The 144179-nt window shown below is 38.4% G+C and overlaps 1 protein-coding gene across 4 annotated transcripts; it reads left to right on the forward strand.

Moving 5' to 3' along the window:
* Positions 1-44789: 44789 nt before the first annotated feature.
* Positions 44790-116653, forward strand: Wars2 (tryptophanyl tRNA synthetase 2, mitochondrial). 4 transcript variants are annotated; one of them, XM_076861520.1, is made up of 7 exons: positions 44790-44882; positions 86569-86826; positions 102678-102758; positions 105138-105223; positions 114411-114529; positions 115064-115158; positions 116091-116184. In XM_076861520.1, exons 1-7 carry the CDS (start codon positions 44793-44795, stop codon positions 116097-116099), a joined length of 738 nt encoding a protein of 245 aa, XP_076717635.1. In that variant the 5' UTR covers positions 44790-44792; the 3' UTR covers positions 116100-116184. The 4 variants fall into 4 exon arrangements, with proteins under 4 accessions (XP_076717635.1, XP_076717633.1, XP_076717634.1 ...); XM_076861518.1 differs by lacking the exon at positions 115064-115158 and having other exon boundaries at positions 116091-116653; XM_076861519.1 differs by lacking the exons at positions 86569-86826; positions 115064-115158 and having other exon boundaries at positions 116091-116653.
* Positions 116654-144179: the final 27526 nt, after the last annotated feature.

The raw sequence follows: 144179 nt of genomic DNA on the forward strand, positions 1-144179 counted from the left end.
CCTGTCCTACCCAGAATCAACCTCCTCATCTTTTCTCATCATTCTGCACACCTTTCCCCACTTTGGACTCCCATTCCTCAGTTACCCACTCTCTTGTGTTTCATTTCTTCTTCTCTAGCTATTTTCATCTACCTGCAACTATGTTTATCCAAAGTATTGAACTCCTTTCTGTCCTCAACATGCTATGGGTTTTGGGTTTGTTGTTGTTGTTGTTGTTGTTTGATCCTGAGGGTTGAACCCGGGGGGCCCACACCCCCAGTCCTTTTTTTAAATGTTTTATTTTGAAAAAACATCTGGCTAAGTTGCTGAGGCTGGCCTGGAACTAGTAGTCCTCCTGCCTCAGCCTCCCACTTCGCTGGGATTACAGGCATGCACCCCGGTGATTCACTTGGCAGCATCTCCCTTCTTGATGGAATAATAATAGCTACAGCTAACTGAACACTGTACATATCAGACACGTCTCAGTTCTTAACATATAAGTCTTTTAACCTTAAAGTAAATGAGGTAAGCACTATTGTCACATTTCATACCTCTGGAGACTGAGGGAAATGGAGGTTAGGTGACTTGTCTGAGATCACAGGTAAACAATAAGAGCCGGGGGCCAATTTAGCAGCCTGAGACCAGGGCCTGTGTTTCCTACTGTTGCTTCCCTTACAAGGGTTTTACTTTGTTCTCCTCCCCACCCCCACAATTCTTTACCTCCCATTAATTTCTCAGACCCTGAAATCTGACTTTTACTCAGTAACTCCACCACTGCAACAGTAAAAGAAATTTCTTTTCAAATCCTATTCTACTGATTCTCTTTGGCATTAGTCTCAAGCTCTATCTTTTTTCTCGCTCCTCCTTTTTCTCCCTTATTCTATTTATTATCTAGATGGTCAATCAGACACAAGAGCCCTCCTTCCTACCCACCTAATTTAGTTAGTTCAGGTTTTCTTGCCATATCATCATAACTTGATAGCTACCTTTCTGTCTTCAGCCTCTCTCACTTCAAAGATAATTTTCATACCAGAACCACGGAGTACTCTAAAGCAAAACCCTGCTCATTTTACTTCCACATTTAAAAGCCCCTTGATGGCTCTTCATTGCCAACCTATGGCAACAAAACATCTAACTTCCCTAGTTTTTCATCCAAGGAATTTAATTACTTGCCCCCACATAGCTTTCCAGCCTCACCTGTCTTGGGCTGCAGCTTCTTAAATTTATTTCCCTAACATGACGTCCCTGTGCTCTCAAATCTCTTGGCTTTTGAACATGTCATTCCCTCTATCAAACAGCACCTCCTCTACAAAGTCTTCTGCTTCCCTAATAATAATTCCCTACCCCTAGAGCAACCTGACCTTGAATGCAACTCTCTATTATAACATACGTAACAGTTTATTGAACTGAACTTTCCATATGCCCATCTCTCCACTAAACTCTGGGCCTATTGTAAGACCCCACGTATTCAGTTTTCTATTCTCAGCACCAGGTACACATATTTTGCTCTGTGAGATGTCAGAGATGGGAAATATCTTTGGAAAACATTTTAATTTCGTTTCAGATATGGTCACTAAAATGTGAGTTCTAGTTATGCTCGATCCAACTTATAAAACAAATAAACAAGCAAAAAAAACCACTATTTACCTCCCCCAAAGTGAAACATCCCTAAGTCTGTTGGATTTTGTGAGATATTTTCCCTCAGACTTTTTATATCCGGATCACCTCACTTAATATCCCACATTAAAAGCAAGCAAAATGACAAGCAATAAATTTGGTCTTGTTTGAGCACCAAGATATTTTAGGTTGTCTTTTGAGGAATACAGCCATTTGCAAAGGTTTAATGATTGATTGGACACAGCTAAAGAAAGTATCAGCATGAAATAGAATAGTGGTTGGCAAATCCTTTTCATAAAGGGGCAGATAGTAAATATATTAGGTGATGCAGGCCCATTCTCTGTCACAACTACTCAGCTCTGCCAGTGTAGCACGAAAACAGCCATAGACAATCAAAACCAAATGAGCATGGCTATGTACTAATAAAACTTTTATTAACGGATACTAAAATTTGAATTTTATATAATTTCCATGTGTCACAAAACATTAGTCTTTTTTTTCCAACTATTTAAAAATGTAAAATCTATTCTTCATTTATCATCCACAGAAAAAGAGGCAGTGGATCAGATTGGGCCCTTGGGCTATAGTCACTGACTTCTGAACTAGAAAGACAAATACCTAGAAATACAGGTGGAGAGACAAAGTGATGGAAAGACACTAATAGCAAGCTTCATAAGCAAAGGGGAAAATGGAAAAAGGAAAGAGTTGGTTGAGATTTTTATAGAGCTTATAAAGACACATTCATAACTTCAAGAAGCCCCAGCACTTATTTCTTTATTTTTAAGGTATTAAAAACACTCCCTACCTCCACACAATGGAACTGTAAACCACACACACACACACAAAAAAAAAAACCACACACACATACACACACACACACGGAAAAAGTCATAAAAACACTAGAGAAAAAAAAAAGACATTCTCTTTAAATGAGCTACAGTTAGATTTACAGCTGATTTTCCAATAGAAACAATGAAATCCAGAAAATAGTGAAATGATAACTTCAATGACAGAAAAAAAAAAAACACAAATGCCCAACTGGAATTATTTACACAATAAATCTATCCTTTGAGACTAGAGATAAATTTTTAGGCAAAACCAGAATAGCTGAACACTACCAAAGAAAATCCATAAGTTGTGCTTCAAGAAGAAGAAAAATGATCTCAAACAGAGAATTAGAGCTGAAGAGCAAGGAGAATGGCAAAAAATAAAGGTTACATGAAGTGAATATTCACTATATAACACCCCAATATTAATATTTTATTCTTGGTTTTAAAAACAAAAAGGACAACAACAGGACATTAATCAAAAAGGCTTAAATGAAGTTTTATTGTCCTAATATCTTTTTCATTTTTCAGGTGAAATAAAAGGTATTCGTTAGTATTAGATTTTGATACAAGATATCATTGCTAGAGTCATAACAAAAATGATAAAAATAGTTTGTAGACCTTCAAAGTAAGGACAAAACTGAGTGGATTTTTTTTAATCATCTATCCAGAAACATTAAGGAAAGAAATATCAAATAGAAGGAAAGGACAAAATAAGATATGTAGCTTTAAATTCAACTGCATCAATAATTATATTAACTGTTAATGGACTAACTGTTTTAATAAAAGATAAGGATTATCTGACTAGATTAAAAAACAATAATGAAATGCTACTTATAAGAGTTACATCTAAAATATGAGAATACAGAAACATTGAAACAAAAAGTGGAAAAATATAACACATGCAAACACAATCCAAATGAAAGGCTTTGAAACTTTAGGGCAAAAAGCATGATTAATGATACAAAGTATTACTTTATAATAATTAAGAGTCAATCCAGGGAGATTTATTAAAAATCATAAATTTGTACATATCTAGTTGGCTTTACTGGTGGGTTCTTTCAAAAAATTCTTGGAAAAATTCTACTCTTTCACCCATCCACTAAATAAAAGACATATTATTCAATATCAAATGAAACTAGAATAACATTGATAGTCATGTCAACAAAGCCAATACAAGCAAAAAATACATGCCAATCTCATTTAGAAACACAGATGAGAAAATTCTAAGCAATACTAGCAAAGAGAATCTAGAAATATACAAAAAGGGCAATGCACAATGACTAAGTTGGGTGTATCCTTGGAATGCAAATTGATTTAGCATATAAAATAATCCATTAATGTGACTTACTTTACATAAAGAATAAAGGAGAAATTCATTTGATCATTTCAACAGGTAGCCACAAAGATATATGAAAACATCCAAAGTCTACTCTTGACAGAAAGACTTTTGAATGTGACAAAGAAACATACATCAAACCCCATAAATAATGGTGACATTTTAAAAGCATCTTTTCTGAGGTAAGTAATAAGAAAAGATGTCCACTATCTTCTATCTTCTGCTTGCTTTTCACATTGCATTAGAGATCTTAGGCTATACAATAAGGCAAGAAAAAGAAAAAATAGGTTAAAAAGACTAGGAAAAAAAGAAAAGAAAATTCATTACTAGAAAATAACATGATTGTATATATAGAAAAAGAAAATTACCTTATAAATACCTTATAAATAATAAGATTTAGTAAGACTTTATCAAAGTTTCTGAATACAAAATCAATAAATTAAAAGGTATTTTGACTTCTATATGCCAGATACAAGCAGTTAAAAAGGAAAATATAAAAAGGATGCCAGTTTTAATAGCATTTAAAACATTCCCATTATCTAGGCATATGCCAAACAAAAGATATGCAGAAAATCTGAGAGAGGGAAGTCTGAGAGGAAAATTATAGCATTTTATTCAGAAACATTAAAGAAGCCTAAATAAGTAGAAAAATATGCAATATTCATGATTTGAAAAATTTAATATTATAAAGATGTCAGATATCCCTAATTTCCTCACAGATTTAAATAAATCCCAAACAGGTTTTCATATATAAATATACAATATCATATATAAATATATATAACATATCATATATACACATACATAATATTACACACACATACATTCATCTCTCTGTGTGTTTTGTTTGTTGTTTGTTGTTTGTTATTGTTGTTGTTGTTTGTTTGTTGCAATATTCAGGATTGAATCCAGGGATGTTCTACATTGAGTGCATCCCCAGTCCTTTATATTTTTTGTTTTGAGACAAGGTCTAGCTAAATTGCCTAGGCTGGCCTTAGTCTCAGTCTCCTGAGTTCCTGGGATTACACCATGCCCAACTTGTGTGTATAACTTTAAAAACTAATTCTACAATCAATAATAAAACAAGGCCAAGAATAACCAAGATACTCATATCAAAGAATAAAGAGGTTAAACTTTTGCCCCAGAGTATTAAGGCTTATTATAAGATTACAATAATTAAGAATGCTACCAGATTAGATAAATAGTCCTAGGGAGCAGAAAAGAGCCCAGAAACTGTCTCATTTATAGAAGTGAACTTCATTTTATGAAAGAGGGAGAGCTGCAGGGCAGTGAGCAAAGGTACATCTTTCCATGAATGATGCTGGGACAATCGCTCTGCATGGCAGTTGAGGAATGAGGAATGAAATGGATCACTACTTCAACAACTACCAAACCCTCCACTTATGAACCTGGATGTGAAAGGCAAAATTTTAAAGTTTTGGGCTGGGGTTGTGGCTCAGTGGTAGAGTGCGGTAGTATAAAACTAGTCATCTGAACCAATTCCCCAGTATTTCAATTTATATTTTAAATTTTTAATAGAAAATTATATTGTTTCAGCCATAAACTCCTCAAACAGAGAACTTGTATTCACATACAAATGATAATAGCTATCCTGTTTTGAGAATCTGAGAGTTTTAAGCCAGAGTTTATAGTGTGTTGAAGCCTTGCTTTGTACTGTTTGCACTGTGTATGTGGTCTCATCCAGTCTTCACTGCCACCTACAATATATGTCTGTTTATAACTGTTTTGTAAATATCATTCATGGACATGAGGTCCTTTGCACGTATATCTAATGATCTAATGGCTGGAAGCTAAGATTTAAATGCAGGCATTTAGACTCTAATCCCTCATTATTTCCCTCTGTAGTAATTTGTTTCCTCTAAAGAACTCAAGATATCATGCTAAAGGGATTGTGTTAGCAAAATACCAACCTCACTGAACACCTGACATATACATCACATAGTGGTAAATACTGAAGAAATTTGCAAAAGTGGTATGGTACTGTTGGGATACTAAAGGGTTAGACATAATGCCATGCCTTAAGGAACAAGCTGACATCACTTCAAGCCTGCAGTGCTATGATCCTAACTGATTCAGAAGACAGTGGTGACATATCAAACAACTAGAGAATATGCTAAAACACCATGAAATTAAGATCTAAGCTGTGTTATACACAAGCAGTACAATCAACTTCCCTCTTCTCATTACATTTAATTTTTAAAATCACATAATTTGTGCCTGTGACTGACTTCCACATGTAGTTTGACCACAGACTAGAAATATGCATCATATTCATACTGTCAAAATGAACTCTATTATATGTAACCATAATGTACTAAAAAGTTTTTAAGAATTAAAAAAAATATATTTTAAAAAATGATATGGAAATTTTAACTACCCTGATTTAAACAGTATATGTGAAGTATCACACTGTACTCCCTAAATTTGTAGAATAAAAATTGTAATACCTGGATGTGTTGGCACAAGCCTGTAATCTCAGCGGTCCAGGAGGCTGAGGCAGGAGGATCACAGGTTCAAAGCCAGCCTCAGCAAAAGCAAGGCCCTAAGTGACTCAGTGAGACCCTGTCTCTAAATAAAATACAAAATAGGGCTGGGATGTGGCTCAGTGGTTGAGTGCCCCTGAATTCAATCCCCATTAACAACAACAACAAAAAAGTAATAAATAAATAAGGCAAAATTGCAACAAGTTTAATATGAAGATCTTAAATGGCTTTTATGCTCGGCTCTAGAATTGGGCGATATCAAGTAAGTGTTTATATGAGCTGAGTAGAAGAGTTTGGCTTTATTGACAAAATGTGGATAAGGAAAGCAGAGCAGAGAACAAAAATCCAATCTGTTTCAAAGTTACTTTCCTTCTGAAGGTTAAAACAGAAGGATGTCCCTGTCAGGTGAAACTGGCCTCTGAGATTTTGGCTATTCTCTCTCACTCCACTGATTTCTCAGAAGGTCCCGTAAATGACTTAGTATTTGATCTGCAGTGTGAGTAACTCTATTTGGTTTGGTCATCTGGGCCTAGTACAGAAGTTCCATCCAAATCATGGCCTCTTATAAATTTTATTTAACAATAGTTACTTCTACATAACACTTGGTTCTCACAACAGGAAATGAACTTCAGTCATTTCCACTCTTATGATTAGACAGTGGGCCAGGAATGGGTGGAAAGAAAGAATAGCTTCCCAGTATCATGGGCCTAGAATAGCAGTTCTCAATCCCAGGCAACCAATCACCACTCCTTACCTCACCCCTGCCTGGACACGAGGCCCATGTGGTTATTACAACATGGATAGCGTATATCTGCAATACCCGCTTCTAGTAGGAGAGGCCAGGATGCTGTCATACACCCTACAACGAAAGGACAATACCTCCCTCCCCCACTATTCCCAACAACAAAGATTTATCTGTCCCCAAACGCCAGTAAAGGAGGATTGAGATACCCTGGCCTAGAAGAATCTTTTGGAGAAGCTCAGAGAACAGAATAGATTTGGGCATGTGCCTGGGACCTACATAATTAATCAGAAAGAAAAAAAAAAAAGAGAAAGCAAAAGTGCACATGTGTGGGCATGTACACACACACACACACATGCATAATTAACAAGAATAAAAGACTGAAGATTCCAATTTTATAATAGCCAAAAAGAAATAAAAGTATTACAATTTATGAAAGTGGAACTTTAAAAAGCCACTAAGGGCTAGGGATGTAGCCCAGTGGTAGAGCACTTGCCTGGCATATACAAAGCTCTGGACTCCTTCCCCAAGTACTGATTTAAAAAAAAAAAAAAAAAGAATGGACATTGAACTGACCAAGAATGTGCCCATCTCTCCATAGGGGGCTGAGTCTTTCATGCATTTATGTGTATGCGCTTCCCTCATAAGTGCCCTTTGCTTAAAAAAAAATAAAGAATAAAAAAACACAATTAAATGCTATAGAGGAAAGCACACAGATACACATAAACAAATGAAAAACCAGATCATGTTCTTGGTGAGGAGCAATTATTATCAAGAAGACACCTACCTTCCCTGAACTAATCAATAAATTTAACGTGCCCCTGATTTTTTAAAATGGAAAAATGAATTTTTTGAACTAGAAAGCCTGATTCTAAAATTCAGATATAAAAACAACAAGGGAAACAGGAAAATTCTGAAAGAAAGAGAAGAGTATTAAAAGGGAATTATTTACATTACATAATAAAAAGTTTTGAAAGCTATCAATAATTAAAATATGATAATTAAATATTGGCATGACGGATCAATGAAACTAGACTATAAATCCCCCGAAGAGTCACAAACATAATGTAGATTTTATATTACAATGGTATAACATTACAAATCTATGGATAAAAGATAAATTGATTAATAAATGATGTTGGGACAATTTGGTAGTCATCTGGAAAAAAATACCTAGATTTATATCTTTCTTAATTTTATATTTACTTTGTAGTATTGAGATCAAACCCAGGGCCTCATTCACGCTAGACAAGTGCTGTATCACTCAACCACACACCCAATCTTATGTCTCATTAATATGAGTACTAGAAGAAACTGTGGGATTTAAAAGAATAATTTCAAAGTGGGAAAATCTTGTTTATGTATGCCATAAAACCAAAATTCAGGAAGCAAGAAATAATAGGTGAATATATTCATCTGTCTCATGACAAACAGAAAAATATATTTGCGACATTATAGTACAAGGAGCTAATCTCCCTAATATGTATGAGTTCATCCAAATCCATAGAAGACCAACAACCCAATAAAAATGTAAACAAAGGAAATGAACTGTTCACTGGAAAGGAAATGCAAATGATAAGAAACCCACAAAACTAAAAGAAACATACACAGATGGCTCCCAGCCCCCACTGTATCGTCAAAGTTTTGTGTATGTGCGGATGTGGGGAAACAGGTATTCTCATATATTGGTGATGGGTGTATCTGTTAATACAATCAGTCGGTAGCTATCACATTACTAATGCACGTATCTTTTGACCCAGAAATTTTATCCCAAATGTCTACTTACACTTGTGTAAAAATGTATAAAGTTATTGAGTGAGGCATTGTCAGTAATTTTATAAAAATGAGTAAGATCCCTCCCTAAATAATCATTGATAGTAACTCTGAAAATTTGGAAAGATTTTAAATATCTATTAATTGCAGAGTATAAAATTATAGCACATTTATATTGCAGATATTACATAGCCATAAAAAGTACTATGAGAGCTAGTTATGTGTGGATATATATGGGTCTCCAAATCTCTAAAATATATTAAGAGAGAAAACAGGAGGAAAGCAATGTGTGTGTGTGTGTGTGTGTGTGTGTGTGTGTGTGTGTGTGTTTTACACCACTAGTATATAAATAGAGGTGGAGAGATACACATGTACACACAGATATAAATACATATTTGGTTGCATATGCATATGATCTGTCTGGAATGATATATGCAGAGAGATAATAATGTTACTTCTTCAGAGTAGGATGAGCTAAATGACAGGAATAGAAGCAATAGTTTCTGTTCAATGTGTATGCTTTTTTGGACACATCATTTTTCCTTATTTTTAGTATGGTATTTTAAAGTAAGTATTTTAAACTCGGACTTGGCAATGAAGTTTTGATTGTATTGGGAACATTGTATATTCCCTATTATTCAATGTTATTGCTTATCTTTATGAAAATTAAATGGGCAATTAGCAAGAAAGTTCTAAGAGTGTTGAGGTCTGATGCTCAGGGAGTGCAAAATTTTTGTTTTCAATGTTTTTATTAGTGCATCATAGTTATACATAACAGTGGGGCTCATTTTGACTTATTCATAAATGCATATAAGTTGCTTCATTATCAATCCCTACTACTTCCACTTTTCCCTTTCCCTTTCCTTCTCCTTCCCCCTAGTCCCTATCCTCTATCTTACTTGTCTTCCTTCTATTTATTGTTTTTGTTTTTTAATTAGTGCATTATACTTACACATTAAAGTAGAATTCAATCTGACATATTCATACGTGACCATAATTTGTTCAGTTCCATTATGCAGTTTCTCTCCTTTCTCATCCTCAATACTCTTCCTCAATTCCACTGTTCTTCCCTCTATTTTAATGAAATACTCCCTTTTTAAATTCCTTATTTCTCTCTAACTTCCACACATGAAAGAGAACATTTGACTCTTGACTTTCTGAGTCTGTCTGGCTTATTTCACTTAGTATGATGTTGTCTATCCATTTTTTATCAAGTGACATTTTTTCAATCTTCTTTATAGCTTAATAAAACTCCATCATGTTTATATATCATATTTTCCTTATCCATTGTTCTGTTGGTGGACACCTAGGCTAATTCCATAACTTGGCTATTTGAACGGTGCTGCTATAAACATGGGTAGGCATGTATCACTACAATATGCTGTTTTAGTTCTTTCAGATAAAGGAATGGAATAGCTGGGTCATATAGTGGTTCCATTTCTAGTCTTTTGAGGAGTCTCCATACTGCTTTCCAAAGTGGTTGTACTTGTTTGCAATCCTACCAACCTTGCATGAGTGTAACTTTATCTCACTTCCTTGATAGCAGTTATTGCTATTTGTATTCTTGATGGCTGCCATTGTACCTGAAGTGAGATGGAATCTTAGTTTTTATTTACATCTCCCTGGTTGCTAAGAATGTTCAACCTTTTTTATTTTGGGGCCATTTTTACTTCTTCTTTTGAGAAATGTCCATTTAGTTCATTTGTCCATTTACTGATTAAGTTTTTTTTAATTTTTTTTATATATCCTGGATATTAATGCCTGCCTGAAGAGCAGCTGGCAAAGACTTTTCTCCCATTCTGTAGGTTATCTCTTTGCACTCTTTTGTTTCCTTTGTTGTACAGAAGCTTTTTAATTTGAAGCCCCTTTATTTATTATTAATTTTATTTCTTTTTAAGTTTTTTATTTGTTTTTTTTAGTTATACATGACAGTAGATATATTTTAACATATTATACAGACATGGAGTATAACTTTCCATTCTTATGGTTGTACATGATGTGAAGTTACACAGTTCATGTATTGATTTTATTTCTTGAGCTTTAGGAGTCTTATTAAGAAGTCAGTGACTATGCAATATGTTGGAGTTTTCAGATACTATTTTAAAAACTTATATTTTAACATATTAGAAAATCTAAACAATATTGTGTATGCTTTTATACTTTTCGAGTTTTGAACCACATATAGCTATAGCCTATATCAGTCATTAATAAAATTTTAAAACAAACTTCATAATCACAGAGCCTTCATCTCTGGCAGCCAAGTTGTTTCCTTTCTTCCCACCTTCCCTGGCCTTTACAGCCCATATTGCGTAGGAAAACTGAGAATAGAGAGTTTAAAACATGGGGATACTTGCGTCTAAATGCTGGGTCTCTGTACAGGTTTGCAATGGTCTGCTTTTAAATCCACAGGGGTAAAGAATTTAGCTTATTTTAAAATGGAGTGGAATTCAGAAAAGAACTGCCAAAATGATTAAATAGACTAGAGAGACTGGTTTATAAAGAAAGATGAAAAGCCCTAAATGTGTGTCATTTGGCTAACTGACAGCAGGGCCTGGCTGCGGTTAGCACATACAAGTATTTGACAAGTTCAAACACTAGGAAAGGAGAGGAGCAGTTGAGGAAAAAAAGAAAATAGGGAAAAAGAAAAACAAAATTAGAGATGTCCAAACAGAAGTCTTGGTCAGTCTATCTGTCTGTCTCTAGAACAGTCTCTCTGGGGAAGCAGTGGATGTCTTGTTCCATGGAGCCCATCCTAGATCACCTTTACCTTCTTGGAACTATGAGCCCAGACTAGCTGCTGGGCCAGGGGGTGAGATGTTGTCATCACTCAGGCCTTTTATCTCTCTTTCCCTCTGCCTACCTCCCTGAGTTGATGCTCCCCTGAATCCAAGTAGACATTGATTTGCTTTTTCTCACTTCCTCTTGCATGTCCACTGAGGATCAGACAGCCTTTCGGGGGAGTATGTGCAAAGAATATTACTCATTCAGTCATTTTTCAAAATCTGACTGGATGCCTGTGATAAGCTGGGAAACAAGACTGCAGTTCTCTGCTACCATGAAGGAGTTCAAGATAACTCACAATAGTTCTGTCATCAGTCACATTAAAAAGTCCAGCTTAGCAGTAGCACTGGTTTATGCATTACGGGTTACTTGCCTAATTAGGCCCCATTGAGACTATCCTTAGAGAATATAGAAAAATCATATTGTTGCAATACCATCAAAATTAAATACTATGCTTGTTTTTAATCTATGTGCTTAATCTCTTTAGCTGCTGAATGAGTTGCATTTCTTGTATATCCTATTTACTAATCCTAAATTCATATTCCTTTGAGCTTGCATATCAATGTGCCAGACTATATTCTCGAGGATGTGCATATTGATATGGGAGTATATATAAAAATCAGCACGTAGGTGAACTCATGCATGAGTCTATGTGAAATCACATAGGAATCTATGGCATTTCTGGGTTTGGGTTTGTGTGTTGCTGTGTATCTAAGAAGACACATAAATGGGTAAAATTAGCCAAAAATAAAATTTAAGAAGTGTTCTGGTAGGGATTCCAAAACTAATACCTGAAGTATATTTTAAAATCCTTTGTGGTTTATATTTATTTTTTAAAAAAATATTTATTTTTAGTTGTAATTGGATACAATACCTTTATTTTACTTATTTATTTTTATGTGGTACTGAGGATCGAACCCAGGGCCTCACACATGCTAGGCAAGCGATCTAACTGCTAAGCCACAACCCCAGCCCATTTTATGTTTATTTTAAAATTCCCCCATTTTTCAAATGAAGGAACTGAACTGCGGCTGAAACTTGACGCTGATGTGCTTCTTATTTAGCAGCATCAGGTGAGGCCACACCCTTGTGGGCAGAGGGTAGGGTCTGAATGAATAATCATGATAACTCTCAATTATCCTGGAGAAGAGGCAGCTTCTGGGTCAAGAGATGAAAAATTGGCAGTTAACCCTTAGGCTGGGGGTGAGGAAAGAATTACTTCTCCCTGGGCTCTGGTTCTCTTGGGATGAATCTCTATGAAGTCGAGACATGCTACAGGGCTTTTCCACATGGCTGAAGAGAAGCTGGACTCTACCCTATGGAACAAGGTCAGTGCCATAGCCAATGAAGGAGGCAAGCTCAAAGTTACTGTGCATGTTTAGGTTTGCATATAGACTAACAGAAAACCCCAAATAAGGGTGACCTAAACATACAAAGAAGTCCAGGAGCAACTGGTTCAAAGATGCTGTGGTGGTTTCACCAGGTAATTGGGTACTGCATATTCTGCTTTCTCCTCTACCATCCTTAGAATCTACTCCAGCCTCCAAACCACCTCATGGTTCAAGGTGCCTATTGTAACCCTTGTCATCGCATCCTTATCTTGGGCAGCAGGAAAGTTGAAAAGGAGGCACCTTCTAGTTACATCAGCTCCCACAAGGAGGCTTCCCTGAAGTTCATTTCCGCTGCATTAGCCAGAACTTAGTCTTCTGAACATAATGTACTTGGTCCATCACCATCCCAAATAAAATTTCTTTTTTGTAATGAAAGGAGAAGAGAATGTTTATTGGATGGAAAGGTTTTCTGCAGCAGCTGAACAAAAAACATAGTCTAGTGCACACTGGTTGCCAGATGATTTGGGGTATACTTCCTTTTGTTTATACCTGAGGTTGTACCAACAAAGCAATAGTAACTGTTATAATCTGTACTTAACTGTGCTGTAGGCTATTAAAGAATTAAATTCACTCTTTTACAAAGGAAGAGCAGCACCTAGAGGCAGTATAATGGTGTCACCAGTGGCCTCTGAGAGTACCATCCCGCAAGAACTACAGAGAACCTTCCAGAGCAGCAGAGCTACTTCATGCTCACAGGCAATGTGTCTACTGACAGAGGGGGCATAAATAAGACATGTCCTACAGACTCCTTAGAAGACACCAGAAAATAAGAACACTTCCAAAGTAGGGCTGGGGTTTGCTGTCCCACAGGTCAGGATTGTAACCCTCACAACAAAAGACACAATGCTATTCTACAAAGCAGGCTGCAAAGTATATTAAGCCTATTATTTCAAGTGGACAGACAGGTTGAAAATACAAATTTGGTGCAGAAAAGATTTAGACTTTGATGTATGGAATCTCATAATAGGAAATCAAGATAAAATAAAAATATCTTGGGACCCATCCTAACCTTATTACACCAGTATTTTTAGAGTAATCTTTTCTGTGCATAATCCCATAATTCCATTTTCTGACTCAAATATTGATCTGGGTAGACCATGAGCTAACATGGATTTTTGGGGGTACTAACATAATGCCTGTAGTTGACTTTTCCTCTACAACCAAGTTATCTCAAAGCAGTGGGATATACCAACAATAAAAAGTAGTTTATTGTAAAAAAAAAAATGGGGAATTCCTTTACACTGTTGGTGAAAATGGAAATTAGAATAGCTATTATGGAAAATAGTATGAAGCTTCCTCAAAAAAAAAGTAAAACTAAAACTACCTATATCTCAGCTACTCCACTACTGGGACAATGTCCAGTGAAAATGAAATCAGTACATCAGTGATACCTAAACTCCAAGTTTACTGCAGCACTATTCTCAGTAGCTGAGGTATGGCTCCACCATGTTGTCCATCAGCAGATGAGTGGATGAAGATAATGAAATATAAATATGCACAACAAAATAGTATTCAGTCATAAAGAATGGAATCCTGTTCTTGATGGCAACGTGGATGGAACTAGGGGACAAAAATGTCAAGTGAAATAAGCCAAACACAGAAAAGACATATATCACAGGTTCTCTCTCATATGCGGAAGCTAAAAAGTTCAATCAGAAAGTAGAATAGCAATTACTGGAGGCTAGGAAGAAAGAAGGTAAGGATAGAGGGAGGTTTGGTAGCAGGTAAGAAAATATAGTTGTTTTCAGCAATTGATTATTTATTTTATAAGTAACTATGAGAGGTGTTTCCAACACCATGAAATGATAGATGTTTAAGGAGACTGAAATGCTAATTTCCCTAAGTTGATCAGTACACATTGTATACATGTATTGAATTATCATACTTTACCACATAAATATATACAATAACATTATTATGTATCAAATTAAAAAACAGAATTTATAAGACATATATTACTGTTCCTGGAAGTATATGAATACTTGATTGCTTTGCTTGATTGGCTTCATGCTTTGTTTATCATAACATGGATGATAATTCTGACAAAGAAGTATTTGTTACACTATGCTAATAAGAGTACTTTTGGTGATCACAGATCATCACTCCTGACTGAAAATGAAATATCACTCAATGCTGGCTTTGCATTACAATTAATTAAGGTGTTATAATTATATATTTACAGATTTTTATTAAGGCTACATGGATTTCTGATGTTCCAGCCAGAAAAATAATTTTTGTTACTGCTAATCCAAGCCTTTATCTTTTAGCATGTTATTTACGTCCAAAACAAGGATATTTGTTGGGGAGAGGGGTGGATCACAGGATGTTTCTTCAGAAAATAATTATTGCACTATAATAGAACTGGCTGCAGTTGGGCGCTCTGAGTAGGCAGTGTGTCATAATCAGAGGCAGAAGACATGATTCATTACTGGGAACAGCAGGATGTGATCAGGCTACTTCTAGAAAGACGTGAGTAATTCCCTTAAGACAGTCTGCTCTAACACCAAGGAGTGTGGCCCTTCTCAGAAAAGGAGACTGCTGCTGAATTGAAAGCTGCAAGTGACCTTCCAAGGTCACTTAGTTCACTCCCTTCAGGCAGAAACCCTCAGAACCTATGTAATTAGATGATGAGGCAGCCGGTCTTAGAGACTCTGGGACAGAGTGCAGACATTCCAGAATCAGAACCTTGACTGTCAAGAAGTTCTTCTTGAGTTTACATATAATTCCTGCCCTCGCTAGTCTGCTTTTGCTTTTGTTTTTCTATTTTCTTCTCCTGAGAAACAAATAAGCTACTCAGGAAATACAACGAATCCAAGGAGCACAACTTGCTCAGGTGAACTCATTCTGTCTCCATTCTTTTCTGCAGGTCTGAAGAACAGCAAATGCCTTTCTTGGCAGGAAGAGGGCACTGGCAAGAGGCAGTTGGTCTACCTGTTTGTGCATAACTAAAATTTTTTAAATCTCAAGGTAAAGCTCACCAGGGGATATTCACCAGTGCCAACCAAAAAAAAAAAAAAAAAAAAAAAGTAGGGAATAATGTGAAGGAGAGCAGCAACTCAAAAATGTATAAAAATGCAGAGCTGCACAGGGCTAAGTTGGCGCTTAAGCATAAGGGTGAGCAGGAGGTCTCTTTCACCCAGGTAATGATTGTATGAGCCCCATAAGGAGATGGTTAAATCAAACACTGAGATGACTGCTCTTAAGAGGGGAAAAATATGTCAATCACACTTTGCCTTTGACACAAGGAAATTCCTTGAAACTGAGAATGGAGAGTGGAAGGGAGGGAGAATGTCTCCTGATGTGGGTGGCCAGGAAACCAGGGGCCAGGAAAGCATGAGAGGAGAGAGGGAGAAAGAGACAGAGAGGGGGAAAAAAACACAAGATTGAATTCTAATCAAAATGCTATGAGGCGTTCACACCAGGCCTTGAGAGAATATTAACAAGGTTACCCGAGGGGGGGCCTTTAGCCCCAGGAATTATTAGTGAATATGGAATTATATTTGCACAAACACTACCAGATGCAGGGAACTAAATGTCCTGCAGATGTGGAAAGAGCCAGCGTATGTTCCAAATAGGCGGCAGCTTTATTTGTTTTACCCGTCCTCCAAGAGCCTGGGCAGCACGTTTTTAAGAGGTTACATTTCTGGAATGACCACCACAGCTTTAGCCTGTTCCCCAACTGTGGCTTCAACCAGCCTCCAAAGTGTCTGCCCAGGACAATGTGGAGTGACCCTGAGGCAGCTTCAACAAACTTACCAACTTACTTCCACAATCTCTATTTTGTGGAGAAGGATCACAATACTCCTAGAAGGATTTTTTTTTTTTTTGAAAGATGAAAGAGTTCAGAGCTAGGTAAATCACATCAATTTCAAAGAGGAGTTTTGAACTCAAAAGTCGATGAAGAAATAGCAAAACACAAAAGAAAATAGCAAAACACAAAAGGAACAAAAAGTTTCCTTTCCATATGAACCATCAGATCCTCACAACTCCATTTAATTTAGATCCCCCACTGCCATAGGAGACATACCTCGTCTCTGTGAATGAACATGAGGTTACACTCAAGGAGTCTCCTGAATATAAGACTTCAAACTCCCACGATCATCTTGCTTGCTTTAAGCAAGAATTGCCAGTATAGTGATAAGGGATTGCTCACCACACCAGCATGACATGCAGAGATTGACATAAAGTCAATCACATGAGTCCCTTCTGCGCCTCTGGAAGGGGCTCTATCAATATGTGAATGTGGTGTTATGTTTTTGTACAATATATAAATTTTTGAGGGGTAGGTGCTAAGTATTGAGCCCAAGGGTACTTTACCATTAAACTACCTCTCCTGTACTTTTTTTTTTTTTTGAGTGGGAGGGGGCAGGGTCTCACTAAGTTGCTGAGGCTGGCCTGGTTCTTTCAATACTCCTGACTCAGCCCCCTGAATGGCTGGGATTACAGGTGTGGTCCATTAGACCCAGTCAGTTTATAAAATTGAAAGTATTCAACACCAATTAATAGTGCTCTGAATTCCCCTGTGTCACATTTCCCTTTGTGTAGGGTGACATAAAGTTGTGTTGAAAATATATTTAGCTTAAGTAGAATGCAACATATTTATGTGGTTCACATCACTGCTCTGTGGAGCTGATTGCTAACTGTGCACGTATGTGAATGTATTCCAGAAACACTCAGCATTTATATCTACGTGTGTGTGTGTGTGTGTGTATGTAAAAATAAAGATTTTTCAGGCAGTTAATATAAGGTTTGTGCTATTTTCCTGGATTTTTTTGAAATTTGTATTATTTTCCAACTTTTTTTTTAATTGGTGATCCGTTGTGATTTTTCTGCTTAAATATTTACTATCTAATTTTGCAACCTGAATCAGTATTCTTTTTTCCTTAAAGAAGACCACCAGCCAGGCATGGAGGCACAAGCATGTAACCCCAGCTCTTTGGGAGCCTGAGGCAGGAGAATGGAAAGTTCGAGGCCAGTCTCAGCAAGTTAGTGAGACCCTGTCTCAAAAATAAAAATTTTAAAAAAGGACTGGGAACGTAGCTCAGCGGTAAAGTGCCCCTGAATTCAACCTCAATACAAAGAAGAAGAGGAGGAAGAGGAAAAGAAGGAGGAAAAGAAAGAGGAAGAAGCAGCTTACACTACCATCTAACCTAGACTATGCCAGGTACCATCTAAGTACTTCTCAGGCTTTCTTTTATTTTGCTCATCAGCTTATGACATAGGCTTTTTTTTTTTCTTTTTTTGGCAGATTTTACAAATAAGGAATCTGAAACTTTTTAGTCACATAGATTCTAAATGGATTTGGTCCCAAGATCTTCCCAGGCCAAGGGAAAAGGAAATCAGTCAGTCCTCAGTCCTCCCCCTGGTTGTATTACCTGCCCCCGCTGAGGGCTTGCAGATTCCCGAGGTGCTCTTTCTGTGCCTTATCCAGTCTGGATGCCAAAGGCTTCCATGGATACCCTCCCCCTGCCACAGCACCCCCTAAGCTACTTCATAGTTCATCGATCTTAAAGATTTCACTGTTGGAAAACTTTGCTTCATTTCCTCTCCATTACCCTGTGCCTTTATGGAGCCTTCTGGTGGTTCCTTTTCTTGTAATATTTACTGATTTTTTGTGTGTGTGGTGTTTGTACTTCATAGAAAGAAACACAAAAAGCATCTGGGCCGAAGGATCTTTGAAAGGATTTTTTATTGATTTTTTTAATAAATGACAGCAGGATGCATTACAATTCTTATTACACGTATACAGAACGATTTTTCATATCTCTGTTTTTATATAAAGTATGTTGACACCAATTCGTGTTTTCATTCATGTACTTTGGATAATGATGTCTATCACATTCCATCATCTTTGCTAACCTCCTGCCCTCTCTCTTTCCCTCCCACCCCTCTGCCCCATCTAGAGATTGTCTATTCCTCCCACGCTCCCCCTCCCTATCCCACTATGAGTCAGCCTCCTTTTATCAGAGAAAACATTTGGAATTTGGTTTTTTGGGATTAGCTAACTTCTCTTAGCATTGTCTTCTCCAATGCTATACGTTTACCTGCAAATGCCATGATTTTATTCTCTTTTATTGCTGAGTAAAATTCCATTGTGTATATATGCCACATTTTTTTTTAATCCATACATCTACCGAAGGGCATGTAGGTTGGCTCCACAGTTTAACTATTGTGAATTGTGCTGCTGTAAACATTGATGTGGCTGGGTCCCTGTAGTATGCTGTTTTTAAGTCCTTTGGGTATAGACCCAGGGGAGGGATAGCTGGGTCAAATGGAGGTTCCATTCCCAGATTTCCAAGGAATCTCCATACTGCTTTCCATATTGGCCGTAAAAATCTGCAGTCTCACAAGCAGTGTATGAGTGTACCTTTTTCCCTCACATCCTCACCAACACTTATTGTTTGTCTTCATAATAGCTGCCATTGTGACTGAAGTGAGATGAAATCTTAGAGTGGTTTTGATTTGCATTTCCCTAACTGCTAGAGATGTTGAACATTTTTTCATATATTTGTTGATTGATAGTATATCCTCTTCTGAGAAGTGTCTGTTCAGGTCCTTGGTCCAATTATTGATTAGGTAATTTGTTTTTTTGGTGTTTATCTTTTTGAGTTCTTTATATACTCTAGAGATTAGTGCTCTTTCTTATGTGTGAGGGGTAAAAAAATTGATCCAAGGATGTAGGCTCTCTATTCACCTCACAGATTGTTTCTTTTGCTGAGAAGAAACTTTTTAGTTTGAACCCATCCTATTTCATTTTGTTTTTACTTGAAATTCAAAACACTTCCACCCCCTCCTCCAGGAAGCCCACTGAATTAACTCCAAGCAGCAAAATGTCTGTGTGATCCTGAGTCCCTCTGTACTATACTATTGGCTACTCACGGCCACCCTGAATATGCTTGCTTATAGAAACATATTTTTTTGTATCAGAAAACAAAATCAACAATACCTTACAATTTATCTACTTCAATGAATATTTACATTTCAGAAACATTGTGGGGACTCAGCAAAATTTTCAGGCTATATAATGTACAAAGGTGAGGTCTATGTATTTCTGGAGTACACTTCAGTATCTATCACGTTGCTTTCAAAATGAAAAATAAGCAAGTTCATTTTGTGTAAAAACAGAAAACCTCATTTCTGTGACAGAATAAAAACCTGGCCTGGTTCCCTAAATTCAAATGTATGTTCTAGTTCTTTCAGGGTGTAACAGCGGCAAACAACATTGCTTCTGTATCTTTCACTGTAAAATAAGGATTGTATTATTTCTTTCCCATCTACAAAAGTCTCCTGGGGCACAAGAGTTAAATGATTAATGACTGAAAGCTCTTGCACAAACACAAAATGCTTAATAAAAATAATCCTTCATTGCCACAGTGATAGGCACCAACGACTTGATGCTAAACCTGGACTGAGATGGAAGGCAATTCAGATAAACTCTGGGTCTTTCCATGAATCCAGGCTTCTATTCCCCTTGAGAGCCAATCTCAGCTCCTATTCCTGACTTCTTCCATTGATAGGTCCCCTGTTCTTAGCCAGAACCACCCATAGGAACTGTAGAATGGGCTATGGTGAGGTCAACAGTTTTAGCTTCTCTTCAGGAAGCATGCCTGCTCAGTCTATATTGCCACATTATTGGTAAAGCTATGTTATGAGATTTTTCCTCTAGTTTAGACCCTTTTTAAGAGAAGCCCTTGCATTGCTCTATAAAGTGTCTCTGGATCAAACATGCTTTCTCTCATGACTGATGGAACTGGGGTATGCCGGAGGAGTAAATACATACATACCGGTAGAAACTTGTAAAGATTATTTGTAAAGGAAACAAGTTCTAGCATAGTTTCAGGGTTTTGTGTTTGTTACTGAATACAATCTATTCCTCGTCTTCGGGTATGATAAGGCCACAAGAAATAATGATTTAAATCTGATCCCTGAGCAAATTCAGAAAACTCCACATGCAGTTTACTCAATCAACTTGGACATGTATCAGATTATCTTGCCCTAAAAGGTTTTCATTTTTTCTCTTTTCTAAGAGAATGAAGGGCTAAGTGAGCAAGTTCCTGTTAAAGAAGAGAATCGCTGAGATTCATTATGTTTCATAACACAGGACAAAGTAAGACAAGAAATTTGGGTTTGGGAATCAAACAGATCTAGGTCCCACTCTAATCCAGTTACTAAGTGTGGGATCTTGGCACATATTTAATTTCCCTGAGTCTATTTCTTTGCTCATTAAGATAGAAAAATTGACGCAATGTTGTTTGCTGCTATTATCCACTGAAAGAGCTAAAACCATACATTAATATTTGGGGAACCAGATCAAGAGTTTGATGAGTTTTGTTCCACCATAGAAGCAATAGCAAAGATTCACTTATACAAATGAATTCTACCTTCAAAGATCTGACCATTTAGTTTCACTTTCTAAAATGTTGGGAAAGGTCTGTCCTTATGTATTCTGTTTTTGCCTAAAGTATATGCCAATCATACTTCTATTTTACATGTTCTTAGAGCTAGGAGTGTAGGTCAGTGGTAGAGCGTATGCTTAGAATAAGCAAGTCCCTGGGTTTAATTCTTAGCACCAAGATAAAATAAAATGAAATATATAGGTTCTTTAATTGTAAGACTGAAATTGCTATCACAATATATGCAATGCATCTAATAAAAAAATGATCAGGCACACAAAAGCATCAGCTGAATAAAATCCATAAGTAAGAACTTAAAAAATAAATTAATCAAAAAGCACTCAAAATGATCTATATGATAGTAAATAGGGAGAATAAAACAGTTATGTTAACTGTATTCCATGTTCAAAAAAATCTAGAGAAAAATCTAATGCATTAGGCAAAGATATGAAAGATGTTTTTAAAAAATGAACTTCTACAGATGAAAACTAAAATTTCTGAAATGAAAAATATACTGGATGAGATTAACATCAGATTAGACATCAAAAGGGAAATGTGAATTTGGAGATGTAGTAATACAAACTATCCAAAGTGAAGCACAGAAGATTAAAGAAAAAAAATTTAAAGACTAAGAAAGAAGATTAACAAAGCATCATTGAACCATGGGACAACTTACAGCAGACAAATAAGTGTATAATTGGAGATGACAAAAAAAAAGAAATCAAGGGAGAAAATACAAAAAAAATTGGAGAAAAATGGTGAAATATTTCCAAATTTAAAGAATATTGTAAACCCACAGATTCAAAAAACTCAACAGACTCTAAGCACAAGAATTATTAAGAACACATGAGAATACCAAGATATGATCAAATTGCTTAAAATAGTGACTAAAGGAAAACTTTTAGAATAAACCCAAGAGCTAGGCACGGTGGTATACACCTGTAATCCCAGCATTTCAGGAGGCTGAAGCAGGAGAATTCCAATTTCAAAGCCAGCTTCAGCAACTTAGCGAGACCCTCTCAAAATAACATATAAAAAGGAGTGGTAATGTGGCTCAGTATTGTTAAGTACCCCTAATATCAAAACATAGTAAAATAAAATAAGCATAAGAAAAAGTTCTACAAATAAACAATAATGGAGATGAAAGATTCCTTGTCCAAACTTATGCAAGTGAGATGATAATATAGCAATACCTTTAAAGTATTCAAAGGAAGATCACCATTACCCTGATGCCAAAGCCAGACAGGGCACTTTACAAGAAAAGAAAATCACAGGTCAATATCCTTGGTGAACAGAGACACAAATACACTCAACAAAATATTAGCAAAACAAATTCAATGGCATATTTAAGGATCATTCATCAAAATCAAATGTGAGGGCTGGAATTGTGGCTCAGCAGTGGAGCGCTCGCCTAGGTGCTGAGTTTGATCCTCAGCATCACATAAAAATATAAAAGTATTGTGTCCAACTACAGCTAAAAAAATATTTTTTAATGATCAAATGTGATTTACCCCTGAGATGCAAGTGTGTTTCAACGTATGGAAATTAATAAATGTGATACCCATATTAACAGCATGAAGTACAGAAGTCATGATTATCCCAATTAATGTAGAAAAGGCATTTGACAAACAAATTCCAACATCCTTTTATCATAAAAACTCTGAACAAATTATGTATAAAGGGAGTTTGCTTTGTACCTCAGCACAATAAAGGCCATGGATGAGAAGTCTACATCACACTCAATGGTGAAAAATTGAGAGCTTTTCCTCTAAGACCATAAGACAAGATGCCACTTTTGTTTGACCTAGTACTGGAACTCCTAAGCAATTAAGAGAAAGAAACAAAAACGCATCCAAAAGCCAAAGGAGGGAATCACATTTTCGCCATTTGAACATGACTTGTGATCATATGTATAGTAAACTCAAAGACTCCTCCAAAACAGACAAAAACTCATTAGAACTCATAAACAAATTCATCAAAATTGCAGAATAAAAAAATCCATGTACAAAAATCACTGTCATACACTAACAATGAACTATCTCAAAAAGAAATCAACAATCTCATTTACAATAGATACAAAAAATTACTCTGAAATACATTTAACCAAGGAAGTACACTAAAAACTACAAGATGTTAATAAAAGGATTTGATACAAACACAAATCAATATCCAATTTTCATTGATTAAAATAATTAATATTGCTAAAATGTCCATAGTACCGAAGGCAATCTACAGATCCAATGCAATCCCTATCAGAATTCCATGACTTTTATTATAGAAATTTTAAAAACCCTAAAATTCTTTTGGATACATATAAGACCCTAAAATAGTTAAACAAAATGAACAAAGTCTGACTTCAATATCTACTAGAAATCTGTGGTATTCAAAACAGCATGGTACTGGCATAAAAACATACATATAGTACAAGGTAATAGAATATAGAGACCAGAAATAAATACACACATTTATGGTCAATTTTTTTTTGACAAAGATGCCAGGAATTAACTATAGGAAAAGGACAGTCTCTTCAATAAACAGTGTTGGAAAAACACTGGCCTATACTTGATAAAGGGTTAATATCCAAATATTCATAAAGAACCCAGACAACTCTATAAAAAGGAAACAAATAACCTAATTTTAAAATGAGCAAGGACCTGAATAGATATTTCTCAAACAAAAATACACAAATGGCCATCAGATAAATGAAAAACTGTTCAACATCACAATCACTACTTAAATGCAAATTAAAACTACAATGAAATATCACCTCACACCTATTAAAATAGTTATCATCAAAAAGATAAAAGATTAAATGTCAGTGAAAATGTGGACAAAAGGAAACAACTTGTGCACTGTTGGTAGGAATGTCTATTAGTACAGTCAGTATGGAAAACCATATAGATGTTTCTCAAAAAGCTATAAATGGAATTACCATATAATGCAACAATCCCACTTCTGGGTATTTACCAAAAATATTTTAAATCAGTATCAAAGAGATGTCTGCACTCCCATGTTTAAGTTATGAAATCAACTAAAGAATCTATCAACAGATGAATGAATAAAAAAAGTGGTATATGGACAAATGAAATAATATACAACCTTTCTAAAAAGGAAATTCCATAATTTACAACAACATGGGCAAATCTGGAGGACAGTATGCTAATTAAAATAAGACAGACAAATGAAAACAAATACTGTACCACCTCACATGTATGAGGAATCTAAAAGTCAAATCCATAAAAACAAAAGAGTATTATGGTAGTTATCACAATCTGTGGAGAAGGTTATGATGTAGGTCAAAGGATACAAAGTTTTGCTTAGACAGTAGGAATAAATTCAAGAGCTTTATTGTAAATCATAAATGACTAAGTAAACAAAATGTTGCATACTTGAAATTTTCTAAAAGAGTAGATTACACTTGCTCACCACAAGCACAGAAGTGAGGTGATCTGTATGTCAATCCATATGTTAACTTCAATGTTAACTTCATTTAACTATTCATAATGTATACATATATAAAAATATGTTGTATACCATATATACATGTATTCAATTTTTACTTGTCAACTTAAAAAATCACTAAGGGAAAAAAACTGTTAAACTAGAATTCTTTGGTCAAAAAATAAAAATAAAAATCAATCTTTCAAAATGAAAGTAAAATAGTTTTTCAAACTATCAGAAAAGAGAGGCAAAAAAAAGTCATCTATGGTCATCTCAATAGATTAAGAGGAAAAAATATAAATCAAAATCCAATACCTATCTCTGACCTTTTTTTAAATCATAACAAACTATGAATAGAAAAAACTTCCTGAAAAACAGTGTCTACGAAAAACCTACAGCTAACATCAAATTTAATAGTGAAATACTAAGTGGTTTCCCTCTGGCATCAGAAACAAGTCAAGGATGTTGCTCCCCCATCTATTTAATATTATACTGGAGATATAGGACAATAAGGCAAGACAAAAAAATAGACGGCCTCCATATTGGGAAGAAAGAAGTAAAGCTATCTACTCATAGATAACATCATCATCTACACAGGAACTCCTAAGCAAACACAAAAAGACAATAGAAGTAAGTGATAAGTTTAGCAACGTTAGACAATTCAAGATCAATATTTAAAAAGTAATACTTTTGTGCAGTAACTACAAATAGAAGTTGAAATTTTAAAATACCATTTACTATGGCATCAAAACATACGAAATAGAAATTAACCTGACAAATGATGGTTAACATTAGCATACTGCAAACTACAAAATACTGCTGGAAAAAAGTAAAGAAGACCTAAATTAATAAATTCGTGGATACATCAAATATTCAATAGTTTAGGTACCAGTCTTCTGAAAATTATTCTGTGAATTGGATGCATCATCATTTCAAATCCCCATACTACTCTTTTTTGAAAAATTGCAGACTAATTCTAAAATGTATATGAAACTGCAAAGGTCTTGAAATACTCAAACACACTTTGAAAAAGCAGAATGACATTAGAAAACTCACACTACCTCACTCCAATACATATTACAAAGTTATAGCAATCAATACAGTATTGTATTGGTGTCATTAAGACAAACAAATCTTTGGAACAAAATAGAGTCCAGAAAAAAACACACACAAATGGTCAACAGATTTTTTTGACAAAGGAGCAAAGACAATTAAGCAAAGATAGTCTTTGAATCAATGATCTGAAAACAACTTAAAGGAAAAGTCAACTTTAAAAGTCACACCATATACCAAAAATTATCTTAATATGGATTATACATATAAATGTAAAAACCTAAAATTACCAAATTCAGAGAAGTTTCTTTTCGCTGAGCCATTTGACATGAGTTACAGATATGATATTTCAACCCTAAGTACTTCAGCATGTCAGAAAGATTAATTATTCTGTATGTTAACTTTACTGTCATCACACCTGCTAGAGTTAAAATTGATACAATAATTTCACTTAATATATAGTACATATTTAAATTTCCTCACTTGACCTAGAAATATCTTTTTCTTGCTGTTTATTTCAATTCAGGATCAAATTCAAGGTTATGAGCCACATCTAGTTTGCATTTTTTTTATCCCCTACAATGTGGAATAGTCCCCTCCTGTTTTAGTCATCTATTTTACTGCTGTAACTAAAGGATCTGACCAGAACAATTTTAAAGGAGGAAAAGTTTATTGGAGGGCTCACAGTTTCAGAGGTCTTAGTCCATAGAATGCCTCAGGGCTCCAGGTGAGGCAGAACATCATGGCTGAAAAGTGTGGTAAGGAGAAACAGTTCACATGTTGATCAGAAAGCAGAGAGACAGACTCCACTCCCAGATACAAACCTATACCCAAAGCCACGCCCCCAGTGCCCCACCTTCTTCAGCCACACCTCACCTGCCTCCAGTTACCACTCAGTTAATACCATCAGGGATTAATTCTTTAACTAGTTTAAGGCTCTCACAACCATTTCTTCTCTGCACCTTCTTGCATTGTCTCACTTGAGAGCTTTTGGGGGATACCTCACATCCAAACCATAACACCTCTCCCACCTGAACTTTTCACTTTTTATGAAACTGGCCTTTTTCAGAAAGTCCATGCCAGTAGTCATGTTGGATGCTCAACAATCTGAGTTTGTCTGGTTTCTCATGTGTGGATGCAGGTTAAACATTTTAGCATCTATACTATGTAAGTGAAGTTAGACACTTACATTGCATCCCCAAAGACATAACTAATGTCAGTTTGTTCCGTTGGTAATGATAGTTTACTCGCTTAGTGAAGTGGCATCTGGTGAATGTCTCTATTGTGAAAATATTCTTTCCTTTTATTATTAATAATCCATCTGTGATATAACACTTTGGGATGCATGAGTACTCTGCTCTCCAACACAGTTTATCTTTGTTGTTCTTTACCTTAATCTGTTAGTTACTCCATTAGTGGTAACAAAATGGTAAATTTGTAATTTTATCATTATATATATATATATATATATAGCATTCTTCTATAAAGGAAAGTTTGTCCTTCCTTTCAGTATTTCTGTTGTTGTGATGGTGATTATTTAGTATCACTATAAACACATTTTTTTTAATTTAGTGTGTTCTATCTTAATGTTACTATATAATGTAGGTATGTATAATATAAGTAATGTGCAACTATTTTGGATTTCACACTGTCTCAAATGCAGTCATGAGGTGGGGGTGGGGGTGTCAAGCCTGTCCCTGGGTCCTTCAGATGTGTTGTTGTGCATTTCCTTGATGTCTACCGTCACTTCATTCTTTCCCTCCTCCAAACTTAGAATCAGTCGTCTGCCAAGAAGTCTTCCTGTTTTTAATAATGATATTTAGAAACCAAGACCTATTTCTAGGTGTGCAGAGCACTGCTGACACAGGGTTCATGTGATATTTCAGGGTTCTTTCTCACCTTTCCCCACTCAAGAGTTATATCTCTTGTGCTAAACAGGGAGGTCAGGAGTTTTCAATTCTCTAAACACATTTGCTTTATCCTTCAATGCAAATAATTCCAGTACTCCAATGCCACTCTTCACAACAAACCTATTTAGTTCTAGATTTTATTACAGGTCTCTTAGATCTTAATGCCGTTCAAATCACTCTGTTCAAGTTACTTTTCTTCTTTTTACCTGCAGGGTTATGTTATTAACTTGATAAGTGGTTAGGTTTATTATTTCTGATTATATCCAATGTTGAGATTTGTTTCTCTGGGTCTTTTCAATTTATTTTTGAACTCGTAAAACATTTATACAATTTGAAAATTCAAAAGATACAAAAAGATGTACTCAGGGATATCAAACTCCCATCCTTATTGTATCTAGTTCATTCCCATTCCCACCCATTCCCCCTCAGCTTCATAATCACTTTTATTTTTCCTTCCTGCATTTATTTTTTACAAAAACAAGCCAACACATACACATACTTTTGCTTGTTTTTTTTCAAACATAAAATTAGCATACTACATATACTCTGTGGGACTTTGCTTATGTTTGTTCATTTCTCTGTTGCCGTGGTGAGTATATCCTGGGATGACTTCGTAACAGGTCACAGGGACCTTCCTCGGGTTTTCATGTCCATATCTAGTCTCCTGTGGATGGATGTACCATAGTTTACCAGGGCCCTGTGAAAAGACAGGAAGTCGTTTCCATTTCTTTTTTCTATAATAAGTATCACAACAGTGAATAATTTTAAATATATGTTGTTTCATTTTTCTGGATGTGTATCTCCAGAGTTTTATATACTAGAGTGTATTAGTTTGCTAAGACTGCCATAACCAAAATACCATAATGACAGAAATTTATATTTTCTAAAGTTTTGGAGGCTGGACATCCAAGATGAAGGTGCCATCAGGGTTGGTTTCTTCTGAGGCCTCTCTCCTTGGCTAGCACATACCTGCCTTCTCCCTGCATTTTCACATGGCCTCTGAATATGATCTGTGTCTTAATCTCCTCTCTGTCTCCTTCTTTTGCTCCTTCTTCTCCTTCTCCCTCTTTTTATCCCTCTCCCTCTCCTTCTTTTTCTTCTTTCTTTGGTACTGAGGATGCAACCCAGAGGTTCTCTACTTCTCTACTACTGAGCTACATCTCCAGCCCTGGAACTTACAACCCTCTTGCCTCAGCCTCCCAAAGAGCTGCACCCAGAAAATCTCCTCCACTTATGAGAACAGCAGTCTAGTTGGATTAAAGCCCAACTAAATGACCTCATTTCACCTTAGTTGCCTCTTTAAAGGTTCTATCTCTAAATATCACCATATTCTGATTTATTGAGTATAATAAATACTTCAACGTGTGAATTCGAGGTTGACCCAATTCATTCCATAACAAAGAGTAAATGCTAGGTACTATCAAATTCTACTTCATGGGTTTTATACAATTTTACACTAAAACCAGCAATCAAGCACTTACTTTTAATTTTCCTAAAATATAGTGCTTCCAGGACTACTACTATTTAGCAGCAGCCTCACTAAAAGCTTTTCCTTTCACACACACAAAAAAAGAGTATAATTTTATTCCTGCTATTCCAGCTTTCCTTGATGAGAAAATCATGTTTGAGTTCCATGAATTCCACATTATACTTGCATAATTTTCCTTTTCACCAATTGCATATGAGATATTTAATGTTACAGAAACGTTTTTGTAGCAGACCAGACTAGACTTTAAGTCACTGTAACTCAGATATTTTCTCTTGAATCTGGATACTGTTTTACCAAGAATTCTTTCCCTGAATATCTCCTTCATTAGAGTAATGATTCTCAGAGTGGAACATATGGGTTTTCCAAGCTAAAAAAAAAAAAAGTGTGAATTTACAGATGGATCCTCAGGTAGCCAAGTTTTCAAGTCTGTGTGAGAACAGAGGGAATTGAGCAAAAACTCCTTTGTCTAAGAACTTACCATAAGAAGCACAGATTTTATTTGTCTTTAGGGTATAAGAAATTACAACTAAGTTCACTATAGTACATATTGATTATTGTCTTTTGCATTATAGGGATATCCTGTAAAGATAGTTCTCATTCTAGGGAATATGACTCTCTTGATTCCTGCATTTTTTTGGGGGGGGGGGTACTGGGGATTGAACTCAGGGGCACTTGACCACTAAGCCACATTCCAATCCCTATTTTGTATTATATTTAGAGACAGGGTCTCAGCACCTTGCTTTTGCTGAGGCTGGCTTTGAACTGGTGATTCTCCTGCTTCAGTCTCCCCAGCCGTTGGGATTATAGGCATGCGCCACCACCCAGCTTGGGCGCCCCCATTCTGATAAATCTCCAATTCCTTCAGGTGAGTAGCCTGGAAGACTTTTTCCTCCCCCACAGCCCCTCAGTTTGTCCTTATTACACAACTTAACCTCTAAGGGCTCCCTCCCTTGGTCTTTTCCTAAGGAATGGTTTTATATTCTAGATTTCTATGTTACAATTGCAATTTTATTCCAAAAATTGTTATCAATGTCCTGAATCTCTAATCATTTTTAATCACAAAATAAAACATTTTTACTGTATCAAGTTTACATGGTATAGATGTTGCTATAGTGTGGACCTTAAATGGCCCCCAAAGGCCCACAAATTGAAGGCTTGGTCTCAGCTGATGGCATAGTGGGAAGTGACGGAACCTTTAGGATGTGGGGCCTATTGGAAGGAAGTTAGATCTATAGGCATACCACTGAAGAGGATATTGGGAGCCCAGCTCCTCCTTTTCCTCTCTTTACTTTTCTGTTCACCTCCATGAGGTGAACAGGTCTCTTCTACCATGCACTCTGTCGTGATATACTGTGTTGTCACAAGCCCAGATCAACAGGGCCAAGGAGCCATGGACTGAAAACTTTGAAACTGTGAGCCAAAAAAATAAGCCTTTCTTCCTTCTAAGTGGATGACCTCAGGTATTTTGCCACATGGATGGAAAGCAAACACAAATGTCTATGAAAGTTAAAAATAAAAGTCCCTTCCTGAACTCCAATGGTAACCTATGTTTATATGATTTTAATAACAAACCAACCAACCAACCAATTTTCAGTGGTGGAAGCCATTGAAATTATACTTTCATGCATTGTTGCTGGGTGTATATTGGTTAACATTGTTGGAGATAAACTAGGAGATAATTATTAAGATATAAATGCTTTTAATGTCAGAATTTGTCATTCTACTTTTAGAAATTAACTCTGCTTTTTAGAAATTAACTCTTTTTTTTCTTTCTTTTTTCATTTTTAAATTTTATTTTGCTATACTGGAAATTAAACCAAAGGGTACTCTACCACTGAGCTACATGCCCAGACCTTTTTTATATATTATTTTGAGACAGGGTCTCATTAAGATGCTGAGGCTGACCTTAAACTTGTGATCCTCCTGCCTTACTATTTTGGAGTCACAGGGATTACAAGTGTACACTACCATGCCAGGTAAGATTTATTTTCTTAAGTGTACAAATATATATATATATATATATATATATATATATATATATATATATATATATTATATTAAGTTTACCTGTCACAGTAAGCACCTTAAAACAATCAAAATATCCACCAAAGAGAGATTATATAAATACATAAAGATACTTTCACTAAACATAAAAACAAAAAAAAGACTCTCCCTCTTTTTTTTTAAGACTGAGATATAACATGTTTAATATATGTAAAGATCCTCAAGTTATGATGAGGAAAAACTGTATCGTAGAACTGTTGGGGAACAAAGTATGTGTTATTTGTGACATCTTTGTAAAATACATAGAATACTTCTAGAAGGATGCTCCACAAATGGCTAGCACTGTTTTTCTTGGCAATGGGATTCAAGATCTAGGGGGAAGATATTAGAGAGGAGAATTTTTGCTTCTTGTTTTTCATTTTTCTTTATAGTTGAAATATTTACCCTGAATGTATTGCTTTTAACATAAAAAATATTTTAAATAAGCAATTTCCATGTCCTTGGGCTTGACTCCTGATTATTGTGCCCTGGTAGACAGATTGGAATGTATTTGTCTCCCACTATTCCCTGAATGTTATTTTCTACATCCTTACTTTTCAATAGCCATTCTCCATGGGGGAAGAAAATGGCTGAGTAGTGTCTAAGTTATAGTTAGACTGGATGGAGGAAGAGTAGCACGTTGGGATTTGTTTTACATAATTATTTGTCCTGTCATAATGACAGGTAAACTCCCAGGAGACACTCCAAGATATGCTTAAGTACCAGGGACAATAGGAGGAAATTTCAAGTGTAGAGCTTGAAGTGGCAAACATCCAGAGTATCTGATTCCTCATGGTCCTAAGATTCCTAATTGTTTGTTGTGTATTTATTTTCTGAATTCTGGAAACCAGGAAATAGTTTTCTTATATCAAAAATCACATTACAGTTGTAAAATGCAGATGCTGAATTGCTTTGCTGTCGAGGAAGATCTGGCCAGTATTTATTGAGATAGATCAAGAATTACTAGAGCTCTCTTGACTATGTTGGAGCTACAATTTTTTATTTATTTATTTATTTTTTTTACAGCTACACCGAGAAGTATAGGTCAACCCTTATAGCTAACAAAGTTGACAATCAGACAGCATTGTTCTGCTGGGCCATTTGCATCTTATTCTGAGAATTTACAGCTGGATCTCAGAGTTGCAACACATTATGCTTGGCCATGTCATTCCACAGTACTGACATCTTCTCAAAGTGCTGGATGGCATATGTAAATTAAAATAAAATGAATATTTAATTTTGTTTTTAGAATATTTAGCAGTATTTTGCAATTTCCCCAGAGAACAGGAGGGTCCTTGGACCATTCCAAAGCTGAACTAGCTGTCCCTGCCAGAGAAGACAGTTGGCATCAACTGCTTCTGAGAGGTCAGAAGTGGTATTAAATGTCACCAAGATTTGTCACTGTCACTTGTTTGATTTGAATTATTTTTAAAAATTAAGGATTGCCTCTCCAGGTAGGCATCTGAACAGTTCAAGGATTTCTTGAAAGCTTCCATTGCGGATTAAGTGAAAGCAAAGCATGGGCTCTTCTCACACTGTCCCTGAGCAGTTCCAACCCTGGAACACCATCTGTGTCCTGGCTAAGCACAGAACAACTGAAGGCTCAGTGCAACAAGAAACAGTTCCTCCCATCATTCCTCTGTCCCATCCAAACACAGATATTTGCTTCAGTCTGCAAGGGACCAAATGCATGATTGAGTTTTGTGTTAGTTCTGTGCAAACAAACTAACATCTGCCATCCACTTTAGAGCCTCCAAGCATTTTCTCCTCTTACATACCCTGTGCTCCTACCTCACAAGTTACGGGGTGATTACAACAGAATTTTTGATGTTCTCAATTTACACTCCTTGTCAGGCCTATCAAATCAGGTTGAAAACGTCAGTGGTGAGTCTATATTTGAGAATTGTGGTAGGGACATTTCAATGTTTTTTAAATAATAAATTTAAAACCATTTTCCATCATCCTGAAATCTCATTTCAAAATGAAAGTTGGACTTTAGACATCTCAAAATTTACCCAAACTGGTACCTATGTGGTTTTATTCTACTCAATTCAGCAATTGATCACTGAGCATTTGCTGTGCCCAGGACTGTTGATGCCACACAGCCTCAAGCAAGGCAGGCCACTGCTCCAGAGGATGTTGGAGGTCTTCAGAGAATGCAGACCGTCAGGAGATGGGACCGGATGTGAGAAAGACTGTGAAATCCAGGAGCACAGCACACTGGGGGAGCACCAGGAGGGGCGCTAACTCCATCTTGGGAGAAAAACATATCTCTTACAACTTCACATTTCCACAGGATGTTGAGGAAGAACATACTGTTTGGATTATAGAAAGTGGTGTGAAAGCATCCTGTTTGGGGAAAGCAAATGAAAACATGCATACTTTCCCCCTTGGCTTTGTCCATGTTCATGATGTTTCCTTCCAAGTCCCTCCTCTTATCTCATCGTGGGCTTGTGACTCCTCATGAGCAGCACAGGATGCTGGCTCTAAATAGATTCCTGGGAAATGAATGGAAATGCCTGTGTCATGCCAGGGCGTGGGAGGCAGTGAGTGGAGGGGCCAGGCGAGAACACCCACAACACAGCTGGCTCTGGTTAGAAAACAACCGAGGCCAGGAGCAGAGGGAGCCAAAGGCCGGAACCTTAGCAAGGACTAGACCACTCTGCGGGGTGTTACTTGGGGGATCCTTAACTTGACCCTCTCCATCTCAGTGCTGTCCTCCAGGCATGATTAGGTGACCCTGTGGGCCTCCACAGAAACCCTATCTCCCTCACTTGCTTTTGGTGGGGCAATTCTCTGCTTATTCATCACCCCTCTTAAGCTATAAGTTATGTAGTTAAACATTTCGCTCTTACCTTCAGGTCTACCATAGCATCTGCATCACAATAGTTCTCAGAAAAATATATATATATTTATATATATTAAATAAAATATATATTTTTAATATATATTAAATATATATGTGTATATCTATATTTTAATTTTATATATATATATATATTCATATTGCTGATTAAGTAAGAAGCGTATTGTGGGAAACCTCCAAATTAAAGAAACACAAAGTACTCTTAATCCTACTGGCTTTAAAAAACATATAAAATAAGATGTAAAAGTTCCTTTTTCATAGCCATCTTTTTTTCTTTACTAAAATAAATGTATCAGTGTACAGCATAAAAGTTGGTTGAGTTGATGAATACATGAATGAATAAATAAACCTAATAGATTTAGAGCCAAGGAAAAAAATATCAGAAGTTAGGCCAACCATCAAAAGGCAACCAAAGAATCCAGAGATGATGGCCAAGAGCTAGCCCACGAGCCCAGGCTGAGGTGCCTTTTCAGATCTCTTCCGCTGCTGAGATGCATTCTAGAGTCAGTCTTGCTTGGAGGCTTCTGAAAGCGTGTGACTGGCTGGGTAACAGATGCAGGGTCAAAAAATACCCTTGTCCGTTGGAAACCTCCCTGTGAGGCAACTCTCAAATTCTGCATCTGGAGGCCAAAGCATCAGCCCCAAGTCAGGCATAAATCCCACCCCACTGAATTCAGGGTTCACTGTCCACTCATTATAATCATCACTGCCAGCTTACAAGCTCTTTGAGTGCAGGAATTATGTTCTTTTATTATCTTAGTGCACACAGTATCTGGATCAGTATTGCACCCAAATGGAGGGGAGGGATATTCAAGAGCTATATGCTAAATAATGAATTAGCAAATTATCCCTGCTTTACCTGCCCAGCATTTTCTTTTAAAGTGCAATAAGTAGAACTTGTGTTAGTTTCCAAATGCTGCTTTCACATTATCACAAACATGGTGGCTTAAAGCAACACAAGTTTATTACTTCGAAGTTCTTGAAGTAAAGAGTCTTAAATTCAAGGTGCAGGCAGCTCTGTGTTCCTTGTGGAGGTTCCAGGGCAGAATCCATCTTTATCTTTTCCATCTGCATTTCTTGGCTCATGAAATTTTCTGACCTCTGTTTCCAACATCACTTTTCCTTCTCTGACTCTGACCCCCTGTCCCCTCTTAAAAGAATCTCCATGGGTCCACCAAAAAATTATAAAAGGATAATCTCACCATCTCAAGATGATTAGCTTAATCACTCCCTTTTACTATAAGTTTCTGGAATGAGGATGTAAACATCTTTGGGGCCAGTTATTTTTGTCTACCACAGAAACTTTGGAGTGGGGGAGAGAAAGAAAGAGAGAAATTTGTATAGCTCCAGACTCTCTCCCTATTTAAAGTAGAAATTTGGCCTCATTCACTTTCTTTATTTGATCAGATTCCTTATCTGTAAACTGAAAACATTTATTCAATAAACATGCTATCATCCATGCATATTCTAAGCTTTGGAGATATAGAATAAGGTAAACAAAAGTCCCTGATCTTATGCTTATATTGTAGAGAATAAAAAATAAAATGTTAGGTGGTGACAAATGTTTGTGGAATAGAACAAGGTAGAGAGAAGGCAGTAGGGAATGAGACAGAGGGAGGTTGGGATGAACAATGAAGATCATTTAGGTTGTATGGATTGCTATGGTTTGGCTATATTTGAGAGTCCCCCAAGGCTTCATGTGTTGAAGTTTAATCCTCATTGTGAGATATTAAGATGGAAACAATTTGACTGTGGTGCTTAGAGGTAGGGCGTATGGGAGGTGGCTAGTAATTAGATAAGGTCATTAGTGTAGAATCCCCATGATTGAATCCTGGTGGCTTTGTAAGAGGGAGAGAGACCAAACACAAACATGTATGTGCTCCTCAACTCTTGCCATGTGATAGTTGTGCTACCTTGAGACTGCCAACAAGAAGGCAGTCACCAGATGAGTCTCCAAGACCTTGGCGCTTTCAGAACTGTGAGCCGAAATAAATCTCTTTTCTTTATAAAGTAGCCTGCCTCTGGTATTTTTGTATAGTAATGAAAAATTGATTAATACCTAGGTTTCAATAAACTTTGGATTTTTTCCAAATGATATGGAAATACACTGGAGGATTGAATAGAGAGTGGCTGTAACCTGACTTGCATTTCAATGGTTCAAAGCTGATTGGGTTATACTGGAGGATACAAGGGTGGAAGCAGGGAGATGTATTAATTACTTACTCTCTTTACCATCATCCTTCTTTGAATCATGTCCATATCCATGGCTGCTTCTCTTTCCAGTTCCAAATTCTATTTAGTCCTTTAAGACCTAGCTCAGTACTTGTCTTAGATCTATAGTGTAACTCAGGGAACTTGTTATTCTTTGCTTTCGTTTTCAGATGAGGAAACTGGGGCCCTGGACCCTTAGAGAGCAAGGTCACACACACTGTAACTGGTGAATCCAGTATTGCCCATAGAATGGTCTAAGGAAGTTGAAAGATCATCATGACACAAAGACACTTCTCCTGAGATTGTCTGCTGTTTGTTTTCTTTTCCAATAAACTGAGATCTTGAAGAGTAAGGATAGTATTTTATCCTGCTTTGTGTGCATGAGAGACATCTAGTAAGTGTCCGCTAGGTGAGTAAATAATGGAACACTAAGCTCCTGAAGAATCTGTGATTGTTTATTATTAGCATTGCATCTTCCCACTCTACCCTTTCACCATCTTGCAGTGTTGAATGTTCATATAATTGGAAGGAAGAATCCATGAGGGTTCTAAGAGAAGAGATCTTATTCTTTTTTAAACAAAAGGGGTGGCAATAGCATTGGAGTAGGTTCTTCATAGCACAGTAAAACTAAGAGTTTGAGAACCCCTTCTTTTCCTTTCTCCACTATCCCCAAGCAGTTCTGGGATAAAAGGGATAAAATAAATAGACAGCAAACCACATTCACTCCATAGATTTCAAGTAGAATGTTCTCAAAGAACTACTATCCATCTACAAAAACTAGAAATGTAACTGTAAAAAACATGAAAAAAAATCTAAATCATCTTCGAATTAATTTTCTAATCAGGCATTAAACTGCTGGAAGGCATGACCTTCATCATCTTGGACTTAGCAGAGCATTTGACACATCAAAGTGACCTGTCAGCACATCTGTCAGTGACTTTGTGGGCCCAGACTGAGGTATCTAATGCTAATATTATTATATATGGGGACTCTCAAGTGGCCCCATCCCCACCTCAGAACACACGTGATAAGACTCATTATTTATTTTAAATGTATTATCTTATGATATTCTCATTAACACTCTTTTCTAGTCAGTCACAATTTCGTTCAATTCCTTTAACACTAGACTACCCAAGAAGCAGTTTCTGGTTCTTCTTCAGATTCACATTGTAGTAACTACAGAACCACTCAGGTCCCAGTGGAACCATATGTCAAAATGAGAGGGCAGTTTCAGTCCGTCAGTCTGTAGGAGAATACTTCTAAACTACTGGGGGATCATTGGGTTCAAAAAACTACACAATACATAAGCATAAGCTTGTATAGTGAGGGGTTAGAAGGAACTTTGAGAACCATCTGATTCAACCATTTCCATTTTTTTTTTTTTCAGAGAGCAAAACAGGCTGAGAAGCAAAGGCCATTCCGAGGTCACCTTGCTGGTTATGGCAAAGTAAGGACTGGGGACCAGGTCCAGTGTTCTTTTTAGTGCAACCACTACCCCCTGGAAAACTGTCTTTTCTGTCTTGCTTCTTACCGCCTCAGCCCTCCAAAGGGAAGTTCACCCTTTTCCATGCACAACTGATAAGGACAGAGCCTTATAAAGAGATGCCGGCCACCAAGAACTTGACGGTAAATGAGGAGATGATGCAAGCACAAGGTCTGGATCCAGCAATGAATCATATCTTCAGTGTTTACATAAATTGTGTTTTGAATAATTTCCATAGAAATTATTTTACCCACCACAGGAATGCTATTCCCTCCCACAGGGATTTAACCAAACAGAAAGGGAAACAGAATGGAGGAAGAATAGTAATTTAGATTTATATATAAAACATTAGTGGGAATCTAAGTAATAACCCCCAAGTAATCAGAATATTTTATGCACTCTGATTTTTAGTGGAAAGAGCAAACCACAAGAAAGTAAGCATATATCAGAGAATTTTTAAATGCTTCCAGGGTTTATCTTAGGCTCAAAAAAACCTTTTCCCCCCAATTCCCTGTACTATCTTTAATATATCCCTCTGCACATCCCCTTTTCCTCTGCACATGTGTTCATTTGTTCATTTAATCAATCTGCCAGTATTTACTGAGCAGGAGTTCAATAATGGCTTTGATGTGCCAAATACTCTGCTAAGTCCAAGATGATGAAGGTCATGCCTTCCAGCAGTTTAATGCCTGATTAGAAAATTATTTGAAGATGATTTAGATTTTTTTCATGTTTTTTACAGTTACATTTCTAGTTATTGTAGATAGTAGTTCTACACTGAGAATTTGCATTAGTCTTTCCAGATCTACTATCTACAATTTTTCATCCTAATTCTGTACTTCTGATGTAGGGGGAGAGACTGAACTTTATGGGCATGATAAATTATGATCCTTTGCCTTAAGTTCAATAAATGGGAAGAAACAAAAGAGCAGAGGATCAGACAGTGAGAGGAGGATTTATTCTCCCCCACCCTGGCACACACCTTGTCCCCCATGCCTGCCATGCTGTGGCACTTCTCCTAAAGGCTTATTAGGTAGCCTTCTCCAAGGACTCTCATTTGATTCGCAGCTGTCATACAAGTCCTTGTGATTGCCAATTATCAAATAATAACATCTGAGAATTTTTGAGAAAAAAAAATTGCTGGGAGCTCAGGGAATGTCTACCTAAAGAAGCTAGAGAGAATGAAGACAGATCAAGATATTTTTCCTATTGAACTTTTGAAAAGAGATCTTTGGGTGACCATTCATGCTCACAGTTGGTTGAGAAATTTCATATTTTCTTTCATTAACCTAAACATTGCCAAAGAAGGATGAGAAGCAGGGAAAATTTATTTGATTGACTGTAGCTGTCTGTAATAGTCTTGAAAAAAAATTTCAGGTCATTCTCAATATCCATATCTCAGTATCTTCCATAGACATGGAGTCAGCAGATATGTTCTGACATGTGAATCCTAATTGTAACAGTATTTCTGCATCTCTAAACAGTTTAAATTGGGACATATCAAAAACCCTTGTCAAGAACCAAAAGAGTTATAATGCATGTCATCCAGCCACCCTAGTTTTTCACTCATTCTACATAAAAGGATAAGGGGGCACATGCAGGTTAAATAGTTCACTGAGATCAATAATGGGACTAGCATGAAAATTTTTTTCCAAGTTAATGCTCAGTTTTACTTATTATGGAGAAAAAGTGAAGATAAACATAGTTGATCATAATTATCAGTGTGCTTTGGAAAGTCCAGTGAAATCTGACTGGCTGAAATGGAATTTGACTGTGACAGTGAGGTTACTGCTCTATTTTTAGAGGGATCAAAATATATTTTGCTCTTGTTTTTTACAAAGATCAAAATCTAAGCATTACGTATGACTTTCAATCGTCACAGCAAGTATCTTAGAATCACACCAGGTAGATAGGGTATGGAATGGGACTTACTGCAGTCTGATCAAACAGACAAGACAGAAAACAACCTCTTTAAAAGCCATTCTGGGAAGCTTTTTAAAGACCTTGCTGAAAAGTTTTCTATGTATAAGATAAACGTGGTAGTGGGAAGCCTGTTCCCCTGTTATGAAGTACCTGGAAGCTAAGGCTGATTAAAAAATACAATATGAGAAGAGAACATATAGACTTTTATCTTTGGGGCCATATCATCTAGAAAAGATATACCATGCACAGAGAGCCAATCAACTAAAATACTATTTCAAAGTTTAATTTTGCTCCATTTCCTCCATGGAATATATGTCCTAATACTGAAGATGAATAGTGGGGATGGGGAACATTGAAAGTACTCTTGTAATTCTCCAAAACTGTTATAGATACACATTTAAGGGAGCAAGTCACGCACTGTCCCACTGAAAGACCAGTTCTCTAATGTTGAAATGGTTATTTCAAAAAGAGTGTGAAGGAGAAAACATGAAACATTAACAGGAACTCCAGCCCTACAACATTCCTATATAATTCGGTTTCCTCTGGGAGCTGCACACTGAAGACTCTCCAATTAACAGAGTCCGTTTTCTGAAGATTAATGAATGCCAATTATTCACTTCAGTCTTCCCCATCTCTACCCACCCTCACCACCCCGTCTGCTAACCCAAATCAAAATGTCTTCATTGTATTAAGAGTGGGAGTCAGACTTTTTAAGACAAAAAGTTGAATCTGATAACACAAAAACTATTCCCCCTTAATTCTAGGGGAAAAGGACTCTGAGGGAAAAAAAAAACAAACAAACATTTTGCTATTCATAGCCTTTTGTCTCTTCTGATTCTGTCAGATGACATCTTCTGGAAAGAAACGAATAGTGATGCCTTTCTTAAAACTGCTAAGTAGTCTCTCCAAATGCAAGATGAGCCTCTGTTACACTAATTTGCACTCTCTAGTAGGAAAAGAGCATCTTTTAACTATTAGGGATGGAGAGGTAAACATCAGCTTTTTTTAAAAAATGAGATATTAACTTGTTCTAACTCTGAAGCCTGACACAAGAATGTCACTTTCTATGAAACCTTCTTCCACTTGGACCATCTCCTGCCATACTTCTTCAGCTTTACAGTGCTGTCACTGAAAAGTACAGCACTCATCTGAGGACAGAGATTTCTCTGATTTCTGCTTGTATTGTTCTTTGGTTTGAGTCAAAGTAATATCTGTGGACCAGGTTCATCAACTATAAGATTATTTTTAGCCAGGCATGGTGGCACACTCCTGTAATCCCAGAGGCTCAAGAAGCTGAGGCAGGAGGATCAAAAGTTCAAATCCAGCCTCAGCAACTCCCTGTCTCTAAATAAAATATAAAATGGGCTGAGGATGTGGCTTAGTGGTTAAGTGCCCCAGGATTCAATACCTGGTACCAAAAAAATTTACTTTTACTGCAACACTTATATTTCATCTAAGTTATTAATTTACCCAAACAGCAGCCATGGTAAAATAAGATCATTAAAATGACATAGTTTTAAATGACACAGTTGGAGAATGAGGTATCCCATAAGTGAATTTTCCACAGAACCAAAATTTACCCTTGTATTATATGAAGTTTTTAAGTGTTAAATTAACCATAAAATGAGTGGTAGAATCAGAGTTAAGCCAAAGCTGAAAAAGAACCACCACCAAATCATTAGTTTCCCACACACTTTAATGACTCTCAGAAGTTATCTCCCCTAAGGGTAGAATCCCACTAACAACTGCCTCACTTTGACTTGGCTCCTTCAAATGGGTCCAGCATAAGATGGCATGACCAGAGCCTTGCGGCTGTACCCCCAGGATTATAAAAAGAAAGATTTCATCCATTCTGGAATCTCCTTCTCTGTTAGAAAAACACATCCAATTTAAATGAAAGGTCAGGGGTGAGTAGATTGTGCTTCAAGTAAGTTTTGAATACAATTGCCATCTAGATTTTGCAGTCTACAAAATTCTTCTTTAAGTGAATAAATGTGTAGGGCAACTCTCCATTTACCTTGATCAGCATCTAACACCAACCTGACACTTAGAATTAAATTAGAGAAACAAAACTGGATACTTTGAGACTTGAGGGCTGATTATACTACTAGCTAAGAGTGGATTTAAACCCTTCTCTTATCCCACTTAAATCTAACTAGGTATAAACCCTCCATTACTGAGGAATAGAGGTGTGTCTGCAGAAGTGGAGGTTCCCCTTGATGTTCTCGGACAAGGAAACCTAATCCTTTTTTTTCTGACACACATGGTTGCAATAGAAACCGTTCCTGAATTGCTAGTCTGGTTTTAATCTGTTGCTTCTAGTGAGGGAGGATTTGCAGAGAATGTTAAGAAGAGAACAAAATTACCAGAACTTACTGTAAGTGTTGATGAGAAATCAAATTTTAAACAAGTGTTCAAAAGTATAAAGGTATGTAGACACATGTAATGTATGCTATAAGTATAGGACTGTACCATTTTGTAATCTTATGTATATTTAAAGATTGCTTTTAATACATTTATATTTCATTTTACTGAAGTTATTCAGTTTACTCAAGTGACAGCTGTGATAAAATATAATGATAAAACACAATAATGCATCATTTAAACAATACTATTGGAGAATGAGGTATTCCGAAAGTGAATTTTCCATGGAACTGAATTTACCACTGTTATTATATAAACTTTTAAAATGTTAAGCATTTTGTATGGAAACATTCCCAAAGTGTATTATAGAATTTTTCTTTAAAGGTAAACTAACACATAACCTTTCTCTGAAGATTCATGGTTACCATTATTTTAATTTTATTTTATTTAAAGTACTGAGGGTCAAATTCAGGGCTTCGTGAGTGCTAGCAAAGTGCTATACCACACAGCTAATCTCCAGACCTTTTTATTTTTTTAAATTTTGAGACAGGGTCTCACTAGGTTTCCTAAACTGGCCTGCAACTTGTCATCTTCCTGCCTCATCCTCCCAAGTAATGTGCTACCACACCCAGTTCATGGTTATCTTTATTAGAAAAATGTTTAAGTAGGCTAAATACATGTATATGGTTCTTCTTAATAGATGGTTAACAATGGTGATTTTTGTTCACTCTTACCCTAAAATGAAAATGCTACTGTGGAAAACTACAAACAGAACTGGTTCACTTTTGATAGGTCCCCGTTTTTTTCCTGCTGTCAACTGTTTCTTCTAGCTATTAAATGTACATCAATCTTACAAAATACGCTGTGTAATTTGTTAAAATCAAATTTAGATTTAAAAGATGTGCCTACTCTATGGAAGGCACAGCACTATTCTAGGTGCTGGGGAGGGGAAGAAATATAAAATTCTTAAACAATTATAAAAACTGTACGGTCCATCCCTAAGAAACAACCCAGCTGATTTGACATTCAAGACACTAGGTCATCACCATGGTGTGAAATGCTTTTTTTTTGTTTGTTTGTTTCTAATAATGTCTTAAATTTTGCAAAATTACTAATTTTTAAAGATCAGTATATTGAGATAAACAGATTTGTGTTCTGATAAATATTCTTTAGTGGGCCTAAGTCTTGGAAATATCTCCTATGAAAATATTACCAATTGAGTCTCAGTAGGTAATATTAAGAACTGCTTGAGGATATAAAGTGGATATGCATTTGACAGCTTTTGGTGAACTACAATCTCACTTCAAGTTTTTATCTTGCAATCTGAATGGTTGAGTATGTCAGAAATCTAGCTTTGCTAATTCCTAAGGTCATATAATCTAATAACTATTAAAATCGGGTCTGTAATGTTTGCTCTATATATGAATATCAAACATTCAAGGACTAAGCTACATTTGACAAAGCTACATTTTACAATAGATATTCTATATCCTTCCTCCTGGCAAGGTTTCTAACTTGGCCTTCAGTAATGCCACATTCTTTTAAGTTCTCCAGTATTTTTTGACTTCTTAATTTCCATCATCTGACAACTTCTATACCTCAAACTCTATCTGGTGGCTTCAAAGATTCCCTTGGCTTCAAATACCATGTTTTGTAGTTCAAACTTCTCTCTCAAATTCCAGACTCATGTTATCTATTTAAAGGGCATCACGTTTGAAAATAGGAGAATCTCAAATTCAACAAACAAAAAAATTGATCTGTTTTGTTGATTTTATTATATGGCTTATCAAGTTTTGTCTTGCCCTGCTAGATTTCAGCTCCTTAATACTATAAGCATTTCTTATATAATTTATTTCCCGCATCTCCCCTTGGGAATCTCCAATATTTTATTGGATCAATTTATGAACAAAAAAAGGAATTCTGAAGAATCTCTTCCGATTATATTTTTACTGATTCTTACTGTAGAATTTTAGGTGCACTAACAGAAGCAGGACTGTATAAATGCTTCTTATAATTTAACCCCAATCTTTCACCAGGTATCACCTTCTTCCTGAAGGAACCTCTGGACTAGGATGGAGCACCACAGTCCTAATGACCCATCCTGCTCAAACCTTGTATTTGCTTCTATAAACTTCATCAGTGTACATCGTTTATTTGTTACCCATTAGGTTGTACATTTCTTGATGGCAAAACACATGTATTTTTTTATACCTTCACTAAGCAAAGCTTGCAGACCCAATGAGTTAATAGGCCACATAAGTCTCAAAAAGCCATTATATTGTTCTATTAAAAGAAAAAGAAACACTAGGAGGCTTCATTTCTATGACAACATTTAGAAAGTTGCCACTGGATGGCCAAGATTAAAAAAGCAATCTACCTTTCTTCCCAGTATATAGTGCTACTACTTATATAATCAGACTACGATTTATATCCTTTAAGTTTCTCCCTCAAGGAAGTCTACATAAAAATGAGGAATCCGGGGAAAAGGCCAGCCCCGTCGCACCATGTCCCAAGCCCCCAAATAGTCCAACGGGCACCATTCCCACAAGCGATTAGAACCAACCCCAGGACATGCGCATGCGCAGCAAGCCAAAGCAGCTGTAGGGGGAGACTGCTCTCTGAGCAGACGTAATCCTGGACAACACGGCTCCGCCCTTCTCAAGATGGCGCTGCTCTCAATGCGGAAGGCGCGTGGGTGCTGGAGCTTCATCCGGGCATTTCATAAAGGACCTGAACCGGCTCCCGCTCCACAGGTAACCGAGGACGATCCTTCTCTCACCAGCTTCCCATCCTGCGAGCTCCCTCTTATCCTCCTTCCTCTCCCTGTACTTATTTCTCTCCTCCCGCTGTCTCGTGAGAGTACTGGGCCGTTTCTCTTGTAAAACCCACTCGCCTATCACTGCCCGCCTACTTGGAGCGTGGAAACGTTGCAAAGATACGTGATGACGCAAGGTTCCCGGTGAAAGGAGCGCGCAGCCGCCTGACCATGTGACCTCATCTTGAATCCCGCGACCCTTGCGCGGCGGCTGTTACTAGGCAACGCGGGAAACCAGTTCTTAGTGTGACGTTGTTAGAAAATACACCTGGTCATTCTAACACTTCTCTCTTGCTCATGGTTCCATGCTTTTACCTTTCTTTCCCCATCTGCAAGGCAGGAGCCATGGGAGAACTTAGAGAAGGCGTCTTGTTAGAACTGGGTGGTTTAGATGGGTGCAGCCGCTTGTCCTTCTCTGGCAGTGTGGTATTTTTAAAGAACAGTGATCTTGCATTGTCATTCCTTCTTGGTGATCCTTAGGTCAGGCTTTGTGAAAGAATAACCGGAAGTTGCCAAAATGAGCCGTCTTATCCTTCACCTGATAGCACTGCTATTACTATCATTCTAGTTAAGAGCAGGGCACGACTTTCCGTCAATCCGTATTTGGAATTTTCTCCTGAGAAAAACAGAGTTGGGGTTACTGTTTCATTCATTCAGACATTATTAAATGTCTTCTAAATGCAGGCTCAGTAGTAGTAAACACTTTGACAATACGCTATCGATGGAGATACATCCTGAAATCTAGAGGGGAACGTGGGATTCTGTGATTATTAGGTAATTTCCTGACACCTTGCATATCCATTGTCATTAATGTGTAGGTGTGCCCTGAGGGTGTCACAGTGTAACCAGTGTGTTTCAAAGAGCGCTGAAGTTAGGAAACAGCGGCCCAGGTCTCATCTGCCACATGCTAGCTGTGTGCATGACATATCACAATCCCCTGGGCTTATTTTCTTTAACAAATCAAGTGGAATAAGAGTTGGACTGATTGACATGTTAACGTACTTTGGAGCTTTGGAAAAATCTATGACTACATGAAAAAGTCAAAACAAAGCCAGTGAGAGTAAATGAAAACAAAGATTTAAGTTCAATTTATTTTTCTAATCATCCCATAAATTGCTTAATTACCCAAACTTCTCATTTCTTCATTGATTTTGAACCTTAGAATTCTTGTAAGGATAAAGAACATAATATACTGAAAGCTCTTTGTCAGCAAACAACTATTCAAATGTTATTTTAAATTTTAGGAAGCAATGTTAGGTAAGAATTGATTCTAATTTACTTCATCAAATACTCTTTTTGAAGTTTGGGAGTTCGATTGTTCAGAACCAGAAGTAATTGACAATTTATAGATAATGGCATATTAAAATGACTAAACCTTAGACACCAACTTTCCTTCATTCCAAACTAAAGAATTAATTGTGCCTTGAGAGTACAGAATCAAAGAAAGAAGAAAAACAAATTAGAGCCCACTAATGATTGCCCAAGGAAAATTAGGACACTAAATCATTATAAATGCTAATGAAAAAAAAAAATCAAACCTCTACTATTGTTTTAGTAGCATTTATGAATAGGGTTATTCTTAAAGTTAATCTACTGTTAATCTAGATTGTTTCAAGATGTAGAATTTCAAGAACAATATTAGTGTTTCCAAATATGTAATTTAGCTTTGAGTATGAATGAAATGTATTTTTTCTTAAGTGTATAACTATATATCATTTCAGTTATTTAAAATGATGGTTTGAGAGATTAATGCAGTCTTTTGAAAGACTAATTGAAAAAAAGATAACAATAGTATTCATAATATGATTACAATATTATGTTTACATATAAATACTTATTTAAATATATACACTGAAAAAAAGTTGGAAGGAAACACCGTGTTTAACTTTTTTGTTGTGTTTTGATCTTCCTAAATAGTGGATTAAAAGCAATTTAAGTTTTCTTTAAGCATTATTTTTCACATGTTCCAAATTGAATGTATATCACTTTTATAACCAGAAAAATTGAAATCATAAATCTCCTTGCAAACCTGTAGTCATTAATACTGTTTGTAGTATTTTAAGTTTCTAAGAGAGATACTTGTCCTATGGTGCTGTTATTAAAATGGTCTCAGAAAGGACTACTAAAAATTTATGGCCACTTTTCCTATGTGTATCTTCTTTTTCTCTCAAAAAGCCTTCTTTGAAGTCAAAGGGATTTTGTGAACAGATGCAGAAATATGTGAAGGAAGAATTGGATTCTTAAGCCAGATGCATTAGACATTTTTATGATACCTCATAACCTTTGTAAAAAACAAAAAAATATTTTTCAAGTGTACATTACAATAGAAAGAAATGTGCATTTATCATATGGGTGATTTTATCAGTAACCAAGAGATAGATAAGTTACTTGTTATTGGGTTTGGTCTGTGTACCTACCCCCTGAGGTAGAAAGCAAAAGTGAATGAATGATAGTGGTGCTCTATTAGAAGCTACCACTGATAGAGTATTGTGATTCTTAAGTTGTTTTAATGTTTTGGAGGATGTTTATTTTTTATTTATTTTGTGGGTATTGGGGACATAACCCAGGGGCACTTTACCACTGAGCAGCATCTCCCAGCCCTATATAGTTTTTATTTTGAGAAAGAATCTCACTAAATTGCTTAGGACCTTGCTAAAGCTGGCCTTGGACTTGTTATTCTCCTATCTCAGCCTCCCAATTGTCTTTTGTATTAAAAAAAAAAAAAAAAAAACTTGGCATTGGGGATCTTTATGTTAAATGCAGGATTTTGTTCAGGTTAGGGAGAGAAGGGCTGGGATGTATCTCAGTGGTAGAGCAATACAAAAAGCCCTGAGTTTCATCTCCGGTACTGAAAAAAAGAAAAGGTGTGTGTATGTGTGTGTGTGGGGGGGGGGGGGTGTCCAGGAATAACAGTGTATCACACCATACTCATTGTGGGATATCTGCAATTTATATGAAGATGGTTTATTTTGCCAGGTGTTGCTTGACAGAAAACTGTTGAAATCTGACAAGATGAGAGTAGTCACAGAGTCAGAGGAATGAAAACCTGACATGTTTTATTTAAATGCTGGTGGCATTAGGTAAATTTCAGCCTGTCATCGTTGGGCAAACACAAGATACATAATTCTTTAAGCATTAATTCATGATTGTATTGTGCAAAGAGTGAAATATTGTTGGTTAGTGAATTTTTGCAAGAATATTTATAGTCATTCAGCTGAAGTATAAAATGTCCACATTGTAGTACAGTTGAACAACATGCTTCAATATTAGCCATCATTAGCCTAGGTTTGGTCAATAGAAATATACTATTTCTGCAATTAATGATCTGTAAGTATAGCCATTACATAAAGAAATCATGTCTAAAAATGGCATTATATTAAATATCTGATTTTATGTTTAATTTTCACTACAAGTCTTTTTAATTTTAACATAATTTTTTTATTTTAACATAATTTCAGACTTATAAAGTTGCAAAATTAGCTCAGAAAATTCCTGCACACCCTTCACCAAGTTTTGTCTTGCATAATCATAATATAATTAGCAAAACCAAAAAAAATTAACATTGGTACAGTACTATTAATTCAGCTATAGATCTAATTTACATTTCACTGGTTTTTCCACTAGTCATTTTCCTGGTCCAGGATCAAATCCAGGATCCTATATTGCATTTAGTTGCCATGTCTTCTCCACTCTGTGACACTTCTTCAGTCTTTCATCACTTTTGAAGACTATTGGCTAATTGTTTTCGTAGAATGTCTCTCAGTGGATTTTTCCATTGATTCCTCATGATTACATTGAGCTTATGGATTTTGGCAAGAATACACAGAAGAGATGTTGTTCATAAAAAGGCTTTACAGTAGGTATTAAACATGAGGAAACAGCCTTTGGTTAAGTAACTCATTCAGTGTAGCACAGTTAATGAGTGATGAATTGGGATGGTAAATTTTACATTGGGGATTTAGTTCTATATTTTGCAATTCTGTGATCCTACGGACATTTAATTGTGGTTGTGTTCTCAGTGATATTTCCCTTAGCTCTTTTCTGTCCAGGCAACACACAACATGAGCTAACCAGAAGGGAAACCTTTCAAGAGCTGCCGTAGCCATCCGAGAGTTGTGCTAGTTGATAACTGCCAGTTTGATCAGGCTTATTTCATCTTTGTGTTTTTCTTAAATTTGTGTCGTATGAATCTACTCTATGACTCCTTTTAATCTCAATTAATGAATCCATTTGTCTAAAATGCTCTTTTGATTGGTTGTTCATGTAAACTTAGTTTATATAAGTACTTGTATTTCAGTTTTTTGAAAAATATCTCTGAGCAACAAATTGAAACTGATAGTGACTACTGAAAATATAGAGGAGCAGTAGATAAATGCTGAGGATTTATGCTAGCATCTCTGAGGGCATCCACAGTGAGAGAGTGGTGCTGCTGACCCCAGCTCTTTCTCTGTATGTCTTTTGCATAACTGCAGGTTACAGAAGAATTGTCTGTGGATGCTGAGACAAATACATGTGTGAATCGTGTGTGTGCGCACACACACACACACACACACACACACAGAAACACACTTACTGTGTGCACCTACCTACTGAGGTGCAAAGCAAAAGTAGATGAATCACAGTGGTTCTCTGTTAGAAACTGCCACTGATTGAGTATTCTTAAGTTGCTTTAATGTTTTGGAGAATTTTAAAAAACAATTGTCTTGCATTAAAAAAAACTTATTTCTTTATATCTTTCAGAAAAGGAACACTTAGCTAGTGCCTTTTATATGCCAAAGCCTCATGACATGTGCTATGCATGATTTATCTTCTTCTTTCAATGATCTTATAAATAGTATTTTACCTATTTTATAAAAAAAAAAAAAAAGAAAGAAAGAAAAAGAAAGGCGGGGGGAAGCTAAAAGAGATTAGGGAATTTTTTTAAGGCACAGAGCTAGTAAAGAGCAGTGCCAGGATCCCAACCCAGTTTGCCTATCTTTTTCCTACTTGATCAGTAGTCATTCCTTATCAAAGGAAAATTTTACATGGACCTCCTGTTAGAATGTAAAAGCAGACCTCTTCAGTATAAGAAGTGAAAGAGTATCTACCATCTGCTTGTTTGATTTTTTTCTCTCCATTTCCCTGACACACAAGCCAAGGACCTCTGAGATTGTACTATACAGTCCTTGCTTGCTTGCTTGCTTGCTTGTTTTTTCCTTGGGATTGAACCCAGGAGTACTTTATTGCTGACCTACATTCCCAGTTCTTTTTATTTTTTTATTTTTGAGACAGGGTCTCACTAAGTTGTTAATGCTGGTCTCAAATTTTCCATCCTCCTGCTTCAGCCTCCCAAGTTGCTGGGATTACAGGTGTGCCCAGCCAGTCTTGGATTTCTTAAGATGTAGTTTGAAAAACACTGCAGTTGCCTTAAACATCTGAGTGAGTTTCTCATTCAGGACCACACATAATAGATGAATTATTTTTAAAGAGATGCCCTGTAAATGAATGGTTTTGGGTTATTTACTTTGATGTGCATGTGTTTTATGACTAAAATATAATCATCTTTAGCTTCATGAGTACATGAAATAAAAGCAAATCAATTTTTCTTCCCTCTTTTCTCCTTTAATTCCTTTCTTTTTTTCTTACAGCTTATTTTTACATAGCGTGCTGATTTTTGTGCACAAAAGTGTTGGTACAGAAGTCACTCTAAACAGTGTAACTAGTCTGGCCTCCAGCCTCCTCCCAAATGGTACTGCTCTTCATTCTATTCTACCACCACCCCTCTGGAGTTTTTCTTCTAAAGCCCTAAGGTGTATATCTTCCTCCTAAATTTCCATAGGAAAAATTTACTCATTTAGGATAGAAGCCACTCTGCCATAGTATGAGACACTAGCTGCAGAAAGACAATTTATAGGCACAGAGATGATACACTGACTCCAGCTGGACTTAATTTAATTCTGGCATTTACAGTTTTCTCTCTATATCATTTCTTAGTGATATCCTATCTTTTATTGCCAGTCAGGAGCATAATACTTTTTCTTAAATTCCCTGCTTCCTGAACAAAGCAAGGTCATATCTAGGTCCTTGCACTGCCCCATCATTTGAGTTATACTGGTCCTCTAATCATTAACCAAAATTCATCTATTGCTCTTTTCTTTGCATACTTTTTTCTTGGCACACATTTTTTCCTTTTCTTCCTCCTCCTCCTTCTCCTCCTTCTCTTCCTCCTCCTCCTTCTCCTTCTCCTTCCTCCTCCTCCTCCTCCTACTCTTTTTCTCCTTATCCTTCTCCTTCGTCTTTTGAGCTACACTTCCACTTCCATTTGAACTTCCTTGGCTAAAAATCTGCCTTTTTTAATGCCCCTTTTCTTCCCCAGAAGCTGAATTCAGCCAACCTGATTACTAACCCTGAAGATTCACAACTTGGTCTTTCAACATCCCTTGCTGTCTATGCCAGGACACTAATTTGCATTCAGGGATGTTGTCCTCTCCTTTTGATTGTTACTCATTACAGTGTCAGACAACTCCACTAAGGATAGAGCTCTGAATGACTTTGGTTATGTGATTTCTTATCCCCATTTCTTGGGATGATATTTGTAGATTTTTCTGCAAGATAGTTGAAATTACAAATAAAATAACAGACCTCACCTTGGTAAAGCATTTTTCCAGTGGAATTCTTGCTCTTCATTAATAATATCTTATTCTAATATAGTAAGTCATACTTTCTTAAATGTTCTACATATTCTCATTTAATTCTGAGGATAACATATGAAGTTTCACTATTTGGCCATCTAAAATTTTTACTTACTGATTAAATTTTCATTGTGCCTTCTCCCTCTTTTTCTTTCTCTTGCCACCAGTTCTGTAATGTAATGATGACAAATCTAAATATGTAAACACCAGTGTTTTTTTAAGTTTTAATTCAGTGGGTATTATTCTGTTTGCATTTAAATTAGTTTAATTTTTAATTCAGTTTTGGACCCTCATCTGATAGAAATGTGATCATTTCAGTTGTTATTAAACATAATGATAACTGGAGAAAGGAACCAGTGTAATAATAGCAAATATTCATTGAATGCTTGCCTTGTGCCAAGCATAGTTTTAAGCACCTGATGTACATTTGCTCTTTCAATCCTCACAATTCAACAAAGTAGATGCTATTATTAACTGTTTTACAGATGAGGAGGCTGGGAGGGTACTTAACCCACTCAAGGTCATGTAGCTTGCAAGTGTCAGAACCAAGATATAAACCTAGTTAGCCCAATTTCAAACTAACTATAATAAAATGATTGCAAATCCTGAAACAAATTACACATGTTAATTCGCTGATAATTGCCTTGCAACTTTCAAATCTGTTCCATGAAAGCCACTCATATATCTTGCTATTGTGACATGCAGAGTTGAAATTATAAATCATCCTTTGTTGTTCCTGTTCTTATGGTCTTGTTTGGCTGGATGAATTATGAGAAAGGAGCAAAGCTGTCTTGTAAATTTATCTCTATGTCTCTATTTGGCTACTGCCACTAAGATTACCTTGAATAATACAAGGGCTTTTAACACATGAGTCCCTAGGTGCATGTAGGAAGTTCTATTTATACACAGTCCATAGCTGGAAGGTCAATCTGGGCAGAGCCCTGCAGGCGCAAGGGAGGTGGTGAGTGCTAAGGCTGATGGATGATCAGGGGACCACTATCTAGGGTCTAGTTGCGATTTATGGCTAGAGTACTTTCTTCAAGAAGTAGCAGAAGTACGAAGTGGGAAGGTGGGAAATGTAAGTAATTAGTGCCGTGGACCACTGCTGCACAGACTAAGGAATACTTTTATTTTAAAGTATTCTAATTTTAAAAAGTTATTAAAGAGGTCTCTAATTCAATAATTACCACTGAGTACATTAACTAGGATGCTGATGAACCTTTAAAATTAGCACCATTGAACAGAGTTGATCTCATACACCAAAAAAAAAAAGGGCTCCTTGTGAGCTTTGACTTATATTCCCCATGAACAGAGACCATACTGGTGGACCATTCTACTTGTCATTCATTGAGCCCCACTGTTTACTCCTTGTGTTACTTTGGGTGCCTTTTCAGAAGCAGAAAAATGTAATAGCGAAGGGAAATGGAGCTGTTTACCCGAATCACTGATTTGGATTCTGTCACCCCCTAGAGAGAATGATCTAAGCAACCAGTTCTAAAAATTGCTACAAAAGCGAAGAGGACTCCTGGGCTGGGGGTGAAGGACCAGGTTACGTGGAATCCTTGCCAGTCTGGGAGAGAACACCAGGTTGTCCCCCCATGGACGCTAGTTCCCTTGCCACTTGAGTTGTGAAGAAGAATTCCTCTTGACAGGCGACTTTAGCTTTTCCAGTGGCTGGCAGCTTGTTCAGCCACCCCGTTGTCACCAAAATGTAAAACATTCAGACTCAGCAACTTTGAGAAGCTAGTTTTGTTGAGGATAAATATGCACACCTTAAATTTGACTATTAAAAGGAAGTGTGGCAAAGCAGAAGGTCCATGGCTATTTGGATCAATCAAGCCTGGGTCTACCATATATTGTCTCTGTAATACCAGGCAAGTTATTTGACCTCACCAAACCTCAGTTTTCTTATCTGAGAGGTATTAATAATATTCACATTGTAGGAATTTTATATGGATTTGAGATCCTGCCATATATATATATATTCCCTTGGCCAGTGCATAGTGCCCAGTGGATCTTCCCTGCTTGATGATGACTATTTCTTCAATAATATGTAAGAAACTCAGCAAAATTTCTCTCTGTTCTTATCAATCTTAATAGTTTCTTAATAGAATCTACATAGAATTTCCCCTCCTCTAACACCCTGACCAGATTAATCTCCCCAAAACAGAATTGTAATTTTGTTGTTCCTTTGCTCAGAAACCTCTGGGAACTTCTCATAAAGACTACACTCCTGATAACCTAACATTTAAGACTTTCTGCAGTCTGGATCCCAAAGTCCTCCTCTAGGCCATTGCTATCATACATGGATCCTTTGCTTTGTTTTTTAAAAACAATTCCAAGTTTGCTCAAATTGTTCCCCTTTACTTCTTAGATTGTTCCCTTTTGCCTTTTTCCCTTCCTTATCTTTCTGTATTTTACTGCACTTTGAAAACAAAAATAGCTTTGAATATGAATGACACCTCAATAAAGAGATTTAAAACAAACTACAACAAAACTCATATAAATGCTGCAGAAAATTTTGTTTTGAAATTACACAGGACTTTGTACCTTTCTTATAGAAAGTGTGATTCCCCAAGCAGTGTGTGCTTTGAGGCCACCACCACCAGTTGTGAAAAAAAGGAAGTGTCTTCCTGTTGAGCTTTATCTATGATAGCTAATTGTGCAGGAAATGAGTTATTACTTAGGTCTTTGGTATGATGATTCCTGTCATTACTGAAGTATTCAATGAAAATCAAAATCAGTGAGGTAATACATGAGAAAATGCTTATTAGCATTGATATCAAGCATATTGTTGAGCATATAACTACACATTTTATGTATTTATTTACAAGAGATGTTTAGTGTTTGTTGCAGTTAATAAGTAGTCTTACTATTTCTCAAAGTATCTAGATATTTATAAGTTATTGAAAGATAATACCAATTTTATTTTGATGATTTTCCAGGTTGACTAAGGATTTCTATCTTGTTTCCATAACTGACTTTTATTTCTATTCTAGTCCTAATTTTATTTTTTCACAAGTCATGCTAATTATACTGGGGCTTTTATTATACTGACATTTGTTACCTTTGTATATAGAAAAATGTAGACATAATTTAGGGTTAAGATTTAAAGATTTTATTTTGATCATAGGTTTTCTTAAAAAGCTATCTAGTTCAACGCATATGCTATGTTATGATAATTGGTATCTTGTTTTTGCTGTTATAATCAAGAACTTACTTTCTTCACCTCAGGAAGGAGATTTTTAAAAATTCATTAATTATATTGACATTGCCTTTTCTTGCACTGTTACTCACTTTAAGTTTCTTTAAAACAACTTATGAAGCCATTCCTAGCACCTTTGCTCTATAGATATTGGTGTGCTCAGCATAGACATAGAAAAAAGCCCTAAGTCTCTCTGCATTGATATCTGGTATAGTCAGTACGGCTTTTGTAAGCTTCCAGTTTGATGCATCTTAACTTTTCCTTGCACTATAATGAGTGGAGTAATGCAAGCAGATTTTATAGCTAAATGATCTAGATATTGCAAAGAGTTTACATTTTTTTCCTTTTAGAATGGCTACTGGCATTTGGTAGTTGATCAGGAAAACTTTTTTGCTGTACTTACTAACTTGTCATATGTGTTTAACCAAAGCCTTCAACCAACCTAGCATAATCAGACTGTCATGGAATATCATGTCTGATAGAGACAAAATGATTTATTTATCTTCCTGCCAAATCTTCATCTTAGCATATTTGGGTTGCTACAACAAATACCATAGACTATGATTTAAACAGTGGTTTATTTTTCACAGTTGTGGAGGCTGGGAAGTCCCAGATCAAGGTGCTTGCAAATTCCATATCTGTTAAGGGCCTATTTCCTAATTCACAGATAGCTATATCCTCACATGGTAGATGGAGCAAGTTAACTTTCTAGGTCTCTTTTATAAGGGCATTAATTTCATTTATAAAGGTTCCCCTGTCATGACCTAATCACCTCCTGAAGAACCTACCTCCAAATACCATCAAAGTGGGAGTTAGAGTTCAACATATAAATTTTGGGGAGACACAAATATTGTCTATTTCAGCCTGTGACTTTAATGTCCAGACGTGTTGTAAAATCCAGGATTTTTGTTCCATGAATCTTTAAAGTGTCTTGGAGATTCCAATGTTTCAGCATCTACATGACATTTAATATACTGTTTTTTACATTCTAAAATGGAACAGAAATTCTTTAGGTGACCATACGTCCTTAATTTTGATTGGGAATATATTAACATATTTATGACTCAAGTAGAGACACAGTTTGCCTTAAGTTGTACACACACACACACACACACACACACACACACACACATATATATATATATATATATATATATATATTCTATCTAGCTGGTAGACTTTTTGGTTAGGTTTCAGTGATACCTGTCTTTTTTAAAGTCACATACCCACTTTTAAATTAACTATGTGGATATAGGGTCAGTCAGCTTCCATTGGACCACATGTTAGAAGAAACAGGGAGAGAGAAGTGTGGTTCTTCAAAAGGGAATAATAAAGCCAGGCCTACTGATGTGGTTACCGTCAGTTAAATAGTTCTTAAATTTGTGTCTTCTATTGGGAGACCATTAAGAAAGGGATGTGAAGAGGGAAATAATATTTTTTTTAAAAAAATCAGGATCTTTAATGCTCTCTAGGTTCAACCTTGGAGAAGAGGCCAGAGTTGAAGAATTCAGAAGGGTAACAGGTGAGGAAAGAATCATTATTGATACTGAAAGTTGATTACAATGAGACAAATGGTAAGAAAGGATTACCCTTGAAAAGCCCAAAGGAGCAGGAAGTACCAGAGAAGGTAAAGGGAGTTATAAAGAATGGCCTTATCAAGTAAAGTTTGTGGAGGTGGGATATTGAGGGATGGAAGAAACTTGGCCATGATTGTAAGAGTCTGCAATGATGGAAAGTTTGAAGAAAAAGGAAAGAAATGGAAGAAGGGCAGCAGATGATGGAACATTAGGAGACACAGATCAACTCTGAGACTGGGAGAAAGGTAAAGATAGATGTGGGTCTAATGAGTTTTCTGGGAGTGGTATGAGAAATGAATAATGGTGGGCATTATTTTTTTTAGAGGACTTAGGCCTAAAGACATGGTATAGGTTGGTAGGTTAGATTCTGAAGTCAGATTCTCTATATTCAAATCCACATTCTTCAATTTAATAATTGGGTAATGGAAGTTGGTTTCCTTGGGTGAGTTACTGAACCTCATTAGACTTCATTATTTCATTTCATCTGTAAGATGAGGAAGAGCCTAGAGTTAAAAAGCTTGAATTCTATAGTCAGATTACCAGGGTTTGGAGCTAGTAAGTTCACTTAATAGCAGTATGAGCTTGTCAAGACATTTAGCTTTTGGCTTCTGCAAAATGGAGACAATAATAGTATTTATCTTAGAAGGCCACTGTGAGGTTTAAGTGAGTTAGAATATATAGGAATTTAGAATAGTATCAGGCACATTGTATAAGTTTATTTAAGGGGTTTGATAAATAGCATTATAACTAAATTATGCATTGTTTTGAAATTTTTCAAACTGTTCAGCTCATAAGGCATTCAAATATAGAATGAGCTCCTAGCTGTTGATTTCTAGAGCTGGAATTTTGCTTGCCAATTAGGAGATAAGGATAGCTGTATTGCTCACGGGCATATAGTCTGAGTGACAACTTTGGAACAGGCTGGAAAGGGAAGAAGAGAGGACAGATAGGGACTGCTGCACCAGGAAAAAATGGAAAAATCAGAGGCAATAGTTTCTAAGTGAGTTTGAAGAGCAACTATAATGTAAATGAAAGAATGAAGTAGTTGAAAGGTGGAAGGTTTCACACCGAATAGAATATTGACATTTAAAATGTCAACAGTGAAGAAATTTTGTGATGAAAAGGTTCTAGGGTAGGACATGGGAATAAATTATTGAAGTTGAAGATACCAAACAAATGTATGTATGGAACCCTAATGTATTGGATGGATATACCTGATAATTGAACTCTTTTGAATAATGGAAATTGAGGGAGAAAGAGAACCATCTCCTAATCCTGTGATCAATTTAAGAGAATATTCAAGTGGTGGGAAGATAACAAGGGCTGAACAAGTGTAAACATCTGCTCTTGTTTATGTACCCAATTTCTATAATTTGTACCCAGTGTCTCCTGGAGTATTAAATAATCCTGTTTGGGGAAATATTATTTGGATATTTCACCTGGTGAATTCTTTCCTCAACTCTTCATAGAAGTAATAAAGTCATGAATATTTTTATGTATTGATTTACTTACAAACTATTCATCAAGCAGTATGTACTATGTTTTAGAGATATATTAGTGAAGAATGCAGACAAAAACTTATATTCTACTAGTAGAAAAAGACAGTAAGGAAGTAATTAAAATATATAGTATGTTGGGGGATAGGAAATGACACAGAGAAATATATTAGGCAAGGACAAGAGATCTGGATTGCTAAGGGATATTGCATCTGTTCAGTTAGGTGGTCAACAAAAGCCTTCAAGAAGGTGACTTTTGATGAAAGAACTGAAGGTGGTGATATGTACTTGGTTTATATCTAGGGGAGAAGCAATCCAGGAGAAAGAAAGAATGAAAAGACCATGAGGTAGGGCCTACACTGGCATGTCTGAAAACCAGCAAGGAGGCCCAATATGACTGAAGGAAAGTGAGCATTTTCTTTATTTAACAAATATTATATAGTTGTCCTTTGATATAACTAATTGCCGCAGTCTGGCTGGGCACAATTCAGTAACCACTTGTCAAAAGAAACTAACTTTATTTTTAAAACCACACACGCCAAACAAAACAGCTCCTCAGGAAAAACCCTCAGAGCCCAACTGCCACAACCGGCTTCCCACAAGCCACTCTCCCCACCACCAGCCTCTCTACCTCCCACAATCCTCCTGCTCTTGAGGCCAATTGGCTAGGTCGTGTGGGCGGAGCCAAAAAAGTCCCCCAATGAGCAGCTCCGTGGCCTGGAAGGGCAAGGAAACAGCCCAATGAGCATCTCCACAGAGGAGCCAATCAGCTAGATGTTGCTGGGGCCGCTGTGAGCCAATCATCAGCTGGCAGTCTGAAAGTTTGCTGGGGCCCCTTTGGCTGTGGCTCTCAACAACTAATATTTAACAAATAGTTGTCCTTTGATATAACTCAAGGGGTTGGTTCCAGGACCCCCTGCAAATACCAAAATTCTAAAAGGGGAATAATAGAGAGTGGAAGTGGGGAGGTTGATTGTATAGAGCCTTAGAAGCAATTTATTGGGTTTGAGTTGGGAAATTACTGGAAGGTACTGTGTGGGGATAACAACATCATCTGACATAGGTTTTAAAGGGTTACTCTATTAGGATAAAAAAAAAAAAAAAAAAAAAAAAAAAAAAAGACTATAGAGGAACAGGAGTAGAAACAGGAAGACCAGTTAGGAAGCTAATGTGAAATCCAAAGATGATGGGTGGCTTGTACTAGCGTGGATGGTGAAGATGGAGGGATTACACTATGGATTTGTTTGTAGGTTTTGATTTTAAATTTTTATTGGTGTATTATATATAACAGTGAGATTCATTAGGCCATATTTGAATGAGTACATAACATAATTTGATCAATCTTATTCCCCAGTACCTTCCCTTTCCCTCCCTTCATTCCTCCCTCTGATCCACATGCTCTAGTATACGGATCTCCCTTCTATTATTATTGAAATAATAATCATGTTAATTATAATTATATATAAGCATCATAATTATATGAGCAGGATTCCTGGTGGTATATTCATTATAATTACTTATATAAGCAGGATTCATTATGGTATGTTCATACATGGATGTAACATAATTTGGTAAATTTCACTCCCCAAGATTTCCCCATGACCTTCTTTCCAATCTCCCTCTCAATCTCTTTCCTCTACTCTGTTGGTTTCTCTCCTATTTTCATGGGATACCCCCTCTTTTTTGACAATTATTTTAAAGGAGGTAGAATCAGCAAGATTTTCTGATTAATTAAATGAAAGAAAAGTGTTGACTGTGATTCCAAGGTTACTGAGCAGAACAACTGGAATGAACTGAATGAATTTACACTTACTGAAATGGTAAGGAGTAAAATTTGGGGAGGAAGATAAGGAGTTGACATTAAGACATGTGGAGTTTAGATGCCTAGTGAACATCTAAGTGGATATCAGATAGGCATTAGATATATAAGACCAGAGCTCAGGAGAGAGGTGTAGATGGAGATATACATCTGGGAGTCCTCAGAATAGACTTTTGCTTAAAGCCCTAAGATTGGGTATCACCATCTAGACAGTATGTTTAGAAAGAAAAGAGGTTCAAATACTAAATCTGGGCTTAACATTAAGATGTTGGGGTAATGATAAAATTCATGCAAGATAGTAATAGTCAGAGAGATAGAAGAAAAAATAGAAGGTGGCATCTTAGAAGCCAAATTAGGAAAATTTTTTACAGGTTGACATGTGTATGCACACACACACACACACACACACACACACACTCTATATGCTCATGGACATGTACACACAAACTATATTATCATTTATGAAGATGGAGTGATCAGAAGTACCATCTATATTTCTCTACTGAACACTATAGTCTCTATTTGCTGGCAGATTTAATTGGAAGCCAAATTATTATAGTTTGAGTATGGAATCAGACAAAGGGAATTCACTGAATCACCTCATTGGCTAAGGTAATATATGATAACTGGAAGATCCATCTCTGTGCAGCGCATTGCTGACCTGTGTCACAGCCCATTTCCCTTTCTTTATATCACCAGGCTTTCCAGTAGAACACCTTTGTCTAAGCTTATCCCCAATGTGCCTAATCATGATTCTAAATCTCATCCTGAGAGTTCTTAGATTTTGGAGGTCTACCCTTTCCTTTGATTAAAATGTGGATCTTCTTCCTTGAAAAATATATGTGCATTCTCAAGATTTTGTGTACAATTTCACAAGTCCATAAACCTAGATTAAGAACTCCAACTTCAAGTTGATCTCTCTCTCTCTCTCTTTTATGGAATAACTCACAGAAGGTAAACATATTCCTATTTCAAGTATTGGGCCCACCTCCTCATTGTTGCCTCCTCCCCCATGTACAAAACTTGTTTTTATGATCCACATCATAGGACTTTTATGGGAATACTGGAGGTATTTCTGATTTCATTAAGAAAATAATGGAGGTATTTCTGATGTCCTCTTAATGACATATCAGAAATATATGGGGAGTGAGACAGGCCTTCAAACCACATTCCTATTTGTACAAAGGACTTTATAGAGAAGTTCTCATGTCTGTTTGTATGATATCACAGATGTATAAGGCTTATGCTAGTCAATTTAACCTTTGGTGGTCATGTGAGAATATCTTATTATAATTTGATGCTGCCTAAACATTTAGGAATATACCCCGCCCCCCCCCCCCCCGCATCACACACATGTACCTACATACTACCCATGCATATTTGGTTAAAGTTTTGAAGGAAATAGAGGAAGAGTGAAAATATTTGGCTGAAGGGAGTGAAGAAAGCGTTCCAGAATGCTAAGACTAACACCCATTTGAACTTCACAGAAAGTATCATGAGAATGTCAGTGATTAGAACTGATCAGATATTTGGCTGTCTTTTTCAATCAGCAGATGGATTTGAACCAGATCACCACATCTATGGTTTAGTTTTGAAGAAAGAGAAAGGGAGAAAAAAAAAAAAAAACCCAATTATTTGTCTCTTTGTTCAAAGGCCTTTTTTTGTATTGTAGATCCCTAAAAAGCTAGTAGAAGAGCCAGCCTTTCACATCCATTAAGGTTAGCCCTGAAACTGTTGAATTTGATCTCTTCCATTTGCCATCTGGATACAGTAGAGAAAAAGCTATTCTGCATTGGGTTGCTGGACACCATCCAGAAAATAATATGTCCGGGCATCAAAGGCTTGAGGCACTTGGTCCAGTCTGTCTAATGATCACAGGCAGGGTCTGCTCTCCAGTTTTGTAGTATGTTTTATTTTTGCAGTGACAATATATATCCCACTAAAATAGATCACAAGGATTACTGCCAACTTGTCAAAGCTGGGAGTCTTCTATCATAGACTTCAAAAAAGGACCAGATTTTAATTGGGCAAAGCTTGATTTCCAAAATCCATCTCCCTTCATCTCAATCTATCCTTTTTCTTATGGACAGCACTTACTGATTCATAGTTTGTTTGACTCCATGCCTAAGTCTCAAATTTAAAATGTCCTAAAGATTGACTTCATTTAAAATGGTATGCATCATCCTGTATAAAAGAGGGCCCAGTATCGGGCAGCTAATAACCACACTGGCGGCTTTCCAAGAATCTGACAACCACGTCTTATTATTCACACCAACTGGAGCCAATTGTGGCTGGATTTTCTTTTATTATTTTTATTATTCTGTTATTTTAAAATGTGGATAGGAAACAACACCAGTGGCATGTCCTCTGGTCTCCTCTGGGATTGGGGAGGAGACTTGCATAATAGGACCTCTAACATAAGGGAGCATATGGCTGTGTTTTAAGGTAGCTGGAGGCCTACTAAGTCTTAGCTAGGATACAGCAGACTTTTTCTGGATCTTTGCAGGATGTGCTTAGGAATGAATTTACAGCCTCTAAATCAGATAAAATTGTAGGGAATTGTCATTTTGTCTGTTACAAAATAGCAGGAAAAGTTGCCAAATGCTCACCATGAAAATTACTTTCCTTTGGATGGAATGATCCTCAGGCTGCACCCTACATAGTAGGGCAACTCCCAGATCTCCAAATCTGATCTCAGAAGTGGGGCAACTCTTGCTGAATTTTGGCTGGGTTACTGAAAGGTGTATTGTGTACAATAGCACTTGGTCTTGTACCTTGTTCATGTTCTCCAGTAAGACCAAAGTTATTGTGTCTTCTGCTCTAGACAGACTCTGTCAGAGGGACTTTACTCTCAGAAAATTCCTTCCATCTTCCTGTTCTTCTTCTCTTCCTTTGGATACCCTGATATTGAGAACAACAAATAGTTCTCCTAGATTAAGAAAAATAAACAAAATCTCCTGCAGACCATAAACCAAGCAAAGCAATGTTACCAGTGTTTAGCAATATTGTCCCTGCAAAGCTTTGTACACATACAGCTTCTATCTGGCCACTCTCAGATTAGCCTATTCCTTTCTATAGGTTGGTGTCTTTTTTTCCTTGAGTGTTTACCTGTGCTGAGATCTCCTCTCTGGCCTTGAAAAGGGGAGGAAAAGAGAAGATATCAAGTTAGCAGTAGTTTGTCCCTCCCTTTTCACTGCCCTGAGAAGTTTGTTCATCCCTGCCTTTCCCCATTCCTATGACAAAGCTCTTTACTGTCTCCATAGTTTTTTCCTTTTCCATGATGTCATATAGTTGTGATCATACAGTATGTAGCCCATTCAGAATGTTTTCTTTCACTATATAATAAACATATATATTTCCTGTCTTTTTGTGGCTTGATATCTCTTTTTTTGGCAGGGGGCGCGGGGAGAGTAACCGGGGATTAAACTCAGGGGCACTCAACCACCGAAACACATCCCTATCCCTATTTTGTATTTTATTTAGAGACAGGATCTCACTGAGTTGCTTTTGCTGAGCCTGGTTTGAACTACGATCCTCCTGCTTCAGCTTTGGGAGCCACTGTGATTACAGGCATGTGCCACTACACCTGGCTCATTTCTTTTTGGTGCTAAATAGTATTCCATTTTCTAGAAGTACCACCATTTATCCATTCATTCTTCAGGGATATCTTGCCTGTTTCCTAGTTTTGGCAGTTATGAATGACTTGTGTGTGCTTTGTGTGGACATAAATTTTCATCTTATTTGGATTGATACCAAGGAGTGTAATTTGCTGGATCCTAAGGTAAGGGTATGTTTTATTTTATAAGGATATGTCTTCCAGAGTGGCTCTATTTTACACACTCACAATAGATTGACACTTTTAAAGTGAAAGTAAAAGCAAGTGCAATATAATAAGTCTTCCAATTTTGTTTAAAAATCTATCTTACATATGTAAATTTTTCTTATTTTTTTTAATAAAGATGTGGATGGATACACTCTTGACTATTAATATAATGGCCTTAGCTAGGTTTGATATAAAGAAGGAAAGGACTTTTTTTATCCTTTTCTTTATATAGCTTTATATTATTATTTTGTGTAGCTTTTTGTTACAAGAAACAAATGTTATAGTTCTTTCTTCAATCTAATAAAGAAGAGATGTACAAGGTGACAATATGCTCCAAAGGCCCAAAAGTGTAAAAATTCTTCATTCCCCAGGAAGTTCCAGAGGGGATGGAGATATATATATATATATATATATATAGAGAGAGAGAGAGAGAGAGAGAGAGAGAGAGAGAGAGACAGTAGCATATGAAGATTAAAATGCTGTCATTATCAACTTGGCAGAGGCCTGATATTCCATTGTAAAGCTCTGGTAAACTTGATTAGGCCCAGGCTTTCCACCCTCTGCCTAAACCCAAATGTTGGGTCCTGAATTACTAGTTACCTGAGAGAGGGTGCGAGAGACCAAACTGAGCTCCTGAATGAGGAAAGAGAGTCAGGGAGCCAGGCCTGGCTCTAGGGTTGGCTAACAGGGATGACAGAAAGGGCAAGACTCCTCTGTAAACAACATGGCCCAGTCACTGTCCTTGCAGTGGATCAATTTAATGAGCAAGAACAAGTGAAGAAAGGAGACTCTTCAGTGAGCATTACTGGTCGTAACAGAAAAATTAGAAAACTGCTCTGGAGTAGGTCCCATTAAACAAGTGAGAAGAATACAATGAGGAATTAACAAAGACAAAATTGAAGAAATCTGAGAGCCTAGAACATAAACAATTCATTGTAGCTTCATGAAAATGACAGAAGAGTGTTTTAAAGGATGGTAATAAACTGTGTCACTTGATAGATTCAAAGAGATCTTTGGAAAGCAACAAGGTATCAGAGGGCAGTGGATTATGGGATGAGGATCATTTTTGGGTTTTGAAAAGCTTTAGTAATTCTGTGACTAAGAAACCCGATTGTGGAGGAAGTTACATGGGTAGCACATGTAGGGTTTCTCACAGGAATATTTGGGAGGAGTAGGAGGAGAAATAACCCACAACAGGGGTAGACCTTTCATGTTTCCACACAGTAGGGAAGACTTGAAGGACCTGGTAAAGAGAGAATGATTAAAGATAGGTGAAAGAAAAGAAAATTTGATGGAGAAATATTCTGACAAACACAGAAGGGAGAATCAATAGCTCTGTGGAAAGGCGAATCTTAGAGGGTTATCTTTCTCTGAAGCAAAAGAGGAAAGAGGATAGTTGTCAGCATGAAAGCATTTGGAAATGCAAAGTAGAAGAGATGGTGCTACATACTGATCTCTGTAAAGCAAGAACTGAGGTGACCTGATAGGTGCAGGGCAGTCCCTGGGGCTTAAGTAGACTGGAGATTTTAAAATGGCTCTAAGTAAAATGGACCAGTGGGATTTGCTGTGTATGGCACAATGCTCACTGGACCATAGACTTCTCAAGGGCAGTGACTGTGTTTTATTTGTAATTTATCTCTGGATTATGTTTTATTTTGTGTTTACTGTTATATCCTCACTAGCACTAAATGAATATCTGAATGGATGGATGGATTCAAGAGTGAATGATCTGGTGTCTGGTATATGCTCGTTGAAAGGTTATTTTAATTGAATTAAACTACTATTGTCCCTAATGAAAGTCTCTATGAAATTAAATATAATCATTAAATTAAACCCACAACACTGTAGTTTGGAAACAGGACTTAATAAAGTTGGTGGTACTGTTTTTATGAGCAACAAATCATGAGTGTTGGCTTCCTTTAGGATATGGGATAGTAGCAGTGTTTTGTTTGGGCAATGCTAGGTGAAAGGGTGTATTGTTAGATCTAGCACACATTGTTCTGCTGCTTGTAGCTCTGGAATCTGGCCCAGGTTTAGAAGTGTCATAGCGAGGCCCAAATTTGTGGTTTCAATGGCCCCAGAAGAACCTGCACCTCCTTGCTCTTACCTCCTCGTCAGAATGTTCCAGAACATTGAGACAGTTCCCATCTCCCTATTTAAAAGTGAACAGATGACTAGCATGTGCTTTAGATAGACTTGGGGGCCTGTGTTCATAAATCTTATATTAGATGTGATAAGTGAAGAGCAAGATTTAATGGCATGTGCTTTTACTTCAGTAAATGACTTTGAAAAGGAAGACAGGGACAGATACTACTTAAATAAAGAAAGGAAATAGCTTCTGGTCTTTTTTCTAAGCGTGAAAAGGAAAGTGATGATAAGCTCTATCGTTTAGTTAATAATTAAATGTTGAGGGGGTGGGGTGTAGCACAGTGGTATTACATGTACTTAGCATGCACAAGGCCCTGTGTTCAGTCCCCAGCACTAAAAAATAATAATAACTCATAAATAAAATTAAAATAAATAAGAACAGATATAAAGAGATTAGTTCTACAATAAAAGTAATTGTATACAAAACACTCTAAAGTATAAAAAGGAAGCTTTACTATAAGGCTAGTAAAGTGTGACTTGTTCACTGGTAAAATCTTTTGGTTCTTTCTTAAAAAAAAAAAAAAAAAAACATGGATCTTATTTTGATACTAAATCAATGAACTTATATTCCTGATTGGTTATTTCTTAGAAAAGGAAAGTTGAAGTGATTCTAATATGAAAGCATGCATTTCTCCTCTGCTTATCAGCTTAACATGAGGAGTTTGCAGTTTCTTCCTTACTGAAGATGGTAACAGGACCAAAACATTTTACTCTGTGTCACTTTTGGTCGTTAGGAACTGTCACTGTGGAGTCCTGACCCCTTGAACCATAGCAGCAGCAGAAGAGCAAAGAAGGAACTAGATTTCCAAATATGTTGTTTTCAGATGTTATTTGTTCTGTTGAAGTCATTTTACAACATCTGATACTGATTTTGAGATTATTAATTTGTTCTTTTTTAAGATTCAGATTTTTTAAAAATAAACGCATTTCCACTCAGTTTTCCCATAGATCCCATATCTGAACTCAGGACATTATGATCCTCTGGCGTTCTGCTGTGTTTCTGCCCTTGCCAGATTAGGGGTGCTCCTAGATACCTGGCAGTGGCCACACAGCACTAGTCTTCCAGAAGAAAGGAAATGGCACTATATTATAGATTAGACACACACTCTACCTAAGGGCACAGTGGTAGTGGTACATGTGCTTAGCATGCACAAGGCCCTGTGTTCAATCCCCAGCACCAAAAAATAATAATAACCCATAAATAAAATTAAATACGAACAGATATAAAGAGGTTAATTTTTTATAATAAAAGTAATAATATACCAAATACCCTAAAGTATAAAAGGGCAGAACTAGTCAAAAGTCACACTGAAGTTGTACGTGAACTCTTTGTATGTTTGTGGCTGCCTCTTAAACAGCACCGGTAAAGTGTCGGGAAAATATCATATAAAATTCCCTCTGAACCTTCAGATAGGATTTCTTGCACAATAAGGCAAGTTGAATAACTTTATTAGGGGGTTATAAAGATAGTTGTTAAACACATATTAGTCTAAGAGCATTTTATTATAAATTCAATTAAAATTATAACACACCAGGAATTTAGAAAGTGGTCCGTAGTTGTAGGTATTGTTGACTAAAAGGTAGCTAGGATTTGGATGGGCAGTTGGGAAGGGCTCATTTGAAAATTCCCACTACTCGTCTTGGTAATTGTAGTCTTGCATTCCCTAACCTTCATGGAGTGTTTATTTCTGCTTCATTCAAATACACATATTGAGTCTCCACCTGTCAGTGTTAGGAATAAACACATGGCTCTTGTTTTTGAGGATTTCACTGGCTGGTAAGGGTAGCAGACATAGGACAGGTAAATTACAGTCCAACCTTGTGCTGTAACAGAGTCAGAACAGAGTATTGTTCATGCTTATACAGGCAAGTAACTCATTTTACCTCAAAGATTTGGAAAACACCACAAGTTTGGTGATGTTTGGAGGGTCTTAAAGGTAAACTGAAATTTGTCAGCGAAGGATGTGTCAGGCAGAGGGCAGTGCATGTATAGAGGCTTAGAATTTAGAAAGAGTGTGGCTTTTTCAGGGAACTAAGAGTACAATCTGCAGATTTGAACTGGAGGAGGAAAAGGCTATAAATTTGAGCCTTATTCGTTCCACAATGCCAGTGGAGTAGTAGGTCAGCAAAGAAGTAAAAATTGCTAGAAATACGAAGGAACTTGAACAGTTCTTTGTTTCTTTCATAAATCATCTGATATGTCATTGGACTGTTTTTTCTGCTGCAGCATTTTTAAAAATCATGAGTTTGTTACGTTAGAAAATAAGCAAAGAAAAACTCTTTCTTAAAGCTGAACTGGTGACATTTCAGCAGCAGCATCTCTGCCCAGCTAGGGTTCTGCCTGTCCATGCAAAACAGTTCGTTCCATTTGGTCCTCACATTTCCAATTCTTCCTCATTGTTTAATGTTTCAGACATGAGCTTTTGCTGTTGCTTTCTTGTATCTGTGACTTTATCATAAGAATATCAAAATGAAAGACTGTTATTTTTCACAAAACATCCAAGAGTTTACTGACTAAGGCAAATAATGGTGTTATTTGTGGTACCAAGTATTTTATCATTAATACCTGCTCAGCTCACAGTAATTTGTTGGCTAAATGAAAAATAATGTACCCTCAAAGTACACTTTCAAAAATGTATTTGGAATTGTTAAAAAATAAGAGCAATATTGTATTATTTATGCTAATTTCTTTATTAAAATTTAGCTCTAAAGAGTTATGTACAACATCTTAAAATTTTCTATTTGGGAAAGAGGGGAGTCCCCCCAAATCATAAGTAAATTGCATTTAGGTTTTTTACAGTTTGAGTATTGATTTTGTTGTGAAGCTGCTGGAAAATTATCTACTTACAAAAATAGAATATATCCATTTAAAAACAAAATGTATTAAAATGGATAAGATGTATAAAAATAAAATCAGAGTGGAGAATATACGGACTAGAAGTGTTTTCTTAAAAGAAACATGATAAATATTTCATTGGTAAATAAAGGCAGCTTTCTGGAGCTGCTGGAAAATGAAAATAAAATATAAATGAGAATAATTATTTTGATTTACACATTCACAAAGTGGTTACTACAAATGCCAAATGAGATTATTGGGATTAGGGAAACAAAACTCTGATGCCACATTATTTTACAAATGAAATAAATGTTTCTTCAATTTATTTACCAGTACATGACAAACCAAGTTCATAACCAAAAGAAAAATTGGTTTACGGAAACAAAGAAGGAAAAGCTTTCTTAATTAAAGAATGTTCTTGAATTTTATTAGGTCAGTGAGACAATTGACTAAGGAATGTACAGTTGTTTTATACACGCACACAGAGTGAGTATAAATCAGCATCAGGATTTACTTGTGCCACTGAGCACCACAGTGTGGGGCAGAGTTTTAGAGGAAGAACGAAGTGCTCGCCTGTGCAAAATTCTAAGATTTAATAGGAAGTTTGAGGAATTGAAAACTCTGTAATGCCTCCAATACTGACACTTCTTTGATATCATCTTCTCTGCATCTGTATCTGGGTTGCCAGTTTTTTCAAAACTTTTATAAGAGGCCCAAAGATGTGACATACAGGAAGCGATGTGGCATGTCAAAAATATATTGGATTATTTGTTCTCTAACTTTATGGGCTGTCATTGAGAGCTTCCAGAGATTATAAAATACTCTTTTAAACATAAAGAGGGATGGTGAATTAATGATCAGCTGACACTGGTTTGAAAATTCAATTTTTTCTCTTTTTTTCTCCCAAGTTTATCAATTACATACACAGTGTTTTTAGAGATTTTTTCCGCAAGAGCTTCAAAGAAAATTTATAGACATGTGTACTTAGTTTTCAAAAGTAAAAGAAATAGCTCATTGTTTATTTTCTAAGAAAAGCTATCTTTCTGGAGTGATTATGCAAAAAACAATCTATTAAAATTTCAAAGGAAAACCATTTCCTTTAGAAAGAGAACAACAGTAGCTCATTGCAGTTCAATGGCTGCATTTCATACTACCTCATCAGAAGAAAATAGTATATGCTCAGTATTTTGCAACAAAGGAAATAGTATTTAAGTTGACATTTACATTTTTCTGAGTGATTATAACTATTTGAAGGTCCCAACATATAACATAGTGGGAATTTTTCAGAGATACTGTTTAAATGGAAGAAATAAATGGAAAAAAGCCAACCATGTGCAATAATTTTAAGGAATCAATGCAAACATGACCCTAGGACCTTGAACTGGTCCCAGAACAAAATAACAGCAACTTCATCTATGATTACACCCACTTAGTTGATCTGGGCTGGTTGTTTATTTGATGTGGTCTGCCCAGTCATGGTTCCCGTGTCTCAGCACCTATACAGTCATGGTTTGGCCAATCCCAGTAGTCAATGCAGAATGCTTTTATTCCATTCTGCAATGCCCCACATGGGCTTGTGCAGCTCTACAAGGGCTCAGAGGCCTGGGTAATGACACTCTTACAGCAATGGCAGCCAGATGACAGATCCCAGGAGACACACTGTGTCAGTTTACTGCATTAGTCAAGTACACTAGTCTCCCAAGGCTGCAGTAACAGAGTACCTCAAACTGAACGACTTAATACAGCAGAGAAGTTTATTCTCTCATAGTTCTAGGTCCTGGGAGCCTGGAAGCCTGGGAGTCTGAAATGAGAGTGTTGGGTAGAGTACGACCCCTGAAGCCTAGAGGAGAATCCCTCCTTGCCTCTTCCCAGCTTCTGGTGGCTCCTGGATGTCCTCGATGTTCCTTGGCTTATAACCCCATCACTACAATCTGCCTCCATCATCTGTCTTCTTCCCTCTGTGTCTCTATGTGTCTTCTGAGGAAATGGGTGGTTGAATTTAGGGCCCACTGTAATCTAGGATGACCTCATCTTAACAGATTACAACCGCAAAGACCCTCTTTCCAAATAAGGTCACATTCTGAAGTTCCAGGTGGACATAAATTTAGGGGGACATATTTGAGCCACTATTCCAAGCAATGGAAATACTATAAATTTAATCTTATGTAGAAGAATGTCAGTTGTTATATAAATCTTTCTTCCATTTGTGACTTCATAGATCCTAAAGATGAATGAATATTCTTAGTGTTTAGTTGTACATGATATTGACTCTAGTGCTAAGATTTAATGAAAAATAGCATGGCATAAAAATGTTAAATGTAAAACATTAACCTAAAATTTCCCATAAGACTTTTTACTTGGTTAATTAAGGCTAATTCATAGAGATACTTACCTCTACCATGTTTTATTAATCTTTATGTGTGTGAAATCATATTATAAAGAATTCATACACTAAATTAAGGGGTTTGGACTTAACCCTGTAGGAAAGGAAGAATCTAGTAGAGAATTCATTATTTTAAAAATATAGATCAGCTGATGGCATAGAGGATGTAGAAGTCAGAAGCTATTGAAACAGCACAGGTGAGATGATGATTGGAAGTGAAACTGTGTTGACTTAGTATTTATTAGATGATGATGACAATAGCTAACATTTATTGATCACAGTCACTTTTAGTGCACCAATGTGTTTAATTATTATAATAATTCAATGATGTAGAACTATTCGAATTTTTATTTCAGATTAAGAAACTCAGTGACAAATTTTTGCCAAAAATCTCATAGCTTTTAATTATAGAAACCAGGGTTTGAACCTAAAAATGTAGTGAGGGAAAAGAAGGAATCTGGGGACGACTTAAGGAGACTTGTTCTGTCATTAGGCTGGACTGAGAAGACTAAAGCAAAGCAGGTTTGAGAGGAGCTGCCCAGGTTGTGAGCCAGTAGATTTTGTTTTAGATATAGTAGTAAATTCAAAATCTGCTGGTGGGAAATCCAAATGGATATGTCCAGTAGCTCTCTGAAAGTACTGAAAATGATATATGATGTTAACATTCATTTTCTCTGAATAAAGATAATACTGTCTTCTAATATATACTTTTTGTAGCTTAAGTAAAATATTAAAAACTATTGATGCTATCTTATAGATCTGAATTTAGGGTAAGGGAGGGTGGGTGCTTTTAACAGGGTGAGTATCTTTGTGATAAAATATTGTTATGTCCTTCTTACATTAAGTTAGGTAAGTAAATAACTACCTTATTTAGAACTTTGTAGAATTTTTTGGCCGATCAGATAGAGGGAGAAATTAGTGACAAACATGTAACCAGCTGGTCACAAGTGAATTTTCTGCATCACAAATCCCCCTTCCTCACCTTTCCCTCCAAAGTTTCCGCCAGACATACCCCTGCATTGCTCTAACCACAGGGTATTCTGCGTCAAACCTGGCTGTTTATGGGAACTGCTTTTGTTGAAATCATTAAAGAAAGAAATGCCTGTGAGTTCTCCTTCTGAAGCACTGCCTGTTTTCTGTGTCATTTTGGTCTCATTAATCAGCGCTCCAGTAAGGCAGACACTGTGCTGTGTATTTTACTGTCCCCAGCACAGCGGCTTCTACATCTCTGCCCGGAGGCCGATGCATTGGGGAAAAGGAGAGAGGGAAACCATCAATCTTCCCAGTTTCTCTGTCAGCAGCGATTCCTTCCCCCTTCCTGTTGGCTGTCTCTCTCACCACCTGTGTTTAGAATTAGCACTGAAGCTGCTGCCCAGATGAATAAGAACTACTGTCCTTGTCACCTGCCCCAGTATGGGCCGCCACTTCTTAATGACAACAAGTATATCAAGCAGTGAAGTAAGCAGTGTAGGAGACTCACACATCCCCTTAAAAGTTTATTATAACATAAAATTAAAGGAGAGTTTCAGTCATACATTCTAGAGGGTAGCATCACTTATGGATCAAAGGGGTAAAAGCAAATATCTTGAGTACCCTTGATATCTTCTCGTGGTCTGGCTCTGAATCATGTATGGCTGAAGTTGATCCACCTGGGTCTACATCCTAGCTCCACCATTCACAATCCATGTACTACTCATTTAACCCCTCTGTGCCTCTGTTTTCTTATCAATAAAATGGGGATGATAGTACTACCTACCTCACACTTTTTGCAAGGATTGAGATAATGCATTCATCATTCTTGCTGTAGGACTTCCCAATAAATACTCAATAAATGCTAGCTATCGTTAACTTCCTTGTTACAATAAAACTGAGGCTCAGAGAGGTTTAATAATATGTGAAAAGTACTAGAAGGAATAGAAGAAATTGAATCTAGCACACACTCTGATCCTTGAAACTTACACACTTTATATTATACTATATTATTTCCATCAGTTTACAAATAACTTCATATGTGACCTTTACACATCATTAACATTACATCTTTATTTCCCATTATGTAAAATGGAAATTGTAATTATTGATATGCTTGTTATATAAGATTCTTTTTTTTTTTGGTGGGAGGGGGAGTAATATGGGGCTTTAAGCCAGGGGCAATTTACCACTGGGCTACGTCTCCAGCTCTTTTTTATTTTTTGTTTTTGAGACAGGGTCTTACTAAATTGCTTAGGTCCTCACTAATTTTCTGAGGCTGGCCTTGAACTTGCAATCCTCCTGTCTCAGCCTTCCTAACTGCTGGGATTACAGGCATAAACCACTGCACCCAGCTAATATAAGACTCTAAAAGTTATATGCCAATTAGCTTAATCAAGCTCTATGCAAAAAAAACTTGGTAACAGAAAATGTTCACATTCTTTAAAAGCAATTAAATAATACAAAAGTGTCAAAAAGGACATCATTATTCCCTTGCCCCCTGGGTAACCACAAATAAGCTAGGTGTGAATCCTTCCTTCGTTTTCAGCATTTATCTATTTAACAAATGTTTTATGTAAAACAGCTTTGGGCTGAGTGATGTCCTTGGTCCTGTTACTGTTCTTCCCATTTTATAGATGAGGAGGTTCTGTGATTTGCACAAGGAAACAACTAAGATAGTATTGGATGTCAAAGTTCTGGCTCCAGAATCAGGCTTCTCCCCTCTGTCAATTTTTGGAGGGCCTACATCATTCTTACCTGTTTCATAATATTCCATTGTTGAAAAAGAAAACTAACTTATTTACTACCCTATTGATGGATATTCATTGTAGTTCTTTAATAATTAAACAATCACATAGGAAATATCAGGTGTCCTTACATTCTTGTGTATTTCTATAGGACAGATTTCCATATGCTGAATGGTTCAATCAAAATAAAACACTTAACATTTGACCTCAATAAATGGTTAGATAACTTATGAAGCTATGAAGTACCTGCCAGGCACTGAGCATTTTATACTTACAGTCCTCTTACCGCTCTATGAGGTAGCTACTATTATTACCCCATCTTTTAGATGCTCGAGACTACGTAAGTGATGGAGCACGGACTTGAATTCAGGCAATCTGGCACTAGGTGCTGCTTTCTAACCATAACCAGACTAGTTATTATCATATTTTACTCTTTGTCATTCTTCTAACTTACTCCAGAGTTGGATTAACAATCTCAGCTGACACGAGGGTCTGGACTGAATGTGGTTGGAACAATCCTACAGAATTCTATTAGCCTCCACGTGGGGTGGTAAGGGAGGGAGCCGTGACTCCCTGGGAAGTGAGACTTGTTTCACCTGGTAGAAGTTGGGATGGCCAAGGAGATACCATTTTTTTGTGAATTCTCTTTATGCCATGAAAATAATTTTAGAACTGTTTGCTCTGTACTATGGGTTCCTTTGCCTCTCTCCCACAGATTCAGAACACTTGAAAGAACATGGAATTATTATTTCATATGTTGTGTGGAAGAATTTTGGCACCTCAGCTTCACCTGCTAAGCCTACCTATTCTTTTTTATGTAATTTAAAAAATTTATATATGACAGCAGAATGCATTACAATTCTTATTACATATATAGAGCACACTTTTTTGTATCTCTGGTTGTATTCATAGTATATTTACACCATTTCGTGTCTTCATACATGTACTTTGGATAGTAATGATCATCACATTCGGCCATCATTAATAACCCCATGCCCCCTCCCTTCCCCTCCCACCCCTCTGCCCCATCTAGAGTTGTCTATTCCTCCCATGGTCCCACTCCCTATCCCACTATGAATCAGCCTCCTTATATCAAAGAAAACATTCGGCATTTGGGTTTTTGGGATTGGCTAACTTCACTTAGCATTCTCTTCTCTATCTCCATCCATTTACCTGCAAATGCCATGATTTTATTCTCTTTTATTGCTGAGTAATATTCCATTGTGTATATATCCCACATTTTTTTTTTATCCATTCACCTATTGAAGGGCATCTAGGTTGGCTCCACAGTTTAGCTACTGTGAATTGTGCTGCTATAAACATTGATGTGGCTATGTCCCTGTAGTATGCTGTTTTTAAGTCCTTTGGGTAAAGACCGAGGATAGGGACAGCTAGGTCAAATGGTGGTTCCATTCCCGATTTTCCAAGAAATCTCCATACTGCTTTCTATATTGGCTGCACCAATTTGCAATAAACCTACCTATTCTTAGACCAGGTTTTGGTCAACCAACTGAGCTAACCATGAGACCCCTACAGTGTGCTTGAGTGTTGAATCCAGACTCAGGTAAGGGAGGTTATCAGAAGGAGTGTTTGTTAGAAAGGGGAATGGGCAGAGAAGAGCTCCAGGCAGAGATAATTTTGTCTTCTGTTGCAATTGTGTTGTTAAAATATCCTAGTGAGATCGTTTTATTGGTGAAGTCCAAGCTATATATGCTTTCTGAATCCCTGAGCCATAAGGCTTTATGGAACTGGACATTGCCAAGTAACTCTACCTGACCATCGGAGAGGGTGTGCCTACTGCCTGTCAGGTGTCTTCTTTCACCATGGTAAGGCTGGAACCACACCTTCACACTCTGCTGACCTCCATGGCTGCCACATGTGATAGTTGACCTGCCTGAAACCCAAGGGACCTCTGACCATACATTAATAGATGATCGTCTCCGAGATTTTATTGCCTTGAAATGTAGCTTATACACAAGTGAACATACTCTTCAGATTTTTTTTTTTTTACAGTCTCTTCATTTGTGTGTTTCCATATTTCCTAGCAGGTTGGCAGCTTTTGAGAATAATTATGTAGTAATTGGCTTAGAACTCTGGATTCCCAATCTTGACCTCACATTAGAATCACCTGGGGAGCTCTTAAAACTCCTGATGTTCATGCCAAATCCCAGACTGATTAAATCGGCATCTCTTGCGGGGGGTGGTGGTGATAGCAAAGGGACTTAGGCATTGATTATTTTAGAAAGCTCCCAGGTGATTAGTCTGCAGCCAAGATTGAGAGCTATGAGGTTAGAAGATATCTTCTCCTTTTCATTCATAGTGTTTTCATTGGTACCTCATGTTTCGCTGCTGAAGTTAATTTTAAGAATAGATTATTGAAGCCCAAAAGCCTCTCTCAAATTTAGCGTGCATCAGAATCACCTGGAAGAGTTGTTAAAGCACAGATTGCATAACTTCTCCCCTTTCTTCTTCTGGGTTAAGCCCACTGTTAGAATTCCTGCTTTTGTAGGTCAAGGAGGAGATCCAAGAATTTGCATTTCTAACCAGCTCCCAAGTTTCTGAGCAGATGGAAGATGAAAGGATTGAGCACAGATTCTCAAAGTGCGTTGCCTGTGCCACCTTCCTTCTGCTCTTTGCCATCCATGGTGGCCAGAGCAGCCACCTCAGATAGTTCATACTCAAAAAAGCCGTGTTGGAAAACACTGTGAATGCTGGTGGAGGCCTCATATTGCCCCACCTTCAAGTACTCATCCAACCTAATTAAAAGCAATATATATGCAAAAGCAACCTCCTCTTCATGCAAAACCACTCCCCCTAAGTCCCTTCAACTTCAGAATTGGAGCCAACCCTGGATAAGTGTCTAGTGTCCCAATGTGGCACTTGGATTTCATTTTCCCACAGAAACAATTTTATGAATGTTTAGGTACAGCCAAAATCATGCTGTTATAACCATTCTTCAGGAATATTGTAGCTCAAAGAGGCTTTGATGGGCTGCCTCCCGGGAGCTTAACCTCCATCTAAAGAACTGAGTTTCTGAGTTGCATAAAACCAATTTTAAAACAGACTCTTAGAACAAAACTTGTTTAGCAACTGCCTGTGATGGAAACATTCGGTTCATTTTGTTTGCAGTTCATTTTTCTCTTTACGTTGGGAGCCAAAGTTGGAGGAAAAGGTTTGTCAGGCATTCAGTTAACATTTATTAGGTGCCTACCATATACCTGGCACTGTGCTATTTACTGGAGATATAAAGATGAAAAAGACAGCCCCTGCCCTAGAGGAGCTCATATTCTAGGTGGGAAAATATTTACTAAGCAAATAAGAAAATATTTACCAGGTTACCAATGTGATCTATGCAATAATGAAAAACGGATGAAGGAGGAATCTGTTCTGCCTGGAGGGAGGGGGAGGGTGGAAAGGAAGAGGAGGAAAAGGAGTGGGTCTGGGTAGGGGAGACTGATGGGGAAAGACGCGTGTTTAAGAGGATTACCGTTATTTAGATTGTTGGGGGTTGAAGACCAAGGAGAGTTCTTCAAGCAGAAAAGCGGGTGGACATTCTAGGGTGATGGGACAGTGCGACTGTGACTGCAGAGAGGAATGAGCTGCGCAAGAAAGTCAAGGAATCAGGTGAGCTCCCCATTTAGTGAGATTGAAGAACCTCACATTTAAGCCTTCTCCTAGGGGTAGAAATAAAAGAAAAAGTTACTCTAAGTCGGTATATGTGGTGTTTACACTTTTATCCCAGACTCTCGTTTTTATGTTTTTCTTAGTGTGTTGTGTTTATATAATGGAGTACGTTGTGACGTATTCATATGTGCACATTACATAATTTGCCCCTCCTTCTTCCCCCCCACCCCCTTAACCCACTTCTTCTCTTCTGACCCTCCCTTCTTCCTATTTACATGTTTTTCATTGGGATACTATAAATATACATAGAAGTGGGATTCATTGTAATAAAGAACTTTCTTTTCCTGTCTATTTCTCACCACCCTGAGGAAGACAATTTTAATTTTCAATAGAATATTAAAGCTTCTGAGACATCTTGAATCAAGTAGTTTCGGACTGTGCTCTGACCAGGCCACTCTCGGGTTGGCTGGGATGAACACAGAGCAGGGAAGGCCTCCTGGGCCCCCCGCCCACTGGGTCCACCATTATCTAATCACCTACCAAGCTCTTCTTTGGGAACATCTGTTAAGAATATTAAATTCAAAAAGGGGTACACAACTTTTTTAAAAATTTTAAAAATAATATTCTGATTCTCACACATTTCAGTAATAGTCTGAGGACTTTGGTGTGGGTGTCCAGATCTCTCAGCTCCTGGCAAGTTGGTAAGTATTCTCACATAATGAGCTGAAGAGGGACTTTGGGCAGATATTGATGTGGATGTGTGAATGCGGTTATGATTGGCAGGATATGTCTTCAGGTGGCCACAAAATAGGTAATGATAAAATTGCATCCCAGTATGAACACTTTAAGAACCTATGTTAGAATTTTCTTATGAGGAAAAACTAATCTTAAGCATTTCAGCCCATTTTTTATACTTAAGTTTTAGTATTTCTTGATCTCTTGCCTGTATTTACTGTCCATTTAATAGAAAAATAAATTATGCCATGGTCATTAGAATGTACCCGGCAAGAACATGATCCTTGCTGATTTGATTTAGCAAGCAGTATTATTAGGAATTAAAAATATTTCACATTATATGTCACGTAGTATTACTGCCTTGTTTAGATGATATATGTTAACTTAGTTTTTACTCACCTTTCTAATGAAAACTAAAGGGACTTATAGTTTATTCTCCTCTTACATATAACCTTAACATTTAAATGTGGCTTAGCTGCCCTGAGATGATGATGGGAGTCGAACTATTAGGACTTTGAATTTTATCATTTCTGTCAGATAAGGAGATGCTCACTAAGAGGCTGTTTGCCAAAGGGAGGGGGGGGAAAAGAGAGCGAGAGATCTGAAGAAAATAACCCAAAGAAATGTTCAAGCTCAAAAGAAATAGCTATAGAAGAAAAGAACATTGTAAACGTACAAGGCTGCTGTCTTAGTCCATGTGTGCTACTGTAACAAACCACAGACCATTTATAAAGGTAGTTTATAAGTTTTTTGTTTGTTTGTTTTTGTGGTGTTGGGGTCAAACCTAGGGCCTTGTGCACGCTAGGCAAGTGCTCTACCACTGAGCCAGGGCCCCAGCCCTGGAAGGCTTATAAAGACCAGAAATTTATTTCTTACAGTTATGGAGGCTGGAAGTCCCAGGTCAAGGCACCAGCACTGGCGTCTAGTGAGAGCTGCTCTGTTTCCAACATGTTCTTTTATTGCTGCATCCTCTAGAGGGGAGGAACACTAGTATCACATGGTAGAAGGGATGGAAGGGCAAAAGAGAGTGCACTTTCTCAGAAGCCTCTTTTGTAAGGGCATTACTCCTAATCACTTCAACAAAGGCCCACCTCTTCTTACTTACTACAACAGGGATCAATTTGCAACTTGAAATTTGGAGGGCTTGCATATTCAAAGGATTGAGCCTGGGAAGAACATTGTCTGCAGGTTAGTGGTGCTGAGTTGTGGATTCTGGTGCCCCTGCTGTGTCACCAGTGGTGTGCCCTTGGCCTTGTGATTAACACCTTTGCAGAGCACCTTCTTCTGAGAAGTGTGTTGGGGTCAGGGACTGGTGAGAGTTGGGGTGTCTAAAAACCAGGCCAGTCATTTCTTGATGCTTTTATTAGTGCATTATAGTTATATATAATAGTGATGTTCATTTTGACATATTGCAAATGCATATAATTTTAATCCCCAGTGCTTCCCCTTTCTCCCCTTTCCGCCCTCCGCCTGATCTCCTTCCTCTACTCTGTTGGTCTTAAGTTTATTTTTTTATTGGTTCATTGTAATTATATATAAAAGTGGAACACTTTGTGCTGTTTTCATACACGCACATGACATAATTTGATCAATCTCATTCTTCAATTTCCTCTTCTCATCCCTCCTCCTTCCACCTAGATCTCCTTCCAGTACTGCTCTTCTATTTTCCTGAGATCCTCATTTTTATTCCTTATTTCTCTCTAGCTTCTACATATGAGAGAAGACATTCAACCCTTGACTTTCTGGCTTATTTCACTTAGCATGATGTTCTCTAGTTTCATCCTTTTACCAGTAAATGACATAATTTCACCCTTGTTAATGACTGAGTAGAACTCTATCATGTATATATGCCACATTTTCTTTACCCATTGTCTGTTGATGGGCAAAAGCCGATCCCACAAATGTGGCTCTTGTGAATTGCACTGCTATAAACATCTGTATGCATATTATCACTATTGTAAGCTGATTCTAGTTCTTTGAGGAGTGGGATAGCTGGGTCGTGTGGTCATATGGAGTCTTTCGAGGACTCTCCATACTGCTTTCCAAAGTCCTTTCCTAATTTGCAGTCCTGCCAATAAGGTGTCAATGTACCTTTTCATTGCATCTTTGCCAGCTCTTATTATATTCTCGATAGCTGCCATCCTAACTGGTGTGAGGTGGATATCAGTGTAGTTCTGATTTGCATTTCCCTGATTGCTAAGGATGTTGAACATTTTTTTTATATATTTGTTTGCCATTGTATTTCTCTTTTTGAGAAGTGTCTATTTAGTTCATCTGCCCATTATTGTGTTGTTTGTTTTATTAAATTGTTCAAGTTTTTTAATATATTCTGAATATTAATCCCCGTATGGAGAGCAGGTGGCAAAGATTTTCTCCCATTCAGTAGGATCTCTCTTCACAGTCTTGTTTCCTTTGCTATACAGAAGCTTTTTAATTTGAGGGCATCCCACTTGTTGATTCTTGGTTTTATTTCTTGAGCTTTAGAAGTTGTTAAGACAGTCAGTGCCTGTGCTGTTATGTTGGGGTATTAACTCTGTTTTCTTCTAGCAGTTGCAGTGTTTCTCATTTCAAGTTGTTTTTTGTGTAGGGCAAGAGATACAGGATCTAATTTTATTCTTCTAAGTGTAGCTATCCAGTTTTCTTGGGAATATTTGTTAAAAATGTCATTTCTCCAATGGCTGTTTTTAAGTCAGGCCAATCTTAAAGTCAAGAAGTTTTAAAGTGGATGCAACTCAGTGTGACAGAAGCAGCACAGAATCCAATGGCGAAGGTTTCAATCTAGATCTGACCCACTTACCTGTGACCCTAGGTAGTTAAGTTAGTTAGCCTTGTAGTGTCCTTCCATGGACAGTGATGCCAATGATTCCTACCTCCCTTAAACAAGATGAGGTCTATGAAAGGGCCAGGGACTACTTCTGATAGCTAAATTCATCACAAGAAGAAAAACTCATCTGCAAAAGTATTTTATCAGCTGATCAAAGGATAGCCCAGTACATGATGGGAAAACTCTCAAAATTCGGAAGTGACCGAAGCCTGTAGAAAACTTTAAAAAATGTGAAGGTTTTTGCTTTTAAATTCATTTACTAGACTAACAATATATATTAAGTGCTTATCATTAGATGTCCTTAATAAACTCACAGTTCAATAAGTTAGGCATTCCTCTGTTTTGTTTTTGGGTACTAGGGGATTGAAAGTTAAAAAAAAGGAAAAAAAAGAAAGGAAAAAGGGACCTCATGAAAAATAGAAGCAGTACTAGTAGAGTAAAGAAAGGAAATCTGGAAGGAGGAAGGTAAAGAAAGGGTTCTGGGGAATATAGCAAACTATGTTATGTGCATATAAGAATATGTCACAACAAGTTCCACTACTATGTGTAATAACAATGCAACAATTAAAAGAATAAATAGAATGATTGAACAATTGATGTTACAGCTGTGTATAGTAGGACTTTTTTTTCTTGGGGGGGGGCAGGGGGGGGCGGGTGTGGAGCTTACCAGGAATTGAATTCATGGCACCTGCCCACTGAACCACATCCCCAGCCCTATTTTGTATTTTATGTAGAGACAGGATCTCACTGAGCTGTTTAGCACCTCACTTTTGCTGAGGCTGGCTTTGAACTCGCGATCCTTCTCTCTCAGCCTCCCAAGCTGCTGGGATTACAGGCATGTGCCACCTTGCCTGGCATAGCAGGGCTTTTTAAGGAGTCTTGAAACCTTTGGTTGAAATTTTTGTTTTCCACAACCATACTGAAGTTGAGTGTTTTACAGCCTACTTTTAGTGTTTTCTATTTGAGATTAAAGGCAGAAACTCTCAAGTGAATCACAAGCATTGTCCTTTGCCATACTTAATAGCTTAGGACTTTTCAATTAATTTTGAGTAGTCACTGAAATTAAGAAAATTATAGGGCTGGGGATGTGGTTTAAGCGGTAGCGCGCTGGCCTGGCATGCGTGGGGTGCTGGGTTCGATCCTCAGCACCACATAAAAATAAAATAAAGATGTTGTGTTCACCGAAAACTAAAAAGTAAATATTAAAAATTCTCTCTCTCTTTAAAATAGAAAATAAAATTATAATTTTGTGTGTGTGTGTGTTTGTGACATTGGTAAATCTGTTCTACCTCTGATTTGAAAATCCATTCTCTGTTCTGGAATATATCAAGTGCCAACGGTAGTGCTGATTCTAAAACAAGCCAGTGGATGCATTGGTTGCAAATGGCATTTGTTAGGGAACTGTGCCTTGAATAAAACTGAAGACCTGATTTGTAAAAATGCTCACTTTTGCTCCTCTGTCCAGCCTGGTGGAATTGTAGGCTGGTGCTCCTGCCTGCCCCATGGGTGAGTGAGCTCCTGTGGGCTTGTCTTGAAGCTGTTTTCTTTGCGGTTTGCCCTGGTCCACGGGGAAGCTGTGCATTCATTTTCATTCTTCTCCAGCTCCAGTGCTTTTGAACACAGAACCCCCATCCTCCCACCTCCCAAACTCTACATTCCAACGCGGTGATCTCATGGTACCAGGCGTATCTCCCCTGCCATGCCGGCAGGCTGCCCGCTGACTCTTGCAGGGGAACAGACGGGAACATAAACTCACGGTGGAAGAGCAGGATGCTCTCTGTATATTTTTAAGACCAGGAATCCAGTTCCCATTTAGAGGCTGTATTTTTTTAATAGCTCCTTGAAAATTGAACAAAACATTTCTTGTTGTTCTTATTTCTTGATAATATCATTCCCTCTGCCCCGATGTATAGAATCTCAGAAACTAGAGAATGGAAAAGATGTATTAGATCATGTCTAGCCCATTCCCACTGGTCAAAATTCTTTTTTCCCCACAGTCTCTCCTCTAGTGCTTTTCTTTTCTAGTTTTCTCAAGAATTTGTTTTCTCCATTTCTCCTGGGGAATAATTTCTTAGTTTGACCATGGAGGAATTTATGGGGAAATATTCAGATTCTTTTTTTTTTTTCAGCTTAATATTCCTGGTCTTCATAACCCTTTACATTACCATAAACAGTTCCTCTTTTTCCTAGGTCAAGTATTTCTGGATGGTATTTTTTTTCCCCTTCCATTTATTAAGTTCAGAGTTTGTTTTTCTGCTTTGCTTTCTCTCTTCATCAATCAGCCTTAAAGCTCATTAATCATTTTTTACTGCACTGAAAACTCTTTTGCTTATTCCCATATCAGGAACCCAGAGTTGGTTAAGGTCCCTAGGTCCTGGAGGAAGCTTCACTAAGATGTACTATGAGTACATGTGTTTCTCTCTCCTTCCCTCCCTCCCTCCCTCCCTCCCTCAATTCTCAACTAGAAACTGTTTGTAAATTGTGATTCAAAGAGTTAGTTATTTGAAGGCCTAGTGTAAGTGTGTTTGTTTGTGATTTTGAGTGGTTGGATGATATTTGTTCTCAGTTATGTCAATGATATTTTTCATATCCTCAGAGCTGCAAATCTTTTGATCTCCTCCTGAGGGCTTGGATCAAGTACAATTTTGGGCCTAATGTAACTGTAATGTGGCATTCTATTTTAGAGCTGCCATTGTAGGAGTAGAAAGGGACATAAACTGATATTTGTAGGAGTTGGAATTCTGGGGGAAAAGGATGGGGAGATTTTAAGTAGTCTTTTAACATTCACATATTTAAAGCAGATTAGCTTTCAGTGTTGGGTATAAAGATAAATCTTCATCTGCTATACAGTTTCCTGGATTGGGTTAGAGAGGTGGTTCTACCCAAAGCCATGTTATAAGACTCAATGTAATCCCAGTCAAAAATTTCAACAGATTGTTTTTTTCTCTCTCAGGACTTGGCAAGTTGATTCTAAAATGTATTAAGTATAAAGGAGCAAAATCAAGTGAAATATTCTTGAAAAACAGAAAGACTTGATCGACCAGATCCCAAGACTAATTTAAAAAGCAGTGTCATACTGGCACACATACAAATAGACTAATGGGACAGAAATGAAAGACCAGATCCTTAACAGATTCTCCATGTGGTGAATCCTTTATGACAGCTGTGGTATTCCAGAGTAATGTGAAGAAGCAGTCTTTTCAATTCAAGGTGCTAGAACCATCAGATATCCATGTACAGGGACCATCCCCCCCCACACACACACACACAGTAAAAGAAAGAAAGCAGAAATGGTGGGGGCGGGATTGTGGCTCAGTGGTAGAGCGCTTGCCTAGCATGCGCAAGGCACTGGGTTCCATTCCCGGGCATCACACAAAAAATAAATAAATAAATAAAATAAAGGTTAAAAAAGAAAGAAAGAAAGAAAGAAATCGGATGCCTATCACAGGCCATATGCAAAAACTCCAGATGGATACCAGCATAAATGTGAAAGATAAAACTTTAAAGTGCACACACACAAACACAAACACACATGCTTTATATATATACATGCACACATCTACATCTCCATGACTTTAGGGTATTGAATGTTTTCTTCTATGATAAAAAAAAAATCTGCAGTCAAAATTTATGTATTTGGCTGATAAAGTTAGAAACCTCTCATAGTCAAAAGATATGTAAAAAGACAAATAGGCACACAGTAAAAGAATATATTTTTATGTATAATTGAGAAAGTATTAGTTATATAGAATATATACCAATTTTTTTTTTTTTTTTTTTTTTTTTTTTTTTGGTGCTAGGGATTGAACCCAGGGCCTTGTGCATGCAAGGTAAGCACTCTACCAATTGAGTTATATCCCCAGCCCCTATATTCCAATATTTAAATAAATAAAAAATAATCCATTCTGAGAAAAAATAGACAAAACAATTTAAATAGACTCTTGACTAAAGAAGTAAAAATAGCCAATAATCATGAAAGTATAAACTTCTTTAACAAACAAAGAGGTGAAATTAAATCATAATTAGATTCTACTTCATGTAGTAGAATCTACATGTTAGTAAAACACAAAAGACTGGCAGTACCAGGTTTTGAGGGGAGGTGGAACAACAAGAGCTGGTGGTAAAAATGTAAAGGAGTAGTTCACCACATGGCAGGATGGTTGCAGGTGTGTGTATACACCTTTTGATTCAGCAGCTGGGTTGCTACACATGCACACTAGAGAAACTTGCATTGTACACAAAGAGAAATGGACTTTTTTGTTCCTATAACTTTATTTTGCAAATTGTCAAGCCTATGGAAAAGTGGCAAATAAGCACATCATATATGATAAAGCCTTCATAGATGCTGGCTAAGCAAAATATGGTAGTTAGTGGAGACAGCATGCCTGGGCTTTGAAGGCAGTGAGTGATACTTGCACTGAAATCCCAGTTCCATCACTTATAGCTCTGTCATCAAGGGAGATCTATTAAAATCTGTAAGCCTCGGTTTTCTCATCTGCCCTGGATATAATAATATGCCTACCATATCGATAGCGTAAGCATTAACTATATTAATGTGTATAAGGCACTGAGAGAAAGTATCAGCAACATAGTAGTTGCCCTGTAAATTATGGTCACTATTATTAATTTTTTGTTGTAATGGTGGTTAAAGTGATAATGTTGTATTTTTATATTTCCAGAGCCTTTTAATTACAGCACATTTATTGATACATACTCTTTGTGAATTTTTTCACCATAGAATATTAAGTAATTCTGGGGGGAAACAGCATTTTATTTAACCCTGTATTGCATTTTTTTCATTTTCCTATTAAAATTTCGTTACTAGAAAGTACAATCCAAAGAGAAAACATGATCATGACAAAAAAAAAATGTTTTTATAATTTAGGAAATTATGCAGAATTAAAAATTTCTTTTGAAGAAATAAAAATGTAATTTTATCAAAAGAAACTGAGGGCTGGGGTTGTGGCTCAGTGGCAGAGCGCTTGCCTCGCACATGTGAGGCATTGGGTTCAATCTTCAGCACCACATTAAAATAAACAAACAAAATAAAGATATAACTAAAAAAAATTTAAAAAAAGAAACTGAAGCACAAAAAAGTTTTTAAAAAGTTCTTTAAAAAATAATATTAGAAATTAAAAGTGTTTCCTAATTTCTAATCCAAGAATCTACACAATAAATTATACTATCAGCAATTATTTTTTAAAAAAACACACACACACTTTAATAAATAGCAGTAGCCTTTAGCACTAAAGCTATGGCCTTCATTTCCTTAACTACAAAATAAGTGAAATCACATGAAAAACCTTTGAGCTTCTTACTCGCTAGTGAAATATGATTCTATGACTGAGGACTCTCTCACTGACCACCAGAACCACAGTCATCTTTTCTTCTTGGGAACTGCTGCCTGTACGCCACTCTTCTACTTTCCTACCTAGTCATTATTATGTTGCCCCATTGTACCTTTACTTATCTTTTCGTAAACATCCTGTATCTCCAGTTAGATCGTATGCTCTTGGGGTTGCAGACCTCTTTTTATGTATCATTATGTTTAAAAGGTTTTAAGTGTAAAAAAAAAAATTAAATGTCATGAAATAGCACCTAGTGTGGTGATTTTGCACAGTGTAAGCACAGGATAAATGCTTGATGCAAATGACTGTCAGATTACAGTTGGTAAAAATAGGACTAGCCATCATAGTCACCGTAAACTGAGCATAGGATTTGGGACCCTGCCTCAAAAGCAAATATGTCTATTTTCCTTTGTTTTAGAAAGACAGTATGGAGCGGATATTTTCTGGTATTCAGCCTACAGGAATCCTCCACTTGGGAAATTACCTAGGAGCCATTGAGAGCTGGGTGAGGTTACAGGATGAATATGACACAGTGCTATACAGCATCGTTGACCTCCACTCCATCACCATCCCTCAAGACCCCACCGTTCTTCGGCAGAGCATCCTGGACATGACTGCAGCTCTTCTTGCTTGTGGTATAAATCCAGAGAAAAGCATCCTTTTTCAACAATCTCAGGTCAGCATCTCGGATTAGAATCGAGAACAATATTTACTTTCAGATTATTTAAGGAAAAATTTGAAGGATTCACACAGCTCCCGTTCATTTTTTTTTAATTGTTCAAGGGCAGCTTCATCAAATGCAATTGTTTTCGTTTAATGTTTTGTCTATATTCTTATCATTATGTATCCATATATTTCTTTTTTTTATTTAATTTTTAGTTGTAATTGGACACAATACCTTTATTTTATTTATGTTTATGTGGGGCTGAGGATTGAATTCAGGGCCTTGCATGTGCTAGGCAAGCACTCTACTGCTGAGACACAATCCCTACCCAAGTATCCTTGTATTTCAATAGTGTTTTTCAACTTATCTTCCACTGGACTTGGCAAATTTATAGTTCTTCATCTATCAAAAAAGTTGTATCTCTAATACTTTTAATCCTGGAATGGTTTTTTCTTTGCTCTACTGCAAGCATCATTGAACCAATGATTTCGTGCTATTGACTAATCTCTTTATGATCAAGGACAGAATTTAGTGACCAGTGGTTTTATGTAATTCCAATGTTGCTTTCTTGGGTATTGCATTTGGACGGCCTATTGGATGATCCCCATTGTTCATTCTTTGTCTAATAGCTTTTGAGAAGATTTGATAGAACAAGCTGGGAAATTGGAAGACAAAGTCCCAGTGTCTTGTGTCCAAGCCAAGAAAGGCTTCAGAGCAAAGCCAAAATATTTGACTCATATCTTTACTATGGATGAATCAGTTTATTCTTGGACATGCAGAGAGCCTGGCCCAGAGAAAGGACAATTATGAAATGCTTTAACAAAGAGGATAAAAATTCTAACTGATCCATCCATATCTGCTTTAACCTGCAGCAAAACCTCAGCCAAGGAATGACCTCCCTTGATCATTATTTTAATATGTTTTATTGTCCACAGAACTTAATGGAATGATTCACATAGATCAACCAATTACATATGCAGTAAAGCTGGGGGTATAGTTCAATGGTAGAGCACTTGCCTAGCAATCCTTAACACCTCAAAACACAAACACACACACACACACCCATGCGCACACGCGCATGCATGTACACACACACTGAAAAGTGTCTTCAAAAAATAAACACGGATCAAACCCAGTGCCTCTCCCATTAAAAAGATAAATAAATAAAGGAATTGTGTTCATCTACAACTAAAAAAATATTTTAAAAAATAAAATAAATGAATTTATCAACTTAAGCTTGTTGCCAACATGTAGATATTTGATAAAATAATAGAATGGAATTGCTAAATGGTAATTTACTCCAACTTCCTTATAATTCATCACTAAGCCTTTACTTACACATGGTTTTCAAATTCAATGTTGGACAGCTCTAACTGCTATAAGGTTCTAGCTCACATTGAGCAAACATCTGCCTCTCTATAATTTGCATCATTCATTTAATTTCTGCTAAGTGTAGACAATAAATTAATCTCTCTTCACACACCTGTTCTTCAAATACTTGGAAACCTGGATTCTGTGCCATCCATAGTCTACAGGTTTTACCTTATTCCAACCAGTTGTCCCCGCTTCTCTCACTCTTGGTCATCCTATCTCAGAAGCACTCTCACCTTCTCTCTGAAAATATGAAACTCTCATATTTCATGAAATAACGTTTCTTCAAACTCTTTGCATCTATTCCTGACATTGGAAAGCTGGTCATCATCAGAGCCACTTCTTGAGTCACCTAATGCATTTTGCAAAGCACATTCATCTTCACTCCATCTAAGCTGTTTTTGATATAAGCGCTCTTTTGATCCTTATTTGATGTTATTTCTAAAAATTTTAGTGCCGGCAACAAGTACCTACACCTATATTTCTTAGGTGAATATGTCTACTCTCCACAAAATAACCACTTACCAGATTGCTTTTGTAAGTAATCTTAAAGGCTTATTTACAGCCATATCCAAAGACTGCACTTTGAACTTATTCCTCCACGAATAATTACCATATGGTAATATTTCCCTATTAACATATTATAAATGTTGTCTCCTTTGTAAAGGATTTTTGGCAGTGACCTTCATAAGCACTTAAAATTTTCAATAATTCCACGGTACTTTGTCATTTAAAATAGCAATAATGATAGAGTAAAACCTCAATGTGAGAGACTTTGTAAGGGCTCTCTCGTAAATGAAGGATAAAAAATTTCTCCATCTATTGAAAGGTGACTAACGAGATCATTGGTTCCAAGAAGGCTGTGGGTGTAGGTCAAATAGTGGAGGTGACCAGTGTTGACAGGCATGTACCTGCCTCCTGTAGCCTCAGTGCAGCCCTGAGCCGTCACAGTTCCCTCTCTGCCATCTCTGACTTCAGCTCTGTTGGGGTGGATTTTGATAGTTTTTCAGAAAAATTAAAGGAAGTATTTGTTTTGCCTACATTTCACAACTTTTCTATCAAAGCAAATGTGAAAGATTTCCTCAGGTGTCTTTCTGAGCACAAAACATGCGGACTTAGCCGTTCTCTTCCTTTTTGGATAAGGCAACCAACCTTATTGAATAGATACACCAGATATTTTATCAGACTCGCATTCCTCTTTTTAAATATTAAGTGAAGAAAACTTTTTAATATTTATAAGAATAGTGTATTGTAACTCTCATCACTTAACATGATGTGGCTTATCTTGTTGCTGTTGAAGCATTTTGATGCAGATACTACACATTATAGCATTTTACTTCTTTAATAATTCAGTATGCCTCTCTATAAGTTAATTAATTTTTTTGTTGGGTGGTGGGTTGGTACCAGGGATTGAACTAAGAAGCACTTGACCACTGAGCCACATCCCCAGCTCTATTTTTTATATTTTATTTAGAGACAAGGTCTCACTGAGTTGTTTAGCACCTCACTTTTTATTGAGGTTGGCTTTGAACTCGTGATCCCCCTGTCTCAGCCTCCCAGGCTGCTGGGATTACAGGCGTGCACCACTTGCCCAGCAAGTTAAGTAAGTTTTTGTATATAACCATAATGCTATCATCACACCTAGCAAAAATTATTAATTCTATATTTATTATCTAATACCCAGATTACTCTGATTCTCCCCAAAATGTTTTTGGAGTTAGCTTCTTTGATTGATGATCTACCAAAATCCACACATCATATTTTATTATAGATTGAAACCTTTATGTGTATATGCGCTCTTTGATTTGTTGATCAAGTTTTATTTTATTTCCTATAAAGTAAGTCCTTCTGCACTTAAAAAATTTTAAACTTCAATTTTTATGGTTTTACTTTTTCTTATACCTTTGATATATTGATCAAGTTTTTTTTTACTTGCTATAAAGTTAATTCTTATAAACTTAAAAATAAACCTTAATGTTGTGTTGCTGTCCCTTTGCACTAATCTGTCTAATCAGATGTTTGGTAACTATAAACTACTGTCCCATGGAGTTGCTCGTCCTTCTGTTCATTAGTTTAAATAGAATGTGTGCTTGCCTAGCGCCCACAGAGCTCCTCTAGAGAAGTATTATGCATTGGTTCCTTTAGAAAGACCATAAAGCTTCAGTTGTTCATAGTGATGGAAACATCCTCCTCATGTTTTATCTTCAGACTGTGAAGGCGTGTATTAGTTTTTGCTTCTTAGAACCATTTCTAGAAGAAGTATAATTGAATAAGCTAGTCTCCAGAACAATTATTTCTAAACACAGGGCCCCCTATGTGCAGTGCTATAGCATGTGAAAGAATCATCATAGGCTGTGATTTATGGTTGTGATCCAAAAATCAATAATTAACTATGTCTTTGTTTTCCCATTTATTTTAATTGACAAAGATTGTATATATTTATGTATACAATGTGTGATGTTTTGGTATATGTATAGGTTGCAGAATGGCTAAATAAAGCCAATTAGCATATGTATTGCCTCACCTACTTTCATGTGGTGAGGCAATATTTTTGCAAGATTCAAGCATACACTACATTGTTATATAGCCACCATATTATACAATAGGTCTTTATTAAACTTTATTCCTCTTGTGATTTTATATCCTGTGTCCTTTAATGAACATTCCCATTTGCCTCACTCTCCCCTGATAATCACCATTCTAGTCTCTGCTTCTATGAGTTCAACTCTTTTAGATTCTACATGTGGTCTCTATGGTATTTCTCTTTCTGTGCTTGGCTTATTTCATTGAACATAGTATCCTCCATGTATATCCATGTTGTTACAAATGAAAGGATTTTCTTTCCTTCTTTTTTGGTTCTGAATAGTGTTTTATGGTGTGTGTATGCCTCAGTTTCATTATCCTTCATCTGTTGGTGGACACTTAGGCTGATTTCTGTATCTTGGGTATTGCAAATAACGCTATGTTAACCATGGGAGTGCGGGTAGCTCTTTCACATACTGATTTCCTATCCTCTGGATGTATATCACTGGTGGGTTTATATGCAATTCTATTTTTAAGTTATTGAGGAACCTCCAAACCACTTTCCATAATGGCTGTTCTAATTTCCATTACCGCTAACATCACGCAAGAGTTCCCTTTCACTAGTAACCATTCAAGCAGGTGGAGATAATCAACCCATGAAGTCCTCAATGGATGGGGACAGAAAAAATAATAATAATCAGCATTTTAAGATTCATTACAAAGGGAAGTCATGTTTATTAGAAAACTAATCTTTTCAAGAGTAAGGTTTACCCAGCCCTTTCATATGCATGACTTTTCTCTTAATGATCAGAATATCCACAAAAGTTACTGTTACCTTTCCTTTACAAATGATGAAATTGGAGTATGAGGAGATTAAATGAATTTTAAAATGTACTTAAAACCATCTTAGAGACATCTCCTATTTTGTAAATGTTCAAGGTATGTAACTTCTTGACAGCTTTAGATGGCAAAGCCAGGACTCTGTTTTCTCACGAAGGGACCCCTTTTAGAGGGTGTGCTCCTGGGGCAGGAATCTTATTCTGCCCCCTGCTGGTCACCCCTTTCCAGGCCTCTGCCTCTGGGGCTGCTGGCTGAGGGACAATGGGGAGCCAAAGCAGACCTCAAGGGGCCCTCCTTACCTCTTGCCTGGACAACTGAATTCCCCTTTCACCCCTGCCCTGCTCTCACAGAATGGCAGTTCTCTCCGTGTGGCAGCCACGTTCATATTTTTACTAAAAGTATTTCAGTGCTTCTCTCCTGCCCTAAGTAAAAATCTAATCTCGATTTAGTTAGAAAGGCCTCTGCAGTGAGCCCCAGGGAACAACAGGCCAGCATTTCTTTCACTACACCCACCAAGTTATGTAGACTTTATTTATTTTTTAGTATTTTCTTAGTTGTCAATGGACTATATTTATCAATGTGTTTGTTGAGGGCCTCACACATGCTGGGCGAGTGCTGTACCCCGGAGCCACAACCCCAGCCGTATGTAGACTTTATATTGTCATTATATTTTGTGTTCAGATGATTCAGTTCACTTTCACAAGTTATTTCTTCAAAGCAGACGTTGAAGAACTTTTTTCTGTTTTCATTTTGAGAAAGTTTGTTGGATCAATCAATTCTTAATTTATAAGCAGATAATTAAATGATCATTTGTCTACATTTAGAAAATGGTTTTGAGGGGCTGGGGATATAGCTCAGTTGGTAGAGTGCTTGCCTTGCAAGCATAAGGCCCTAAGTTTGATCCCCAGAACCAAAAAAAAAAAAAAGAAAGAAAATGGTTTTTGTTAGTTCCTTTATATTGAGAGTTTTCTACTACATTTAAGCATTTCATTGATCCTTAAATATGTGATAGAGAGGATAAGAATTTAGAAAGCAATTATACTTAAAATAGTGGGCGCCAGTGCCAGTTACAGTTAATTCCACCTGCACCTACACATGCACAATTATTGCTAAGTAAAATTAAGAATTTATGAAATTATGAATCAGAGAAAAATATTCTTTTATGTTATGTGATGTGCTTTTCTCAAATGTATCCACTGTGTTCAATGTATTTTTACATTTATCACATTTTTGTATTTTTACGTTTACATATATTTTTATAAATATATACTACTAAAGCATAAAAACAGTTTTCTCATGTGCTATTGTTGTACATCAGAAAGAGTCCTAGTAAGGATGTGAAATAGGTAAAGAATTTAGCTATGCTATGATGGCTGATTTTACCAATAATTTTCATCTCCAATCCTTTGCATTCTTTCTCAGCAGCCTGACTGGAACAATTTAGACTTATTGAAGATTCTTCTCATTATTTTCTTTTTCTTTCTCTCCCACTGGCCTGTAGTCATGGTTCTTCCCCTACAATATGTTTGCCATATGTGAAGAATTTTACAGACCCTCTCTTTTAAAAGGTGTGTGTGTGTGTGTACGCACGCACATGTGCGAGTGCAAACACACATATGTATGTACACACAGTGGGGAGAGACAGAGAATGCCTGGCAGAGATTTCTATCTCAATGCCAGAGTCAGGGGTCTTTATTTCCCGTAGGCAGAACCGGCCTCAGTGCAGATCCAGTCTGAGTCCCCCAGATGTCTCTGAGGCACAGGTATCCACACGCTCCCTGCAATCTAATCACTCTGCAGATGGAAGGTAGGAAGTGGAAAAAGACATAGCTTTAGGCCCTGGCTTCCTGCCGAGGCCAGGAAAAAGGGCCAGCTGAGGCCATTGGACATCATGTTACAAAAGGTCCAAAGCCGTCCCCAGAAAAGTCAAGGGAGGAAAATGGAATCTGCAGCTTTGGAATGTGGCCTTGTTCTCTGATTAGTTGTGTTTTGTTTCTCAGGAAACTCAAATCAATAATAATAATAAATAAATAAAAGGGAACTGTAGGGATAGCAGTTTCTGAATGGAGGCCAAAGCAACTGACGACAGGCATCTTGGCTCGCTGTATACAAACGAAAGTCACACCCGACCCCCTTGTCCCTTCTTTTAGAGGTGTAGAAACAAGGCCCCAAACTCGACGGTCTCTGTCGTCTTCCGTCTATCCTGGTGGTTTTGGAAGCGCATTTGAGTACATAGTTAGGTTTGTTGAATCCTGAGTTGATAAAAACCATCAGCAGGTTTATGTTCGGCTCCTGGTAGAAAGGGGACAAACAACCAGCAGAATGGAGGGACAGGCTTGGGGGTCTGTTTGTAAAGGTGGCATTACCTCCCCAGTTCCTCCTGGAGGCAAGGATCCAAATGGCCTGTGGTATAAATAAGAGGAAGCTAGGAAAATGATCATATAAGCAAACTCTTAACACGTTTCCTTCTCTCCAGAGTCTCCACCAGTACCCCTCCCTTGCCAGATCTGCACCCCTGTGTGCCTTGATGAGCAAGGCGCAGTGTGTACGTTGCGTCCATCCCACGTACAGAAACAGGTTCGGGTTGATGATACCTTCAAGAAGAGCTCCTGTCTTGCCAGCAGATCCGTGGTGGAAAGAGTACAGGCTTTGGGACTGGACCCTTTTAGCTAGTATGTCACTGTCACCTGTTCTCAGTTGTGATACACTGGGCCAGTTCCTCAGCTTTCCTGAATCCCCCTTAGAACGTCTCTAATAGGGATTGAAGTAAAATGATGCGCCATGCTTGGCTGTCCATATACTGCTCCCCATGGGCTCCCTGATTTTGCAAAGGATTTGTACAAAAGTAAATTGGGATTAGAAGGTGGAGGTCAAAATAATGGCAATGCTCCTTTTATCCTTAATGATAAAAGAGTTTCAGGAGAGTTTCTTGTTAAAGGATTGTTCTTCTGGGGTGATCTTTTAAGAACTATTTCAGCCATTCAGAAAAGTGTGAAGATGATTGAAATTCTAGCCTTTTAGTATACTTGCTTCATGTAGTTTTGTTTCTTAGAAATAAAACTTTGCAAATATAATATTAACTTTTTGTTTAGCTCACTCTAATCCCATTTCACTCTCTGCCTCCCCAGAAGTAACCACTCTATTGATTTTGATATTTATCATTCCCACATGTGTTTATATTTTTATTTAATATGATATGGCCCTAATTTATATGATTTCTTTTGCATTTTTTAAAACTTTATGTAAATGATATTATGCTACATATCTTCTTGCATGCATAATTTTTTTGTTCAATGTTACATGTCTGAGATTAGTCCATTTTGACTGTTGTATAGTATTCCATTAGTCGGGCTCTGTCACAATTTATTTACCCAGTTTCCTGGCCAAGGATATATAGATTTTTTTTTCAGCTTTTTATTACTATAAACAATACTACAGGGCATACTCGGAAACAACTTGTGTGTACATCTGAAAGACTTGGGCATACTTGGAAACAACTTGTGTGTACATCTGAAAGATTTTCTCTAAGTATAGTATATGGTCAACTTCACTGGCTTTACCAGACTGCTCTCCAAATTGGATTCTAATTGGCATTCCCACTAACAGGAGAGTTCTTGTTGGTCTAAGTCTTCAGTAATGTTTGTATTATTAGACATTTTACTTTTGTCATTATTATTGATGGAATATACCATCTTATTGTTTCAATATGAATTTCTCTGAAAACTAGTAAGGTTAGGCACTTTTATTAACCCTTTTAATTTCTTCTGTAAATTTTTCATATCTTTTAGTCATTTTGTAAGTGTGTGTGTGTGTGTGTGTGTGTGTGTGTGTGATTTTGAGGACTGAGCCCAGGGTGTCATGCATGCTTGGCAAGCACTCTACCACGGAGCTACATCCCCAGCCTGTTTATATTTTCTTACTGATTTGTAGGAGTGCTTTACATATCCTGAATATTAATCCTTTGTTATATATTGTCTTTTTTTAGACCATGGTTTGTCTTTGTAAAGGCTGTCTGTTGTACAAAAGTTTTCATGTTAATGTACATATTCAGTCTTTGTGGTTCTGTGCTTCTGAAGTGTTTTTTTTTTTTTAAAGTAATTCTTTCTTGGCTTAATAGCATGAAGCTATTCTTTATTATCTCCAAAATGTATTTTAAGACTGACATATAATACTTACAAATTACAACACATTTTGTTTATAAGATTAAAAAAAACCCCACAAACATGTAGTTAATATCACCAGCTATCTCACCAGGGAAGTCTGCAAGTGTTGGGAAACTATGTAGCACATAGTGATGGATATTTGTTTTCAAAAATTCTCATTTGCATTGGAAAGTTACCACTTTTTTACCCATAGCTTCTGGGTTGTTTTTCTTGAAATATCCATTGTTCTTTGTTTCTGATAAATTTAGCTAGAGGCTACTCTGAATCTTTTCAGAGAACAAATGATTTTGTGGGGCTGTCTACTGTACCTTTGTTGCCTGTTTCATTACTCTCACTATCTATTGTCTTTGAAATTACTTCCTTGTTCTTTTCTAATTTTCTAGTGGACCTTATTAATTTGTATTCTTTCTTCTTTTCTAATATAAACATTTTCTAATAATAATAATTTTCTAATAATAACATTTTCTAATATGAGCACTCTGTTTTATTTATTGACATAGCCTAGCAAAAGCTGATAAATATAATGTTACAGGTAAAGAAAAAATGCATACACACATACATGAATACATATTAAGCAACAGAATTTAGATGGAAATGACTTTAAGTCAGGAACTGGCTGATAGAAGCCACTTGTTTAGCTTTGGAAGTGTTAGATAAAGAAATAGGCAACGCCAAGTGTGTAGAGACCAATATTCATTGGCAAATACAAGTATTGACAGGAGGCAGAGCAGTTGGAAAGAGAGTTTATCATTGATACAGATTTATTTTAATTAAAATCAGATTCCCAAACAAGGTTCTTGTTAAGGGGATTTGTCATGGGGATGATAAGAGTCTAATAAAAATAACTCAGCATGAAATTGCTAGTTTCCAAGAGGAAGAAATAAATGGGAATTTGTGAGTCTGAACGGTGTTCCAAGTGTCCTATCTAAAACTTACAGGACCTGATTCCTGGGAAGATAACATTTATATGGGAAATAGTAAAACCCTGAGAGATTTGATTCAGGAATTACTGAACCAGGTAATTGCTTAGCTAGGTGTGATTGATACCTAGCAGCTATATCTTTTGGAATCTTGCTTCTTTGTACTCTTCTTGTTAATTAAATATTTTTTATTTTTTTAAATATAGTGAAACACAGATAATGATATGCCAAACATTTGGGAATGCTGAATGAAGATTCTCAATATCTGGATTTACTTAGACTTCTTATATTGAAAAATATATATCTATACAGATGAAGTTAAAAGTCTCTTTAATCCTTCTCCTGGCCCAGCCTCTTTACCTCCATCCCCTGCATCACTTTTCTCTAACTCCAGGCAATCAAAACCTTAGATTCATGGTATATCAATCTAGTTCATATTTCACACTTCTTTTCCACATGCTCATATTTTGTACTTGTAATTCCATCAAAATATATATAACTTGTTTTGTGATTTAAAATTTTTACTTGAGGGGTGTAATGCTGTAGTACCTTTTTGCAGTTTTCTTTTCTTCATGAAACTGGGTTTTTATATTCTATGTTTATTCAAGTAAATCTAGCTTAGTTCTTATATTCGTGAACAGTGTGCCATTATGCCACATTTATTATACCACATTTTAACAGGCCTTTCTTATTATAAACTTTTAACTTTATTCATGCATTCATTTCATGAATGTTTAATAAGCACTTATTATATCCTAGGTACTCAGTACTCATATCAGTGAATAAATCAGACCAAAATCTCTGCCATCATAGTGCTTACATTCTGTTGGGATAAGGTAAAATAAATAGTAACCATATTAAATAAGCCAAACACAAAGTGTATTAAGCAGTGACAAATAATATGGGAAAAGATGAAGGAGAATTGGGAGTGGGGTGGAGGGGAATAGACAGCTATCTCAATGTGGTCTGGATAAGCCCCCTTGATAAAATAATATTTGAGCAGACTTAAGGTGAGTATCAGGAGGTTGAGAATTATTGCAGAGGAAAGAGCCATGGCAAAGCCCCTAGGGTGAGAGAGTGTCATTGTATTCCAGGAACCTGAGACCAGCTTGCTGGAGGAGCCTCCAGAGCGACATAGAGTAACAGTGTTGAGCAGGGGAAGTGACCTTGCCTGGTCTCACAGTTCACTCCGGGACTCTGCCTTTTACTCTGAGGAAATGAGAATTTAAGGGTTTTGTGCCAAGACGTGATCTGTTCTATGTTTTGAAAGCCTCCCTTTGGCTGCTCTGTTACTAATAGACTATAGGGGATCTGGGGTAGAAGCAGAGACCACTGAGGAAGTTATTACGGTGAGCCAGCGGAGAGAGATGGTGCCCCGGGCCACAGGGGCAGAAGTGGTGAAGTCCTGAATATATTTTGAAGACAGAGGCAACAAGATTTGTAGGTGGGCTAGCTACAGGGTGTGAGAAAACGGGAGTGAAGGATGGCACAAGGTTTCTACCCAAGCAACGGCCAGGGTAGAGTTTCCATCCAGGAACAGGACAGGTTTGGGATGGGGGATCAGGAGGTCAGTTTCGGTGATGTTGAGCTTGGCATGTCCATTAGATGTCCACCCGGCGATGCTGAACAGGTAGTCGGGTACCTGAATCTGGAGCTCATCAGAGAAGTGTGGCTGGGGTGTAAGTTTGAAATCATCAGTCATATGAACCACACTTACAGCAATGGAAAGGAGATGAAATTGCAAAGGGAGTGAGTGTAATAAGGAATAGAAGTAAAGAAGCAAGACTGAAACCTGGGTGTGCACAGTATGATGGCCGCTCTGGCCTCCTCCTTTTTCTTCAATGCTGGGAACCCATTTTCTCCTCTAACCACATTGAAAGGATTTAGAGTCGGCTTTGGTTTGGAGGCCATCTGTTTCTCCATGGAGTGATTGTTTTTTGTTTGTTTGTTTGTTTTTTTCTTCTAATTTTCTCTTCGGTTGTATGCAATCTAGTATTTATCACATCTATTGAGTTTTTTACTACCTGACTCAAGTTTCTTCAGTTTTTTTATATAAACTTTATATTAGCTACAACAAACATGCATACTAGCGCAAAATCATAAATCTGTTTTCTCACACTGAACTCACACATGTAAGTGCTAAAATGTTCTTCATTTCTCTTTCAAATTACTTACTACTTTGGTCCCCAAGGTAACCTATTTGTGAATGTTGTATAAATTTTCTTTTTCAATATGCACTCATTTTGTTGGTATGTACCTGGCTTCTTTCTTCCACTCATTCATGTTGTTCCATGTAATTGTTCATTAATCCTCATTGCTATTGCCTATTCTTTGTATGCTGTGATTTATGTGTCTATTCAACTACATGTGGAAAATTTAGATTATTTCAAATTTGGGATTGTTACAGTGTGCCTGCACATTTATTTTGGGGAAATATATGAAGACATTTATGCTGAATATATACCTAGAAATAAATTTTGGGGTCAGAGGATAAGTGAATGTTGAGCACTAGGGTATATCCGTTTTCTGAAGTTGGTAGACCAATTTACATCCCACAACAGTGTATGGGATTTACTCAACATCCTCACCACACCCGATACTGTTGGATTTTTCACTTCAGTCATTCTGTGAATGTGTAGTGGTATATCATACATAGCTTTAGTTTGCATTTAAGGCATGTAATAAAGAGAAGTTCCTGATTTTAATGCAGTTTATGTTATCAAGGCTTATTATTCATGTTTAGCACTTTGTGGATCCTATTTTTGAAAAGTCCTTACTAAGTTAAAAGTGCAGTGAACTGATTTGAATTTTTCTGCAAATTTTAAAAATACCTATAATGATTAAGGAGAGTATTTCAGTGTGCTGTAAAGAATTTCAGAGGCTTCCCAAGAGTACAATTGATGCACCATCGGCCCCTTTCACCCATAAGAATATCTTCAAAACATCGGCTTCTCTCATTCCATTTTGGAAGATCTTTTGTTCCTTCCTATGGAACCCAGAAATTCTATAAAGTATATTTCTTACCCCATTTGTTTTTAATTGCCCTGTCTTCTATTTTCAGAGACAACAGAGCTCATTAGAAGTGAATTCCTCTGAATTGTCCATTCTCCACTCCTAGCTCACAAGATATATCTCGGCCACATTCACCTCTTACTACAGTGGAAGACTTTTTAGTCCTCTGTTTCTCTGCCTTTGTTTGGCACCTTTCCCTTTCCTCCTTCAGAAACATTGTTCTTTTATTTAATCGTTTCCTGTGTCTTCCTGGCTCTCCTCCTTCTTAGTACATAAGACGGTAGGACTTTCCTCCCTTAAAAAACAAAATGTTTGCTCTCTAACTGCTCTTTGTTACCTATCTCTTATCTTTCCCCTAAAATATATATATATATACATATACATATATATATATATGTATATATATATATATATTACACATGTAAATAAAATTTCATAGAATTAAATAGACCCTTTTTAGATTTCACTATGTAAGACTGGTGAAATCTAACTAGGGTAGGATGGATTGTTTGAAGTTCAGTTTCTTCATTGTGATATTTAACTATAGTTATTCAAGTTGTTGCCATAGGGGGAGGTTAGGTGGAGGTTATATGGGAATTTTCTGTAATATTTCTAAAAATTATCTATAATAATAATAATAATAGTAATAATAGTAATATGGATTAATATGTGCTAGGTATTATTCTAAGTACCTTCAGGTGGTTATATTTTTTTTTCATTTTCTAAGTAACAAAACATAGACATAGGGAGATTAAGTTACTTACCCAGGGTCACCCAGCTACTAAGTAGCAGAACTAGCATTCAGATCCAGGTAGCTTTACTGCAAAGGTGGCCCTCCTAACTCCCTCTGCTATGCTCCTCATACCTCTATCTTCATATCCTGCATCCTAGCCCCACTCTTAATGCCCTTGTAATCCATCTCAATCACTCTCTTGAAATGGCTTCTGTCTGGATCAGCATCAAGTTGACAAATCTAATGGCCCTATTATTCCCGAGCCTCTCATAGACCTTGTACATTGAGAAGTATTTACTGAGCACATATAATGTCAAGCTGTGTTTCATAGGAGTGAACGAGGTAGGCAAAACTGCAGTGGCTGACGAATACCTGACTTGACTTGCTACAATTAGAGGGTCAGAAATCTTCAGTTTTTTTCAACTTAATCACAGTTGACTTGTTTGTGGCCACTCTCTTGTCCCATACCTTTGGTTTTTTTTGTTTGTTTGTTTGTTTGTTTTTGTTTTGTTTTTTTTTTTGTGTGTGGCTAAAACAGATCTTATTATTTTGTGGCTTCACAGCACAAGAAAATATTGTAATTAGCTACCTACCATATTTCCTTTTTCCTCAAGTAAAATTGTCATGAATAGGAAGAGAACTAAATTCTGAAGTACTTCTTTTCTTGTGCAATTATTGAAGCTGGATTATGAAAAATCAATCACCTTTGACCTACTTTTTCTGCATGAGAATAATTTGAATTAACTTGATGCCCTCTATTTTGGAAACACTAGGAAGATCTCTGAAAAACATTAAGTAAGTTTCATTCCATATGTCCAAATAAAAAGCTTATCCAAGGAAAATACTTGAGTTCATGGAGACATTGATAGTTTTTTTTTTTTTTTTTTTTTTTTTTTCCGTATCACCAAAGCTAAGCATGTGAACCAGAGATGAAGGGAAGGAGTCATCTTGTCTCTTTCCACATGTCCATGGTTATTTTCTGTGTTTTCATTCCTTTCCCCAACCCAGTAAAGAAGGGAAAAAAAATATCTTACATTTTTTCATGTCTAAAAACAGCCTTGTATTAGTTCTACCAGGAGTGCCTTTGGCTTGATGGACTAGAGGCTACTCTAATCCCCTTGCTTACATCCCCAGTTGCTGTTTTGTCTGATAGCTGTTTGTTTATAGCAGCAGTCAGCAATTTGCTTGGAGAGTCCTGTCAAAGTCACTGGCCTCAATGAAACCCAAATGCCTCTTGGAAGAAATACAACAGGTTCAGCCCAGCAACTTGCAAAACTTTAAAAGTGATTCCTTGTCAAACACGTGGGAAACAACTCTTCCCTCTCCATAACTTGAGGGGAAAAAAAAAAATGAGAAACTCTCTTAACAGATGGTGATTCCTTGCTAGTAAAATCGGCCTGGACTGGTTCAGCCCCATTCCTTTATGTTCCTTTTGCAAAACCCACAAAGAACACATTTGGGGCCACTTTGCAGAGTTGGCAACAGTCTCTGCTTTTTAAGGAAATCATATGGACACACACACACACACAAAAAAAAGCCACAGTGGATGAACGGCTGGGAATCTCCAGGGCTCAAAACGGGATGCATAGGACTTAAATCCTGGGTGATCAGGTAGAATGTGGCCAGGGCCCAAGAATCATCCCAGTTTTTGCTAGCGTTGGTTACTTCTTTAAATTTGATTCAAACAAAAACAAGTTGGGAAAATTGGTATTTTCCTGTTGATTAGAAAAAGAGAAGGAAGTAGAGGAAGAACTAGAAATGATAAAAAATACCCTTCCAGATGATGGGATGATAAAGCAATCCCTAAAATTCAAATCACTCTAGATCTCAAGAATTCAATCTTTAACTGTGGGGCCTTTTTCTGTCATGTACATATGATGTATTATAGCTCTTTTTCATATACTTTAAAGTTATTTAGAGAGGACGTGTGTGTGTATGTGTGTGTGTGCGTGCGTGTTGTTTTAGTAAGTTTAGCTTTTAAAGGGTAAAATAGGCGGCTTAGGACATAATGAATCCCTCTCACTGAAGATATTGAAACAGACTGGTCACCCCCTTGCTAGGGATGCTGTGGAGAACTTAAACACTTAAGTAGTGTGTGCATGAGTTGGCCTTTATCATTTCTTTCTCGCCTAAGATTCTATGCAGCATGAATCACAACTAAGCCCTCTCCACCTGTCCTTCTTTCAATAATCTTGACCTGGGGTGTTTTCAGTGGGTTATGATAATACCTGCTGTCTGTTGAGTTTGTTTCCACGCAGGGAAACACTGGCCACCTTTGTTGATGTTGTTTTATTTCTTCAGGTGTCTGAACACACACAATTAAACTGGATCCTTACCTGCATGGTCAGGCTGCCTCGATTACAGCATTTACACCAATGGAAGGTAAATATCAGTGATCTGCTTAAAAATCAGAAAGGAAACCATTTTCCCTTCTGGTTACCTGTGTGTTGGGCCCTGGGAACCCTGAGTTTGCTTTCTCTGTGGAGTGCTACCCCGGAGGGCTGGGACAGCCTCTTTCACCTCTTTACTTTAGGGCATTAAACAAAATGTGACTTGGGTTCACCAAGATTTCTGCTCATTTAAAAATCTTTTTTTTTTTTTTTTTTTGGCTGTGTTTGGATAGACTTGAAAACTACCATGTTATGATGAACAAATAATCACAGTTTCTGGATTACTCTGTTGCCCCCCATCCCCACGGGAATTAACTGGCAGTAAGGAAGAAATGTTTTCATGTGGGGAGAAGAGACAACATATTTTATTGAACATTTAAACAAGTTGAGTCCAGGCAACTGTTCAAACCCACAGAAAAATTAAGGGTATGCTTTCACTAAGAAGTTTGATTGAGAAAAATAAATTGTATAATTCAAAGTACTTTACTGCCACTTATTTTTTTGCAATTCGATAACTTAAGGGTAGGTAGCCCCAGTTATGTCAACACTGCTTTCAGTTTCAAGCTGGCTTTGAGCCTATTTTCAGGGCCATTGGCCTCAAGTGGACCTTCAGAAGCCTTTGCACACCGGATAGAAACAGCTTTGTAGTGACAGTGCCTGAAAGCTGTGGTCTGACGTTTGTGGCTCCCCTTAGCTCTTGGTGAGTCTGTCCCCCACAGGAGAAGCCTTTGAGAGGTGATCAGGTCTCAGGGCAGAGCCTCATGAATGGGATTTAGTGCTCTTAGAGAAGAGGCCCCAGGGAGACCTTTAGTCCTTCCCCTCAGGCAAGGACAAGAGAAGGCACCATCACAGAGCCAGGCAGTGGGTCCTGTCTAGACACTGACTTCGCCTTCGCCTTAGCCTCTCTAATGTTCTATATTTTGATTTTAGGTTAAGATTATCCCGTATTATCACAATACTCTACCACTAAGTTGAATGGTGAGATCCTTTTTGTAGGAACCTAATACTAATTAGGAAGTGCTCTCCCTAGGACATAGCTCCTAAGGGTCTTGTGAGCACACCGGTTTTCCGGAGAAGCCTCTCCACTGGTCCATGATTTCCATTTATAGGAAACACGTGGATTTCAAACCCTCATCCTGGGGGTGATACTGCCTTCTATGGGCCTTCATTCTCTAGTGAATTACAGCAATGCCTTCTGCAAGTCTTCTGTCATGCTAGGTGCTGAAGATAGTGCAGTCAACAAGACAAACAGAGTAGCCCTGCAGGAGGCTGGTAGCCTATTTAGAGAAAGACATTATACAAGTCACAACATGTGAAAGTGCTCTGAGGGCAGGATATCGGGGCCCTGGGAAGAGCTGATAAGATCACCCAGCTTGATTTTGATGGGAGAGTGGGCATGAGGTTAAGGTTATTTGGAGGACTAATGAGTAACAAATGGCAAGGCAGATGTAACAGGTGCTCTCTAAGCAATGTTCTTCATGTCTCCTTGCTTGCTTTGTAATTCTAGGTCCAGTATGTGAATATTAAAAAGATATAAATTTAATGCTTTGCTAACTTTTAAAAATTGAATTATTTTTCCCATTTGCTCATTTCCAAATTAAATGTTCATGATTTTAACCAGTGATAATTGTCAACCGACCCTTATCAGATAAATTGTAATAAGGGAATGTTAACTCATGTTAATTTGTGGAAATTTAATTTCATGATCATTTCTTTTCTTATCTGTGAAATCTGGAATTTATCTGATTTGGAACCTAGAAAATGCCTTAGTATGTACTTTAGTGAAATGAGTAAAAAGTAGTAGCAGTGTGGGATCCTTCCATGGGGCAAGGGGCTGTGGGATAGCTCAATATTACAATACATGCTTAGCATGGGGGTACCTGGTTTCAATCTCAATACCAGAAACACATGAATAAATCAAATAAAGGGACAGTAGTAAAACTGATTCACCTTGAGCCAGGCATGGTGGCGCATACCTGTAATCCCAGCAGCTTGGAGAGTGAGACAGGAGGATCATGAGTTCAAAGTTCAGCAACATAGTGAGACCCTGAGCAACTCAGCAAGACCCTGTCTGTAAATAAAATATAAGAAAGGGCTGGGGACGTGGCTCAATGGTTAAGCACCCCTGGGTTCAATCCCCGGTACCAGGAAAAAAAAAAATGAAGAAAAATTGATTCACCTTATTCCTGCCCAGGCCTGGAGCATGAAGACAAACCAGCTAAAGACGGCTAGAGTTGCTAAAAGGAATTGAGATATAATGTTATTACAGGTGGCTTCAGATCACACTTTGCTTACTTTAAAAATTTCTTAATTGAGCAATATAATTAGATTCAAATCAGATTTCTTTCCCTCCTCTTTTCATCCCCCACAGGCAAAGACTGCCAAGCAGAAGCACGACGGGACTGTGGGCCTGCTCACATACCCAGTACTCCAAGCAGCTGACGTTCTCTCCTACAAGTAAGGAGAGAGGCCACCCCTGTTCTCACACATTGCCATGATAGAAAAAGTGTTTTAACCCATCTGACAAAGGCTTGGTTCGTGGAGAAGGGGCATGCAGAAAGAGTTAGACACGTGAATAAGTTTATATTATTCTCTAATAACAGATACTAAAATATGGAAATATGCTTCAATGAGAAACTAACAATACTAAGCGCTAACACTTAGTTAGCACTTACTGTATATTGGAAGCTTTTATAAATGCTTTATGTATACTCATCCTGACAAGAACCTTGTAAAATTTGCACTATTATTTTCCATGTCTCACTGATGAGGCAGGATTTGAGTGCCAAAAGTTCGGGTCTGTGCCTCTTAACCTCGGTGCCATATATATTTCCTCACGAACAAACTTCAAGCTTTAAATGTTGATATTTTTTTAAGTAATCAACACTCTAAAGTGATGCTGACCAATAGGATTTGCTGTGACCGTGGGAATGTTCTACACCTGCACTTTCTGACTCCAGAAACACCAGCCACATGTAGCTATTGAGCCCTTGAGATGTTGCTAGTGTGACCTAGAAACTGAATTTAAAATTTTTCTTTAATTAACTTAAATAGCCACCTGTGGGTAGTGGCTACATTATTTAACCTGAAGGTTGAGAGCAAAATATTTTGAACATGATGTATGATACAGCCTCACTTTTCTTGGACCTGTAATCCATCCAGTTGCCTACTGCTGCCATTTATAGACCTCAAAAAACACACAACAAAGAATGCTCCTCTCTGTGCTCTCTGTTGTGCTGGCCAGGACTTGGGATCTCATTTCTCCCCCAGCTCTTCCCGGCTTTCTCTCCATTAGCCTCTCTTGGCCGGCCCCCACCCCTTTGACTTTCTAGAAGCAAAGCCTCCCAGGCAAGTGCACTCCTGGCCTTTGCCTTGTTGCTGGGAAAGCATCGGGGACTGTTGTCTCATCCCTCTCCCCCTAAAGCCATGATTGTCCCCTAGGAGAACTAGAATTCTTTTGCCTGTGAACCTGATGATAGCATACAGATGACAGTATCCTCCTCACTGAAGGGCTTCAAAGCCCTTGGACAATTATGATGGAAACAGCCCAAAGAATAGTTGCCTAACTCCACAAACAGGCAACGTCCATGAGAGCAAGCAACCTGTCTTTAATTATGATCAAAACTTGCACATGGGATTAGGTGTCTGCTTGTTGTATCAACTTAAATGCTAGACTCTTAATATCTTGGGAAGCCAATGATATTTTAAAGGAAGCAGAATGAAGTCTAATTATATGGTCATAAAATATACTGGAGGGCTGGGGCTGTAGCTCAGTGACAGAGCACTTGCCTAGCATGCATCAAAATAAATACATAAATGGTTTTTTTAATTAATATAAAGTATACTGGAATACACATTATGTGAATGTGGGCTCTTTCAAAAATATCTTGCTGTATTTCACTCACCCTTCCTGTGACAATGTGGGATGACACAGTGCCTACATGATGAGATGGAAGTAAACAGTAAGCACTAAGCACTTGCACACCGTGGCTGTCGGTTTTGCAACTTGAGATTTGACAGCAAAATTAACACATATTTTTTTTCCTTCTACATGATTTCCTCAGAGGATTCACTGGTCCTATAAATCTTAGGAACCTTGCATATGATTTCTTTTCCTTTCCTTTAGCTGAAAACTGTCCCACATTTTCATTTAGAGGAACCACTTTTCTGCTTCTCTTAGACATGTGTGAATTGCCAGCATCACTGACTTTGTGTCAGGGGCCATTATTAAGTAAGGTATGAGTTACTTGGGCACAAGCCCCCAACACTGCAGCTGTCGTCTGGTGACCATGGTAGCTACCAGGTGATTCATGGGCTGGTTGCATACACAACATGGATATGCTGGACCGAAGGATAATTCACATCCCAAGCAGGATGAATGGGGGCAGGAAATGGTGAGAAATTTTATCATACTGCTTAGAATGTCATGCCCCTTAAAACTTATGAATCGATTATTTCTGGAATTTTTGGAATATTTTTGGACCACAGTTAACTCCAGCTAACTACAACTGCAGAAATTAAAAATTTGGATAAGGGGGAAATACTGTATGTTTTTCTCAATTTCCCAAAATACAATTGGAAGAATCATAAACTACTCCAGTTCTCTTATCCATAAATTCTCTTATCCATGGATATACCTGTGGGGGTTATTGAGCAAATTATGTACGAATTGATATCACCTGGTATTTTAAGATATAAGAGGAACTTCTAAAAAAGACTGACATTGGCAAAAATAGCCTCTTAAGATCTCAAAACTTGTTTTATGTGCTGTCCTTTTTAAAGCCAGGCTTGAGGCTGTGAATGCCCTTTTATCTCATACAAAACTATAAGTATTTCAGACATGGAAGGAAACCTTGAAAGTCTCTGATGGCTTCTTGTCTGTCTTACTTTCTTCAACATCAGCAGGATTCTCACATAAAAATACTTGACCCCAAGGATAGGCATTTATTTTTCAGCACATTATCCCCGAGTCTGCTCTCTATAGCAAAGAAATTCCCATGCGATAAATATTCCTCCTTTAATGTTTGCAGGTCTATTTGGTGGTTAGAACTTGTCTTAAGGAAAGCATGAGGTGCCTCTCTCTTGACTACCTTCTAAAAGGAGGATAATAGTGGAGGGATTCTTATCTATCCTCATCAGCATTCTGGCATTTTAGATACAGATTGTTCAAATAGATAGAGATGTTTTTCTGTACAACTAGATAATTATCTGTGTTCAAGATGAGTGCCTACTACCTTAGCCTTCCAGCTATCTGCCAGATCTGGTGCCATAATAAGATAATAGACATGGGCAGACATCTGCCTGCTCCTATTCTTAGGAAGAACAGCCCAACATTTGCCTCCGGTCTGGTTTCAGGTTAGACAACCTGCACTCATGGGGGTATTGTTTATTTGTTTTTGTTTTATATCAGATATTTCTGGATTTTGGAAAGGGTCATAGCCAGAATGTCTAGGAATATTTACATTATAAATATAGACAGGTAGTTTGGTAGGTTGAAGGATGGATAAAACATTTGTGTTTTTTTTTTTCTGCCAGTAAATCTGTGTGGCCTCTTCATAAAGCGTTGCTATAAGTTAAATATAGATTTAATGTTTGTTCTTGTCAAAATCAGCGTTAGAACATAAGTGGTACTGTGGGCTGGAGGACAAACACAAGAGAAAGAAAAATCTTCCAGATAGGTTAATAAAAGATTTACATAATATTTTGGTGAAACTTGGTAAGGAACCCAAGAATGGAGAACTGAGATTGTCTTTAATTTGAAAGCATAATAAATAGCAGCCATTTGAAGGAAAATAAAATACTCAAAAATAGCAAGTATTCATAATTTTTATTTTGTACCCTGCATTATTTATCTGAATGCCTAATTTCAATAGACTGGCTCTATATTAAGTATATATTTCTTTCTCTCTCTTCGTATGTGTGTCTTTCCCTCTCAGATACACACATGTAATTTTTATTCAAATTCAGCAACTATTTGGTAAGTCACTAATTCAGAAAAAGGAACTGTACATGGCCTTGAGAGAGAAGGAAGGATTGACATGTGTCCATCATTATTTCCAGATATTATAATAGCTGTGACACACATTATCTATTCAGATTCTCACAGCAGCTCTGTAGGATAGATGGGTGATGGTATTCCCATTTTACAGATAAAGAAATTAACTTTCAGGGGAGAGTTGTTATGTCTACTCACACTGGAGAACAGTTGACTGTCTAATAGGTTATCTTTCTCAACAATTTGAACTGAAGCTGGACACAGTGGTGCTCGTCGGTAAGTTTAGAGCCTTGGGAGGCTGAAAAGGATCACAAGTTCAAGGCTGGCCTCAGCCACTTAGCAAGGCCCTAGGCAATTTAGCAAGACACTGTCTCTAAATAAGTAAATAAATAAATAGGACAGGGAATATAGTTCAGTGGTAAAGTGCCCCTGAGTTCAATCCCAATACAAAAAATAAATAAATAAACTGAGAAACATGAGAGGAGGATAAGAAGATAGTGAAAGCAAGAGCTGATATGAGGGAACAGGAACCTTAAGAAATGGAGTAGGCTGGGTTGTAGCTGAGTGGTAGAGCATTTGCCTAGCATTCATGAAGCCCTGGGTTCAATCCCCAGCACAGGAAAAAGAACTGAGTAAGAAGAAACCAAGCCATTAGTCATCTTTCTATCATGTGACAAAAGACCTAAGATAAGTCGACTTAAAGGAGGAAAGGTATATTATAGTTTCAGAGGTTTCAGTACATGCTCCCTTGACTGTCACTTTGAACCTGTGATGAGGCACAACATTATGGTGGGAAGCGTGTGTGGCCACCTGCTCACCCTATGGCAGCTAGAAAGCAAAACAGACTCAGGACGGAGCCAGTGGCCCACTATTCCTTTCAAGGGCATCCTCCAGTGAATTCACTTCCTTCCACTAAGTTTCACCTCCTAAAGGTTCCACCACCTCCCAGTGGGGAAGTGGACATACGAAATCAACACAAACAAAACCAAAACCAAAAAGCAGGGAGAGTAAAATGGACAATACTTCAGTAAGTCGAGTCAGAGAAAAGTTTTCCTAATGTATGAGGATCAGACTGCTGCCCTTGATGACCTTTTTGAGAGCTCGTCTTAAGAGTTCCTAAAACTGCTTTGAAGACTTCCAGTTCTTAAACTACTTCCTTTCTCTGTGAGACCAGGCGATCCCGGATTTTTATGAGATCCTGTAAGCAGCTGCCTGGGCCTCATTTCTGCAGACTGCTAGTACCCACATATTCATCCAACTCTCTGAACAATCATTTCTTCTCTTTCTCTTTCTTCTTTCTAGCCATCAGGCAAGTGCTACACTAAACCAAAACCCTAGGAAGGCAATCTGAAATAGGTTCTAGGCTGCTAGCCCTTAAAAATAGGGAGACAGCATAGAAGGAAGAGAGCTGAGCTGTCAGCAGACAATTATACTCTCAAAAAACACAGTGGGAATCTTAAGGACAGAATAAATTTCATATAATTTATACTTAAATAACTGATTAAAATACAGAAAATGAGTTACAGATGCACAGCTAGGATGAACTTTTCAGAGGCTATTTCACTGGTCTAATTTGGACCATGATGAAGAGGAAGGAGAAGCCAAATATAAGATTTTTTGGTATGTGTGGGGGGGGTGGCACTAGGATTAAACTCCAAAGCACTTTACCACTGAGCTACATCCCCAGCCATTTTTACTTTTTTTTTTTTTTTTTTTTTTTTGAAACAGGGTCTCACTAAGTTGCTGGGGCTAGCCTTGAACTTGTCATCCTCCTGCATTAGCCTCCCAATTATCTGGGATTACAGGTGTGCACCATTGTGCCCCACCAAATGTAGGAGATTTTTAGGAGGTCAGAGTGAAAGGACTTCCTATTGGACTGGATGTGCAGGAGTGTGGGCTGTCAGGGGTGACCACACATTTCTTGAGTAACTAGATTGATGGTGTTGCAGTGAGAATACTGAAAGAGGACTAACCGGAAGAATGTATAGCTTTATTCAATATCTATCCTCCTGGCGATGGTAACCACTTTATTATAGCTCTCACAGTACCCAGCACTGGACCTTTCACATTGTGGGTCTTCTAATTGCCCAGTGATGGGGGAATCAATCCTTCATGATAGGAAAGAAGACACCAAACCCCTGTCCTGTCAAGCTGGGTAAAAGCAGCAGCACTGAAAATTCACAAACACAAGCCAAGAAAGTAGGAGGGGGGTGGGGGTGGGGGGACAAGAGAACAAATCTCTGCTAGCAGATATATGTAAGCAATGATTATTCATCTGGACACTAATTCTGCCAGAGGGGTGGGGTGGATCCCAAGTAAATGAAGATGCAATAAGGAACTAAGCAAAAGAAAAACGGTTTAGTCACCAAAGAAGAAGATCAGACGCATTATTATGTGACAGAAGTTATAACAATCAAAATTATGAAAGACTTTTGTTTTATGTTGTGTCTAAGAAAGCACAGTCAGGGTAAGGGGAAAAAAAAGAAAATGGAGAAAAAGAAAAAGAGTAGGCACATTAATATGGATATCATTAAGTTGGGTATAAATTTTAAAAGAACAGCACTAAATTATTTGAAGTGAAAGGAAGAGTATGAGGAGAGAGGTTAAAAACGTGAAAAGAATAAGCCCCATAAGTGAGTAGAATCAAAGACAGGCTGAATTAATGTGAAGTGTAAACTCAATGGATAAGAAGTAAAGGCCAAGATAAATTATAGGAGGTGAAAGGAAAAGCAGGAGCAGGAGGAGGAGAGACCAGAAACAAACAAACGAAAGTCAGATGCAAAAGCCACGTGGCGCAATAGGACCAGGTGTAAAAAATTAAAATTTTTTTATTCCTTTAAAAAAAAAAATCAAAACCTCACCAAATTGTAAGAAAAGAGGCAGGGATCCGACATAAGGCAAGACGCACACAGCGTCATTATGAAAACTAAATGTGTTTTCTGTTTAGTTTGGTTGCTTGGTGAATCTGGAACCATTTTGGCATGTGGAAATATTCATTCTGATGTGCTTAAAGTGTATTGATTATGGTAATTGTTTTTTCTGTGTTAGTTGCAGTCCATTCTGATTTCCTATGGGCTACTGTAATTGCTTTTTAACCTGCTCTGTTGGCTAATTTGGTTTGGGGGAGTCAAAGTGACCTCTGCACGTCAGTCTCACTCTAATTACCAGACAGGAGCAACAAGGTCCAAAGAAGGGAAATTCTCAAAGGTGAGGCATGAATGGGTTACACCCAGGGCCTACATCTTTTTTTTTTTTTTTTTTTTTTAACCATTGAGCCAGTGGCTTTCGGCTCCATGCTGTGTGGAAGAGAACAATGGACATGGCCCTCACAATCCTTTAGTAGAATTGCCTACATTTATTTACTGACTTAAGAACAGAAAGCACTCCTGATTCATCGTCTTTGTCCCTGAAGTTTACCTTTCCATTCATTGCTCTGTCCCTGCTGTTTTCTTTAAATTAAAAGAGTTCTCAGAATTCTATTAGCATAGTGTTTGTATTTGGGGACCACCTGATAGGTGAAGTGTCCGTTTCAGGTATGTTTTCTACCATTATCAGGATTGCCACCCAGGTCTCTGACCATCTCTGGGACTATGTGTTTGAGGTATGAGTCAGCTACCAAAAAAGGAAATGATCTCTTTGAAAAATGTCACAGTGCACCTCACATCAAGGACCCTTCTATGTATCTTTCTTGTGCCATTTTGTCCTTCATTATGTCAGCCCTTAATATGGCATATCACCAGCAAGGGTTACTGAGCCCTTAGAAAGCATCAAGCACTATGTTTGTTATCCTTGAAACCACCCAACGAGATAAGCAGCATTATGATCCCCACTTACAGAGACATTGAAAGCTTGGAAAGGGTAAGAAACTTGCCCATGATAACTGACTGCTTCTCCCAGGGGTAATATTGAACTTCCTTGAAAGGAACTAGCTGTGTAGCTGGGCATAGTGGTACATGCTGTAATCCCAGCAGCTCAGGAGGCTGAGACAGAAGGATCACAAGTTCAAAGCCAGCCTAAGTAATTTAGCAAGGCCCTGCGCAATTTAGCAAGATCTTGTCTCAAAATAAAAATATAAATAAATTGACTGGGGATGTAGCTCAGTGGCTAAGCACTGCTGGGGCTCAATTTCTAGTACCCAAAAAGAAAAGAAAAGAAACTATGGCACTTTATTTATTATATTTATATTATCAAATATAAACTTGCCAGCCAAGATATGAAATACTTACATCACCTATCTCCATCCACAGTAACACTTCAGTACAGTTTCCCCCACTAGATCTTCTCTGAAATGGTTAATTCTTCTTGATGATTAATTCATCATGATCTGACCCCACAAATTTTATATGTGTAATTAAAATCATTATAAATAGATTCTCCACATTCTGATATTTTTGGTTTCACATCTTTGTTTTTTAATAAAATATTATAGATAAAATTCAGGCTTCCTTTGTTCCTTTCCTCAGACCCATCTCCTTCTCTCTCTCTAGAAGCAGCTATGGTCATGAATTTGAGGAGACCCCTCCAGTGTGTTTTCGTACTTATCACTCCAGATCTATGCCTCTATAAGCAATGTGTAGTATTTTCCTGTGTACTTTTACGATTTATATAAATGCCAATGTGTACCCTAGGTGTTTTCTGAAATTTGCTTTCTTCATTCAGCATTGTTTTTGAGATTTGTTATGGTTTGGATATGAGTATCTCCCCAAAGCTGCTGTGTTGATGCAAGAATGCTCAGAGGTGGGAAGATTAGACAATGAGAGCTGTAACGTAATCCAACCATGCTAGTATGAAAGGACTTGGTGGTAACTGTAGGCAGGTTGGTTGTGGCTGGAGGCCAAAGGTCCCTGGGGGCGTGCCCTGGAAGGGTTCATGTACTCTGAGGTTCCTTACCCTTTCTCTGCTGCCTGCCACCATGAATGGAGCAGCTCCTCCACCATGCCCTTCCACCATGATGTTGTGAAACCTCTGAAACTGTGAGCCATAAGACACTTTTTCTCCTCTAAGTTGTTCAAGTCAGGTATTTTCAGCAACAAGAAGCTGAAAAACGCAAGATCTATCTATTATTGTACCTGGAGATGTTGTTTATTTACGTTCCTTCCAGCATCTTAATTCTTCTGTGATTGCAATTTACTTGAAAATGACAGAGTGTGTTCCAAAAAGATCTTGAATCACTCCCTGTGTGACAGGGAGGGAAAACACTTGCCTGAGAGAGAGCTTTCTGCCATATCTGATTTGAAGATGGGGAGGAGTGTCTTTCAAGTGCAAGCCACAGCTCTGAGTAAAAAGCATCTGGTCAGGCTCGGGTTATATGTGCTGACTGAGTGAGGGAATGAGGAGTGGTTTTAGAATACAATTATGTGTAACGCATATGCTATTGAGGATCCCATGCCTCCCTCCCAGCAAGATCCTGTCACACTGGTGTTGATGGCTGTATTCCTCTGCTATGGAAGAAACTGAACCAGAGTAGACAAACATCTCTCCAGCATTTGTCGGATACATGGATAAAGACTTGGGTCTCAACGTTCCCTCTGTAGTTTGTGAACATTTGTTGAACACCAACAATGAAACAGACACAGGAAATGCAGCTGCTTGCAATATCATTTCCATCTAAGAAGAAGCCTTTCTGAGTTTTTCTGTCTTTTATTAAAGGTCCACACACGTTCCTGTCGGGGAGGACCAAATCCAGCACATGGAACTAGTTCAGGATCTAGCACAAGGTTTCAACAAGAAGTATGGGGAGTTCTTTCCAGTGCCCAAATCCATCCTCAGTAAGTAACAAACACATGATTGTTAAATCCGGGCATATTTTGAAGTGAAAACTGGATAATAGATGGAGGCTGGGAACTGTCTTAGGACAAAACTTGGCTTTCTCATAGACAAACTTCAGGATTTGGAACTCGAATCTTCATTGTTTCTGTCATGTAGGACTAGCACGTCACACTAGATTATTGAAAAAGGTAACTAAAATGTTTGAGAAGTATGGAAGAAACTACAAACTAAAAATGATTTTAATTTGTAAAGTACTATATAATTTACCTAATAGATATATTTAAAATAACAAACTTTATTGGGTAGAGCAGATATCTTCACCTCTTTTATGGGTAAAGAAACAAAGGTTTGGCAAGGCTCACTTTGTGTCCAAGTCACATGTCTAGTTGTGGCAGAGTTGGGTCCTATGCTGAGCATTTGTAAGCCCAAAGCCTGCTTACCTTGCCTTCCTGAGTACTCACAGCAAAATGAAAGTATCCCAATCTACATCAAATAAGAGGGAATCTGTGATCCTTATATTCTGTCTTCTTAAGTGAACCTCAGAGATGGAATGTACAATCCACCTGCTGGGTCTCAGAGATCAGCCTCAGCCTCCATTGCTATGCTAGTCTGGAACCTTCTTGATGCTGTAAGTCTACCAGCATTCTGATAGACTTGTAAGTTTTGTGGCAGGAGCAGAGATCATGGAACCTAAGCACTGTTCATCTTTATTAAGCTGACAGCACTGTAAAGGAGTATAATATGATCCTAGATTCAACTCAGAGACGTAAGTCAGGTATAAATTTCTAGGTAATTTCAAAAATTCACACAAATAAATTCAAGAAATCCCATGCATTGAAGTCAGACTTCTTTTAACAATCAGATTTTGATGTATAATGGTGTATTAAGAATTGTAATGCAAATAAATAAATAAAAAAGATTTTAATATATGACCTATTATTATTTTACCTCTTTCAATTTTATATGCTTCTGTAATAGCCATAAAATAGGCAACGATTAATAACACTGGTTTATGAAGCACAGCTTAACATCTTGATTCTATCAGAGCAATCAACAAGCCATCTCTCGTGTGTATGTGTGTGTGTGTGTGTGTATAATCCTGGGTAAAGAAATGGAAGGATTACTGCAGATTGTTAAAACTGGTTGGGGGGTAGAAACGGCAATGGTTGCAGGGGGTAAATAAATGATTACTAATAGGGAAGAGCAGAGAAGAGAAGAAACAATACTTTTTTAAAACTTATACACAGCAAAAGCAGTATGATTGGCATAATTTCATCTGCGTAAGAGTATACATTTTAGGTGGACAATGCATTAAAAGATGCCTGAAAGTATGGAGAAAATGTTAACAGTGTTACATAATTCACATAATCTTTACTTTCATACTTACATAAATTGCTCGACTTTTTCACAATGAATATTTGCTATTTTTATAACCAGACAGGTAAAAAAGTCATTGGTATTCTTGATATCTTCCAGATCCCGGCAGTGAGTCTTGCTGATTCATTTGTGTTTTTGTTTTTGTTTTTGTTTTTTGGCATGTGTGTTGGTGTTTTGACCTAGCATCCATGAAGAAGGTAAAATCCCTCCGTGACCCTTCTTCCAAAATGTCAAAATCTGACCCTGACAAACTGGCCACCATCCGAATAACAGACAGCCCAGAGGAGATAGTGCAGAAATTCCGCAAGGCTGTGACGGACTTCACCTCAGAGGTCACCTACGACCCTGCCAGCCGAGAGGGCGTCTCCAACATGGTCTCGATTCACGCTGCGGTGACAGGGCTCAGCACAGAGGAGGTGGTCCGCCGCAGCACAGGCATCGATACTGCCCGATACAAACTGGTGGTGGCAGATGCTGTGATTGAGAAATTTGCTCCAATTAAAAATGAAATGGAAAAACTGAAGATGGACAAGGAATATTTAGAGAAGGTTTTACAAGCTGGGTCAGCAAAAGCCAAAGAATTAGCCTATCCTGTCCTCCAGGAGGTGAAGAAATTGGTGGGAATTCTATAGGAAGTTTGAACCAATCACAAAAGGCTTTTGTATCTTACAGTCTGTGCATTTCAACAAAGGCAGCTTTCTTTCAAACAAAAATAATTAATATAAATTATAGTTTGGAATATTTAATTGGATATGGCTGATTATTATCTTCATTTGATGATGGTCCTTTGTAGCCCTCAAATACAGCAATGTTCCATATCCCAACAACAAAATGCTGTGATCAGAAAAACAAAAACAGCAAATCGTGAAAGGAGGTATAGCAGTCTGAATCCCCAGCTATTTGAAGCACACTCCTTGGACTGAAATATCTGAACAAATGTGATTGAGGTGAGCAATAACTTGGGAAATGAGATAATTTGTGCTCTTGATACACTTTACTGAAACCAGTGTTCATCCCAACCCTTTTAAAAAGCAGCACACGAAGGCCTTAGATTTATAATCTTTCAGATGCCATTTGATACAGTTTGTATACGGGTCTCATAAAAGTAGGTTGATTATTATTGTTCATCTTTTTAATTTTTTTTCTTTTTCACTACAGTACGGGGCATCAAACCCCAGGCCTCCCACATGCCAGGCAAGTGCTCTACTTCTGAGCTACACCCCCAGCTCCTGAATTAAATTATTAATAAGTCCCCTCTTTTTTTTTTTTGCATTCCTTGGAATTAGACTCATCAACCCCCTATGAAATGTATAGGAAAGGAATTGCCATTTTACACATGAGGAAAATGAGGCCCAGAGAATACAATAAACTCATAACACTATTACTCAGAAAGAAGCAAATCCAAGAGTAAAACCTTTTATAAATTTTAAAACAAAAGAGTAAAACCTTTACTCTTTCTAAGATTAGTTTTTTTTTTTTCATCTGCACAAAGCCTTGAAAGGCAGCATTTTTGCATCTTCAAACATTCTGATTTTGAAGAACACAAATTAAAAGATGCTTTTACCTTCAGCCTAGCTGTATCCTTACAGCTTATGTGGGTCTCCTGTTGGCAGCATAGAGTTGGTCTGTTTTTTATCTATTGAGCCACTTTTGTCTTTTGAAATTAGAAAATTTAAACCATCTATATTCTAGGTGTGGTTTGTTTTTTTTTCTTTTTTTCTTTTTTGGTGGTTCTGAGGATTGAACCCAGGGCCTTGTGCATGTGAAGCAAGCACTCTACCAACTGAGCTATATGCCCAGCCCTCAAGGTGATTTTTGATAGATAAGAACTACAGAAAATTATCAAATCACAAAGATAGATAAGGAAAGAGGAAGAAAGGAATAAAGAAGCTGCAAAATAACCAGAAAACTGATGTTGTTTATATCAACCAACAGCTGCCTAAGTCTGGATTCAGCCAATCTTGGCCATATTTCCCCCACAAAATTGCAAAGGCAGGTTTCAGGTTCTGTCTTCTGTGCTTATTCCAGGGATTTCAAAGTATATTCTGCCAGACTCTAATAGTGGTGAGGCCTGACACGTCAGATAACCCCGCTGAGGAGAAGCTTCCCATCTCACCTCCCCCTCAGTCTAAGTGATCTCAAATCACCCCAGCACCTGGCTTCTCTACACTTCCATTTCCTACACCTGACATTGAAAGCAGTAATCCTGACTACACACCAGGACCCCATGAGATTGATTTTGTGATGGAAATTTCTTGGAAAGTTTTTTTTGCCATTACTATTTATATCTATATGCCTAGAATGTTGGGCAAATAATTTTTTTTTTCATTTTACTTATAGTAGAGCTGTCCTTTCAGCAGATCAGATATAAATCCACAAAATGGTATCCTAGAGCCTAAATTAAAAGAAGCTTATGGGCTGGAGTTGTAGCTCAGCAGCAGAGCACTTGCCTAGCATGTGGGAGGCCCTGAGTTTGATCCTCAGCACCATATAAAAATAAGTAAGTAAGGGCTGGGGATATAGCTCAGCTCGTAGAGTGCTTGCCTCGCACGCACAAGGCCCTGGGTTCAATCCCCAGCATCATACACACACACACACAAAAAATGCATTCAAAATAAATAAGTAAAATAAAGGTATTGTGTTCAACCACAACTGGAAAATAAATATTAAAAAAAAAAAAACTTTTGAGGATTCTTAGAGCTAGCCTGGCTCATGGGAAAAGAAAACATGTTACCTTTGGCTCTTTTCTTGGAATGGAATATCTACAGTCCCAGATCATCTTTGGGTATACATATCTTCCAAGTCATACTTACTCTCTGTTTTCTCCCTTTCAAAGGAAACCTATTATAAATACTGGAAAATGTCAAAATAAAGATGAATCTATCAAACTAATTGTTTATCTTGTCTGTGTGGTTTCTGCCTTCTTACAATATTTTTCTCCAAAGAAATGAAGGCCCTATGGACAATAATCTTAGGGAAGGAAAACTAGACAACATGTGATAACTTCCAAGGAGCAAAGTCTGCAGAGGTGTGGTTGAACTTATGTGTATCCCATTGTTATTCTTTGAAAATAACCCTAGTGCTTAAGTCGAGAATTAGCCCACAATGATTAAAAACCTTGGTTAATGTGTTAGGGTTCTGCAGAGAAAGATAATCAGTAAGATATATGTACATGTACATGAGCGTATTAACTGCAGGAATTGGCTCACATGATTATGGAGGCTGATGTCTATAAGCTGGGGACTCAGGAAAACTAGTGGTGTCATTCAGTCCAGATCCACAGGCCAGAGAATCAGGGGAGGTGATGGTGTAACTTCCAGTCTGAGGTCCAACACCTGAGGATCTCATGTAAATCCCAGAGTCTGAAGTCTCAAGAACCAGGAACTCTTATGTCCCAGGACAGGAGAAGGTAGATATCTCTACATAAGAAAAGAGCAAATTGACTCTTCCTCCATCTTTCTGTTCTATTTGGATGGTCCCTCTATGGATTAGATGTTGTCAATCTACATTGGTGAGGGCAGATCTTTACTTAGATTCAAAAAACTTGTATCCAAGTTTTTTCTTCATAGTCTTTTTAATAGAGATGAAGAATCGCAGTGAAATATATTATCGTGATTCATTACAAAAGGGTGATTTCCATTATTATTTTCTATATTTTATAGACAGCCGAAATGGTGCAAAATATTTCAGATGGTAGTATAATGATCAGTAGCTTATGCGCTGTAGCTCCACCTACTGACAAACCTTACCACAAACCCACTGGCTCCAACTAGGTACTCAGAACATTGTGGGTGTTATCTTGCTCTTTGTAGGTTCTTCGTAAACATTTATCAAAATGATGAAGATGGGTTAGAATTTTCTAATAAAATGTGATATTTCTTGCTCCCAGAAACCCTCCTGACACATCATAAAGATGGTTATCATAAAACAACTAACGTTGTTGGTTCTGGGGATGTATTAGACACAGTATTAAATGTCCTATAACAGAGTATATTAGTCAGTTTTCCACCACTATAACAAATACCTGTGATAATGAACTTATACAGAGAAAAGTCTTATTTTGGCTTATAGTTTTAGAGGTTTAGCCCATAGTTAGTTGGCTCCATTACTTTTGTTCCTGTCTCAGGATAACACATCATATTGGGGAATACATGGTGGAGTAAAGTTGCTCACTTCATGGTGAGCTAAAGAGAAAAAAAAAAAACAGGAGCTGAGACCCACTGTTCTTTCCAAGATACAACCTTGATGACCAGAAGACCTCACAGTAGCCTCACTTCTTAAAGTTTCCTCCACCTCCAAGTAGCACCGTGTTGGAGACCATGCCTTTATCACAAGGGTCTTTAGAGGACACTTAGGATCCAGACTGTAGCATAGTGTTTTTCTAAGAGAGGACCCAGACCAGCGACATGGGAATTATCTGAGATCTCATCAGGGATGTAAGTACTCTGGTTCCACTACAAACCTACCTGGGGTATGAACTCAGAAATTTTTTACATTAACAGCCTTCCAGGTGGTCCTGTCCTGATACCTGCTAAACTTTGAGAACCACCACTTCATATGAATTCTCTCAATTAATCCTCATAGCAAATAATAGAGTACCACGATACTACCAACCATCCAATCATCCGTGACTAAGGTTGAAACTGAAGAGCAGGAGGTCGAGAAACTTGCCCAAAATAGTTCCGCTTCTAAGAAATAAAATCAGGCTCAAACTCAGCTTCTAAGGGGTAGACTCAAGATCTGGAGCTCACTAGGCCACAGTGGCCTCCAAACAATGTCTTCTGTATGTATGGAAGTAATGTACATGGTGATGGCCTTATTTCTGGCAAAGTCCTAAGGAATTGCAGGACATCACATAGCAAAAGGCAGGGGATGGGAGGGTCTCTTCTGGGTCTCTTTTTATAAAGCCACCTATATCAGTCAAGGAGGTTCCACCCTGATGACCTTATCTAATCCTAATTACCTCCCAAAGGCCTATAAATACTATCGGCCAATTAGGTTTCCACCTTCTTGATACCTCACAATTGAGACTAGACTTCAAGAGGTATTTCTAAAGGGGCAAACCATATTCAAAACACAGCAAGTCACATTCAGTAGTCCTTGGATAAATAAAACAATATTTGATGTCATTGTGTTGGCTCTATTAAAAGCAAACTTTATTTTTTTAACATAACCTTCTCATGCTTATCCACATATGCATATAATAAGTCAGGACTATGCTTGTCAGTTTCTAAAAGTGTTTCTGAAAAGTAGATGATGTGATTCTACTTAGAATAGTGTTCTGATTTTATAGATTTCCTTTTTTTGAGTAATATTTAAACAACAGACTCTTCCTGGGAGTACAGCTGTGTCCCGTTTCCTATGTGTGAATGCAGAGATGAAGAAGTGCTGTGTACATGGCCCTTACCACCAGGTCTCCCCTACCAACATGTCCCACGGGGAAGCCCACTGGGAGCAACTGTCAGTTCAAATAAATAGGTTATCTAAGAGTTCCCTGAGTTTGCAAAAGCCTCCACTCAAAAGAGTGGGGTCTGTGATGATTTACACAATAACAACAACAACAACATGGCATGGCTTATCCAGATTGACCCAGGAGACAACCCTTGGAAAGAAAAATTCCCTCCATGAACTAGGCAACCAGGGAGCAAGAGATGTCTAGTTCCTCAGCAGGTATCACCGAAAAAAAAAAAAAAAAAAAATTCTTGCCCTAGAAGAGGAGGTGAGTACTCACGAAAATGCAGGGTGATGGAGTGGTTTTGTGATGGTTTTTCTCTCCCAGGCCACTCACATAAAAATTTAACAAATAGAATTTCTGAGGTTGCCAGCTCTTCAGTAAATGATTATTATTCTTTCACTGTTTTCTTACCCTCCTTTTCTCCTTGCTAATTTCTATTTCTCGCCTGCATCCTGCATAGGCGGTGGAAATGGAGTTCCCCTCCGTGAAATGGGCTGGCTGAGAAATAAAAGCTAAGAAAAGTAGAAGGATGAAAAAACCCACAGGACACAGAAAGTAGTTTCTAGCGTGGGGCAGGACAGGCAAGCCTATCAGATGGATCGAGCTGCTATAGTCTGGCAAAATGGAGCCTGCACTTGCTTTATTTATATGGTGGGGTTGGGGGTGGGACATTAAAGGCAGGAATAAGGTTTCAAGGGTGGAGTCTTTGCAGTCAGCAGGTTGATTGACATCTTCACCCATCACACCTGTCTCAGGTGCTGTGTGGGATCCCTGGCTGAGCTTGAGGGGCAAGTTCACCTGCATCAGGCAATCGATCCTTGTAGGGGTGCCATGGGAGGTTCCCAATGCCAGACTTATCTTCTTATTAAGCTACTATGCACAACATAGTCCACACACAGCCCACAGACGGCTCATGACATCTAAACATCTTCAAAGCTCCCATAAGCTCAATCCAAGGAAGCGGGAATTCCCTGCTGATGAGTCTGCATCCACATTTATGCACAATGGTTCACGTGCTTCAGCCTCTGGGGCATCCTGAACTCATTTTTCTTCCCCCTTCCATTTCTAAGTGATGCCCAATCCAGCCACTGCTTCTGCTTCCTCTACCTATGACTTCTCTATTACCTATTAGCTTCTAGAGAAACAAAACAATGCTCCTCCTGAGACCTTCTCAGCTTCCATCCTCTTCTAGCTCAATGCTTTGAAACTCTAAGCTTATTGCTGTTAGTCACTGTATAAAATGCTCTTGCCAAATTCTTCCATGACATCTTTGTGGGTTTTATTACAGCCCTCCACAGTCTCCCTTGATGCCCTACCATCGCAGCCAAGGCTCGCCTCTCCATGTGGCCACATGTGTAGGATCCTCCCTGTGCCCACTCCATCCTCCCGCCATTCTGCAGGAACTACCACTGTGTGTGCCTCACTCAATGGTGACAGTAGTGTCAACCCATTGTCCCTCTGCCCCAGCCACTGTTATCATGACTTCCATGTTCTTTCTTGCATCTTCTACAACTGCATCAAGCCATCTCTTCCTCCACAACTCTCTACTGAGGGAAGCACATTCTGATGCCCATTTGATATATTGGAATATGGACATGTTGAGGTGAACAGAAAGGTTTTTTGATCCATAGTACTAGCCAGCTAACAATCTCAGTATTAAAACATAATTGCCTCCTCCTCTCACTCCATCTCCCCCCAAAACAATACGTACAAATGCACAGAAAACCCCTCTGTACCTAATGCTCAGATTTTTCATCACTTTATTCATAGATGGGTCATAAAAGTTTGTAGCAGAGATTTCTATCTACTTCCCAGTATCCAGTCTCTCCTTCTTCCTTTTTAGTAACGGAACCCTCATTCTGAATTTTAGCAGGGTAGAAACTACATTTCCCAGCTGGAAGCAAGGGAAATAAATAGTTCTAGCCAATGGGAAAAGAGCAAAAGTGATGTGTGCAAGCTAGGGGAGGTTGTGCATGCCTGTATTCTAGTGGCTCAGGAGACTAAGGCAGGAGGATTGCAAATTCAAGGCCAGCCTCAACAATTTAGCAAGGTCCTAAGTAACTTAGTGAGACCCTGTCTCAAATAAACATAAAAAGGGCTAGGGATATGGCTAAGCTCCCCTGGGCTCAAAAAACAAGTGTTGTGTGCAGTTTCTAAGTTGTATCTGTTTTAAAGGAAACTTCTCCTCCTTTCCCCCACATCCTGGAGAATGTTCAACCCATTGATGGAAAACACCAGGGAAAGACGGGCAGAGCCGACTTCCCAGCCTGGGTTCCTGGACTCAGCAAAAGGTGCTGCCTTGCTGCCCTGGACTGCCTGCCTACCTCTGAACTGTTGTGTGGTAAATAACTTTTAGCATATTTAAGCCACCTTCTCTTGGACTCTCTGGGTTCCAGCACCTTAGCTACTACCCCAGCCAATACACTAACCTCACCAGCCTCTTTGTCTAATGTTGCCCCTGCAACTGGGTTGCTTTAATCCAGTGCAACCAGCCTTTTTGACAGCCTTCTATGTGCTGAGGCTGTAACTATGATCCCCAGAGCAGTAGCATTGGGGTCACCTGGGAACTTGTTAGATACTCATATCCAGACTCCACCCCACGCTGACTGAATGAGGAACTCTGGGAGTGGGGCTTGGTAATAGACTTGAGCCTTCAGGTAGACAGATTGTGCAGATGTTGAGAACTGCTGCATGGGAAATAAGGAATAGAACAAATGAACCACAACCAGTCTCTGTCCTCAAGGAGTTTATTTGGACAAAGAGGTATAAATACATAATCAGGCACAAAAACATAATTATTATCTTGACTTTCTGCTATTTCCTGTCTGCTGTCCGGACCTTCCCTTTTTTCCATCAGATTAACCCAAAATAATTTAGCTCAGATTGTTTTTGTTTAGGTATAGGATTATTTATAAAGACCTTGAAATGTAGGTCATTTGGGTCTATGCAAATCATAAAAGGAGAAATAATTTCATTTCTAAAGTGAACAGAGATTAGATCACCAATATTAGAATCAATAAGGATTTCCTGAAGCCAAGAGAGACAAACAAGAAGGGGGAGCTGTTTTTACACAGTGGGTAGTAAAATTATAGTACTTATTACCCTGTAAAGGGTTATATGGCCTAGAAATAAAAACAGTTGAGCATGGATTAGATTTATGAGTGAGTAAGTCATAAAAATGCATTAAACACACTTTAGGAATGTTCAGATCATTTCTGAAAGTGTCTGACACCAATGTCATGGAAGGAAACTGCCATCTTTGCTGTTGGCACCCTTATTATCATAACCTTCAGTGTTCAGAACACTAGAAGAAACCAGGCTAGACTAACGCGGTATTGGTGATGGGCTGGCAAGTACACTTATGAGAAGGAAGACTCTTGTTCTTAATGTATTTTGTATGAGACTGGTTGGTGCACACTGATCTTATTTAATGGATCATAAAGACAGAGGAAATAGGGAGATGATGGATGGAATTCATTTAAAAAAATATAATTTGAGGTTAAAATTAAAGTGCATTATTCTTATTAGCAGGAGATAACTCAGATAATTGAAATCTGCATGTAATCCTGCTATAGTTTGGAAAAGTGCCTCCTAACAAGACTTAAGATCTTTGTCCCCAGCCATGAAGCTATTGATGATGACCCTTTAGAGATGGTGGACCCTTTAAGATGTGAAGCCTAATGGGAGATCTTCTGATCACTAGGAGCATGCTCTTGAAGTGGATATTGGTACCTTAGTCCTTTCTCTTTTCTCTCTTTCATGTCTCAACCATGAGGTGAACAGTTCTGCTGCATGTCTCCTCCATGATGTGCTGCACTACCACATGCCCCAAAGCAACAGAGTCAATCAGCCATAGACTGAAACCTCAAAGACTATGAGCCAAAATAAACCTCTCTTCTTTATGAGTTGATTATCTCAGGTATTTTGTTACAGTTATGGAAAGCTCAGTAACACAAATCCAAAACCTAATAAAATATTATTATTACCACACACAGCAAACTGATCTTATATCTTTGACATAAGAACTGACTGTTTTGGATAGCACAAAAATAGAATTGTTTAGCACATCCAAAAACTAGTCAAACTTGGGACTTTAGTGAATGTAGACTTCTGTGAAAATGAAGGTTGTAGTTAGCATCACACAACTTCCCCCAAAGTTTTGTGACTTTTCAGAATAAAAGGTTTAATTCTGCCATCCACTGTTAGGAACACCAGAATGACAAGAGTCATTCTGCATATCTGCCATTTGATGCTAAAAATTGTTTTTGTCCTGGCCTACATGTTTTTAAAATCTTACAATGTCTTTAAACTATGATCCAGTTTGGTAAAATACAGCTACTTTGTCTTCTTCCCATCCCCTTTCTTTTTCTTTTTAAAGATACTTCATCCAACTTCTTCCAAAAACATTGTCAGTCAGGATTTCTATTTCAAATAATTTGGAATAAAAAGTATTTAACATTCTGGAAGCAAGTGAGATTTTTATTGCATTTTTATAGAGAGTAAATTGAACTGTGTGGGCAGGCTAGAGAGGGGCTCCTCTGTAAGACTCTAGCACAACCCCTGTTGCACCCCAGCAAGGACTCATATTACAAAAATCACATCTCTGATCTGCTTCTATTGGCTGTCCCAGCTCACCAAGCCCCTGGGCACTACCAGGCATGTTAACTCCTTCTTGATCCTCAGGAACCTTCCACCAGAGGGCTTATATGGCTCCTAGAGGTCTGTGTCTTTCTTCTTATAACTTTCAAACATTTTCCTAATATGAAGAAGTGTTTGGAAAACTAAAACTGTATTTCATCTTCATATATCTGTTTAATATATCAGTATCATTATCCCTATTTTACAGTAAGTTTTCCTTGAATACTTTGTTACCAACTAAATTACTTAATACCCTTCTTCCCCCTGAAATGTGTGAGTACACACACACACACACACACACACACACACACACACACTTGTTTGAGTTGTTTGTAAGTATTTTGAGCATAAATTATTGCAAAAAATGGATTTTGAATTTTTAATTATTATTTTTATTTTTAAAATTATTCTCGTATGAAGCACAATACTGGGCACAGAGTAAATGCAAACGAAATGTTTTTTATTGAAAACCACACTGAGAGATTAGAGGTTACAAATTCAGATGGATTCAGGAAAGAAATAGTATGTAAATCCATTAAATCCTTTTATAAATATTTATTCAAGACTTTCTAGGTTCTGGGCATAAGCTGTGAACAAAAAAGAAAAAGATCTTTGCCCTCTTCTAATTGACATTGTAAAGAAGCGATTAAAGACATGAAATAAATAGAAAATAAGATGGTAGGTCACCAGATGTAGAAAAACCAAGAAGATGGGGTGGAATGTTGTGAACTGAATTGTGTTCTGCCAAAATTTACATATTGAAAACCGAACCCCCAGGATCTCAAGACTAGGATTCTTTAGGGGAGATAGGCCCTTTAAAGAGGTGACTAACTTCAAATGAGGCTGTAAGGATGCCCCCCAACCCAATTTGTTTGAGGTCTTTATAAGAAGAGCTTGGCGTGCACAGAGAAAGACCAAGTGAGGTGCAGTGAGAAGGTTCCCACACAGAGAGGACTCAGACCCGCTGAAACCGACCTGCCAGCTTCCCCACGCTGAGGAAATAAGTGTCTGTTGTTTAAGTCACCGTTGTGGTATTTTGTTACGGCAACCCCAGCAAACTAATGCAAGCGCTGGTTAATAGAGTTGTAAAGGTTGATTTCATTGTGGTTAAATTTAAGAAAAAACACGGAATGAAGTAAGGAAGATAACAGGGTACTATCTGGGGACGGTTAATACAAAGGCCTTGACACAGAGCATGCTTGACTCATTTAAAGAGTGGGAAGGAGACAGGCTAGATGGAGGTAAGTGGGAGGGACGGTGGCAGAAGACAAAGTCAGAACAGTAGTGAGGTCCAGGCTTCACAGGCCATTGTAGGGACTGGTTTTTACTTTATGACATTGGGATGGGGAGACATTGCAGGCTTAAGTTATGAAAGGTTCATGCTGACTATTTATTTTGGGGTGCAAACAGACAACAGTGGTTAGAGATGGAAGTGGGGAGACCAGGTAGGAGGTAAGAGGGAAGGCTTAGAGTAGGGTAACAGTGATGGAAGTGTTCAGGCAGAATTGGGTATGAAAAAACATTTGTGAAGGTAAAGTTGACAGAATTGACAATCAGATTCGTACCTGAGAAAGACAGAGAGGGGGAAAAAGAAATCAGTTTGATTAAAATGTCTGTGACTAGAAGAATTAGAAAGATAAAGTTGCTGTCTAATGAGATGGGAACTAATGTAGAGGTAACCCATCTGGAAAGAAGAGGAGTTTGGCTTAGGATGTTGGAGATATTGAGTGGACAATGGGATATTTAAAACTAGAAACCAGGGAGTGGTCCAGGCTAGAGATTCTGATTTGGGAATCATCAATTTAGAGAAAGCATTTCCTAAGCTAGAAGTCTTAATGAAAGTCTCCAAATGAGTGAGTGAGTATGGACATAAAAAGGAGGTCCAAAAACTAATCCTATTCAGAAGTACAGGGAAATGAGAAAATAGGCAGGCAGCAAAGACATTGAGAAAAAAAAAGCCAATGTGACAGAGGAAGAACCAAGGAGAAAACCCTACAAGCCAAGCAGAAAAGCTGTTTTCAGGAACAAAAAAAAAAAAAAGACTGATCTCTGTCAAGGAAGTAAAAAAAGGACCATCGAGTTCAGCAATATGTGGGTCATTGATGACCCTGATCAAAGCCCATTGGTGGATGGTAAGGTCTAAAACCTAATTAAATATATTTAAAAGGGAGTGGAAAGAAACTGGAGACAGTGTCCTTGATAACTCTTTCAAGGAGTATTGCTGTAAAGAGAAACAGAGAAATGGAAAAATATTACAGTGATAATGGAGTCCAAAGAGGGCTTTGTCACTTTTTTAGGATGGGGAAAATAATTGCATTTTTAATTGCAAAATAATTATAATTCACCAGAGGGAAAAACTGATGGGGCTGGAAGAAGCGAGGCTGCTTACTAAGGGATACCCTTGAATAAGCAGCAGGGAATGGGATCCAGAGCATATGTGAACAGATTAAATTTAGATGGGAGACCAGAGAAGAAAAAGGAACAATATAGGGATACAGAGGCAGATAGATTCCTACACGTCTTAGAAAAAGCAAGTAGAAGTTCTCTTTCTTGCTTCAGTTTTCTTAGAGAAACAAGAATCAAGGTCCTCAGTGGAGACTGAAGAAGAGGGAGCATATGTCAGAGATTCCAAGGAAAAGTAGGAGGAGAAGGTGTGAAATCGTCAACTAGGGAAAGGGAGTGGAATGGACCAGGGAAATGCAGAACTGCCAGGCAGCATTTAAGGGCTCTCCTGAGGGTAGGGAACATGAATTTACAATGTGAGCAGTCGGCAAAGTTGACGGTGCTGCTCCAGCCACATTCCGCTGCGTGGGTGTAGGAAGAGTCTAGGCAAAGTTGGACTTCATCTAGAGCTGGACTTTGCCAGATGATTGCAATAAAGGACAAAGAGTGAAGAAGCTGAGTAGTATGCCAGGGTGTCATGAGTCATGGCAACCAAACGGAGCAAGTGGGGAGGTTAGGCTGTGAGGAGTGCGGAGTGGGTGGAAAGATGGTTAAATCGATGGCTCGGCAGTCCTGATGGTGTCCAAAAATATAATTGAGAGAGTTAACTGGAAAACAAGTTTATATGGGTCATAACTTGAAATCAAGATTATGGGGGATGCAATTCTTAGCAATGACAAAGTTTGGAGTATGGCCCAAAGAATGACTGTTGATATAGGTTGGAAAATATTATCTCTTGGAGAAGAGAAGGTCAAAGATGACCTTGTGGAGTTGATTCATTTCAATGTGAAACTATAAAAACTATACCAAGCGTAGCTCTGGAGGCAGGAGAGTAAGCCAGGAGTAAAATTTCTAAGGAGTAAGGAGACATGGTCTTCAGGCTGATAGGCGTTACAAAACCTGGATAAGAAGGTGAGGGAAGTAATGATCTGGAAGTATCAATGATGCGCAAAGAAACAATTCCCCTACCTCCAACTTCCAATTGCATCATCTAGGCAGCAGGCCTGGGTGGGCTCAGGAGCATGGCGTTTTCCCTTGGTCTTCACTTTGTCTTGAGGTCATTTAGGAACCTGTGGTTGACCACTGGGTAACTATTTCTTAAACTATAGGTAGTTTGTCCTCATTTAAATCATCACCAGACTTTTATGATTCTACTGTTTGGACCTGCTAGCATGATTTCTGGTCTAACACATTTGTTTTTTGTTGATTTATTTATCTTTGTTTGGAAGGAGGAGTTGGGAAAGGAAGGGACTTAGACCTAATTTGTTTCAATTCTTCTGAGACCTTTTTTTAAATTCTCAGAAACTTATATACAGGGATGCTATCCTAGAACAAGCAGTCTTTGAAATAAGGTGACCCACCATATCTGGGGTTCTCTGGGCAGATGCATACCTCCTAGGAATCTGCTCTGAATTCCTGGGGCTGCTTTGTTCCCAAGATCTGGATCCCTAGATATGGTTGGGATCAGCCCACAATTACTTTAGGCCACTACATTGCTTGCTGTGCATTCTGTCACAGGGACACTACTGAAATGACACCTTTTCTTTAGGTGAAGATGTAGTTGATACAACTACTCTGCAGTTGATACTCCTGATGATTGTTGATATAGGTTGGAAAATATTATCTCTGGAGAAGAGAAGGTCAAAGATGACCTTGTCAAGATGATTCATTTCAGTGTGAAACTATAAAAACTATACCGAGCATAGCTCTGGAGGCAGGAGAGTGAATTTTAGAATTTATTCCTCAGCATGGGCAGTGCACCCTTATTGGCAGGCAAAAGGAAAAAATATTAGAGTAAGTGATGATTGAGAGATTTTTGTGTGGCTGTTAAACAGCCCATGAAGTCATCTCTAAAAGTGGCATTCCAAAAATGTTTTGAGTGGGTTGGGATACAGCTCAGTGGTAGAGTGCTGTCTAGCATGCACAAGGCCCTGGGTTTAATCCCATGCACAAAACAAAACAAAAAATGTTTCACAAAATCATTTGGATAAGACACAGAATCCCAGGGTAACTTTTTATTTGAATAAATAAATTCTGGTATGTAAAAAACCTGTAGATTAGTCCCATTACTTTCTACTCAGTTTTTGATCCTCTAATTCTTTAAAAGTTCTTTTTTAAGTCAAGTGAAAGGAAGTCTAGTAGAGAAAGGAGAAGGGGGTTGTGAAGGAGGGCAGGCAGGGAAAAAGGTGGATCACGAACTGAAATCAAATTTCATGCATGTATAAGTTTGTTGGGATAAACCTAACTACTATGTATAACTATAAAGTTCTTATAAAAATACAAAATTAAATGTCCTTTTTTTCAGTAGCTATTGTTTGTTTGCATTAACTTTGACAATGAACTCAAACCTATATCAGAGCCGTAAGTTTTATCTCACTAATTTTTTCTTTATCAAACATTTATTTTTAAAGCATTTATTACTTTATTATAATTATACATTATAGTCGGTTCATTCTGACATTTTTCTTTCTTTTTGGGGGTGTGGGGGCGGGTGCTGGGGATTGAACGTAGGGCCTTGCACATACCAGGCAAATACTCTACCACTAAGCTACATCCCAGACCATTGTAATATATTCATATATGCATTTAACATAAATTGTTCCATTTCAGTCCCAGCACTTCCCCTTTCCCTCTTCTCAGCCCTGCCCAATCTCCTTTCTCTATTCTACTGGTCTTCCTTCTACTTATTTATTTTCTGAATGGCACATTGTACTTTTTTATTTTTTAGTTGTATGTGGACATAATGTATTTATTTTATTTTATGTGGTGCTGAGGATTGAACCCAGTGCCTCACTCATGCTAAGCGAGCGCTCTACCTCTGGAGCCACAACCCCAGCCCTGCATTGTGCTATTACATACATTGGGATTCACTGTGATATAGTCTTACATTTACTTGGTATTATTTGATTGGTTTTATTTTGTAATTCTTCCCCTTTCCATCCCCCTCAACGCCCTTCCTCTATTCTATTTGGGGGGAGATCCCCTTTTTAAAATTCCTTATTTCTCTCTAGCTTCCGCATACGAAAGAAAACATTCAAACCTTGACTATCTGATTGCAGCCTATTTTACTTAATAAGATCTTCTCCAGTTCCATCCGTTTACTAGCAAATGATGTAATTTCACTTTTCCCAATGACTGAGTAGTACTTCATCGCATATATATATATGCCACATTTTCTTTATGCATTAACCTGTTGATGGACACATGAGCTGGTTCTCTAACTTGACTATTGTGAGTTGTGCTGCTATAAACATTTGTGCTATTGCTATAGTATGTTGACTTCAATTCTTTTGGTTAAATACCAAGGTGTGAAATAGCTGGGTTATACGGTGGTTCTATTCCTAGTCTTTTGAGGGTTCTTCATACTGATTTCCAAAGAGGTTATACTAATTTGCAGTCACACCAACAATGTATGTGTGTTCTTTTCTCCACACAACCTTACCAACATTTATTATTAGTTATATTTTTGATAATTGTCACTCTAACTGGAACAAGATGAAATATCAGTATAGTTTTGATTTGCATTTCCCTGAAGGTGTTCAGGGATTCTAAAGATTTTGAATATTTCTCCATATGTCTGGAGGTTATTTATATTTCATCTTTTGTTATTTCTTCTTTAGTTCATTTTCCCATTTATCAATTGGGTTATATGTGTGGGATTTTGGTGCTGTTTTTTTTTTTTTTTGGAGTTCTTTGTATATTCTGAATATTAATCCTCTGTCAGAAGAGTAGCTGGCAAAGATTTTCTCCTATTCTGTAGGCTTTCTCTCTTCATGCTCTTAATTGTTTACTTTGCTGGACAGAAGCTTTTTAATTTGATACCATTCCCTAAAGCTCAAGAAATAAAATTTCTTAACTGATCAAAGGAAAGAGCCCTCTCTACTGGCAATTGCTAATCACCATTATGAGAGAATGGGCAGGATGTGTGTGTCTGAGAGAAAAGATATTTGTGATTTGTTAGATTTAGGATCAAACCCAGCACCGTCTGCCTTCTAATTTAGCCAACATTAAATTTGGCTATTTGAGACTTTTTTATGTATTAAATCACACAAGTAATGAGGAATCAAATAATTAACCATTCATTGTTAAAAAGTCCAACACTTTAAACGTCGGCATATTGTATGCTTCATATCTATGTGTAGGGTGATAGAGATGGCAATTCAAGAAAGCAGAAATTTTTCTGATAGGAAAGCTTAATTTCTAGTGCCTATGTTTACCATGGGGGAATTTGTCAATTAAAAAATAAAAAAGATGGGGTGGAGATAAAAAGTTCCCTGAAGTTATGTCCTATGTCATGTTTATTTCAGTCTGACACAAGTACATAAGCTCACAGTATGACATGGCTCCTATGGGAAAATACATTGACTGGCATAGCATTTTTTAAAAACAACTGTCTTTGAGCATACATTAAGGATGGCTCTCTTCCAGGTCTCTTTGGCCAAATATTTATGGGAGAGGCTATCACGGATGTACTTGGAATAAGGCATACAAACAAGCTCCCATGTGGACAGAACATTTTTGATGATCTCATTAGCATCAACCCAGACCACTAAGCTAACAAATCATCACAGCTTACAAAAAAGCAGCTAGAAGAGTTGTGCAGATGATAACATGGAAGAGTCATCCTCAGTTCATCCTATTCTCTATGGCTTTATACCCTAACCAGTAGAGAGAAAACCTTTTAGTTCTGAAAGGATTTGAACAGGAGGAGATATGATCTAATTGAGGAAGTCCCTGTATCTGAACCATAATTGCCCATCTACAGGAACACCTGGCATTATCAAAGGAAAACCTGCAAGCTAAATTTCACTTAACCTATTCCATCTTAGGCTGGTGACTTCTTCTCCTTCACTGTGTTCTAAGATGATTGATGAATGTGTAGAGCAATGCACAAAACATTGTTTACAATGTGTACAAAGTATAACATTGAGTCTCTGATCGCAGTATGCTATAGTTTAGTTGGAGAGACAAAACTTAAAGTCACTGTATGTAGTCTGTCTCTTATGGTCTAGCAGAAATAGTTTTTCTTTGTAGGACATGTTAGCTCAAGAAATGTATCACAGAGGAATTTTTAACTGAATGGAATTAAATAATCAATCATTTTTGTGCTCCTTTGCGTTACATTTCTCAAACATTCAGTCAACAAATATTTATTGTGTGTTGCCAGTTAAGAGCCGAACACTGTTCCTGGTGCTGAGGAAACCATAGTTAACATGATTACATAGCAAAGACATTAAGACTGATAAATAAACATCCTCCCAAAAAAGCCATGATTCAATATGGAGCATTCTGAACAAAGGATTTTTAAATTGTGGTTATTATCTTTCCTTTGCCTTCCTAGTGTGCCTTTTCAATCTTATTATAAAAACACTGAATGTATTTTGGTGGAGTGAGGTACAAAAACCCCCAAGTTTGTGGTGTAAAAGAATAAGTGGAATTGGCACTCTCTTCTGTCCCTAGAAACATGAGGACTCTGTGTGCTCTGGGGGTTCCTGTTCCTTTGGAAGCCTTCAGCTGGTCTTTAGCAGCAATGATGACATAAAGGAAAATTGCATTCTGATGCAGAATTCTGTCCCTTCATCTTTCTTCTTTCTCTACAGCATGAAGCTAGGGGCCCATAGAGGATCTAATATCAAAAGGAAGAGGGCAATACCACTACATGGAGAGAAAAAAAAATAATTACCAAATTTCCTGAATAGTAAACAGCTTAAAAAAAAAGAAGAAGAAAAAGCTGAACCCTTTGATAGCTTGGCCCCTGGTCTGCCCGTGAATGCCTTAAGGATTATATCATCAGGCTGACTCCAGCAGCCCGTGCTATTGTTTCAGAAAGAAAAAAAAAACTAGGAAGAAGGGGAGGGGAAAAAAGAAGAAGAAAAGGGGATGGTTAGAAGCATGTCTGCCTGTTGGGGAATGGAAATTTTGATTCTGAAAGTGCAGTTATCAAATGTTAACAGTAGTAGGGCTAGAAAGACAAATTGAACGAATTCTCCAAGTCTGTGGGCAGGGGTTTTCTCGGAGCCATTTCTCCTCTTCTTGGGGGATTAACGTAAACGGGTTTGGATTCAATAACTTTTCTGCCACAGATGACATTAGCTCAAAAAAGATAATGCAACCTGAAATTGCCCAGAAATGTTATTGCCGAAAACCATCACCTGGGGGCAGTCTTGTGACTGTTAAATTTTCTCTGCCTTCCTAGATCATACTATTAAGGATCAGTTTCTTTATCTGAGGTAGAGGGGTGAGAAAACCCAGGAAGTGGGAAGTCGGATTAGGAACTCGTCCTCCACGCTCTCCAATCAGCCAGCCAGGAGCGAGGCGATATCACGCAAATGCGTAGGAGATTGTTGAAGCTTCACAAAAATTTCCTTTGGGTCTTTGCAATGGAACGCCTCCGAAGCTAAGAGGCAGTGGGTTAGGAGGCCACAGATGCTAACTGGTCCCGGGATACTCCAAACCCCGGCGCGGATGTATAGATGCGAGTTCCTTGGTTATTTGGCACCACTGCACGCACACACCTGGGTCTCCCTGAGCCGCAAGCTCCTTCGATTCTCAACCCCCTGGCTCCGGCCCACCACCCTGCAGATCCTGTTAGCCAGAGAAGCAGCGAGGCCTGGACCCTACGAGGACATTCACAAACCAGAGCTTGGGAAACGTCGGCTTCGGCCCCAGGCCTGCTGCTGCTAAAGTTTAGCTGCAGCCACAGAGTAAAGTTAGTAGCTCTCTGGTTCACAAGCAAGCGCGTTCCTCTGGTTCGCTCGGGGCAGTTTCCTAGCCCGAATCTGGGCATCCTAGCTTCCTGGGTATTCCCGACCTGTCCTCGGGACGCAGAGCCGGCCCAGGCAATCCGCCTCGGGCCCAGGCCCAACCGCAGAGGTCAGGCGATGAGGCGCGAGCGGCGAAGCAGGGTGTAGCTGGCTTACAGACCGCAGCCAGCGCTGTCAGAGCCACGGGACCATCTGAACTTTTCGTGTTTCCTATTCAAAGGGGTTAACGTCTTAGCATTAAGAGCCCCTAAGACCTTCATGTGCCAGAGGATAAAAACCCACAAAAGTGAAGCAGACAGTGTGGCCTCTGACTTGCACCGCGAGGGAGTGCGGGCCGGGTTTGCCTCTTTGTGTGCCTGTGCGTTTCGGCACCCAGAGAACCCGCCGCGAGCCAGTGCCGTCGGGTCTGCGAGCTGGGACCTGTGCAGTGAGATCAAACCGCCAGATCCTCGCTCCCCCCAACCACGAAGGAGATCTGGTTCCTGCTCTGGGGTTTTGAGGGGAAATTTCCTTGAGTCTGTCTCCTTTTTCTCCCAAAGGTCTACCATGTAAAAGAACGGAGCCCCTTCAAGTCAGGAAACGGGGACGTTTCTTGGGGGAAACTCATAACGTTCCGAGGGGTTTGGCCTCCATCTCAACTCCGAACCGGTCCTTGAGGCTTCCTCTGGCCACCTTCCCCACGGGATGACCGCTCCCGGCGAAGTGGGCCATCAGAGCCCCAAGGTTCAGTCGCAGCCTCCATCCAGCTCCCACCCAGTTCCCTAGAACCTGCGCTCTGCGAGGTAGGCCCTTTTTAGGAAAAAAGGAGAAGGATTGTCTCCTCCCAAAATCTGAAGGGGAAAAAAAAATGTTTAAGTTCAAACTGGCATTCTTCCCCTTCCCCCCTCGTAGACAGAGAAGAGCGCAACACCCGGGTAGGGTGGACGAGGTAAAGCGAGGGCACCGTGCTGGCCCGCTTACATGGAGGAGTTGTGCGGCTGGGTGAGAAGAGGAGAAGCTCATTAACGGAAATCTAGAAACAGGGCTCTGGGTCACGAGGCATCAAAGTCCTTGAGCATCTCCCAAAGAGCTTGGGAGATCAGCGGATGCCTCAGGTCCACGGGCCCAGCGATGTGTTGCGCGCAGGGCAGGCATCTAGAAAGGCCTAGCAGGAGCTCGGCCGGCTACTCCCCCACCCCACCCCACTTCACTGCCCTTCCCCGCAGCCCACCAGAGCTCTCAACTGCCCGCCTGGGACCAAGGCAGCTGGGTCTGCGACTGAATACCAAGGACGCGCGGAGGGTTGAGTTTGGCGCCCTCCGCTTCTCTGGGTGCGAACTGAGCCAGACGCAGAAGCTCTGGTTCTCCTCAGACGAGTGGAAAAGCGCAGAGCGACTGTGCAGCAGCGGCAGGCTGCGGGACTCCCTGGCCCGCCTAGCTGCAGCGCGCTGGCAGCCTCCCGGCCTCCCCCAAAGGCTCGCACCGCCGCGGCCCCTGCTGCTGAACTCTGGCCAGAGAAGGAGGCGCGAGACCAGGGTTCTCCTGGTATCCTAGCGTCCCGGATCCATAATTCGGCTATCCGACGGTTACAAGGGTATGAACCCGTCTCACCTGTACAGGTGTCGTGGGAATAATCGAATGCATTTAAATCTGAGGCCACGTTCCCGAAGGATAGTAGGGAAAATAAGAAATATGCTATGAAAAGTCGTTTGCTTCAGTAGTAAGATAAAATTGAGAATGTTTTCAGCTTGATAAAACTGGACGGTTTTCTCTGTTTTTTTTTTTTTTTTTTATCACATTAGACATAGCTAGAATAAATGGGACCACCTTGATGAGTGCAGTTTACAAGGCCTTCGTAATCCGTAAAAGGAAAGTCTTCCGGTCGCAATTCCCTCTCCTTGATGCTTTCGCATTAGAATTCTATCTACCTCGATGCTAGCTGGGACGTGCTTTAACTCGGCTGCTTCAGGACGAGTTCGGGTGGCATTCAACCTCTATCCTCACTTTGCCCTCAATCCCACCAGTGGCATTATTTCCCACTGAAGTTTTATGTGGCTGGCTCTACCTCTCTTTGTTCGACCTGGATCGCACAATGCAAATTCACTACCCAGGAATACGCCTGTACCCGCAGATGCCTAAAACCAAAGCTTTTAAGTTTCCGCTTCTAGCTCTGCTAGGCAGAGTCTGAGCATTCTATACCAAGGAGTGTGGATTGGATTTTACACACTATTCCTTGGAGCCACAGGCAACTAGGTCCTATATCTCAAGTACCGGTGTCTGCTGGCTGGTTGTGCACTGATAAAACACATAAGTTGGTAAGAGCACATAAAAATTACTGTTTAAAAATTACACGACTAGTCAAACAAAACTTCAGTTAGGAGGGGTAAGTCAAGAGATCTATAGCACAACATGGTGATTATAATTAACCATAAGTTTTATTCTTGATAATTGCTAAGAGGTCCCTGCAAGACACTGTTTCAAAATTTAAAAATTAAAAGGGCTAGGGATATAGCTCAGTCGTGGAGTACCACAGGATTCAATCCCCAGTGCTCCCCACATGCAGAGAAAGAAGAGATGCTAAGAGGATATATTTTAAGTATTCTCCCCACCAAAAAAAAAAAAAAAAGTATGTGAAGTATGCTTTGTTAATTAGTTCAGTTTAGCTGTTTCATAATGTATATGTATTTCAAAACAACATGTATGTACATTGTTTTGTCAATTAAACAAATTACTTTTTAAGAACTGAGTGGTATTTTGAACCTATTTTCGGAGTTTCTGTATTCAGAAAATAGGAAAAGCTGGATATAACTTCCTCCCATTCTGCTTTTTTCCTAGTCTGATTACATTTATAAAGTGAATTTGTATAGTCATATGTGTAATTGTGTGTACATGTACCATTGTGTGTGCATGTTATTGAAGTGTACAACTGTGGAAATCTGTTTTTCCTCTTTCCATAATATGCATTAAAAATATTGAATGCAGGGTCTATGGTTACCAAGTTCCTTAGAAAGCTCCTGGAAGAACAGGCTTTAGGAATGGAAAACATTATTTTAAAAGGATTTAGCATACTGCTTCTCAGCATTACCCCTAAAAGGTAATAGGACTGGAACTCAAGTTGTCCCATCCCCACTTCCACAATTGCACAAGAGGAAAAGCGCGAACTCCTAGGGTGTCAGCAAACTCGTTACCATCTCTGGCAACTGTGTATATATCCATCCGCAAGTCTGAGCCCCATCACTCTGACGGTTTCGAGCTGAAATCCCACAAACCTTCAATGAAACCAGATTGGACTTTACTGGTTGAATTTGTATCCACCCACTCGAGAGTACACATATTTATAAAGGAGAGTCTATGAAAACCGTGTTTGTAGCCAGGCACGATGTCACACACCTACAATTCCAGCCTCTGGGAGCCTGCGATAGGCGGATAGCAAGTTCAAAGCTAGTTCTACAATTTAGCGAGGCCCTAAGCATCTTACTGGGACCCTGTTTCAAAATAAAAAATATAAGACTTGGGGATGTGGTTCAGGGGTTCAATCCCTGGTACCAAAAACAAAAAACTATGTTGGTGGTAAACATTTAATGATTATTTTTGAGTAAATGAATGAGCTTATGTGCATATCTATTCTGTCCAAAGCCCTGTTTTTAAAACTAAGCCTATACATGTGTATAAATGTGACAAAAACTGTGGGCACAGAATATAGATTTGTTTTTTATCTATTCCTTGTGTCTTCCCTCCTCCACATTCCAGCCCTGTCTCTGCAACCAGTTGGTAAACAGATCAGAACACACTCCCCAAAGCCTGTCAGACAGTCAGTAAAAGCAAATGCATTACTTTGTCATGTCCTTCTTCATAGATCACACTCATGTTTCTATAAAAGTCCTTCAGCTGACTTCACCCTGCAAACCCCCACATTCCTGTACATACTTTCTAGGAGGTATATTGCTTGGGTTCCACAGATCTGCAGGCAGGCAGGTGGCACCATTAGCTTACTCAGCCTCAGTCATTTTCACAAAGTGGCTGAAGTTCTCAGGAAAGCTCAGGGTCTTAATTTGGGAGATGATCTCCAGATCCAGAAAGAAGAGAAGCCACTGCCTCTACGGCCAGCTGAGACTGGTTCTATATTCCAGGTTTATTTTAGGAACGTATGTGTTTAGTGGCAATAGAGTGTGACTTCAGAAATGAGAGGTCAGATCTCAGAGCTCAGTTGGTCTTACTCTTGCCATTCAGTGGACTCCATCCAGAGATTCTTATCCCTCTGAGAAAGCTGCAGTATCCTCCTTCACCCCAGCCAGGCCTACTGCCACCTAGAGGATGCTGATACCTTCTTCTTCCTGCTTCCCCAGACTATTTCTGAAGGATAGCAGGCTGGAAGGAGCAGCCAGCCAATGCACAGGGGAGGAACAAGCTAATTCCTGTCCCTTAGAGCAAAATCGATCTATGGCAGCCTGCAAGACTCAGGAAAACAAGGATAAAGACTTTTCCCATTCTCTTTCCTCTCTACTCTTCCTTTCCTTATGTCCCACCTCTCCTTTCATATTCCCCTTAGCATTTGATAGTCTCAGAGTCCTGTGAAGATAGTAGTCTCCAAAGATTTTGCCCCCAGATTAGCTACCTGTTTAATCAGGAGGGTGATGGGAAACAGGAAATGGAGCAGAGTCAGGACTCAGAGTAGGTATTGTAGGTAGGACAGGGCAGTAAAAGGGTGTCTCACTTGTTTCTAATCAAACCTGGTACAAAAACGCCAAACTGTAATATCCTCTAGAGCAGCCCTGAAGTGGGCACCTTCTTGCCTCCACAGAGCTCACACCATTAGTCCCCAGAACAGCATATTGAAGGATCCTCACATAAAACAAGCTTAGACCCAGATAGAGCATGGTTCTAGTGAGGCCTCTGGGAAGGAAACCTGGGAGCATCTGTTTCTTCACCCACCGGCTTCACCCACATCAGAGGGTAAAGTCCAGAAGGGCTTTGTTATTTGCTCGCGCTTTACTGTTTATAAAGAATAAGAGTGGTGACAACCCAAAGGCGTCTATTGCAGGGACCTCCGCAGACTGCAGACTGCTGCCTTCTTGAAGTTCTCTGGGGGCTACTTTCTGAGTCGCTTTAAAAAAGGAAACCAAACTCCAACTCAAGAGTGTTGAATCAGCTGCTCACTCTACCTGGCCCAACCCGATGTGATCTACAGCCGTGATCGTTAATGGTCACCTAGGGACAAATTAAGGAATTGAAAATGCTGAGCTTGAGAAGTAGAATTCCTTGCACTATCTGGGGTCGTTAATCACCCAGTAGAAACAGCATGCAAGAAAGTAGCTGAGGGACGGAAAGACAGCTTAAGTCTGTGCGCTGGTGTTAGCGGTGCTCAGGTGGTGGGATCCATATGTTAGATGTAGACACGTGTCATATGTGCTCAGAATGTGTGCTCAAATGCACAGCTGACGGGTCTCAGGAACCGACAGCCTGCCCCAATCGCCCCAATTTTATAAATGAGGAACGTGAACTCGGTAATCTGGAGTTTTGTGCAAAGTTAGCTTGCGACTCAAAAGCCCAGCGAGTCAGATCTACACCCATATCAGGTCTACACCCGGGAAGGTGGCTAGTTCCCCCACCTCGCCCCCAGGTGGTGACAAGAATAGAGGATTTTCAAGAACTATGTAATGTTTTGAACAACCAACAATAAAAATTAATTTAAAAAAAAAAGAATAGAGGATTGGCATCACAGAATCCCTGGTTCTCTCCCGAGCCTCCTCCAAGCTGTGTGTGCTGCAAGAAGTCGCGAACCAGGGAAAGTGAACCAGAGAAAGAGATCTGCACAAATCGAAGGCAAACATTCGCGCGCGTGCGTGTGTATTTGTGTGTATGTACTCTGTGTAGACCAGGAAGTGGGAAGATATACCATGGTCCGCCCTCTAGGGTGGGGGTCATGGCAAATGCACTCTCCTTGAAACACTGGGAATCCTGGCGCTTGGAATGGGTAGCCTGGCAAGGATTTTCTAAGGTAGATGTACTCTCCACAAGGCACCCGCCGCTGAGGATTTCAGGGCCCTTTGCCATTTGGAACCAAATACCCAAGGACAGATCCCCTTCCTCCCGGGTCCTCGACGCCACGTGCCCACCTTCCTCACCACAGCTTGAGTAGGCACTAAGACGCTGCGCTCTTCCCTCCTCTCTGTGCCCTAATGGTGGAGGGCGTCCGGGCACACTTCTCGCCAGACAGGCTCCCGGAAAATGGCTCCATCAGAGCTTGCCAGGCCCGCTCTTCGCAGCCCTATAGTTGTAACGACACTTTGTTTAGTGAAGCTCCTCAGACAATGGAAAGTTCCGAGATTTCCTGGACGTTGTGTTCGGGAGGCGGGGCCCGGACCCGCTGACGGCGGTTTCCCCAGCCCAGTTCCCCCCTCCCCTGCCCCCTCAGCCGCCGGGCAGCAGAAGGAGGCGGCCAGCCTACTCCTGCCCCTCGGCCGGCTGGACGACTCGCGGCTGCCGCACCCGCCACTTCTGCACCTGCCTGGCTGAGGTGAGATGCCTGGCGCGCGCGGTGAGGTTGGTGCGCACAAGCCAGCGCCGAATTACTCGGGCGGCCAGGGTCGACTACCTCAAGCGAAGGTCGGGAGAAGGGAGTGCAAAGCGGGTGGAATCACTCAGGAGGAATGGGAAGAGCACGGATTTTTAGGTGACCCTGGGTAGGGGTCCTTAAGTTTGCCGTTTAGGAACCTATAGGACCAATCAACGAAGCTGTAGTGACTTTGGTTTCCTTATCCAGAAATGACAATAATAACATCATGCTCCCTCCTGCCTCCCAAGGGGGTTGACAGCTCTGGTGGGTGGCTGGGGAGATGTGGAACCCGGGGCAGGAGAGATCAGGAGCTCGATTATTTTAATCCATCCTACTTTAGTATAAAGCCTTTAAATTTAAAAACATCAGAAATGGTCACGCAGGGACAATTTAGATCAAGTGCAACGGCGCTGACATCGAGCACTTGGTCTTTCCAGGAAAGACCACCGCGCTTTGGGAGAAGCCGAGTGATCCGGCTGTCCTCTGGCCCGTCCCAAAGGTCGCGAGGAGCTCGGTGGGGACGTGGGGGTCCCCCTGCGCGTCTTGCTTGAGAGGCAGGTTCCGCTGAACGCGAGAGAAAGAGCCCTCGTCCCTTCAACTTGGCTCCAAGATAATCTCCCAGCGAAAGCGCAGAAGCAGCCAGCCCCTCCCGGGGCCTCAGCTCAGTCTGAGTTCAGCTTCTTCCGCTGCAAAAACTCCCAAGCCGTGCGAACTCCGCGCGCCGCTCCGGTGGCTTCCGGCGTGGGCGCTGTGGTCGCACTTCCGAGCCCCCCGCGTGGCCCGCTATACCGGCTCTTGGATTAAGGAAAGGGCATGGGGCCCGAGGGAACTCTGGCCTTGCCGACCAGGCCTGCCTAGTCTCCCAGTTGACCGGGTCACACAGAAATAAATCTACAATCAAGAGCCCCGCCAACCCTCTTGCTGGGAGTGACCCGGATCCCCCGAATAAGCCGAATCCTAACCTAGTAGTTCTCCCCAGTCCTTCTAGCCGAGCAGCCAGCCTAAGTGCCAGAAAGCTGACACGGAACGTCCAACAGCTAGATGAGCAGGGACGTGGCAACTCTGTGGCTTTTCTGCGATTTATACCGGTATTTGGTAACTCCAAGGTGTGGGACCAGCACCTCCCAATCCTACCTTTGCTTCACCACGCCCCCCCCCATCCCTCCGCAAGTCAGTGTCTCTGCTGGGCCTCATAGCTGAGTCCCACGGGTCAAGACAAAGTTCCTTGGAGCGACCCAACTAGCGCGTGTTTTCCTGCTCCCGCGCCCGGAGAAGTTGGAAGGGAAGAGATTTTAAAATACAATGTCCAAAACTCACTATTGAGAACACTTTGAAGTTGGGCAACCGTGACTGAACCACTCTCCCCCTTTCCCTCCTCCTGGTCTCCCCACTCCTCCAGATGCACCAGAAAGCGGCACTTTGATCTTGCAAAGCAGCAATTTATATTTATTTTTTTTTTCTATAAAACGATGATTGGACTGGGGAGAAAATAATGTAATTCCGCGGGCGCATGGCTGAGGAGCAGCTTTCTGGGTCGGGGCTGGGCACCGGCAGGGGCACATCTGTTCTCCCGCGTTTGCAGCACATTATTCTTCTCCAGGGTTTTTCTTCCCCTCCCCCTGTGGACCGATTGGTGTGATTCACCCCAGGGAAGAAGCTGGGCTTTATTTGTCTTTGACCGAGATATGCTGGTGCAGTAGGTGTGGAAAGGTGGGGAGGAGTGCTTGAAGAAAAGCTAAGGCTGAGGCTTGGGTTGGGGAGGTGATTTGGAAGAGAGGGGAGCATGACCTCTGAGAGAAAACGACCTCTTTCCTTGCAGAGGAGAACTCCGATGGAGGAAGGCTGGGACAGCAGCAGACTGGGTGGGTGGAAGGTCAATTTTAGCTGGTTCTCATCTGTCTAACTCACCACTGAGCGCTTGGGGATTTATTGAAATAAGACCAACTTGCAACTTTACTCAGCATTTTGCCTAATAACCTCAAACTGGATAAAGATTGGGGAAACTATTAAGAGCGCCAAACACTATGGCCTTCCCACGCCTGCCTCATACCCATTCTAAGGTACCTCCCTCTTGTGCGAGGCCAACCTGGCCAAACATACCTATTTAGGGTCTGCCTCCTGGTCTCCCAGGTACCCTGGGCCCTTTCTCCCCATAGTTGTTTCTCTAACTGGGCTCTCTTCTTTCCTCTCTTCCAAGTCCAGGGAACTCTGTACACAGCACATCAGTGCTTGAAGTAAAGGGTGCAGGAGATCCATCCATGCCTGTTCTTCAGCCTGCATGGAGATGCTGCTAGACCTCTCAGGTTTCAGCAAGAGTGAGCTCTGTGTTAAGAACTCTTTGCCTTAGCAGGGTACTTCAGACCACAGGCAGTAGACTAGCCTGGTTCTGCTATACCTGAAAGGAGATGCTTGCTCAGAAAGACTGTTTCAGGACCCCT

The sequence above is a fragment of the Callospermophilus lateralis genome, chromosome 7 (genome assembly GCF_048772815.1).
Source record: "Callospermophilus lateralis isolate mCalLat2 chromosome 7, mCalLat2.hap1, whole genome shotgun sequence".
Lineage (NCBI taxonomy): Eukaryota > Metazoa > Chordata > Mammalia > Rodentia > Sciuridae > Callospermophilus > Callospermophilus lateralis.

Coding starts and splice junctions, on each gene's coding strand:
- Wars2 (XM_076861518.1), top strand. CDS start 44,793: ATGGCGCTGCTCTCAATGCGGAAGGCGCGTGGGTGCTGGAGCTTCATC. Junction 44,883..86,568: donor AACCGGCTCCCGCTCCACAG/GTAACCGAGGAC, acceptor CCTTTGTTTTAG/AAAGACAGTATGGAGCGGAT. Junction 86,827..102,677: donor TCCTTTTTCAACAATCTCAG/GTCAGCATCTCG, acceptor TTATTTCTTCAG/GTGTCTGAACACACACAATT.